The 107,500-nt window shown below is 36.8% G+C and overlaps 2 protein-coding genes across 8 annotated transcripts in view; both read right to left on the bottom strand.

Annotated features, from left to right (window-relative positions):
- LOC106883981 (dynein axonemal heavy chain 7) overlaps nt 1-30,887 on the bottom strand; it is a 138,101-nt gene extending 107,214 nt beyond the window's left edge. For all 4 annotated transcript variants that reach the window (XM_089358436.1, XM_089358438.1, XM_089358437.1 and 1 more), the window contains exons 1-12: nt 30,610-30,887; nt 19,416-19,599; nt 13,122-13,254; nt 12,300-12,402; nt 11,237-11,341; nt 9,876-9,954; nt 8,597-8,795; nt 7,289-7,408; nt 4,589-4,769; nt 3,000-3,179; nt 1,403-1,561; nt 625-738 (exon numbers count right to left, since the gene is read on the bottom strand). In XM_089358436.1, the coding sequence (XP_089214562.1) occupies nt 625-738; nt 1,403-1,561; nt 3,000-3,179; nt 4,589-4,769; nt 7,289-7,408; nt 8,597-8,795; nt 9,876-9,954; nt 11,237-11,341; nt 12,300-12,402; nt 13,122-13,254; nt 19,416-19,599; nt 30,610-30,624 (1,572 nt within the window). In that variant the 5' untranslated portion in view covers nt 30,625-30,887. The remainder of the gene's footprint in view (nt 1-624; nt 739-1,402; nt 1,562-2,999; nt 3,180-4,588; nt 4,770-7,288; nt 7,409-8,596; nt 8,796-9,875; nt 9,955-11,236; nt 11,342-12,299; nt 12,403-13,121; nt 13,255-19,415; nt 19,600-30,609) is intronic.
- A 15,609-nt stretch (nt 30,888-46,496) lies between these two features.
- On the bottom strand, nt 46,497-97,829 carry LOC106883982 (uncharacterized). Of its 4 annotated transcripts, XM_089358435.1 has the most exons (36): nt 96,774-96,857; nt 91,836-91,964; nt 86,757-86,924; nt 86,398-86,539; nt 84,757-84,851; nt 84,365-84,554; nt 83,177-83,269; nt 82,860-82,992; nt 81,981-82,132; nt 81,088-81,160; nt 80,057-80,206; nt 78,223-78,327; nt 77,943-78,100; nt 77,084-77,167; nt 76,209-76,294; nt 75,390-75,570; nt 73,957-74,061; nt 72,750-72,902; nt 71,802-71,904; nt 70,280-70,428; nt 69,426-69,614; nt 68,180-68,382; nt 66,817-66,922; nt 65,921-66,091; nt 65,004-65,083; nt 63,985-64,038; nt 62,151-62,220; nt 58,229-60,616; nt 56,954-57,082; nt 55,335-55,513; nt 52,288-52,646; nt 51,137-51,220; nt 50,423-51,030; nt 50,266-50,389; nt 48,641-49,057; nt 46,829-47,461 (listed from the first exon to the last, which is right to left on the bottom strand). In XM_089358435.1, the coding sequence occupies exons 2-36, from the start codon at nt 91,946-91,948 to the stop codon at nt 47,028-47,030; spliced, it is 8,028 nt and encodes a 2,675-aa protein (XP_089214561.1). In that variant the 5' UTR covers nt 91,949-91,964; nt 96,774-96,857; the 3' UTR covers nt 46,829-47,027. The 4 variants fall into 4 exon arrangements, with proteins under 4 accessions (XP_089214558.1, XP_089214557.1, XP_089214559.1 ...); XM_089358432.1 differs by lacking the exon at nt 96,774-96,857 and adding an exon at nt 97,734-97,829 and having other exon boundaries at nt 46,497-47,461; nt 50,266-51,030; XM_089358431.1 differs by having other exon boundaries at nt 46,497-47,461; nt 50,266-51,030.
- Nucleotides 97,830-107,500: the final 9,671 nt, after the last annotated feature.

Genomic DNA, 107,500 nt, shown 5'->3' with positions numbered 1-107,500 from the left:
ATTAAAATGAAAAGAAAGATAATAAATAAAAATGCGATCCAGAGTGAGGGCTATTTGTCCGTATTGAAAGCTAGCTTCATGATGGTATTTTACAAGAAACTAGATACTGTGTCTTGTTGAAACTTGAGTTATCGATAAGATCATTTGTAATGATTGGAAAGGAATGACGTGAGTGGGAAATAAAAAAAATTTTTTAAAAGCTTAGCCATCATTCACAAGGAATTATGATCTGGTTGCTTGTACCAACCTTTCACAAGTTGTTTTAGGTGTCTGTGTAGTCTCAAGCAGACATAGATGTCTTTTCATCCTTCCCAATTCTTGTCTCAGAAGAACAGCCAGAATGTGATGGCTGGGAGAAGAGAGAGATGTACCAGGAGTCCAGTGGTTACTCATTTTCAAAAGAGTAGACTGAAGCACCATGAAATGAAGTGCCTTGCTCAAGAACTCAAGGACACAACATGCTGCCTGATCCAAGAATCAAACCCATGAACTTACCACAATGATGACAACAATAACAGCAGCAGCAGCGGCGATGACGACTATGATGGTTTGGGTTATGGTTGTAGCAGTCTGCTTTGGTAGCAAAATTCAATCCCCCAAAGAATCATTGAAACCTGTACTTACTTTTATAACATAATAAGATATATCAGCAATGTATTTTTTATATTTGGTCACTTCCTGACAGTATTCATCAAAGGAATGCTCTTCTTCCAGAAATACATTTATATCTCTTTCAGCCTATTAAATACCAACAAAACAACAAGGAAATCAAAATCACATATAACCTGCAGACGAGACCCATTTATTATTCATTGAAATATCTTTTTATCTTAAAACTGAATTAAGAAGCAAAAACAAACCCTTGCAAAGTTCCTCAGCAGCCAAATTTTACTCAACAAAACCTTATTGTTGTCCTTAAAATAAAAACTAAACACTTCAAAAATTACAAGTCTACTTACCACACAGCCTGTTTAATAAAAAAAAGTTATGCATTACTTTTGGTACCACCTTCATAGTTACTTAATTTTTATGTACAGATTGATTTCTAGTATATTTATTTTTGTGTGAGTGCTATAAAATTGAGTCTGTGTTACAGACTCTCTTTATTTACTTGCAGTTTCTGAATGTAGTCAGTAGCTCTAACAGCCCTTTGAGGGTTTATTTTCTTTGGGAATGACCCTAAATGAAGAGTCATCCCCAAACTAGCTAACTACATTAAAACTAGGTTTACATGTTTCATATTTCATTTTAAATAATTGTATGTGTACAAGACTACTACTACTATAACCAAGATGGTGGCCACACATCTATGTTATAGTTATTCTATGTTAAGACTTGTAATTTTTAAAGTGTTTAGTTTTTATTTTTAAAAATGTAAATATTAATATAAGAATAACCTCACCTGATTTGTAATGAGAAATTTATATTTATCATAGGTCTTGCAGTGCTTCTCAGGATACTGACTTTGGTTTTTAATATAAGCTTTCACCATTTTGCGGTGCTTTTCCCTGATTTCTTCCAAAATGACTGGTTCCAAGCACACTTTCACTTTGTTGCGATACTGAAGAGATCAAGTAATGAAAATAAACATTATGAACCAACAAACAGGCAAGTTAATGGTTGCACATTCGGCTAGAAAAAGCTGCCAAATGATACCTTACCTTATTAAAAAAAGGAAGGACATATTGGACAGTATATGCAGAGTGCAAGCAATGAAATAAATATAATGCTTTGAGGAAGAGGAGAAGTTTAACATACAAGGCAGAAATCTTTGTGTATCACTATTTGCTAAAGCAAAGCATCATTCTTAGTTTCCTTAGATTCTGTTGCTTCAGAATAGACTGAAATAAACTATGTTAGAAAAGACGGGATGGTCACGACTGGAAACCTTTTGATCATGAGTCTGCTGATGTCATAAGACAGCCCTAGGGTTAAACAGTTCTAGACTCAAAAGCTGACATAAGACATCAATGGAGGTTTATAAGCCTTAAAAATCCACTCTGACACTGTGTATGTGTATAGCATTGTGGGTAAAGGTGCATTGTGGGTAAATGCAGTGCAGTCACCTAGACGTCTTGAGTTCAATCCCAGGCAAGGTACTAAGGTGAATTACAAAACACGGCTGAAACATAATGTACAACAGCTGAAACATAGGGAAAGCAACAACTAAGATAAGGACACCACTCTGACTAATACATAATATCAATAGCATTAAGTGGAACAGGAATAGGAAGGGGGGCCTCTGGTCTGTACAATACTATTAAACATAGTAATATATCATCTGTTAATGTCCATCTTCATGCTGGTGTAGGTTGGATGGTTTGGTAGAATCCAACAGCTTTGAGGAGTGTCTTGTGTGCCAATATCTGCTTTGGCATGGTTTCTTATTTCTTTATTGCCCACAAGGGGCTAAACATAGAGGAGACAAACAAGGACAGACAAAGGGATTAAGTCGATTACATCAACCCCAGTGCGTAACTTGTACTTAATTTATTGACCCCAAAAAGGATGAAAGGTAAAGTCAACCTCGGTGGAATTTGAACTCAGAACGTCACGGCAGACGAAATACCACTAAGCATTTCGCCCAGTGTACTAATGCTTCTACCAGCTCGCTGCCTGGTTTCTATGGTTTCTATGGTTGGATGCTCTTCTTTATGTCAACTATTTCACAGAATGTGCTGAGTATTTTTTTCTTCATGGCACCAACACCAGTGAAATTACCATGCAACTCACAAGACTAACATCTCTTTCTACTAAGTGAAGCTACAGTAGAACACGAAGCAGCTATAAGGCATATAAAATGTGTTCAGCATAAACATATTTTATATAGTGCTTATACTTGAATTAGAACACTAACTGCAATTTTCATAAGTCTAAAGTTTTAAACTAAGCCTCTTCTTTTTAGCAATTTTTCTTCAATCCACATTAGAATTACTCTAAATGAGCCATTTCTGATTCCATACAATTAATAAATAATTCAGAAAAAAATAGATATATACCATGTCTTCAAACAAACCAAATTCTATTTTGGGCATCATTGAGGAATATTTTATGATGGTATCATAGACATTGAGAATAACAGTTTCAAAATGTTCTATAGCTGGTTCGAAGGTGATGGAATCATTTTCCAAAATCAGGTGTAGGATTAATCCAGAATGTTCAAATGGCATTATGGAGTCCTAAATTCAATGAGAAAAATAAAACAATTGATAAAGAATTTACAACAAAACTCTCACCAAATAATTTAACATATTGTTCTGTGAGACAATGAGGGAAACACTAGTTCCTAAGTAGTTGTTCAAATTATAAGAAATAGCAACCAAATTTGCCTAAAATCATACTATGGTTTTAAGAAAATGGAGAACATTTAGGATTGTGTAGTTCTAAATATATACTATATCTGAAAAAATATAGAAGACATTAAACTGAATGACACATGGTGGGTGGGTTGTAATTAAAAAGGAAAGACACATTGGACAGTGTAATCACAGGTAAATAAAAAAGGTAGTATAGTCAAGGGTGAAATTCTTTTTAATCACCTGTCTTCTCAATCAAAACTCATCTAGGATAAAATGGCAACAACAACAGACAGGATGACAGTTCTTCTTGATCAGAGCAAACTAAAAACAACAGCAACAACAATAACAATATATTGCTCTGCACTGATGAGTAGGATTTCCTTTCCACAAGAAATACCTACCTTTTAAAATTTATATTTACTTTATTTTTTAACCTTTTTGTTATATTTTTGTTGAAATACACCACTTTTGTTTCAGTTTATTTAAAAAATAATGAAGAATTTACTAAATAATTTTGTCCTTATTAAGTTGATGTTTGGAACATAATTGATATGAAATCATTTTGAATCATTAGATTTAGATCATTAGATTTACATTTGTAATCAAGAAGTTTGGGACACGGAACCGAGGGCAGCCTCCAGTGAGTTGGTTATCAGTTAAAGAAAAAGTGCCACAATATTTTCATAACCACCCCCAACCTCCCACTCAATGTCTGGAGCAGGGATAACTGGGTAAAATGGGAGAGGTTCTGGCAAGGGATAAATGAAAAAGAGAAAACAAGATTACACACATATTTCATTATACAAACATACATGCATGCATCATATATACATACAAGGTGTGATGGTTAACTGCTGCCATTTTATATTTTTGATTTTGCACATGCACATTGTTTGTTTTTGATTTTGTCATCTACACAGTATAGTAGGGTCAGATGGACACTGTCTGCGAGAAAAACAGCACCATGATGTAATTCACTCTGCCAGAAATTGGGAAATGTCATGCTGTACTACTTGGCATTTGCACCGGAAGCTCCAATACGAACATTTCAGAGTGTTTGGGTGTCAATCTGAGAACAGTGCAATCTGAGGAAATGTACTGAGAGTGATGAAAATCAAACATCCACTCAACATCATAGTGAATATTGAACTCATGACTTTATGATTGTGAGCTAAATACCCAAGTGCCTTCACATAGAATGACATTTATTATGATGATCACAGCAATGACAATAATGATGAAGGTGATGGGGAAAAGAGGGGACAATGGTTTATAAAGTTTACACATACAGCAGGTGGTACAATAAGATTGGTGAAATCTTCCATGGACTTCAAAGTTAAATCTTGTAAGTGGGACGTCATCAATGTATTGACACAAGTCAACAGATTGGATCCGGGTTTGTTCTGTGATGGATCTATCTGTCTCCGTCTGCTGCATTGACATAGAATGTTCAGCACTTCTTTGTACCAACTACAACAATAACAAGAAGAAGAATTTTAAATAATAGTAATGATAATAATAATAAAAGTATACAACTCATCAGAAAATGTTGTCAAAAGTGCATGAACAGCACACAGAAAAATGCACAGGAAGTGAACAGTGAATGAACCGTTTAAAAAAAAATGTGGGGTGAATATCAGGTGTCCTGTTGGCGAATTTCAGGAAGCATGGAAGTTTTGAAGGATGTAGTGTCCTGATAGGATGTAGTGTCCTGCAATGTGAGCAGTTTACGCCATGCTTCAGCAATTTTGAGTGTGAAAAAATGTTTCCAAAGGTCATGGGGGCTGTGTAGTTTGTTGATTTTGTAAACATGTCCACAAATATCTGACACTCGTGAACATTCTTGCAAAAAATATAATTCAAGTTCAGATAAATAAGAACAAGGAAAAACAAAACTCAGTCATAACCGTGTGGTGTTAAGGAGTATGCGTCACAATGACATGGTTTCAGGTTCAATCCTACTGAGCAATAAATGGGAAAATATCTTTCACTATTGCCCAGGTTGATCAATGCCTTTTGACTGAGTGGTGTTTGATAGCCAGAAACTGTGAAGAAATTTGTACAAATGTGTGTGTGTGTGTGTGTGTGTGTGTGTGTGCATTTGTGGATGTATATATATGAGTGTGTGTGTGTGTGCGTGTATATGTGTGTAAATGTGTCTGTGTGTGTTTGTATATCCTTGTTTTGACATCACATGATAGCTGTAAACAAGTGTCACCATCTTAACAAGCTGTGTCATGTTTCCAATCTTCCATGGAAACATGTTCAATCATAGTGAAATATTACCTTGCTTCAAAACAAATATTGGCTCGTCCCATAAATAATGCAGTTTCTTCAATTGCATGAACTAAAAGTCGGAGGGCGACGAGATAAACTACCTGCATCAACTTGCTATAGAAGCAGGTAGTAATCTTACTTTGTCCTTATTCTTAGTGCAAGTTTTGAAGAGTGCAGTTCGATTTTAACAGTTATTTTTACAAAGGAGCATATTCGGCATATTTTGCTTTATGAGTTTAATAATGGCAACAATGCAACAAAAAATGCAAAGGATATTAATGCAGTACATGAGGATCAGACAATAAACATAAGCCAGTGTCAACAATGGTTCCAGAAATTCCGAGCTGGAAACTACAACCTAGGAGATAAGCCTCATCCTAGAAGATCTGTAGAGCTCAATGAGAACATCCTGCAAACCCTAGTGGAACAAAATCCAATCGTAACTGTTGAGGAACTAGCAAAGAAGCTTAGATTTGGTCATTCAACCATTCATCAACACCTGTGTGCCATTGGAAAAGTCAGCAAATTGGGTCAATGGGTTGCTCACAAACTTTCCGAGTCTAATCGCGCACAAAGAGTGAATGTGTGCTCTTCTTTGCTGTCACATCTCACGAATGAACCTTTTTTGGACTAAAGAGTGACAGGTGAAGAGAAATGGGTTCTCTATAAAAATGTCAAGTGCCGAAGACAGTAGGTAAGGAAAGAAGAAACACCGGCACCCCAGGCTAAAGAAGGTCTTCACCCACATAAGGTGTTGTTATGTTTGGTGGGACATGAAAGGTTTAGTACACTTTGAACTTTTAAACCCAAACCAAATGATAACAAAGGAGATCTACTGTGAGCAGCTTGAGCAGCTTAAGTCAGCGCTAGAAGAAAAAACAACCATCTTTGGTTTCAAGATGAAAGGTGTTGTTTCATTAGGTTAATGCTCAGCCACATACAGTGAGGATGACATTCCAAAGACTGGAGCAGCTTGAATGGGAAACAATGCCCAACCCACCATATTTGCCGGACATTGCCCCATCTGAATATCATTTATTCAGCAGTCTTCGAAATCATTGGGACAGAAAAAATGAATTCTGTAAGCAAGGTCAGTGCAGTACTGGAGGAATATTTTTTTGTCACGGACAAGTGAATTTTGGAAGTCTATCAGACAGATGGAGGAGCATTGTTGAAAATGAAGGAGAGTATATTTTAGATTAAAAAAGAACTTCATTTACCCTAATTTTGAAAATGAACGAAGTATGAAAAAACTACATTGTTTATAGGATTACTCAATATTTTTGACCAGAAGAGCAATTGGCCATAGACGGTCTGCCTTGTGTGGAAATGTGGATGTTAAGAACAACAATAATCATATTATTATTACTATCATTATTATTATTATTAAGACAGCAAGCTGGCAGAATCCTTAGCACACTGGACGAAATGCTTTGTGGTATTTCACCTGTCTCTATATTCTGAGTTCAAATTCCACCAAGGTTGACTTTGCCTTTCATCCTTTTGGGGTTGATAAATTAAGTACCAGTGAAACACTGGGGTTGATGTAATTGACTAGTCCCCTTCCCCCAAATTTCAGACCTTGTGCCTATAGTAGAAAGGATTGTTGTTGTTATTATTGTCGTCGTCAGCAGCAGCATTTGTGGCGGTGTCTTCATCATCATTGTTATTATTATTAACTGAGCCTATCAAACACCAGCAGAATGCCTTACCGTTGATCAAGAGCTTCCTTAGCTTGTTCAATATGTTTCATACACAAGTTTTTAAAAACTCCAATTTCCATTGATTCTTTACGATTATGAAATTCTTTAATATTCACAAACCGAAGATCTCTGAAAAAAAGGAAGAAAAAAAAAGGAAAGAAAAGAACAAAAACATCAAATTATAAATATAAATAAATTTATACAACAGAATCTAAATTCTGAAATAAAGTAACTCTTTGTCCTTCATCTTTTTAGAGGTTGGTAAAATGAATTCCAGGGTCAAGTACAGTCTGACGATGGTGGTCAGTTTAATTAAATCAGCTTTGAATGGCTTGCTCAGGATTCCTCTCCACATTAGTTTATTGTTTCCTTCTTGTCACTCTTTTCCCGCCCACCTTATGTCTGCATTTGCCTCTTATAATGCTGGATAAACCTCTTAAGCAAAACATAGTCAATACACAGACACCACTTGCACATGCTAACCTGATATGCAAGAGACAACAGCTAAATAAAACTCAAATCACACTGTTGGTTTAAAACGCATGACATTGTCCTGGATGCAGTAGCTCTGAATAACAGAGAAGATGGTCAAGGATTCAACACCTATGACTGTATGTTCTTCTCAATCAAGACTGAACTTGGATTGAATAACAAGACACACCTCTCCAATGACACAGCCTCAACAGGGTCCAATCCATCTCCCTCAGATTACATTACTCTCTTGGAAAGAAAGGACACATTAGATAATGCTACTTCTGATAAGGAAAAAAAAGGATGCAATCGTCACCGCTGACCTGGGGACAAACAACATTTTACATAAATGTTTTTTACTTATTTTTTATTACTTTTTTTTTAATTTTGCAACAGATTATAGACCAATACTAATCTACCGATTCTGGTGACTATCCTTATTAATCCATAGTACAGAAATGTCTACCATAGAGATTATAAGAAGGGTAATAGAAAATTTGAACCAGTGAGGAGAAAACAGACCCCATTAAAAAAGCCTCTATCTGGTCACTCATCTTTAAAAAGTGGGTAACTATTAGATAATGTAATCTTAGAGAGCTCTAAAAAGAAGGATCATCATTAAAAATAAACCTCTATATGGTCATTCATCTTGCTATAAATAGCAGTCAAATCTCTCCCAAACCACCTCCACCATCATATAAAAGTGAGCAGCTATTAGATAATGTAATATTAGATAGCTCTAAAAAGAAGGATTATGGCTGAAATGGCTTTAATGGTCTGCTTAATCAAGCCTGACCTAGGGTGGAAGAAAAACAAGAACAACAGTAGCCACTGCATCAAACCTACGCAAACTGTGTGTGCCAAAGTGCAAGTATTTGTTTCATAGCTGGATTGACGATATGTAAAATCCTGTAGATTACTGATCGGTAGTAGTAAAAATTCCTTTGCCATGGCTTTGGCACCATTGCCATTTCTTGTCGATGTTTGGGTAGTATCTTCTCCTCTTTCTTTTCACTCTCACGAGGATCCTTCAGCACAAAGTCCACTAGAAACTCAAATCAAATAAATATTATAAAAATACAATATCAACAAGAAGGGAGTATGACTAAAATAAAATATTTAAAAAATTCAAATAAATGGAAATCAAAATGAAAATAGTATTTATTAAAAAAATGAGAACTGATAAATAAAAATACTATAAAAATTGATAACAATAAGATAATAATTGTTCTATTTTCAATGTGGTTTTCAAGTCTATCCTCACATATGGTCATGAATTTTGGGTAATGACTGAAAGGGAACAACTGCGAATACAAGCAACCAAAATGGGGTTCCTCTGAAAAATCTCTGGAGCAACATTATTCGATAGAGTGCATAGCTTGGAGATCAGATTGAGCCACTATTTCTCTGCATTGAGAGATAACAGCTCCAGCACTAAAGACATGTCATTAGAATGTTGCACAAAATGATCACAACACAGGTTCTTCATGGCCAAGTCAACCAGCAGGAGTCCAAAGGGTAGACCAAGAATGAGATGGTTGGATCCATAGTTTCCATTGGTCACACATGGGAATCCAGCCAGAAAGTATAATAATGGTTGCTTCTGACAAGACCCTATGGAGGAAGCGCCTGAGGACTCTGCTGCCACAACCCTCCCAGGAATGGAGAACAGCAAAAATGGATGGGTGGATTTTTATTATCAATAATTGGTAGAATCATTATAGTATTAAACAAAATGCTTGCAGTATTTCACTGTGACCGTCTATATTCTGAGTTCAAATCCTGCTGAGGTTAGCTTTGCCTGTTATCTTTTTGGGGTAGGTAAAATAAAATACCAATCTAATAGAGTCAATTTAAGTCTTATCATCCAGTTGAAAATCTTCTAAATCAGAAACCCAGTCCTGTAATGATCGAAGAAAGGATTAAAGTTTCTCTAAAATAACTTTGTCATTATTAAACTGGTATTTGGAATATAAATTAACATGCAATTTTAATGAGAGGTTTTAATTTAGACCACTTAAAAATGGCTTGAGTGGGTTGATATTAAAAAGATCAATAATGCCCCTTGGCTGTCAATTAAATGAACTACTGTTGTAAAATATAGATTTTTAGTATCAATATCTACCTATTGCTTTCTTAACACTCATCAGATAGTCCTCTCTCATCTCCTCAGAAAGGTTTTCAACAATTGTTTTGTTACATTCCTAAAGATAGAGATCAATTAAAAAAATTCATTATTCAATAGAAAATATACATCGTAAAATCTGTTTCAAAATCATGATTTTTCACATTTGACATTTTTTTATTCATTTCAGTCACACAGTCAACAAACTATACACTCAACAAACCATACACTCAACATACTATACACTCATCTTTACATTCACATACACATAATAAACCTTACACTTAACTAACCATACACTCAATAGACCATACACTTAATAAGCCATACATCTAATAGATCATGCACTCACAGACCATATGCTTAAACTTTATGCCCAACAGACCATACACATAGTAAACCCTATACTCAATGAACCATACACTTGTAAACCTTATGCTGAACAGGCCATCATCATCATCATCATTTAACGTCTGCCTTCCATGCTAGCATGGGTGGGATGGTTTCACAAGAACCAGCCAGACAGAAGCTTGCACCTGACTTCTGTGATTGTTTTAGCAAGATTTTTACAGCTGGATGCCCTTCCTAACACTAACCACTCAGCAGAGTGAATTTAGTGCTTTTTACATGGCACAAGCACAGGATGAGGTCAATTTTGGCAAGGTTTTTATAGCTGGATGCCCTTCCAAGTGCCAACTACTTCACAATGTTGACTGGGTACTTGCAAGACAAAAAAAATCTTTCAAGTGACCTTAAACTTCATATGTCATACTCTCAATTTATTCTTTTATTCATGCCAGTCATTGCACTGCAACAGCCTTGTGGGTCTGAGCTACCTTAGGGGATCATATCAATCTCAATAGGTACTTCAGTCTGATAATCATTTTATTGCATGTTTTTTTGGGTGGCCAAGTTACCTTTCCTTCATTCAAATAGACACAGGTTGACACCAATGTACACGCGTGCGCATGAATATACATACACACCACACAAATATGCCCACAAATACACATCACACACACGACAGGCTTCTTTCAGATTCCATCTACTAAATTCAATCACAAGGCTTTGGTCAGCCTATGGCTATTACATTTGCTCAAGGCATTGTGCAATGGGATTGAAACTGAAACCATATGGTTGGGAAGCAAGCTTCTTAACCACACAGCCATGCTTGTATCTATAAGGTACAGAGCAGATACATTCAATAACCAGAGACCATTGTAATAAACTATGATAGAAGAGCCAGCTTGATGGTGGATCTGTATTTAGAAAATATTTCAATAAAAAAAATTTATCTATCATATTAGTACCTCAATCAGGAATCAAATCTTTGACAGTTCGAAAATAATAAAGTATCTTACCCTAGCTTTTTTAGGCACAAGTCTAAAAACATTCTCCAGCCAGGAATCTTCCATAGCAGCAACATGAGTGGTGTCGATTCCATTGTGAATATAGTAGTAATATCTCTGTGAATGATATTTAAAAATAAGGCAAGTGGGAGATGTTGTCATGTTGGATGGGAGGAGGAAGTATGTTAACAAGTTGAACCATGAGCAAAAGGGAAATTATCTTCAATCACATTTTATTGACGATACTTAACATTTTATTTTACTATATTTATAATTGATAAGTACATGATATATATATATATATATATGAATCAAAAAGTAATTTTAAAGGAAAGGGAGAAACAAATTTGTTAGCCACAACAGGAACACTTTTCTTAGTGAAAAAAGTTCAGGATTAAAAATTGCCAAATATAGTAAATGCTGTTTGTCAACAATTTTGGCCTTAGAATTCAAAACAGTTTGAATCTCAAGGAAAGCTAATCACTATAGTTGGTAACCTCAACATATTCCTTCATAATGTACCAGTATTTTAAAAGTAACTGTTTCCAATATGTATACCTATTTTCCAATAGATTCATTGTCTCCAACTTGATAATTTCCTTTGTGAACTGATTCTAATTTATATGAATTGTATTTGAGGTTTGCTGCTCAACTGCTGGTCATTGCTTAATAAATAACTAACCAAATAGCCTCTTATTCAAAACAGATAGAATTCCAAGAGAATATGTTTACAACTAGTGTTGACATCAGCAGTCGTTATTGTCTAGGCATACATGTCTTTAACAAGAATATTTGGAAATTAACCCTTTTGTTACCATCCTGCCTGAAACCACTTTTAGTTCTATGATGCAAATTTCCTATTTTAAAGTAATCTAAATTAATTTCTTCCACCAAAATTGCATGTTAATATATGTTGCATCCAAACACCAACTTAATAATGAGTGTTATTTTACTAAATTCTTCATAATTCTTGAAACTGAAACAAAGGTGGTGCATTTCAACAAGAAATATGGTAACAAAAGGGTTAAAATAATGCAAAGATTTCTTCAAAGTAGAATGAATAAAAAGAACTAACCAAAGTATCTTTTTCGGCTGCAGTTGAAACACTAGCCCCATGAATAGGGGGTAACTCCCCTTCTTGAACAGCTGCTCCTGATGCTTGGGATTTATCATCTTGCCTGCAAGTATATGAAATTTCTTAATTGTTTTTTTGCACCTGTGTGCAAGTGTATGGTTTATTCAGTAAATAGCTTGGCAGGTGTTTGGTCTGAGTTTATGACACTGCTTTGAGTTGTGTTGCATGTCAAATATGTTGACATATTTGTCAATATATATAAGTCGACATACTATCAAAAGATGTCAACATATGTGTGATTTGTATATAACAAAGAGATTTGCTAAGACACAAAAGATAATTGACAAAAGATACTTCTGTTCTGTTGTTTATTGTATCAACAGAAAAATATATATAAAGTTAAATGGAGGAGACATGTTGAAAAATGTTGTTTAAGTCAAATAAGACACCCAATTATTATAGTTCAAAGGATTCCTGCTTTAGATAATAGTTTCTTAACCAGGCATGAAAACTCACGGAAGAAGGGTTAAGTAGCAGACCTAATGACTGAATATGACAATATGATTTACAACACAACAATATATACTGCAGCACAACACAGTAGAACACAACAGCCTAGTAAAACATAACACAACACAACCTAACAACACAATATAAGGCAGTACCATAAAACTCAACAGGCCACAACACTCAAAATCACCCATACTCTCAAAAGACCTTACATACAACAGACCATACACTCAACAAGTCATACTTTCCACAAGCCATACTCACTTCATTCTCAATATAATCAAGAACTTAGTTCTGTCTAATATTACTTACATGATAATATCCACCAGAGATTTTCGGAAATTCTCTCTCTCTTTCTTCCATTTGTGTAGAAGGCCAAGTTGTCCTCTGGGAGATGGCATCTCACTTTTCTTAGTAGGTGGGTACTTCCGTTTTTTAGCTTCATCTGTTGGACCCATCACATAATAGATAATTAAACTGAGTGACAGTCTCATAAATGCTAAAGAACAATAAGTCAGCAGGAACATTAAAACATCAGGCAAAGTATCTTTTGGTATTTACTCTAGTCCCTCTTCATTCAGATTTCAAATCAAGCCATTGTTCAGCTTCCGTTTTATCCAGAGGATAAGTGAAGTCAAAGAAACCAACCCCAACACATGTTTGGTACTTTATCAACGCCAGAGAGCAAAAGTGAAGTTCAATAAAGGGAAATTTGAATTTTACTGTGTAATGAAGTGAAAACTAAAGCTAAATATTGTAAGTTATTTGGTCCACTCTTCTCTTGTTTCAACCTCTCAATATAATGACAATAACAACTACAATAACTATAATAATTGTTACAAAGTCTAACAGAAAGAAACATTATTTGTATAATTCAGTGGTCATCATTTACACTGCTTGTACAAAAATTACCTTGAACAAACAATAATAATAATTTCTACCATATAATAGGAGATAACCATGTGTCTCCTCTACATCAAAACAGACACATGTCCCTGTCCCTGTTATCATACTTACCTCTCAACACTCAGCATTAAGCCACTTCATTCTCTGCTATACCCCTACTCACTCAAGAGTGTTCTTTAATCTTGCAAATTATTTTGTGACATCACTATGCTGGTACCACATAAAAAGCACCCAGTACACTCTGTGAAATGCTTGGTGTTAGTAAGGACATCTACTCAAAGAAACCAGTCTGTCAAAAAACAACAGCCCAGACATGGCTACATGGTGAACCAGAAACAAACAACTTCCCTCCCAACTAAAAATGACCACGTGGTACCTTCAGGTGTTTTTAATGGAGTCCACTCTGCTGCAAGTATTCCAGGCAGGTCTACTGGTTTGAGGATACCTTTCTCCCTCCCTTTACCCCTCTCCCTCCTCCCCTCCCCATCCTCCTCCTCACGGCTCCTTCTCTTGTGACTAAGCGGTAAGAAATAAAATAAAATAGATAAAGCAACCTAAATAAGTGAACAGCCAAAAAGATCTAATAATCACTTGAATAGACAAAGCAATGACAGAGCCTGTATGCAGTCACTAGCCCTGCTAGAAATAACAGCTAACCCCACCCTCTAAAGTCATATCCAACAAAATTTAGAAAGACACACTGGACTACATATTCCCAGAAATATATTTTGAAAATAAATAAATATAAAAAAGACATGATAGTCATGGTTGGAGCACCTCTCTCTAGCAATGTATTAATTTAAGTATTTATCTATATATATAAAAATGAGAATGTGTGTCTGTCTGTCTGTCTGTCTGTGTGAATCCCTAAAACTCGAGAACTACGCAACCAATTTCATTCAAATTTTACACATGCCTTACTTAGGGTTCCAGTTGTGTTTTAGTCAAAAAAAATTATTAACTTCTTGCAGAGTTCGAGCACACGGCAACATAATATCTCCTCCACTATTTAAGTATTACGTGTCAAAAGTGAAACAAAAACACTCATGTCAAATACTTTCACTTTAAAAATGAAACTATTCCACTAACTGAAACAATCACATTTCGATACTGTAGTGACAGATACTTTCACAGAGAGAGAAAGAGAGAAAGAGAGAGACAGAAAGAGAGAGAGAGAGAGAGAGAGAGAGAGAGAGAGAGAGAGATGTATATGTATACATATACATGTATATGTACACCATTTCGATACTGTAATGACAGATACTTTCAGAGAGAAAGAGAGAAAGAGAGAGAGAAAGAGAGAGAGAGAGAAAGAGAGAGAGAAAGAGAGAGAGAGAAAGAGAGAGAGAAAGAGAGAGAGAGAAAGAGAGAGAGAGAGAGATGTATATGTTTACATATAGATGTACACGTATATGTATATACGTCTGTTAAAGATTGTCATACCGGCCATGACAAAGGGAAATAGCCCTGAAACTCGAGTCGCCTTTATATATATATATTTATATTTATATATTTATATATTTGATCCTTTATATTGAACACTCAATATTTCATCTACATTCAATACTTTATTTCATGGTGCCATCCATTTTTATTTTATTTTATTTTATTTTATATTATATGTTATATTATATATTATATATTATATTATATATTGTATATTCCATATTCTATACCGCACATTAGTTCTGCAGGAATATAAATAAAACATAAAAAACAGACAGTGTTGGAACTCTTTTAAGCAAAATAATATATTCCTCTATACACAATCATACAAAAAAATCCACCCTTTTTTTGTATTTATTTTTACTCGCATATATATATATATATATATATAGATGTACATGTAATATGTACACATATATACATATATACATGCATACAGATATCTATACATATATACACCCATCACACACACACATACACATGCACACAAACACACACATTAGTCATTTGTTTTCTTATCCAAAACTACGTCAAAAGTACTGAATGGATCTTTATGAAATTTGGAAATTATATTCTTTGCATAACGGCCATAACTTCCATGAAAATTCATATATTTTTGATGTTGATGAAATTTTAACCCGAACATAACAGATGAGCATTATTTAGAAAATGATGTCACACGTTATCGAGGCTACCATTCTTTCTGGATGTGCAAAAGGGGATGACGTCTTTATTCCAAGAATTCCTCTTACTCCATCAGGAGCAGACATTCCTTTTACATTCAGAAGACTACAATTCCCCCTTCGTGTGACTTTTGCCATGTCCATAAACAAATCTCAGGGTCAAACACTGTCTGTAGCTGGTCTTCTCTTGGAAGAGCCCTGCTTCTCACATGGACAACTGTATGTTGGCTGCTCAAGAGTGGGCAGCAACAAAAAACCTATTTGTATATGCTCCACAAGGGAAAACAAGGAACATAGTTTACAATGAGGTGTTATAATCACAACAGCAAGAAAGTATGTACATGATCACCTTCTTTTACGAAACTTCATTGACTTTCATATATTTATATTGATATACATATATATACGTGTGTTTGGGTGCGTGTGTGTATATACATCTCTATATATAAAGATGATGCGTAGTCTAGACGGCGTTTTTAGATATCATTATTCTCTTTAACCCGGGCAACGCCGGGTATTTCTGCTAGTACACTATAATTAATGCCAACAGAAAATTTCCTTGAAAATTCTTTGATTTGTTTTTTTTGTTTTGTTTTTGTTTGTTTGTTTTTGTTTATTTTTTTACTTGACTGTTTTGCAATGGCATTATCTGTGATAGATTTGAGTTCACTTATCAGAAAATGGAAAACATGCTACAACACGTTCCATTCTTTATTTGTATAATTAATTGCAAGGTATTTACCACCTAAGTTGTCCAGTTACCGGAATATTAGCCCAAAAGTTTATGCCAAGTAATACAATTTTCTTTTAAAATAAACGAAAGAGAGAGAGACAGACAAACAGACAGAGGAAGAGAGAGAGAGAGAGAGAGAGAGACAGACAGACAGACAGAATGAGAGAGAGAAAATGAGAGAGAGAGAATGAGAGAGAGAGAATGAGAGAGAGAGAATGAGAGAGAGAGAATGAGAGAGAGGACAGGGGGAAAGAGAAGAAGAAGAGAGAGACAAGGGAAAGAGGGTGGTAAAGAAAGATAGACAGAGAGAACATGTGTGTGTGTGTGTGTGTATGTGTGTGTGTGTATGTGTGTGTGTGTGTATGTGTGTGTGTGTGTATGTGTGTGTGTGTGAGAGAGAGAGAGAGAGAGAGAGAGAGAGAGGGAGGAGAGCGAGCAAGCCCCTCTTGCCTCAAATCATACCCACCTAAACATTATGAAAAAAAAAAAGAAAATCTATTGCTAAGACAATTTACAAAAAGACATGAATATCCCCAGTCAGAAGAATCTAATGTCTGTTTGACCAGGTTTGACCTCAAACTAAATGACAGTATCTTCTGTCAAAATATATGAACTTAACGTACATGTTGAAATGGGAAACAAAAGAGAGGAAAAAAGTAAAAGACATTTATTTATATTATGTCAGCTCGAGTAACAAAATTTATATATTAATCCATAAAAATGTATTGCTCATTTCCTGGAGAAAATACACATTTGAAAATCCTCAACGGAAATGCAGAAATTAGTCAGGAAAAAAACAACCGGAAACCACTGCTGTGTATCCTGATTTAAACCTTACGTGACAATAAAATTCTTTCAGAGGTACCCCACTGCTTCAACAATTATTGCATGTAATAACTATATCTAGACACCTAAGCTTCACTTTCTTAGCTTCATAAAAATAATATCATTTTTTTCTTTTGTGCATTGCATTTCACTAACTTGTTGAAAATTATGCTTCCTTTCAATCTCTTCCCCACTCTCTCTCTCTCATATATATATATATATATATATATATATATATAATAATAATAATAAATGGAGCAAAACGCATGATTATATGCGTTTTGGTCCATTTATTATTATTATTCATATCTACTCAAAATACATCACTTTAACATGCTATGATATCCCAGTTTTTGTGTGATTTTTGCTACCCTGGTAACTATTAACTTATTTACATTATTGAAGTTTTTTTCAACCGAGATAATATTAATATATACATAAATTAATTTATATATATATATATATATATATATATATATATATATATATATATATATATATACGCATATACATATATATATATATACATATACATATATACATACATATACATATATATATATACATATATATACATATATATATATACATATATATATATACATATATATATATATATATATATATATATATATATATATATATATATATATATATATACACACACATATATATATATATACATACACACACAGACGCACATACATACACATATATATTATTGTAATTTTAATATATCATTACAATACACCTGATAAGCTGACCTGCTGACTTTTTATTATTCCTGACTAAAGAGACAACTGTAACAGCAGTTTGGACACACCTTGCTAATCATTGCTTGTCACAGTTGACTAGTTTGCAGAATGCACTCAGGACATAAACACAATCTGGAAGCTCGTTATGCAATAAAGTTTTGTGTTTAGCTGGACAAAAGCACTACAGAAACATAAGACATGCTCCAGACTGCTTCTGGATTAACATGTATGGAGCTGAGCATCTGTTTTTCATTGGCACAAAAGGTTCAAGGATGGTAGAGAGAGAGGAAGTTAGAGACAATGAGAAGTGTGGGAAGGAGAGGCATGTCACAGCTTTCTGAGAAAATTTGCAATCTTCTGGATGAAGACCATTGTGTTTGTAAAGACAATAAACATACAATTCGTAGTTGGTATGGCAACTGTACACAGAATTATTCCTGAAAATCTGAACATGTGTAAAATTTATGCAAAGTCTGTTCCTAGGGTGCTCAGTGATGAAAAGAAGGAAAGCTGCCATGATGACAGCAGGGAGATGGTTGAGCTCAATAACTTCAATGTAAGAGTACTTGAGTCTCTAGTGGCCCCTGATGAAAACTGGATCTATTGTTATGAGCCAGAGACCAAGAGACAATGTGCCCAATGGAAGCATCCTGGCTTCCCCTCACCCAAGAAGGCCAGGCAAAGCAAGTCCACCAGGAAGTTCATGATGATCCTGCAAGGGTTCGCTGGGGTCCCACAAGGGTCCCTTGGGTTCTCTCTGGTCAGATGGTCAACAAAGATGGGAGTTCAGGAAGAGATTTTTTTCACAAAATGCCAGAGCTCTTCCATTCAGGACAACACACCAATCTACAATTCCATCCTGCTAACCAACTATTTGGCAAAAATAGGCATCAAAACTGTCCCTCACCCTCCCTACAGTCCAGACCTTTCTTCCTGTGACTTTTGGTTGTTCCCTAAGCTTTTGGGGGAACCTCAGGGGCAGTCATTTAGATAATGAAGGAAGCTGCAACATGAATCCTGGACATCTTTCCTTTGGAGGCTTTTCATGGGGCCCTTCACAGAGTGGCTGGAATGCTACAGGGGCACTGAAGTCAGAGGATCCTACTTTGAAAAAGATTAGAGTTTTGTACTTCTTTGAAATTTATAAATTCTCTCCTAAAAAAAGGTTCAAACCTTTTTGAATGTGCCTTGTATTGTACACATTTTACCGAGGTGTGTAATGGCAAAATAATTATAACCAAGCATAAAATGAACATACTTGCTTGCAGATCAATTAACAACTTTTCACTTGTTGCTTCATGTTCTGCTAGACTTTCTTCAGTAATGGAGTATTTTGGTTTATAGGTGGAAAATGAAGGAGTAGCTCTTGATAGTGGCAAAGTGGGAAGAAAGCCTCTTTTCGTAGCCTTCTTTTTCTGATCATTACCTGGAAACTCTATAAACTGTAATGAATAAAAAAATTAATAAAACATTGTTATGTGTTATTGAAATAAAGTGGAAAAGTGAGACAATACATTATTATCATTGTTTAATGTCCGCTTTCCATGCTAGCATGGATTGGACGATTTGACTGAGGACTGGCAAGCCAGAAGGCTGCACGAAGCTCCAATCTGATCTGGCAGGGTTTCTACAGCTGGATGCCCTTCCTAATGCCAATCACTCCGAGAGTGTAGTGGGCGCTTTTACTGGGAAATGTACAAGTAGCTTTGTTAGGAGACTTCCATCAGACCCTGCCAGTAATCCCCAAATGAACCAAATCTGCACTCATTTTAGATAAATGTTACTCCTTTAACATTTAAACCAGCCAAAATATTCTACCTGTTTTATGTTCAAACTGGCCAGATCTGGCCTCTCACTTCTACACTATAACGACAATCTAAAAATAAACAATTACATCATCAAAATATTGAAGCTACAAGATAATTGATGATAAATTCAAAACAATGCAAATAAATAAACATTACATTTGACAGAGGAATTTGATTTCTAAAGAGTCAGAATCTTCAAACTTGTCTACAAGCATAAATCAGTCTTTTTTTGAAGATCAGCTCTTTAATCATTTTACCAAAATTTTGTTACAAATTGAAAAGGGAAGATTTCCTTCTGACAGTTTTGGCACCATGGATCTGCAGTAATTAAAACAGTAGATGAACTGATATCAAAGGTGGTCCTCAATGTACAGCATCATAAACTAACACAAAATGGTTATGCAAAGAAAACTTTTATGGACTACTGAATCAGCTGGTAATTGTTCCAGGAACATCTATTAAACAGTCATAGCAATAAAACTATAAACACTGTGGTGAATCAGAAAGGAGAAATTCAATATCCAGCAGGATTTTCCCTTCCAACAAAACTTCAGATCATGTGTATGTAGCAGAAATAATAACTATTCAATGTGGTTGAACAACAAATCCCAACCAGCCAGGATTCACAGGACAGGTTGTACTATTCATCCTTTCAATTACTGAATACAAAATGTGGCTGGCAAGACCTACATTTGGGTAGTTTCAACTGAGTGACCATCTAACCTTTGTACATTAATCAATCCATTTACACCTGAGTGAACTGGAGCAACGTAGAATGAAATGTTTTACTCAAGAACAGAATGTGCCACCTAGTCCAGGAATCAAACCCCTGATCTAGTGACCCTGAGTGCAATGTCCTAACCACTAGGCCACACATCACCACAAAATAATAATAATAATAATAATAATAATAATAATAATAATAATAATAATAATAATAATAATAATAATAATAATACTACTACTACTACTACTACTACTACTACTACTACTACTACTACTACTACTACTACTACTACTACTACTACTACTACTACTACTACTACTATTATAAGGCAGCGAGCTGGCAGAATTGTTAGCATGCCAGGCGAATTGCTTAGTGGTATTTCGTCTGTTGCTATGTTCTGAGTTCAAATTCCACCGAAGTTGACTTTGCCTTTCATCCTCTTGGGGCTAATTAAATAAGTACCAATTACACACTGGGGTTGAGGTAATCAACTTAATCCCTTCCCCCAAATTTGAGGCCTTGAGCTTCCAGTAGAAAGGATTATTGTTATTATTATTATTGTTTAAGGTGGTGATCTGGCAGAATCATTAGCACAATAGATGAAATGCTTAGTGGTATTTCGCTCATCGCTATGTTCTGAGTTCAAATTCTGCCAAGGTCAACTTTGCCTTTCATCCTTTCGGAGTCGATGTAATCGACTAAACCCCTCCTCACAAATTTCAGGCCTTGTGCCTATAGTAGAAAGGATTATCATTATTATTATTTTTATTATTATTATCATTATTATTATTATTATTATTATTATTTAAGTCGGTGAGCTGACAGAATCATTAGCACAATGGATGAAATACTTAATGGTGTTTCGCTTGTCACTCCATTCTGAGTTCAAATTCCACTGAGGTCAACTTTGCCTTTCATCCTTTCAGAGCCAATAAAATAAGTACCAGTTGAACACTGGGGTCGATGTAATCGCATCATCTTCATCTCCCCCAAGCAGCCCTTGTGACAAAAATTTGAAATAATAATGATAATTATTATAGGCATAGGAGTGGCTGTGTGGTAAGTAGCTTGCTTACCAGCCACATGGTTCCGGGTTCAGCCCTACTGTGTGGCACCTTGGCAAGTGTCTTCTACTATAGCCTCGGGCCGACCAAAGCCTTGTGAGTGGATTTGGTATATGGAAACTGAAAGAAGCTCGTCGTGTGTGTGTGTATTTGTGTGTCTGTGTTTGTCCTCCCAACATCACTTGACAACCGATGCTGGAGTGTTTACGTCCCCGTAACTTAGCGGTTCGGCAAAAGAGGCTGATAGAATAAGTACTAGGCTTACAAAGAATAAGTCCTGGGGTCGATTTGCTCGACTAAAGGTGGTGCTCCAGCATGGCCGCAGTCAAATGACTGAATCAAATAAAAAAATAAAAGAAAAGAATTATTTTTAAGGTGCTGAGCTGGCAGAATCCTTCACACACTGCACCAAATGCTTAGCAATATTTCCATCTCTTCACACTGTGAAGTGAAGGTGTGTGGCTCAGTGGTTAGAGTAATTGGCTCATGATCATAAGGTCCTGAGTTTCATCCCTGATGGCACATTGCGACCTTGAGCAAGACACTTTATTTCATGTTGCTCCATTCCACTCAGCTGGCAAAAATGTGTAGTTACTTGTCGTATTTTGTGTCATGCTGAATTTCCTTGAGGACCATGTTAAGGGGTATGAATGTCTGTGGAATGCTTAGCCACATTAATTTCACGAGTGGGCTGTTCCGTTGATCAAATCAACTGGAACCCTCATCGTCGTAACCACTTGAAGTGCCAGTAGCACATTTTGTGTTCAAATTCTAGCGAGTTGACTCTGCTGTTCATCCATTCAGGCCAGGAAAATAAGTACCTGTTGAACATTGGGGGGGGGGGGTCGATGTAATCGATTTAACCCCTTGCATGTGTGAGTGTGCTCGCGTGTGTGCGTGCATGTGTGTGTGCATGTGTGTGTGTGTGTGTGTGTGTGTGTGTGTGTGTATACAATGGGCTTTTTTACAGTTTCTGTCTACCAAATCTATTCATAAAGCTTTGGTTTGCCCAAGGCTATAATAGAAGACACTTGCCCAAAGTGTTGTTAATTAGGTTGATTGGATCAAATTAATTCTCCAATAAAAATTAAAATAAAATTTTTTAAAATCTAAGACTTTGAAAGACTCTTCAGAATGTGACATTCTAAGTTGTAAATTGTTCAACTTATGCTTGAATCCAAGTCTAAATAAACCGTAATAAACACCACATAATAGAGATAAGCCTCTAGCGAACAGAGTCTTTTGAAATAAATCAATAACAGCAAGCTTCTATTGGTTTTAAACATACACAGCTGTCACATACCTGCCATCATTCTTTAGTAATTAATGTCTCGGGAAACAAAGCTTCTTCTTTATGCATATGCTTGAAATTTAAAATATCCCAACAGAATAACTTTATCATTATCATCATGAAATGTCTATCTTCTATGCTGGTTGGATGGTTTGACAGGATTCAAGAAGCTAGAGGACTGCTTTGGAATGGTCTCCATACTTGGATGCTCTTCCTAATGCCAACTCTACAGAGTGTACCCGGTGCTATTTTTGTGGTACCAGCACTAAGTAATTTACAAGACAAAGAAAAAGTTCCCTCAACTGAGTGAAGGTATAGTATAAATGTGTGTGCTGGACTATATAATCTCTCCATGTCTTTCATGCAAGATGGTAGGAGTTTTGGCTGCTATTTCTAACAGGTTGAGCAACCACACAGAGGTTGCCTCATTGTCTTACATTGTTCTTCATTTAGGGCAAGTAGGATGTGATTTGAGAGAGATTTGGCTGTTATTTCTAGCAAAGTGAACAACCACATGTAAGCTGCTTTGTTGGCATACATTGTTCCTTATTTAGGGCAATAATTAAGGTGGCGAGCTCGCAGAATCGTCAGCACACTGAGTGAAAAGCTTAGCAGGATTTCTTTTGCCTTTATGTTTTGAGTTCAAATTACACTGAGGTCAACTCTGCCTTTTGGGGGTTGGTAAAATAAGTACGAGTTGAACACTGGAGATGATGTAATCGACTAACCTCCTTCCCCTCAAATTTCAGGCCTTGTGACTGTAGTAGAAATGATTATTTAGGATAGTAAGGAGTGAGCTGAGGAAGATTTAGCTGCTATTTCTAGCAGATTGAGCAACCATATAGAGGCTGTCTCATTAGCTTACATCATTCTTTCTTTATATAGAGTAGTAGGTTATGATTTGAGAGAAATTTGACTGCTATTTCTAGCAGGTCAGGTCGAGTGACGCGTTAAAATGTGTGTGGACATGATATGTGTGACTGGACGTCATTCAGAGCATCTGGTCAACAAGCTAATCTGTCATTTTTTTCCCCAACCCCTTTAAGCAGATCAATACCAATTACACAAATGTCCACTTAGCTTAACATAGATTATTGATTCTGTTTAGCCCTTCATTATACAAAACCATTGCTTTCTCTTTATTTCCCTTGCAACACATTCTCATTCTTTTCCTCTTTCTTTAAACCATTATCATTACTTTTATGATTATTATTATTATTATTATTATTATTATTATTGTTACTATTTCTTTCTATATATTTACTGACAGGAACCAATATTTCTTTTTTCCCCATTTTCCTTTATATGTTAAAATGTTGTCTTACACAAACAGCCCCGCTTCCATTTTGTGTAAACATTATCAACACAATATAGCTAATTTATACTTCTGATGACTACAAAGTCATAAACTTAATTAAATCCTATGAGCAGAGAGTTGTGTGTGTATGTGTGTGTGTGTATATGTGCTGTGTCTGAGTGTGTAAGTATATGTGAATAAGAACGAGAAAGAGAGAGAGGGAGGCATTTTTTTTACTTATACATTGGCACAAAGCCACAAATTAGTCAAGAAAGGATATAGTTGATTAACTTGAACTTCGATATATGTATGTGTATGTATATACGTGTGTGTGTGTGTGTGTGTGTGTGTGTGTATATATATATATATATATATATATATATATAGTAATTCTTTTGCCAACCTTCCCACCGACATGCAGACAGTGGAATGAAGTGTGAAATCAACCCCAGCAGGGCATTATCTCAACATACAAAGGTAAATAGCTAAACACTACTAAAGGCATTATATAATATGTGCTGGCCCTTTGCCATTTTTGCCAACTCCGTTACTCAGCAGGTCAATAAGGTCATCCAATATGCTAGAAACAACAGCCAAATCCTTCTGAAATTTCATTCAGTCATACTCTTTACTTGTTTCAGTCCTTTGACTGCAGCCATGCTGGAGCACCGCCTTTAGTCGAGCAAATCGACCCCAGGACTTATTCTTTGTAAGCCTAGTACTTATTCTATCGGTCTCTTTTGCTGAACCACTAAGTTACGGGGACGTAAACACACCAGCATCGGTTGTCAAGCGATGGTGGGGGAACAAACACAGATACACAAACATATACACACACACACACAAATATATATATATATATATATATATATATATATATATATATATATATATATACATATATATATATATATATATATGTGTATATATATACGGCAGGCTTCTTTCAGTTTCCGTCTACCAAATCCACTCACATGGCTTTGGTCGGCCCGAGGCTACAGTAGAAGACACTTGCCCAAGGTGCCACGCAGTAGGAATGAACCCGGAACCATGTCATCTTAATAAAAAAAAAATTAAAGTGTGTGTAGGATAGAAAGAGAGAGCGAGAGATTCTAACAAATGCTACAAATAGACACACACTCACACACATACAAATGCTATCAGCACACACGTACACACACCTACAGACATCTGCTTAAACTGTGGAATATCTACGGAGTCAGTATTGCTTTAAATCAACAGAGTACTATTTATTTATTGAAAAACACTGGATCTTCAGTTTTTGGCCTCCACAGGTGACAAGACATAGCAGATGTTAGCAGTCTCTGTATCATACTTAATGTGGGTATATTCTTTTCTACTCTAGACACAAGGCCTGAAATTTCTGGAGAGTTGGCCAGTCGATTAGATCGACCCCAGTATGCAACTAGTACTTAATCTATCAACCCCGAAAGGACAAAAGGCAAAGTCGACCTCGGCGGAATTTGAACTCAGAACATAAAGACAGACAAAATACCATTAAGCATTTCCCCCACCATGCTAACTTATGTCGCTGCCTTTTAATGTGGTTATATTGTTACAACACTTTATTATTTCAGTATTCACCTTGAGAGATCCTCTCATATAAATGCATAGTGCTAAAAGCACAGACGTATCATAAATAGTTGAAAATTGTCTAGCATTGATGGCAGAACTGCTAGAACACATGGTTTCAGTGTACATGTGCTTCATCAGTAGCAGGCATCCACTCACCACATCTCAGCCAAATTCCACTGCTAAAGAAATGTAGAAAAACAGTGACTGTTCAGTCACTAATGTTGCAAATAACCAGCAGGCTCTTTAAAAAATAAATACTAGCAATGGAAGCAGTATTAATACTAATAGCAGTCTTTATGTATCCTACTTAACATAAATGTATTGTTAGAACAATGTATTACTGCAGTATTCACCTTGAGAGATCCTCTCATATAAATGCATAGCTCTAGCGGTTGGTAGTGATGGTGACAGTGGTGGTGGTGTTGTTGTTGTTATTGGTGGTGGTGGTGGTGGTGTTCGTGGTGGTGGTGGCGGTGGTGGTGGTAGCGGCGGTGGTATTTAGTCTATGTCAGGTTCTGATTGAAAAGACATGAAACACGAATTAATTCAAGCACTGAATGGCTTCTTTATCTAATTTGTCCTTCCACTTTGTAAGATGGTAGTGGGGGTGATATGAGAGGATTCAGCTGCTTTTCTAGCAGATTGAAAGACCATGTAAAGGCTCCCTCACTGGCTTGCACAACATTTGTAATATTAAGAAGAATTTAGTTCATCATGTTCTGAGTGCAAGCTCTAGAGAGCTAGACATCTGCTTAACATTGTCCAAGAAGCATGGAACGATATTGCTATATCATTACAGCTGACATGAATGTTGGTTTGGTTGATTGATTTCTCCAGTCGTGCTTTACATAGTATATAGAGAGATAATACAAGAGGTGGAGAACGAATGTCTATACTAGGTTTGGTGGCAGGCAAAGAGTAATGTTACTCACACAGAGATCATGAAAGTAGTAGTAGGAGGAGGAGGAGGAGGAGGAGGAGGTGGAGGAGGAGGAGGAGGAGGAGGTGGAGGAGGAGGAGAGGGTGGAGAGGAGCACGAGGAGCACGAGGAGCAGGAGGGGCAGGAGGAGCAGGAGGAGCAGGAGCAGGAGGAGGAGGAGGAGGAGTTAAAATTTTGCAGAGCTAGGTTTTTGATGGATCAAAATACAATTATGCTGATAAAATTTAGAAAGACAATGAGAAATTTGTCTCATTTTATTATATTTTGAAGTAGTAAATATTTCCCTTTGAAAATTCATCATTTTGCATAAGCACCAAGAAATTTGATGAAAGTTAAGTAATGATCATTGCACGTATGCTTTATTTCCTGGTATTACATACGGTGGCAAAAGTATGCTCCCATCTTCTGTTGATGCTCTGAAAGCAGGATTCAAACCCAGAATGTGGAGAACCAAAAGAAATACTGCAGGGTATTGTTTCTGCCACTCTAACAATTCTACCAGCTTCTCACTTTTGACTTTTCTTTGGAAGTGCTGACACTTCCAGAGTTACCCATCATCATCATCATCATTTAACGTCCGCTTTCCATGCTTGCATGGGTTGGACGATTTGACTGAGGACTGGCGAACCAGATAGCTACACCAGGCTCCAATCTGATTTGGCAGAGTTTCTACAGCTGGATGCCCTTCCTAATGCCAACCACTCCGAGAGTGTAGTGGGTGCTTTTACGTGCCACCGGCACAAAGGCCAGTCAGGTGGTACTGGCAACGGCCACGCTCAAAATGGTGTATTTTACGTGCCACCTGCACAGAAGCCAGTCCAGCAGCACTGGCAACGATCTCGCGCGAATGTCTCTACATGTGCCACCAGCACTCAGTATAATATTAACGAGGCTATTAATAAATTAATAATAACAGAAGCAGTATTGATATCGAAAGCTAATATTTAAACACAGAATAATGCATTCTTTACCATAAGAGGACCTGAAGACCTCTCATGTGGATTTGTGGTGCATAAAAGCAGTGATAATCATCTGCTGTAGCCACCAGAACTGCCAGATCATATGATTCTACCCTTCCTTGGATTTCTCAATGGCAGATGTATCGCTAGACATAGCAGCTGATTCCCCCATTAGTGATATATAGAATCTCACTGTCTATTCAGGCACTGGTGTAGTAAATAGCCAGTGGGTTTATTAAAAAATAATTAATAGTAATAGAGGCAGTTTAAATACCAAAGGGTAATAGTTATCTCCCACTTAAAGTGGATGTTGTGTTAGACCATAAAATACTGTTATTTACCATAAGAGGTCCTCTCATATGGACTTATGATACATAAATGCACTTGTGTTTATGAAACTATTGTTTATATAAAAAACAATAATATACTGTGTATAATTCAATCACCTAAAAGATATTTTATCCTTAAAAATTAAAATATGGTTCACTGAAGAGGTCTAATTAGACTAAAACCTGTCTATAGTTGTCTCCCATATTCACCAAATATCAAACTGATTCCTTGCCTCTGCACACCTCACTGCTTATATCAGTTTTAGTATTTAATAAATTCAAGGTGGTGAGCTGGCATAATCATTAGCACACTGAACAAAATGTTTAGAGACATTTTGTCTGTCTTTACATTCTGAGTTCAAATTCTGCTGAGGTCAACTTTGTCTTTCATCCCTTTGGGGTCAATAAAATAAGTAGCAGTTGAGGACTACAGTTGAATCAACTTACTCCCACCCACAAAATTACTGGCCTTGTGCCAAAATTTGAAACCAATATTTAACAAGAGCACTCATAGATTGCAAACCTCCACCAAGGCAACACCAACGTCCTCTCAACGATTAGCTGGAGATGATTTTTAAAATGAGAATATCTGAAATAAACTTGACTGCTTGCACAATTGAGAATACTGAAAATGAACCCGACCACTCTCAAGAATTAAGTAAAAAATACAGAAAAATAATCCAGAATCCTTGTCCAGAACCGGATCGATCCCAGAATCTAATCAGTTTATGTCAGTCATGAGGCCAAGCATTCCTGAAAGTTTCATCCGAATCCATCCAGCAGTTCTTGAGATACCTTGCCCACAAACACACAAGGCGGAGGTAATTAGTTTAAAATTCAATGAGAAAGAGAAAGAGTGGCAGAGTTTATGAGGAAGATGAAGGAAAATAGGAGTGGGTCAGGGAGGAAGGGAGGAGGAAGTGTCAGCCATCTTCAGGCAGAGATGTTAAATAGGCTCCTTACTCTTATTTTTTAAAACTTTCTTCCAATTCCTGTTTGCAACAATAATTATAATTTTGCCCCCCCCCCCCCCCCCCCCCCCAAAAAAAAATTTTTTTCGATTTTTAATTTTTCCTCTAGCCTCCCAATTATTTTGTTTTTGAATTTTTTTTTTTTTTTTTGTAGTAGGGGGGTCTGCATTTAAAAATATGGAGATTATGATCCCAAAAACTTTTGTTTTTCCTTTTTATCAAAATTTCAGTACAGATTGCTTACTACAATTTTCCACTTTCAATTGGCAATTTTAAACCAAAAGAATACCCATTTTCTAATATCCAAGAATGTACAAGGTATTTGTGTATTACCACTATATTGACCAGACTATCAGCATTGCTTTAGCCTTCAAATGATGCCACCCTGCTGACTAGGCTAGCAGACCAACATTCCCCTTGACCAGAAGACTATTCCATCACAGGATTACCCATTTACTGCTGAGCAATGTGTTTTGCTCAATAACACAACCCTCCCCAAAAATTTCAGGCCTTGTACCTAGAGTAGAAAAGAATATCCAAAGAAGTAACATGTTTAGAATATGGTGACTGATGCCTTGCTGCATATCTCTGAACATCTTCCAAAATGTCATTGGACAGCATCTGGGCAAGATGTGGATTAGACTGGAGATGCAAACTGCATGGATGTACCATAATCATGTATAATTTTAGATGGCCTGTGGCAAAGGACTTCCTGAGAGACACCTCGGGGCTTTTTCTATGATTTTAGAAATGTGGTTCATTCAGTACAGATCACTGATATAGCTACACCATAGAGTACTTGTGACAGGATGGGAACTTTAGATCTTTGGTGGGTACACATGTCATCATCACCCAATATATTTTGCCACCTGTGACCCCCAATAACTCTTACATGGTTACTTGACCTGCTAGAAATAGCACACAACTATCTTTAAAAAGGAAGAACATGCTAGATAATATAGGCCTGGGTACACTATGGACTACATAATAAAAATTTAAAGATTGTATGATCAAAACTGGCCTTTGACTATCAGTATGTTCGATTATGGTTGATCTGAGGTTAAAAAATAATATATCTTGGAATCAAGTTGTGTGTGTGTGTGTGTGTGTGTGTGTGTGTGCGCGTACGTGTATGTATGTGTGTGTAAGAAAATGGGAAATAAAATTTCAAAAGCTAAAAATATACACCCATTACTTTGTATGCATCTGATGGAATTTTGACAGTTCCTCAATTTTTTTTAGATTTTGGGGGGTTTTTTGTTGTTGTTTTTTTTTGTTTTTTGATTTTTCCAGATGGTTAGAATTTTACTTTCAACATACTAAATAGAAACAATAAATAAACAGAAGTGATAACAAGGCATCAAGTGAGTGCAAATAACTAAAGTCAAAAAATCTAAACCACGAATGAATGAATGAATGAATGAATGAATGAATAAATAATAGAAAGAGAAAGTCACATTTTTTGTTTACCTGTGTATTTGACATGGCGTAACGAACTTTTTCCGATTCATTAAAACAGCGCGTAAAACAAGATCTTCGTATTCACCTGTCCGTATCTTTTAAACCGAGTGATTCTTGCTTCTTCTTATGTACATATATAGGTGTACATATGCGATGTGCGTGTGTGGTTTGTATTTGGACTGTATAAATTATTTAAACAACCATTATTAAACGAAAAGAGAAATAAAATAAATCACCTGCCGACTATTGCCAACTAAAACTGGCAGTTAAGAACAGCAACACATAGTAACAATATAACAAAACAACAGACTTCGTGTGTGTGAAAATAAATAAATATATATATATGTATACATATAACACAGACACACACATACACACACACACACGACATTCATAAAACGCTTATAGTTGCTAGGACACGACGAAACGTTATATGTGTGTGTGTGTGTGTGTGTGTGTGTATGTATGTATGTATATATATGTGTGTGTGTGTACAGTTTTACATACTTTATTTTTTTAGTTCCTTGGTTGTCATTTTGGTCATTGGACCGCTTCCACTTCTTCCTCCTCCTCCTACGTCACCACTAAGCTGCTGATACGCTAACATGCAGAGAGTGGACCGTCTGTTAAGACATATAATTACGCAAATATTCATATATATTCATATATATATATATATATATATATATATATATATATATATATATGTATATATATACACACATACATACACGCACGCACTCACACACACACATACATACTGACATGTGTATATGTGTTTGTGCGTGTGTGTGTGACAGAACTGGGCGTCTGAACTAGTGTTTATCAACCGAGATCCGTATGATCCTTCGCGGGTGGGGGGCATGTAACTTTTGTTGTTAAAATTTGTTATAAACTTGTTATACTTCTACAATACACAAAATATTTTAACAATTTTTTTTTTTTGCGGTTCTTAATATTATTCAATTTTAAAAGTATAATAGGATTTTCTTTTAATTAAATGCCTGTGAGGGTCCACCTGGATAGGTGCAGGAATGGCTGTGTGTTAAGTAGCTTGCTTACCAACCACATGGTTCCGGCTTCAGTCCCACTGCATGGCACATTGGACAAGTGTCTTCTACTATAGCCTCGGGCCGACCAAAGCCTTGTGAGTGGATTTGGTAGACGGAAACTGAAAGAAGCCCGTCGTATATATATGTGTTTGTGTCTGTGTTTGTCCCCACAACATTGCTTAACAACCGATGCTGGTGTGTTTATGTCCCCGTAACTTAGCGGTTCGGCAAAAGAGGCCGATAGAATAACTACTAGGCTTACAAAGAATAAGTCGTGGGGTCGATTTGCTCAACTAAAGGCGGTGCTCCAGCATGGCCACAGTCAAATGACTGAAACAAATAAAAGAATAAAAGTATCAAATGGATCCATGGGGGGGGGGGGGGGGGGAAATGGTTGAGAATCATTGATCTAGAACCCAAAAGTACTGGCCTCCCCACTCCGATGTCATTCTTAAGGACCATAAGCCGGACTTAACTTCTACCCCTCTATTAGGCTCATCTTCCCCATGAAATCATTCTCCACACACCGACAGGGTGTCCCATCATGAAGCGACACATTTTAAACCCAAGTAGCAAAGACTGGAACAAGCACATTTATGGGAAATAAAACAGATACAGCATTGTGCGTGTGTGTGTGCATGTACGCTTCACATACAATCGTAACATATTCATAGGTATTTTATACACATGCATATAAATCTTCATATACATTCACAGTTATACACACAGTTACATCACACATTTAGTGGTTAAGCATTTACATAGAGAAATTACACATACATACATACACATTCATACACACACACACACACATAATGTTCGTGTGAATACAGACATGAACACAGTGTCACAGCACATTAATCCTGTCTCAACATTGATTTCAAGCTTTGGCACCAGGCCATCAATTGATAGAGACTTTAAGAAGTCAATTGAATCAACAGTTATTACATTTTTTTAATATTAATATAAACATATATATATTTTATATATTCTATAATCTAAAGTTTGAACATGACAATTTATCTTTAAAGGCATAGCTACTAAAAGTCGATGTGCACTACGCAGCCCTCGCACCAACTCTGCTTCCTAATAACATTCTGAAAACTGGATATTTTTTGCAATGAAATTTTTAGATTGTGTAGATTACAATTTGTAGTGGTTCATGAAGGCATGGCGTGGATTCGATCCTCGAACAGTTCAACAGCACTTTTCTCACAGTAAAACAATCGTTTTTCAGTGAATGACAGCAGTTACATTTGCCAGATGCCATTGCTAAGCAGAATAATGTCTTTGTCACTTTACCCTTCTAGCCTCTTCTAGGCCACCAAAAGCTAGAATACAGATATCACAGACCTCCAATAAAATCTATTGTTCTCAACAATATGTCTATCCTTCTGGCTGGTTTTGGATAGTTATAAAAACAAGAACTCCGTAAGCCAAAGTCAGTTAGTGAGAACCGAGTCTGGCTGACCAGCTGAATAAAACGCCTTCTCTAAAAGAAAAGGCACAAAGGGACAACTATGGTGACTCACCAATGAAGCAGTTGTTTCACTCCACCACTCACACTTTCACTAACTCACTTTCTTTCCTCTGAAACATTACTATATCTCTCAATATATACTACTATGAAATTGAGTACACACATATCGGCCAAAATTAACTCTTTTTACCTCGATGCTTTTCCATTTACTAGTTATACATACCAACCTGTCGTGGTTTGGGATATATACAAAGTAATGGTAAATAAATATCTCTTTACAACTTCAATCACTGTTTTTCTTCCATCTTGCACACTGGCAACCAACACCATAGCAACAACTATTGTAATTGGTGACCCTCAACAGCAACAAAGAACTAACCGTTACAGATTACATCGCAATTTGATGTGGCACAAAATATCGAAGAAAGACATCATTGAAAGCCAAGAATACATGCACAATACACAGGACACGACACACACACAAAAAAACATAAAAGTGAATATGAAGAGTCATAAAGAGAAAAGAATGCATAAGCAGGTCAGGAGTAGTGTTGGTGAATTTAGGGTAACATGATGGATACACAGCTAACAACCGACACGGTAGTTGATTCCACGCTTCAACAATTCTGAACACGAAAAACACGGAAAAGGATCCGCTCCAACTTGGTCATCCACAAACCGGGGCAAGGCACGACGGTTAGGCGGTAGGTTATCACAGATGCTATGAACACCTGTGCAACCTCCGCCTTTCCCAACAAGGATAACCTCCTCCCAGACCACTTCTGGGCTATGGCTGTCACCTTGCTCGTCACCCCACTCCAGTTCTTCTCCACCTGGAGGTCCGGTCCAAACCAGACCCCGAGCATTTAAACCGGGTCCTCCGTCCAGCGCCCGACGACATTGATGGGTGGCATCGACTTGCCCCACCAGGTGCCGAGTTGTAAGCCGACTGACTTTTCTTGGTTAATTTTAGCTCCTGCTACCGTCTTGTATCCTTTGATGGCGTCTTCTACACGAGGTAGCTGCCCTTCATCAGACACGGTGATGGTGACGTCATCCGCATATGCCGTCACATTTCTTCCGTAACACAGATCACGCGGGTCCGCCCCGTGTCCTTCAGCCTCCGCAGAAGCGGCTCAAGTGCCAATACATACAGTAACGGGGACAGTGGGAAGCCCTGGCAAACCGAATGCAAAAGAACCCATTCACTCGGATTCTAGATTCGATATTGCCATACATGGCTTGGATCCAACCCTGGAAGGTCAAGCCAAATCCGGCCGCCTGGAGGACCGCCGCCAGATACTCGTGGTCAATCCTATCGAAAGCCTTAGACTGATCTAAATTCACCAGTGCCCCACCGTTACCATGCATTTTACCCACCCGCTCTATGGACCAGGATCTCGAAGGTCTGGCCCCGCCAATTTTGAGGTCCTTCTTTTGTAATCTGCATGATTTTAACTTTATTCTCCCTTTTAAAAAGCAGGGTGGCCACGATCCAGCCAACCTCTACCTCTGGGGGATATTTTTAATCTTTATCCGGGACGTCCTACGTCCCAGATATAAAAATAATAGAAGAATTTTGCCACTTTGCAAGGTTCGAGTCGAATACTCCTTCGCCCGCTCTGTTGACTCGAACCTTGCTTCTATCGTGGCGAATTTCCTGCCTCTCGTTAAATATTTAATTTCACGCATAGTAGCCCCAAGACACTTCTCTATAGAGCTTTCCTCTAAGTGTTCAAATCTCTTCGATTCCATGTCGTAAGTTTTATATACAATTGTTTTTTTCTTTTATCTTATTTTGCAATTCACTTGGTGAAGTAATTTTCGACTCACCGTCCTTTTCAGAGATCAGGCCAAAAAAAATGTTTGAATCTCTTCAATTTTTAACTTAATTTGTTCAAGACCGCCAACGGCTGCCGCAAAATTCATTGGGGAACTTTCTTCTATAGAAGACATTTTACACACAATAATAATTTTAAAAACAATTCCGTATAACGGAGCAAAAAGTAATTTCCAAAACGGAAACACAGTTCAATAGTTCACACTAAACAAAGAATTCCTTCCCCCAAAGGAGGAGGGTCACAGTTCACAAAATGTGATCCCAATAAATATAACAATGCTTCCCTTACGGGAAACCAACAAACACAATAACAGAAACAATAATACAATAATATCAACAGACCTTACGGTGAATCGAGGAAGGAAAAACTCAGATTGTGACTTTAGTAGAAAGTGGGTTATACATCTTTAGATTGTATACCTGACTTCCTACTATAAAATTAAAGAAGATAACGGAACGCTGAACTCCAGACTATCAACTTAAACAACACCTTATTTAGGTGGTAAACATACAAATCTTTATTTCTTGTTGTTACAGCTTCCGTGTGTATGAGCATAGTTGTTGGGACGTTGTTCTGTAGTTGTGAGCGAGCTGTCGAGTGTAAGTCCGAAAGATGTAGAGAGACAGCTTAAACACACGTTCATGCTCAATCGCTGGCCAGCGAGAAAGAGAATGAATTGAGCGGGAAACGCTTGCTTGTTTAATTCCACGCATGCGCACGGCGTTACTACAGAGCTCCCTCGCCAGTGCGGAAACGCACGATAAATGAAATCTGTTAGAACGCCTGAGGCAAGATGGCCACTGAAAAACCACCCACAAGATGTGGTACAAACACACACAAAGAAAATTCAAAGAAATGAAATGTACACTTGTGAAATACATGCATGCAACGTATAAATGAAATGACAATGACAAAACAACCGTGATGACAACTGTCCAGGAAACTGGAATCACGCGATGTAAAAGTCTGAGTGTTTGTTTTCCCTGAAAGGAAAGAAAATGTATGAGTGCACAAGTGTGTGTGTGTGAGAAAAAACACAGAACAAGTGAAAGTGTCTGTAGTATAGACTGCGAAAAATCCCAAAACACCGAGATAGAGTACATTGATGAAGACGTCGGCGCAGGAACTGCTATAGCTGTGTTCTGTATGTGTGGTGGTAATGATTCAGTTGAAACTTGGCGACGTCGGAGGGAAAGCTTGTAATTGTTGTCGTCACGGTGGTAATCTTGGTTGGCGCACGACGCTGTTGGCGAAAAGACTGTTTGGTGATGAGTGTTTGAAGAGGTACGCTTTTACAGAACGATCGACAGACAAGTCTCTGTACGACCATTAGCGAAAACCTCGAAGAAAAATTTTCTTAACCCAAGATGAAAAAACGACCGTGCGAAATGAATAACAAGAGTTATTGTGTGGCATAAAAGATGTATGTGTAATGTGAGAGTGTGAATGCGACATATAAGAACATAAAAAGCAGGCTGTAATTCTTGTCTGTTTTTCGTGAGTGGAAAAAAATCCACTCTAACAGAGGCGAGAATAAAAACCGTTCTTGTTGAGTCGTGTTGACTATGGCTGGAGATGTTGGTAATGTGTAGTTCAGTCTCCATGGCCGTATTTGTTCTTTAGTCGGGGTTCACCAGTTATAGGTTGGTAGTCCAGAATCCATGCTGCGTTTTTCTTCGTCGGGGGTCACCATTTTAGTAGAAAGTGGGTTATACATCTTTAGATTGTATACCTGACTTTCTACTATAAAATATAACGGAACGCTGAACTCCAGACTAAACAACTTAAACAACATTTATTCAGGTGGTAAACATATAAACACATCTTTAGTTCTTGTTGTTACAGCTTCTGTGTGTATGAGCATAGTTGTTGGGACGTTGTTCTGTAGTTGTGAGCGAGCTGTCTTGTGTAAGTCCGAAAGATTTAGAGACAGCTTTAGCACACGTCCATGCTCATGGTCGGCCGACCGTAAAAGAGAAAGATTAAAGCGGGAAAGTTTGGTTGTTTAATTCTACGCATGCGCACGGCGTAACTACATGACCTAAGACGGTTGAAAAAACCTTGAAATGCTTAGTTGAGTCCGGTTTTGGGGTTGATCTAGTTTTATGCGGGATACGGAGCTTGTATCCAAGCACATTGCGTAATAGATACCACCAAAAGCGGCAAATTAAAAATGCTTGCTTAAGCTTCGTTTTTTCAATAAATAACACAATTTTTTTCACTTTAATTCAGCGGGGAGAGTTTGTTTTGAGGAAGGTGTGTCACATTATTTTTGTTTCTATTGAAGCTCATGTAACCAAGTTCGACCGAGTTGAAAGACAATTATGTATGATTTTCTACCGACAGCATTCTTTGTGATGTATTAATCTGGTTCACTCTATAATTTTATTTAGCGGAAGAATAAAGTGTCCCTGTTAATTGAAAGCTCGTTTCATGTATTATTTCCACCGTTCTGCATGCAGCTCATGAAAAGCAAGAATTTGTATTCAAAGGGTTAGAGACATTCTTCCGGCTAAAATTGGTGACCCCCAACCAGAACTGTCTGATAAAACTTTTCTTCTGATATGTCTGATGCAGTATCTTAACCAGCTGTCATTTTACTTGATTCTACAATCCCGAGGACAGCGAAAATCTTGTACATTTTTAAACAACGGGCTTTGTGGAAATCTTGGATATAGAGGCTCAGTCGTTTGGAAGTTGGTTACACATTGCATATCAAATTTTTTCCATTGAAAAATCCAAATATAGAACGTTGATAGCAGAGTTTATACTTTCAATCATGGATTGCGAGAAGTTCCGATGTTCAAGTTTTATCGTCTCCCCTCGACTACTTTACCATAACAGCGTCAATCCATTTTGCTTTCAAAGGACAGCGCCATTTCACTTTGCTTTCACAGAACATTTCACGTTGAGTACTCACCAGTTTGCTCTTTCTTTGAAATTTATTTTTATGTTATCCAATGCAGTATGGTATCTTCGGTTCTTTACGTTTCTTCAGGCGTGTCCAATGTTCTACCATTGCAACCAGCTTTATCTTCTACTTCCCCACCATTCACAGGAGACCCGGCCATTTGGTTTTCTCAACCAGAAGCTAATTTTGCGGCTAACAACATTACCTCCAGACAGTACCATCTCGATATGTTTCCAGACGCATCGCCACTCACCGTGGTCCTGCTAAACCTTGGAAATTCATTTTGCCGTTTGGCCGTTTAAAATTATTGAACCCTCTACTCTGCATCAAACTACCAACCAGCGCATGAACAGTTTCTTCAACACAGCATATATCCATTACCACTGTTTCCACCACCGCAAGATGACGCAAGACCATTGTTGACGTTCAATTTTGCACATCGTTTACCGAGCGAACTTTTTTCCTCACCACTTACAAATGACCAGTATGTATCTTTCTATATCTCTCCTGCACCCAGAAAAGACATTTCTCCATGCTTTTTCGCCTTGTGTCCGGCCAGCAACTTCATCTACAAGATCTCGTCATGGTCGCGTTGAATATAGACAAGTTTTTATGGCTTAATCGCGTACAGCATTTTCTCTCATTTTGTTCAACATACACTACTTGGTCAAGTATTACAAGCTACATATCTTAGTTTATGTACACCTGTACTCACTTTCTTTAGACTTCCGCCTACTACCACTACACTCTACAAATTCTTCTATTTGGTGTGATGTTTCTACCGGTTTTTCCAGACCTTATTTTCATAAGAGTCAGACGAACGGGTTTTTTTCTTTTTTCGGTTCTTCATAATTTATCTCATCCTGGTATTACGGCAACAACGAAATTAATTTCAAATCGTTTTGTTAGGCGCAGTATGCAAAAAGATTTTCGAAATTGGGCCCGCACTTGCACATCGTGCCAGACAGCTAAAGGCACCTTCGGGTACTTTTGCTACTCCGGACACATTCACATTGATATTGTGGATCCTTTGCTACCAGCTCAAGATCGTTTTTCTAGATGGTTTGAAACTATACCTATCAAGGATAGCCGGACAGGACATTTTACCTCTTACTATTGCAAAGGCCCTTATAGCCGGGTGGATTTTGCGTTTTGGAGCTACCCTCATCATAACTACTGATGGAGGTCGACAATTTGAATCGAATCTGCTGCACTTTCAAACTTGCTGGGTTCGCAGCGAATACGTACCACTGCATACCACCCTAGGTCTAACGGGATGATGGTTTTTGCTGTCAATTGAAAGCATCTCTACACGCTTGTTCCGAATCACCAATTGTTTTATTGGGTTTTCGATCAGTTGTGAAGGAAGACTTAGGTTTTTTTCACAAGCGGAATTACTTTATGGCGCCCCTCTTATTCTACCTAGACAAATGGTCACAAATACAACTGTACTTAACCGAAATTTCGATCCAGCAGATTACGTTTATCGTTTGCAAAAATGCATGAGAGAATGGTTAACCTCCAATGTTTAACCCGAGCAAAAAAAAAATAGTGTAATAGGTGTAAAACAACATGTAAACGGATAAGAAAAAAAGAACATGCGCGCTGGCGAACGGGAGTGGGGAAGACGACTCGGAAAATTCACATCGGGAGTGTTCCAAGTCCTCTCACCACTTCCCCGTCCGTCGGTGAATTTTTTTTTTTTTCTTGATATTCGTTTACTACACGTGGCAAGACTTTCGCTCCCACCCCCACAAAAAAACCCACCCTTTTTTTTTTTACAGGATCTGAAAACTCAACGTTAACACCCGGTCACAAAAATGAAAATAGAAAGTGTAATAGGTGTAAAACAACATGTAGTAAACGAATACGAAAAAAGAAATGTACGCTGGCGAACGGAGTGGTGGAGAGGACTCGGAAATTTCACTTACGCAAGGTGCCATGCAGAGGGACTGAACCTAGATATGTGTGATTGGGAAGAGTATCTATTTTCTTGAAGGGAAAAAATCGGATCGTGTGAAAATGTCCTGGTCCTAATTCCCTTCCCGTTCGCCAGCAAGTCTGCTCAGCTATTCTTTATACTAAAGTAGATAAGGCAGCGAGCTGACAAAAACGTTAGCACGCCGAGCAAAATGCTTTGCGGCATTTCGTCTGTCTTTACGTTCTGAGTTCAGATTCCACCGAGGTTGACTTTGCCTTTCGGGGTCAATAGATTAAGTACCAGCTGCGTACTGAGTCGATCTAATCGACTGGCCCCCTCCTCCAAAATTTCGGGCCTAGAGTAGTAAAAAAAAAAGTTATCGTTAACATTCCTTTTAAATTGTTTCGAGAAAAAAAATTTGGATCCTTCTGATTTAGCGGACACCATTTTTTATCTAGTGTATTTTCTACCGAAACACTTTAAAACTTCGTATACTTGTATATTTTGTCTTATAGAACAGAGAAAAATTTTTATATTCGAAGTTATTTCATGTTAAAAGTTGTCGTATTTCGGTAATTTCAACCAATCACTGACGTCTATTGAAGTGAAAACAATTACTGCTGTGGTTTGTCAACAACACGTTGTGGCGGTGTAATGGGATATTTTCCCTTGAATAAAATTACTGCCGATGCTTGTCAACAACAACTATCGGCGGTACTGATCGTTCGTGCGTTTGTACTGGTTTTAGGGTCAGGGTTATGAGTATTTTTGCTACCTTAAATTACCTTACCATATTAAATGAGCAAAAGACATTACATAATTTAGATCTTCATAGAAAGACAGGATAATCATGGCTGGAAGGCTTTTGATTATAAATCTGCTCAATTGATGTTTATTTAAACTAAATAGCACCAGCATGAAAGATGAAATTTCTCCATTGTGTGAAGTAGACTATTGCAGCAGACGTATGCCTAAACCAGCTCAACCACTGCTGTCGTAAAAGTCGAATGATTGTAATCTTTTTATTTTTCATTGACACAAAGCTACATATTTGTCAGGTAAGGACATAGTCGATTAAATCGACATAAGTAGATGTCATGTATATATTTTATAGATCCACTTAAGAACGTAAAAAAAAAATCAATAGATCATGGTGGAATTTGTGTTTGTAACATAGTGATGAAGCTAAACACTAAAGCGTCATTGATTAATGGGGTTTTTCTCCTTGCGGCATTTCTAGTTGATTTTTAATGCGGTCTGCATGAAATATGTTACTTATTGTTTTGCAGTGTGGATGATGTCTCTGAACAATTCTATTTTCCTACGCCAGCCAATGTATAATATTGTACTTTTATTTTATTTTATTATTTTTTTTTTTCCTTTTCTATCACGACTTTGTTGTGCATTAATACGTTGAAGGTTATACTTCACTGACAAGATCATAAAGACCAAAACATGCCTAGAATTGTCTCCCTTACATGCAGAAAAAAATGAATAATTCAATGACTGATATTTTCCACATTCTTCAACCACATAATTCTAGTTAACTTCTTTTTGCAGCTTTTAACTTAATGCAGAGAAATATAAAAATACAATGTAGTCTCATAGATCACTATTTACTATTTTTGTCATTTTGACATCTTTTTAAATTGGGATTCACTGTTCATAGTGAATTCTCATATTTATTTATTAAATATATATTGTATTACATTTGAAATAGGTGTGTAAATGACGGGTTTCTTTCAACCAAATCTCACAAAGCTTTGGTCAGCCTGGGGGCTAGAGCAGAAGACACTTGTCCAAGTTGCCACACACTGAGACTAATGCTTAACCAGTGTCACATTAATCTTTAATGCTTTGGATGTAGCAGCCACATAACCATGTAATGATAATTGCTATGACTAGATATCTGATTATTTGCATTGACCTTGATGTTTTATCAATATCCCATAAATCAGTGGCTCTCAACCGACGTCCATATAAGAATTTGTTAAAACATTTTCGGTATTGTAAAAGTATAACCAATTTATTGCACATAAATTTTAATTCTTTTTATACATCATCATTGTTTAACGTCTGCCTTCCATGCTAGCATGGGTGAGACGGTTTCACAAGGACTGGCCAGGCCAAAGCCTGCACCAGACTTCTGTGACTATTTTGGCAGGATTTTTACAGCTGGATGCCCTTCCTAACACTGACCACTCAGAAGAGTGGACTTTGTGCTTTTTATATGGCACAAGCTCGGTCAGTTTTGGCAAGGATTTTACAGCTGGATGCCAATCACTTTACAGTGGGGGCTGGGGGCTTTTAAGTGGCACCTGCACTGACAGGGTCACCAAGACAAAAAAAAAAAAAAAAAACTTTCAAGAGGGGAGTGAGCATTGGAGGAGGTGATCTTGTCAGCTGATGAAAGGTTATAGTGAGACAGAAACAGGTGTCTTGCTGTAGAAGTAGTACAAGATTACCTGGCCGGAGAGAGAGAAATCTGGAACGAAGACAGAAACAAGTGCGCTACCGCAAAGGGAGTACATGGTTACCCAACCTGAGGGAAGTGTAGGAAGAGAGAGAGTGACACTTGCCACCATCTATATCTCTCTTCCTTTACTCAGCCATCCCATTTATATTCTGATTTCCATTCCTTGTGAATATGCCTTGCATTTTGTCACCATCTCTATCCTGCTGTCTCCCAGTCAAACCTTTTCTTTTAGCCTAGTGTTCATAACTGTTTTTCTATGTAAATCTCCCTAAAATTACACTTTTAATGTATTATATAAAACAAGACACATTGGATGAGGTTGTACATATTGCTCAAATTCTCATCATATATGTCTGTTCAACAAAAATAATCTATCACTTCCAGAAAAATGGGCTCAGGCCAGGAAAACATGCACTTCTTTGGTTGTTTAAATGTTAAAGTTGATAAGACATCAATGAGACATTCACCATCTTAGCTGTATGGAATTTTGAGGTAGAGAGAAAAAAAAAGGTAGGTCGTATGGTTAAAGGCAGAGTCCCACAGCGCAGCAATTTGGGCCAGTGGCTTCTATGATAGTTCTGTCCTTGTTGCTGCATTTGATGCACAGAAACTGTGTGGAACCCCATCGTGTGTGTGTGTGTGCATATGTATATGTTTACAGACACAGAAATATGTCTTTGCACTTGTCTCCACTTCCCCGTTTGATAACCAGTGTTGGTTTGTTTACTTTCTAACAACTTACCAGTATCTGACAGAATAAGTGCCAGACTTAAAAGATAAGTACTGCGGTCAATTGTCTCTTGTTTCAACCATGTTGGTGCACTACTTGAAGAGTTTAGTCAAACAAGTGTAAAAGATAACACAAAACAGATGTCAAATTTGTGGTCAGAATTTAATTTTTTTCTTAATATCAGCAGCCTTAAATCAATAATACATATAAAAAAAATTTAAAAAGAAAAGGTGATATTTTGTCATTTCTTTAAATATAAGGAAATATTAAAAATACATTTAAATTTCCTTTTGACTTCATCACACCACCTTATAAAACAGAGTATACATGATTTATAGATATATATAATATATATACAGCAAAAGAAGATGGAGGAGGAGATAATCAATGCCGTCTCGCTTCATTCTTCTGTTAATAAAAGCATGCAGTTTACAATTACTGCCAGATTAGGAACACTGGCTCAAACATGTCTGTTGGTCTAAAAGAAACAATTTATAATATTGCCAGAAACAAGTTTAACTGCGAAGCTGAGACTTACAAAAAACAAAAAACAAAAAAACAAAGATAGTAGTAATTAATAAATGGGCACATACATGGCAAATAATAAACTTGATTGTTTGAACTAAGATTAAAAAAATAAAATTTAAGTTTTGATCACATTGGTTTCTAACATTAATTACAAAGCTACAGGTTTGTGTGAAAACATTTCCTATTATGTTAATATTTTTATCAACACACACACACCTGCCACTATGCCATGGCATTTCAATGCAAAATCATGAAACAGTATTTCACTAAGTTGTGTGATAAAACTAAACTCTTTTGATGGACCAACTTGATTGAAATAGCTTCTGGTTCTTTTCTTAAAAAATACCTATTTTAAAGGTGTTCAATCACAATCATCATCATCATATTGTCTACTTTTCCATGCTTGGATTTTGTCAAGGCAGATACCTTTTATGTCTCCAAACAAGGTAATATTGGAAACAAATGGTTCTGCTAGTACAACAGTGACACTCCTGAGTAACCATTGAGTGCTGTTGGGACAAGGAGACAAAAACACATTTCAAAACCCACCCAGAATTACACATATCTATAAACTGGCTTCTTTCAATTTCTAACTACCAAAGCCACTCAAAAAGCTTTGGTCGACCCAGGGTTATAGAAGACAGCTTCTCAAGATGCCAGTGAGAATGAACCTGTGATTGGGAAGCAAGCTTCCTAACCACTCCCAACCATCCCTGCACCTATAACACCACCCATCCTCACATCACGTAAGGACCTTAAGTTCTATTTCAAACCCACATTCTTAAGAGATACTAATATATACAAAAAGTTGGTTACTTTGATATTAAATCTCTTCAAACTAACCATTTTCACAATTAATTGAAACAAACAGGCAGTCATTAGAAATATAACCAGAAAAGAACTGAAAAATTTATCTCATCCATTAACATTTCAGCTCTATGTACATAACTCTTCACCATTATTGTTTCAAATGTTCTTATTACCAACTGTCATCTGTTTCCAAGCAAGGGTATTACTTCTCCATGGCCAGACACACTTTTACAGAATATAGAGAATGGCTGACATTGCTTGTATGACAGTGACACTTGTTTACCAGACAAATATTTATATAATGATTTTTCAGTTTCTGTCTACCGAATCCACCCTCACGACATTGTTGGACCAGGACTTATAGAAGAAGACACTTGCCAAATGTGTCACACGCTGAGACAGAGAGAAATCATTGTTTGGGAAGCAAACTTCTCAATCACGGCTATGTCTGTCACCTTTTTCGGCATAAAATATGGGGAATTTAGTGTGGTATTATTTCTGCCGACTCAGTTTCCTTAAACATTATTCACCAAAGTTTTTGTCACTGCAAGAGCAAGGCCCCTGAATCAATGGTAATACACACCCAGTACTTATTACAGAAACTAAAAACCATAACACTTCTCCTTCTGCAGTGGGGTTCTCCACAATACTCAAACCCGATTTGTCTCTTACTTTGTTGGATAACTACAAGCTAAATGTATACATTAGGGAGAGAGTAGTATGTACACAATTCAAATGAAATGATTCTACCCATGTATACTATTTGAGTTTTCTAGCTTTAGTACTGTACTTTCTGAAACACTCAATCAAACAGACAAAAAGGTATAAATCGTGGCACTTAACATTTTAATGGTTAGATATAAGAGGTGATGGTGCAGTGCACACTTTAAAGAATTATTTACTAATTCTTTAGGTCTGTGATATCTAATTTAATTAATTTTCTTAATTGAGTAAATTTATAGTAACAAGTATGTCAGCGAAAGCTCACAAGGACAATAGAAAAATTATTGTCAGTCTCGTTATACAGCTTTAGCATCACTCCTTCATTGTTAGCCTTTTCAGCACACCCTTATACACTACTACTCACAAAATGAATGAAAATGGAATCAACCCATCAGTTTAATGTTTACTTTTCCATGCTTGCAGGAATCGGAATTCATCAGGGCAGTTTTTTTTCTACAGCTGGATGCTCTTCCTGTCGCCAACTTGCAGCTGTTTCAAGATATTTCCCCATGGTCAGTTTTTTAATTTTTTTACACAAGATTGGAAACAAATAACACCACTTACACCAGTGATGCTCGTTTACAATTATCATGCAATGTCAAGACAAGGAGACTCTAAAACACACACACATTATGGGCTTCTTTCTCCAACTACAAAATACACAAGATTTTGGTTGGCCTGAGGTTTTAGTAGAATTGAAACCAAAAGCACATCGTTGTAAAACAAACTTCTTAATCACACAGCCAGGTCATTATTTTTATGTTGATAGCATCAGTCACCAGTATATTAAGAGATTTCAAGTTGACAAGATTACTCCAGAATGGTCTTGGAGGAGGTTACTCAAAGACTATTATTTGTACTATTAACCCAACAGCTAGTAAGTAGAAACATAAATTTCTTGACTCAATCTACAATATATTGTTGAGTTTTTATCACTTCTCTGTATACATTAATCTGTATTTATTTACATTCAGTATTCTATTGCTAGCGTCACATAAAATGCACTTGGGCCAGTAAACACACCTGTACCAGTGGCAAGTAAAAAGCATCTAGCTGTAGAAACCATATCAAAATAGACAATTGGAGTCTGAACAGCCATGCCAGCATGGGAAATGAAAGTCAAACAATGATTATATATATATATATATATATATATATATATATATCATCTATAGCAAGACATCTGTTTCTGCCTCTGTCACACTAACCTTTCATTATCTGATACAAGATCCTCTTCTCTCAAAATTCCTTGTCTTGCAAGTTATTGGGTGACCCTGCCAGTGCAGGTGCCACATAAAAAGCATCCAGTTCACTCTGCAGAGTGGTTAGGGTTAGGAAGGGCATCCAGCCATAACAAAAAAAAACCCTGCTAAAACAGACACAGTAGCCTGGGGTAGTCTTCTACCTGGTCAGCTCCTGTCAAACCATCCAACCGATGCTAGCATGGAAGCTGAATGTTAAACAATGATGATTTCTGACTGGGTACAATACCAGGAGTACATTTAAAAAGAGGAGTACAATTCTATCACTCCCATATTACCCTGATCAGAAGGTCAAAAAGCAAAGCATGAAAAATTCTGGTTTAGCAATGATTCCTTGTTTTAAGCCATCTGCCTTGCTTCATTGGCTAAAGAATATAAAATAGCACCTTTCTGATTTCAAACATTAAAATTTCATATAAAATACTGACTGTAATAGGGTTTTTTTTTTGGTTTTTAAAAATAGAGCCAAGAAAGAATGGAAAATTGTTTCATTCTGCCTTTCCACAATGACATTAGAAGTTTAATGTAGATTGTATTATTATCATTATTGATAAAAAAAAACTAATAGTCATGGATGTAAACTCAGCTTTAAAAATGTTTAGCTTGAATAGAAAGAGAAAGAAAGTGTAGGAGACGAGGAGGTAGGAGGAAGGTAAGTAAAACAGATTTCAGTGTTTCAAGTTGTTATCAACTTCAGTCTTTCTGTTGATTACATGTATCTGGAATGGCAGCTTCCATAGTAGACTTTAAAAGATGCTGCAAAAGTGAATGGGCTTGGAGGATTTCAGAATAATTTAGTTGCCTGATTTCTCTGGAAGTGAATCTTTCTAACAAAAGCTTTAGTGTTGGTAAGAGTTCTACATCTTTCTGTACAGAAATGTCTCTGAGCAGTTTAGACTGCTGTAATCTGTTATTTTTGTCTGACTGTAATGGCAGAAGGTGGCTGACATCGAAACCCTCTGTCCCTTGGCAATGTTCATCAGCAGTGAAATCATCTCGGAGAAATTTTAAAGAGTTGGATGTTTTCTCTAGTTGTTGAACTGATAAAGAAAGTTTATGGACTTCTTGAAGCAGAGCACCGGAATGTTCCAAGATAGAGTTAACATCATCCTCAACAGTACTGACATCTGTGAAAATAAATCATAAATGCATGTTACAATTAGGTGGTTGGATAGAAAAACAACTATAGATTGGAGTCCCACTTCAACAATATTCATAATCAAAATAATCTTTTTTTTTTTATTTAATGTGATATTTCCTCACTGAATAATTTAGTTTTAATTCCCTTATTAAACATACTGGTTTGAAAATGTGGTACAAGGATGAAAGCAAAGTGGACTGCAACAGAATTTGTACTTAGAACATAAAGATGGTTGAAATATCGCTAAATGTTTCGCCCAGCACAGTAAGGATTCTACCAGGTCACCACATTGCACACCAGTTTAATATTAAAGTTCTTATATTATGCTCCATCTCACTGAATAATTAACTCTAGTTATTAAACTATGTAATACTGTACTGTTGAAAATAATACCTTTATACAGTAGGTGGTGACACAGCCATGTGCCCTAAATTCAAACATTTGATTGAATGATAGAGGGGAAAAAACAATTTAATAATGGAAAATAAAAGTAGGAAGATGGTGTTTACTAGTGAGAAACGTAGTGTTTATCAACAACATCCTAACCACCCTCAAAGCAAATTGTCTTCTAAAGCAAAAGAGACTGACTACATGGGGGAAAAATATATATACAGTAGTACCTCAGTTTTCGAACTCTGGTCGCGAATAAATCGTGCTTTATATATGTGCGGGTGACACGTAAAAGCACCCACTACACTCTCTGAGTGGTTGGCGTTAGGAAGGGCATCCAGCTGTAGAAACTCTGCCAAATTAGATTAGAGCCTGGTGTAGCCATCCGGTTGCACCAGTCCTCAGTCAAATCGTCCAACCCATGCTAGCATGGAAAGCGGACGTTAAACGATGATGATGATGATGATGATATATATATATATATATAAAATATAAAGCATGATTTATTCACGATCAGAGGCATTCGTAAACTGAGGTACTACTGTATTAAATGGATATGAGAAAGACAGGAGATAAAGTATGATTTATTCGTGATTAGAGTTGTTCGAAAACTGAGGTTCTACTCTCTGTGTGTGTATATGTATATATATATATATATATATATATATATATATATATATAAATAAATAAAGTGACAGAATAGCTATGGCTGAAATGCTTTTGATCACAAGTCTACTCGGGGCTGATCTGGGTCTAAATTATCACAACAAATTACCTTTCTCATCTTCATCTTCAAACATATCTTCATCTTGCTCATCTTCACTGTGATTGGTTTCCAAGTAAACTGGTTTTATTGGAGAGCATGAAGCTTCCACAGATGCACCAAGTGAAGCATTTTCTGCATTTTCATCTGTACAAACTTTGGGAGATTTTACAGGTGTACTAGAAGCTTCAGGGTTGACTATAACAGGGACTGAAGTACTTGTAAGAGCTGGAGAAACATCTTGCTGACCACAAGGCTTTCCCTGGGTAACTTCACAGCTTGGAGGTAGTGTTACTTGGGATTCGGAATCTGGAGTTGGTGCTCTTTGGTGGACGGTGGTGGTGGCAGAAACTTCTTTCTCATTCTGCAATACACTAGCTTCTTCGATGTCTAACTTTATTGAAGAATGTGGTGAGTCAAGTTCTGGCACTATTAAAAAATTTAAAAATAATTATATACATATATATATATATATATATATATATATATATATATATATATATATATATATATATACACACACACACATAAAATAAACCCTCAATTTGTGTATTATTTAGGTTCTCTGCTGGCAAGAATGTTAAGCTCTCAATGAAATCAGCCTGTATTTCTAGTTGTCATTATTCCACTTAATGTTTTCAAAAAGGTATGAACATCACAATTTTCAATTCTCAAATCCCTAAAAATTAATATAGTTAATTGCTTCTTGAGATATTAATAGTTATCGCCAAGCTAATATGGTTGCCCAGAAAAATTGGACGAATGCTGCCGTTGATCAGCTCCAAGAGGCCATCGCCGCTAGCTAGCTATGACACATGAACCTGTGTCCATTATAACCTTCGAACAGGGGAGGTCAGCCGCTTCCCCTTGCTGGTCTGGCATCTATACACTAGTTTCAGGGTATTTGCCCTTTATCAATGTAGAGCAGCCAAACCGAGCAGGCGTCGCTACTGACCGTCTGTTCAAAGGATTATTTACCTAAATTCAGTGGAATACATCCACTGGTTTTCAAAAATAGAAATATTAATATTTCTAAGTCTCTCTAAGCGGCTGACCTCCCCTGTTCAACGGTTATAATGGACACAGGTTCGTGTGTCACATAGCTAGCTAGAAGCAATGGCTTCTTGGAGCTAATCAACGGCAGCGTTCGTCCTACTTTTCTGGACAGCCATGTTAGCTTGGCAATAACTATTAATATCCAGTACCGCTGCCGTAGTCTCCTTTAGAGAGACTTAGAAATATTAATATTTCTATTACTTATTGAGGGATATCTGTTTACAAACCTTCTCCATCAAGCTATCCTCTCATCTTATCCTTCATTAACTACACAAATCAAATAATGGTAATGCTGAGGATCTGGTGACTGAACTTTTCAGTTTTTTGTTTCCAATCCTAACTTTTTTTATTTACAGCAAATTTTCAGTTTTTGTTGAAAGTGTCATCACATGAAGCAGAGAAAAAGCCGTTTCATTTTTCTTTAATAACCCCTATTCACAACCCAACTAACACGTGATATCAGTCCATCAAAGACAACCCTAGGTTCTATAATACAAATTTCCTGTTTTATGTGATGTAAATTTAAAACTAAATCTAAAGACTAACAGAAAGAAAAAAAAAAAAAAAAAAACCCAACTTACTTTCTTGCAAGAAAGATTCTTTTTCTTCACTAATTTGTGCTGCTACAAAGGATGAGCCTACAGCTTTCTCTCCAGCATCAGAGGATGGAGCAGAGGTCTTTACTTCTGTGGTTTTCTCTTGTGCTCCAGCAGATGGCTCCGTGGTTTTCTCTTGTGCCCCAGCAGATTGAGCTGTGGTTTTATCTTGTGTCCCAGCAGATGGAGCTGTGGTTTTATCTTGTGCCCCAGCAGATGGGTCTGTGGTTTTCTCTTGTGCTCCAGCAGATGGCTCCGTGGTTTTCTCTTGTGCCCCAGCAGATTGAGCTGTGGTTTTATCTTGTGTCCCAGCAGATGGCTCTGTGGTTTTATCTTGTGCCCCAGCAGATGGCTCTGTGGTTTTCTCTTGTGCCCCAGCAGATGGAGCTGTGGTTTTATCTTGTGCCCCAGCAGATGGGTCTGTGGTTTTATCTTGTGCCCCAGCAGATGGGTCTGTGGTTTTATCTTGTGCCCCAGCAGATGGCTCTGTGGTTTTCTCTTGTGCCCCAGCAGATGGCTCTGTGGTTTTCTCTTGTGCACCAGTAGATGGAGCTGTGGTTTTATCTTGTGCCCCAGCAGATGGCTCTGTGGTTTTCTCTTGTGCCCCAGCAGATGGCTCTGTGGTTTTCTCTTGTGTCCCAGCAGATGGCTCTGTGGTTTTCTCTTGTGCCCCAGCAGATAGCTCTGTGGTTTTCTCTTGTGCCTCAGCAGATGGAGCTGTGGCTTTCTTTTCTGCCTCAGTGGATGTGGCTGATTTAAAATAAAGAAAACAGAATTCAGGTGTTAGTGCAAACCAATATATCAAAGAAACATTCATAGAACAGAGACACACAGACAAACACAAAACATTACTTACTTTCATGCAAAGAAGATTCCCTATCTACAATGGTTTGTGCAGCTGGAGTAGCTATGGTCTTCTCTTCTGCATCAGAGGAGAGAGCTAAAGAAAAAGAAAATACAATACATGAGTGACACTTCAATGTGTTTACTATATTATGAGACATTAGAAACTAAACATCACTAAAAGATATCCTAAGCTTCACTAAATCAACACTATTATGTTAACCAATTGAATATACATCCAACAACACACCAAGACTTCATTGTCACAGTGCAATGAAGAAGTCTATTTACATTGTCTGCTGATGATAGTTACAGTAGAAATATATTGTTGGTATTATACCATCATTATTGCTGTTTTAATGTCCACTTTCCCATGTTTGTATGGGTTAGCTTGAATTTTTTGAGGCAGATTTTCTAAGGCCAGATGTCTTTTCCGTGATGAACTTTGACTCGTTTCTCAGTTGGATAATGTGTCACATCACAAGACATGTAAAAATAGAAGATTAGAAATAAAGGAGACTGTTTGATGATGATGTTTGTATGGAAACATATCTCATCAGCATCATAATTTAACATCTATTTTTTCATACCTGTATGGTCAGATAATGTGTAGAGGTTGATGGTCTACAGCTTGATGCTCTTCCTGTCACCAACCCCTTTTCCCAACTAAAGTATTATTCTCCCTTGGCCAGACCATTTCACAGACGGCTGGAAACGACCACTGGTATAATGATACTGCTTTCAGTTTCTGTCCTCAATTAACACATACAAGGCCCAGAACTATGGAAGACAACTGTCTAAGGTGCCATGCAATGGGACTGAACTTGAAAACGTGCTAGGAAACGAAATTCTTAACTGCAAGGCCATGCCTGAGTATGTAGAAAATACATTTACTTATAATGAATTGTCAAGGCAAAACTTGAAGACTGTTTGTGTATTGTAGACTGTCACTTTCGAAATGTACAAGGTAATAACACATACTTTACATTGTCTCCTGCAGTTTAGATGTACCATTCTGCAGTAATTACAGCTAGATGCTGAGAGTTGAAGGAGAGATTACAGCAGAGCAAAGCAACATAATCATTTTAGGTACAAACGGCAGAGGTTGCATTACAACTGATAACAGCTTGTAAACAAAGTTTTTGAATATTTATGTAACCTTACCTTGGACAACTGGATTCTCAAGTTCCAATGATTTCATTTCATTGCTTGGGACATTCTTGCCATCAACTGAATTGCAATTTCCTGTTGGTGGATCATTCTTCAAGTCTGAGACAACATTAGTGGAGGCAGCTGCCATTGCAGCAGCCATTATTTCACCAGCAGATGTATTCAAGAGACTACAAGAAGTCTTGTCCTTTTTGGCATCGAGCTGTTTCTTAAAGTTAGCCAGTATTTTCTTCACATGAGGTACTTTAGGAGATCTCACAGGTAAATTATGGATATCATATTCAGAAAGTGAAGCTAAATCACCAACAGTATGGAGTTTTCTTGCTTTGAGAAGTTGACTGAGACCACGAAACCTAATGAGAAAAAAATAAAATAAAACATTTAAATATATATATATATATATATATATATATATATATATATATGTATGAATGTATGTATCACCAACATTATTTTAACATCCATTTTCTCAAGCTTGCATGGGTTAGATGAATTCATTAAGGCAGGTTTACTACGACATACTTGTCACTAACCCTCACCTATTCCCAAGCAAGGTCATATTGCCCCATGGTCAGAAAAGTTTTCACGGAAGATTGGAAATGAGGAACTCCACTTGTATGAGGGTATTTATAATTATCCCATGATGTCAAAGCAAGGTGACACAAGTGTGTGTGTGTGTGTGTGTGTGTGTGTGCGCGCGTACACACACTCATGTAAGCACAAGTTTCTTTTCATTTCCATCCCCGAAATCCATTCCCAAGGCTTTAGTTGGCCCAAGATTGCAGTAGAGGACATCCAAGGTCCCACTATACAGGAACTTAAATATCCTCTATGATAAACTCTACTAACAACCACCCCCACCAAAAAAATTCATGCCCTGTGCCCATAGAAAGAATTCATTATCATGGAAACAAATTAACAAAAACCTGAAACCATATGGTTGAGAAGCAAACATTTTAAGCACACAACCAGTCTGCAGCTACAAAGTTGGAATTCATCAAAAGTTAGTAATACAAAGTGCAGCAGAAAATCCTACACAGTCAATAGGCAGGTGGTAAGAGTGTCTTCATATAGATAATGTTTCGCCTTGAGTTGGAGGGAAAACTGGCAGGTGGTTGTAGACAGCAATATGAGTGGTTGTTGCAAATAGGTCTGGTGATCTGTCAATGGCATTGAGCAAGCCCTGTGCATTTTAACACAGAAGACTGAAACAAAATATTACAGCCAGACATGTTTGTATACGTTACTTGATGATACACACTAGTCTTTTAATCAACTGTTCTTAGGTGCACAAAGTAATACTAACCGGGCTAGCTTTCATATAAATCACAAAATGCTTTGTTTTCTGATTTCTATATTGAAATAAGAATAGGCTGGACAAAATTCAGAGGTCTCCTACTTGTGATAGTAGCAAAGGGCCTCTTGATCAGGGTGAAAAGCAGACTATAATGCTTGTGAGTGAACAGCCATGCTATATGGCAGTGAAAGATATGCTGTGACTGCTGAGGACATGCATAGGCTTGTAAGAAATGGAACCAGTATGTTTTGCTGGATGTGTATGTATGACAGTGTGAGTGTCTCGAGAGAAAAGTTGGGCATAAGAGAGATGAGATGTGGTGTGCAAAAGAGACTGCACTGGTATGGTTGAGGACAGCTGTGTGAAGAAGTGTCACACTAACGGTGGAGGGAACCTGTGGATGAGGTAGACCCAGGAAGTCATGGGACGAAGTGGTGAAGCACAATCTTTGAATGTTGGGCCTTGTGGCAGTAATGACAAGTGACTGAGACCTTTGGAAATATGCTGTGCTAGAGAAGACCTGTCAAACCAAATGAAATTGTAGGTGTTGCCAATGCCAGTGTCACATAACTGGTATGTAAAAAGCACCCTTCAAATGCTGGGTGATATGGTGTGCTTGTAAAGACCTGTTGAGCCGAGTGAAATCCTAGTCGTGGCCAATGCCAGTGCCATCTGACTCGCACCTATGTTGGTTGCATATAAAAAGCACCATTTGAGCATTGGGCCTCATAGAGGCAGTGACAAGTGACCGAGACCTTTGGTAATATACTGATTGCGTGGACCTGTTAAGCCAAGTGAGACTAGTTGTGGCTGATGCTGGTGTCAGGTCAATGGCATGTAAAAAATACCCATTACACTCTCGGAATGGTTGGCATTAGGAAGGGCATCCAGTTGTAGAAACCTTGCCAAATGAGATCGGAACCTGGTGCAGCTTACCAGTTTTCAATCAAAACTGTCCAACCCATGCCAGCACGGAAAACAGACATTAAATGATGATGGAACATACTTTTTTGGCTTAGCTCAGAATGCTCAAGAGTATTTAAAACCAAGGAGACAAAATGATATTGAAACATTCATGATCTACCACCAACATTCTCAGAGAGCTCTGTGTTTAAAAAAAGAAGTCCCTTGAGAAAGTTTCAAGACAAAATGCTAAAACTAGTGTCATTCCATGTTTGTACATACATACATATGTGTGTGTATGAGCGAGTTATGTCTATCATCAGCATCATTTTAATGTCCTCTTTTCTGTACTTGTATTGGTTACATCTTTTCTACAGCCAGATGATCTTCTTGTTACCTATTCTAACTTGTTTCCAAGCAAAATATTTCTCCGTAACCAAACAGGTTTTCACAGACAACTGGAACTGAATGACACTTCTTGTACAACAGTACAAGGAAACACACACAACAGGCTTCTCTGCATACGAAATCCAATTTCAAGGTGTTGGTTAGCCTGAAGATAGATTACAATACAAACATACCAATTGATAAATCTAAACACACAAAGGGTCATGATGTTTGCAAGCTTGTCTAGATTAGGGAGATTAAGGACACAAGGGTCCAGTTATCCTGCTTGTATGTGTTAACCCAGCAGCATGGTAGTGTCTTCTGTCAAAAAGGAAAACTGAAAGCAGTTAATACCACAATACTAAGAAGATAGAATAGAGTCTATATATATATTATGTTATACACATCGTTGATGTATTCAATAAACTGGAAAACTTTTCAGGAAGCAACTTACCACATGGAGGAAGTAAGCTGTGGAAGAATCAGGCTGATGGGTTCCTGACATGAAACAAGCTCTGCAAATACTGGTCCAGTGCTACTGAGTTGAGATTCTTGGGTGCTGCTGTAGCTACTCTGAGAACTACCAGGGCTGTTACTGCTGCCAGAGATACTGTTAGATATAGAATCTCTTTTCTATATAAAAAGAAAAACATTTGAGTTACATAAGAAATTACAGAAATGATGACAAACTGAATAAAACGAAGTACTGCATGTGGAGATGTAATGTGAGTGGATGGCTTCAAGGAGGGGGAGGTAGCTGAAGAAAGGCAGCACCTATGACCATTTTACAAGACCTCCAAGGCTAATGAAGGGAACTGGAGAAATAGACTGAGATTGCAAGGTTGTGAATCAGGCCTGGTGTGAATGCATGAAGCTGAGGTAGACCTCCAAAAGCCAAGTAGGGGTGTAAAAACAAGCACAATCCAACCAATGCTTCCAACCCCCATATTATTCATCTAACGAATTTTGCAAAGTTTTAGATTGAGTCACAGTGGGATTGAACCTGGAGCCACATGAAGATAAAATAAACTTCTTAATCATAAAGCCATGTTTGCATGCACTGAAAGCCAGGTGCAAAGAGCAATCAAGTGGCTATTTGGTGTTTGATACACTTGGGTATTAATGGCTTGCATGGAAACAGATGTGCATTGGTGACAAGCATGGAAAAGTGAATGTTAAAACTGTGATGATGATGAAGCAGCACAAAGGAGGAACGATGACATATGACCAAATGCTGTCAATATTTAGTTCTGCTCTTTTATGTTCCAAATTAAAATCGGGTTTTGAGATAACATTACTTTCCACCCCTCCAGGGTTTCTTAAGTCGAGGTTTTGAGTTACTTCAGAATGGGGTGCAAGTAACAGATGACTAAAACTTGCAACAAAGTTTTAATTAAAAATTTGAAATATTATATATATATATATATATATATATGTATATATATGTATATATATGTATATATATATACATACATACATACACGTCATCATCATTTTAATGTCCATATTCCATCATGGCACACAGGTTGGATGGTTTGACAAGATCCAATTAGCCTGAAGGCTGCATTAGTTTCTAATATCTGTTCTGGAAGGGTTTTTACAGCTGGGTGCCCTTCTTAATACTAACCACTCTACAGAGTAAAATGGGTCCTTTTCTTTTTTTTTCTTTCTTGGTAGCACCAGCACCATTGAGGTCACCAAGTAACTTACAAGACAAGACCCATGAAAGAGCGAGGAGCTTTTTTTTTTTAAAAATTTAAGTAGGAGTATGAGACAAAAATGGCTGACTAACACTGCTTCAGGTTGAAGAAAAATACTGGCCAAAAACTGAAGTTACTTCAATCAAAATATACCTTCACACACAAATTGGCTGTTTCTACTGTTGAGAGAAAAATCATTACTTGCTGCAGGAAGAGCAGAAATGCTACTACTGGACTTTAATACTTTACAAAAACAGACCAAATAACTTGCAGTATTTGGCAATATCCATTACATATAGGATTCAAATCCTGCTCAGGTTGTAGGACAATGACTGAAATGAGTAAATAAATGAGAAGAAAAGAAAAGACAAACCTTGTAATTGGAAAGAAGACTACGGCGTGATGATCTGGAACTGCAAGGTGTGAGCCGCCTCTTTTGTGACATGGGGGATGGTAAAGTTTTCTCTTCAAATATTGGATCAGCAAACGACACTCTCCGTTGCTGCAACATAAAGACATTTGCATATTAATAATTATAATTAACCTACTTTAATAACTAAAGACTTGATATTAATTTTACAACCATTTTCCTACACTAGCATGGGTTAGATGGATAGGTTGTTGAGGCACTGTTTAATAGCCCAATGGCTTCGTTTTTTAAGTAAGGATCTCTTATCCTCTTCAGCTTCGAAAGCATTGAGTATTGACTGAGGAGATGCCAAGAACAAGCCTGCTTAAATTTTCTGATTGTCATGTGTGTGTTTGCTTACATCTGAACTCGTTTATGACAGTTCTTTTCAGTTTCCATCACAAGGATTTGGCCAGCCCAGGCTTCTAGCAAAAGGCTCTTGCCCATGGCCCCATGCAATGGGGCCAAACCTAAAATGTGGTTGTGTTGCTAATTTAACCATATAAGCCATGCCTGTGCCTTTATCACTGGAAAATTCAGTTTTGTATCAACAATAGTTGAAAATAATTCTTCAGGTAAAAAAAAAAATAAAAATAAAAAAAACTAATGTGTGGCAACCAGGTGTTGCCACTAAGACTTATTTCCAACAAGGAACCAAGAGTTGAAACTACAGACAAATGAAATTGTTATTTTTGAGTTTTTAGTTTTGTACCTATAATCAATTGTATTTTTCTTCACTGGTGTTTATTAACCCTTTTGTTATATTTCTGTTGAAATAGTCTTTTGTTTCAGCCAACTTTGAAAGTAACAAAGTATCTAATAAAATAACTTGGCCATTATTAAATTGATGTCTAGAACATCAATTAACACGGAATTCTGATGAAATGCTTTAAATTTAGATCAAGTTAAAAACAAGAAGTTTGCATCATAGAACTAAGGGTGGGTTTAAGTGAGTTGGTATCAAAAGGATTACAGAAATTCTAATGATAATATTACAATGAGCAAAAGCAGAATTCAAGCAATTTATTCATCATCATCATTGTTTAATATCTGACTTCCATGCTAGCATGTGTGGGATGGTTTCACAAGAACCAGCCAGGTAGAAGCCTGCACCAGACTTCAGTGATTGTTTTGGCAGGATTGTTTTTACAGCTGTATGTCCTTCCTAACACCAACCACTCAGCAGAGTGGACTTTGTGGTTTTTACGTAGCAAAAAATCAATCTGTAAGTAAACTTACCTTATTTGGTGGTGATGGTGTTTCACCATTATTCTGTAGTCTCTTCTTTAGAATACCAGTTGTTGGTGAATAAACAGATGAAGGGGAACAGGTAGCAGAAGGACAACTTTCAGGGGTATCACAGAGTGAGGAGGATAAGAACTGCTTTTCAGAGGAAAAAATGTCTGTTGTAGCAGTGGTGTAGTCATCACCCTCAACAGTTGTGTTCCCATGAATTGGAGAAGTTTTCATCACAGACTTTGGAGTTGCACTTTTTTTGGCAGCAGACATAGAACAGTTTGAAACCTTAATACCATAAACAAAACTATCAGAGAACTTGGACGGAAATCCTCGATTACCAGAACGCAACCGAAGTGATTTCTTTGGTGTATCAACTTTGGATAAAACAGGTTTATTCTCTGATTCTTGGTCCACAAAGTTCTCATTTACTTCAGAATCCACAATAGCTGCTGGCTGCAGCACTGAGCTCTCAGTTTCACAAACAGTCATTGATGGACTGGCATCACTTTGCGTCTCATTTTCTGAATCCAGCTTCAGATCCCCACAACTATCATCATCTCCCTCAAACTTTTCAGACATTACTGCTAGGCTTGAACCTTCAGCCATCGTGATTTCTGAAGCATTAGACTTCACTGTTACTGACTGTGCATCCTCCACAACATTGTCTATTTTTATTTCCTCTTCCTCAGTCAAATCTGGCTCAACTTCCTGGTTTTCTTGTTTGATCTTTCTCTTTTCTTCTTGAACTAAATCCAACTCCTCTCTCTCTTCTTTCAGCCCAGCTAAATTTAATTCAACTTCATCACTTAAATCTGAGTCAAAGCTGTCTCTTTTATGCTCAGATTCAGGCTCAACAACATCTGATTTAACTGATTCAACCTCCTCTTCAACCACATCTGATACAACATTCTTTTCCTGCTCAACAACATTTGTCATTTCCTGCTCACAAGAGAACCTTTCAGTTTCTCCAAAAGGACAACTATTAATGGAATCACCATTGACCACAGCAGTAATAGTTTCACAATAGGTTTTATCTTGAGTTTTAGAAATTTTCATGCTGTCTTTTGCATTTTTCTCAACAGATGTTAATTTCTTTACATTATTATTTCGTCTGTGTGTCGGGTTCTTGTTTTTTTCAGACACATTCAGAGCTTTTCGAGCTTTGATTTCTTTTCCAATTTTCTTTCTGGAAGTGGATTTATTTGCAGGATTTTCTGAGTTTTGAGTCGCTTTTTTCCGTGCACGAAGAGTCTTTACGCATGAGCGTGTCCTAACAGGTGATATTCGACGATCAGTATTTTGGACAATTTTAGTAACCTTCAAAGGTTTCCTTTTACGAGATCCTATAATAGGTTTAGACACTGGTAAAACATCTGATTTGTGAAGCTGTTTGAAAGGACTAATAGTACCACCATGGTGATCAGTTATTTTGTCCTTGTCACAAGCAACATGCTGATTATCATTCTGAATATTAACAGAATTATTTTCTTCCAAATTTGGTTTTTTAATTTCTGATATTCTCTCATCTGAATCTAATTTTCGTTTCTGTGATATAGCAGCCATATTTTGATTAGGTATCACACTTTCAGAGTCAGGAATACTCTCATTTTCGCTTGGTAGAAATAATTTACTTTGGCAAATATCCTTTCCAGAAGTCTTTTTATTTGAAATATCTTTGGAATTATTTTGCTTAGGAATTACTTCCAATTGCTCCTCCTTCATGGCAAGTTCAACCTCACTTGCCTCTTTCAATTCAAAACCACCAGAAGAGCTAATGGCACTGTTAGAATCAGCGTTCTCTGCAAGATCAAAGGACAATCGCCTGATATTGACGCTAGTGTTAACTTCTCTTGTCAAAGTTTTGACAGGTGTTTCCAAGACAGATTCACCTGTAGACTGACGGTCAGAGCACATCTTGATTGGGGACTGAGTTTCTTCAACAAATAAGTTACTTTGCACTGGTCTGTCTGAAGGATGGCTTTGTTCAGCAGACAAACTGTCATTTGTAAGAGAGTCTTGAGCAACAATTGAAGTTACATGAGGCTCCATGAGAAGAGGAACAGAAGGAACCTTTAAAGACTGACTAGTGCAAAGCCAATTCTGTAATGATGTTGGCTGATCTTCTGAAGTATTCTTTGACGTTTTTCCAGGTTTGATACTGACTGGTTCTTTGTTTTTGGTGAGCTTGGTTTTAGCAGGGCTTGACGCTGGTTGTATTTTAGTGTACGGTTCTAATTTCACTCCAATGTTTTGGGGCTTTTCAGTATATTCAGTGACTTTTTCACAGCCAATTGCAGGTGACAGTTCAGGGAGTTTCGTGTCTTTGGCAAATGTAACCCTCTTAGTGGACTTGCCATAATTTTCTTGATTTGATTTATTTGTAGCTATCTGAAAATAGAATTTAATGTGACTTTAAAAACAAGAAATTACATACATGAAAAATAGAAATACAAAAATAAAACCAGAAATTATCACATGGATGAGTGAACAGCTTTTAACGTGCAACATTTAATTTAGTAAAAAAAATCACAGGAGCTTAAAGAGCAATCTGCATCATTTTAACATCCACTTTCCATACATTGAGGTAGATTTTCTATGACCAGATTTCCCTTCCTGTTGCCAATCCTGACAGGAGATTGGAAATAAAAGACACTACTTGTCTAACATGGACATTCATTTACAACTATCACACGACATTGAGACAAGGAGACATATATATATATATATATATGCACACACAGGATGGGCATCTTTCAGGTTTCATCTACCAAATCCACTCACAAAACTTTGGTTGACCAGGAACTACATTAGAACTGGCCCCAAGCTGCCAAGCAGTAGGCCTGAACTCAAAAACTCGAAACTATGTAGTTAGGATGTAAACTTCTGAACCATAGTTACGACTGTGCCAGCCACACTTGTGTAAATTGTATCTGACTGAGTTTCCCAGATTATAATTATGTGACTTTACTGTGTTGCATGCAGAATGACACAAATATAAAAGGTTAATCTAATCAAGATAATAACCTCTCAATAAGCATATTCTTGCTGACAAGAATATACTATATTCATCTCCTAACAAACGAATGCATCTAATAGTAAATTGTACAGGGCTTTAGGTTCGGGCGATTTTTTTTTTTTGGGGGGGGGGGGGGGGGGGTTAAAATAATCAAGGCACAAGTATAGCTATGCAGTTAGGATGTTTGCTTTCCAACCAAGTGGTTTCAGGCTCAGTCCTAAGGTATGACACCTTGGGCAAGTGTCTTCTACTACTATAACCCCAAGACAACCTGCACCTTGAGAGTGGATCTAGTTAACTGGAACTGAAAGGAGCCTGTTGTATAGATACAAGTGTGTGTGTGTGTGCCATTGTCTTGACATCACATGACAGCCATGAATGAATGTCACCTTCAAACAAGCAGCATCATTCATTTCTAATCTTCTGTGAAAACCTGTCTAGCCATTTGGGTTCATTACTTTACATGGAAACAGGTAAGTGCTGGCACCAAGAAGGGCAGTTGGCTGTAGAAAATTCTGCCACAATTTAGCTTCATCAGACACATGCAAGCACAAAAAAAAAAAAAGTGATAAATGAGGATGACAAATAGTGACAGTAGTTATTTAGCCAACTCTGATTACATAGACCTATGATTAAAACTTTCCAGTTGTGACCATCCTGTCTTGTATATATCCATGACTACATTATCTAACATATGCTTCCTTTAAAAATCATTGTATGTGTGATTTGAGGATGACATGGTTGGTATTTCTAGCAAATTGAGTGATGATGTTGAGACTCCTTCCATGGAAATGTTTGTTGTTGATGGAAGTGAAGCATAAAGATCAGTCTAGTTGTCATTTGTATTAACCACAAAATTCTTCCAGACACAGAATGTTGTAGAATTTGCAATAAAAAGGAACTCACCAAATTATACTGTGATGAAGTCTCATCCGAACTGAAACTCAAGACTGGTGAAGTGACCATGTGATTCGAACTGAAGTAAAAGAGAAAACAGAAGTTGTACAATTAGTACATTTAATCAGGAAACTAAGACAGAAAAGGGAAAAAGGATAAAACAACAAAACCCAGCCCTTTCTCGTTGAAACTTTCACATGTTACTTTAATTTACAACATTGTTTCATTTTTAAATTTTAATTTTTCTCATGTTTGAAGCTATTTGTGAGAGATTTTCTATAACCTTCCAATGCCCATTCCAAGTAAGGTAATATTTCCCCATTGCTAGATATACGCTTCAAAAAAGACTAAAACTGAAAACCATTTGTACAACGGAGATGCTCATTTACAACTGTGTGATGTCAACAAAAGGAGAAACGGATACACCCCCTCTCGAAAACATACACATTGTGTGCATGTGTGATGGACTCTTCCATCAAAGACAAACATATGAGCGTTCAGATTTCACCAAATGACCTGCACAAATATCTGAACTGTACATTAGCTCACACCCTACATCAAATTGATGTTGCATGAATAGGTGCAGTTACCATGCATAGGTGTCAAAATGATCACAGAATAAACAGAGATGAATTGTTTTGCTCAAAAACATAAAGCACCACCTGGCCTAGGAACTGAAATTACAATCTAAAGATCATGAGTGTAACACCCTAACTACTAGGCCAAGCGCCCTCATGTGTGTATATTCCCTCTCTGTTTATTTTCTTATTCCTTTCTGTTGAAGAACATAGGCTTGAAACATAAAAGACTTTTTCATTTACCCGAGTGTCAAACTAATACACTTGCTTGTTCATATACATACACAAAGTTGTTGGTATTAATAAGGGCATCCAGCCATAGAAACCATACCAAATCAGACTCTTAAGCAGTGTTTCTCAACAGGAGTCCATATGATTTTATTGTTAAAATCTGATGGGAAATAAATTAGTTATACTTCTACAATACACCAAATATACAATTTATACAATTCCTATTAATATTTAATTATAAAAAATATAAGATTTTTTTATAAACATCAAATAGCTACAAGGGTCCATTGGAGTAAAATAGGAATCAAAGGGGTCCATTGGTGAAAAAAGGTTGAGGAGCACTGCTCCAGAGTACAACACAGTTCTTTGCCCCACAGGATCCTATCACAACCATTCAACTCATTCAATATGGAGTTAAATGATGATGATGTAGGCTTAAGTGTGAAGAAGGGCATCAAAGCTGTAGAAACAATGCCAAAGCAGACTTGGAACCTAGCAGAGCCGCATCTGTTCTTGTCAAACTGTCCAAGTCATGTCAGCACAGAAAAAAAAAAGAGTGCTAAATGATAATATGAGGGACTTCGTTCAGTTTTTGCCTACCAAATCTACTCTCAAGGCTATAGTGGTAGACATTTGCTGATTGGGGTCACACAGTAGGACTGAGCCTGAAACCATGAGGTTAGAGAATGCATTGAAGAAATTTTAGTTGCATGAAATGACCCCATTACTTACTCTATCAGTGTTTTTTGCCAAACTGCTAAGTTACAGGGATGTAAACACACCAACACCAGTTGTGAAGCAGTGGTAGGGGACAAACACAGACACACACATACATGTATATATATGACAATCTTCTTTCACTTTCTGTGTACCAGATCCACTCACAAAGCTTTGCTCGGCCCAAGGTGCCATGCAGTGGGACTGAACCCAGAACAATGTGGTTGGGAAGCAAACTTCTTACTAGAAATACAACAGGTCATCTTACAAAAATAAACACTTTGTTGCAGATTAAAGCTTTCAAGAAAAATACTCACTACATGGAATCTTGAGACTGGTCAAGGCTATTATACATTGCAGGAAGACAATACCTGTTACAAAAAATAAATAAGCAAATAGATAAATATAAGAAGAAAAAAAAGGTGGTAAGCTGGATCTAATTACTTTAGCAGTGGTATAAGACTTTCAGCAAGTATGTCAACTACCTTTAAAATCTATTAGATACATCTATTTTTTCTTTTGTGATATCTTAAGTCCTGTACCAAATGCATGTAACTACAACCGTTGCTGAGTCTTGAATTGTATATTAATTGTAATTCAAATAGTGTTGCTGTTTGGGAGTGCAAAACAAGAAGTACTATATGTGAGAAACAAAATTCAGTCCACTTTAATAAAAAGAAACTCCTGTCAAAAGACTTGTTTTAAAACAAATATGATTATCAATTACTTTTAAAATCTAACAATCTGATGTATCCATTTATTTCCCATGACATCAATATTAATTTTATTTAGGTAGGTATAAAGCCTACCTTTAAAGTTGCCTCAAATACCAGTAAAGAACTTTAAAAAGAAAAAAAAGAAAGAAAGAAACCCACTTGTCCAAAAATTCACCAGAATATTTGATGCTTTTCTCAAGGAAATATTTCAATTAAATGTTGTGTTGTGTTGTGTTCCTTATGCCCTTGACTTATTGACTTGCAGATTCATGAGCAGCTTAATTTTATCAGTTGTAGCACTCACTGGTCTAGCAAACAATATAATTAGTTGGTTTTTACAGGCTTGACTATGTTGGATAAGTCTGCAGTACAAAATATTGCCATTTATTTTGGTTCCTGTGTCATGATGTCTGCAAAGCAGAGCATCCACAGAGCTAATCACACCGTTTTTTCCCACTACAAGAACCATCTATTGTTAGCACACAACAATTTAACTTGGCAGGTTTCATACACACACACATCAATATTCTCACATACTGCCCAATTTCTTTCTTGGCTCACTTGTAGAACAAAAAGAATCTCACAAAAAATATAAATAAAATTAAATTGAAAATATTTACTTTCTCTCTTTCAATACTTCTTTCTGGTGTTGAGTAAGGATTCGTCTTTTATTCTGAGGAGGATCAATAACCACAAAATCCTTCAAAGTAGAAATCAAAGAGAATGTTAAATGCAGGTCACAGAAATAATTTTAATACATCAATGAATAAATCAACTTCTTAATTTTAAAATTCTAAAACTACAACAAGCTGAGTTCCTACCAGAATGAGGTCTAATTGAGATTGTGAATTAAATCCTACCAAAATCACAAACAAGCTTAATATCTTAATATGCTCTTATTCTCAGCATGCAAACCAAAAAGCTTACTGAAGAAAATTATTAATGCCAGAAAATTAAGAAGTATGTATGTACATATTATGGTTTGGTGCCCATGCACACATTAAGTAAAGGAATGTCATGGTCATACAAGCTGTGTCCACTTCCAATCCATGAAAATACGTCTGGTCATGGGGAAATATTACCTTGCTTGGTGACAGATGAGGACTGGCAACAGAAAGGGCTTCTGGCTGCTAGTAGAAATTTGATTCAATAAACTCTGTCAAACTCATGTAAGCATGGAAAAATTGATATTAGAACAACGTTAATGGTGATCAAAAAATAATAAAAGGAAATATCAAAAGAGAGTTTATATATATATGTGTGTGTGTGTGTGTGTGTGTGTGTGTGTGTGTGTTTATGCATCTGTGTTTGTCCCCTAGCATTGCTTGACAACCGATGCTGGTGTGTTTATGTCCCCGTCACTTAGCGGTTCGGCAAAAGAGACCGATAGAATAAGTACTAGGCTTACAAAGAATAAGTCCTGGGGTCGATTTACTCGACTAAAGGCGGTGCTCCAGCATGGCCGCAGTCAAATGACTGAAACAAGTAAAAGAGTAAAGAGTATATAAAAGTTATTCAAAAATATATATATAATTACCTGATCTTTCATATCACCAATTGATAACCTTTTCATCACACTGACAGCAGGTTTGTGTTTACAAAGAATACTTGGTTTTTTTGGAGAAGGAATATTCTTTAACAGACTCCCATGCATTTTATTTGGAGAGACTGGAGCAGGAACAACTTCGTCAGATACCTGGGAACTTGCCTAAAATTAAAATCAAATATGTAAGATGAGGTTAAGGTAGCTAGACTTTGCATAATTGGTTATATGTTCAAATCATGAAGACAGTTCGTGGCGTGCCAACATCAACCCTGGACATTACTGCCTTGAGTGCCAGATCACCCGCTTTGCATAGCATATGAGTGACTGAGTTTACAATATTCCCTCCGAAATAGGATGCCATTCCATTGCAGGATTACTCATTTACAGCTGACTGAACTTAAGCAACATGAAAAGAAGTTTCCCAACCCAGGGATCGAAACCATTATCTTATGGTTGCAAGTGCAACACCTTGACCACTGAGTCACACATCTTCACTAGTTTTGTCTGCCACCAAGAAATACTTTGCCTGCCCAAGAATACCTGGCTTACAAAACGTTCCAATTCACTGATAACTTTCTTAGAAGATTATTCAATCTTCTTCTTCTTCTTCTTTTTGCATGTGCAAGTATGTACCAGAGCCAATGTTTGCATTACTACAGCCACAAATGGTGACATTTCCCTGTCAACATCATCCATTACCTCTGCACTTTAAAATTCCTCTAAAATAAACAATCCCAAATACCCAACTTGATAAAGAGGTATTTCTTGGCATCAGGAAGTCTTCAGCCATAAAATTCTTGCCTCAAACACATCATCATCTAAGCCATGCCAGAATGGAAAAACTGGTGTTAAAGAAATGCATGAAGAAATAAGAATAAAGATCTTACCTGACTATACTGACTGGTAGGTGTTTCTTCAATCACATGAATTTCTGTGCTTATCCAGCCTGGCAATCTGATTACCATTTTCTCTTTCACTTTGACTAAAGTACGACTGCAGAACAAAAACGACAATAATAATGGTTTCAAATTCTGTCACAAAGTCAGGAACTTCAGAGGAAGGGGTAAGTTGATTATACCAACCCCAAAAGGATGAATGGCAAAGGTGACCTCGGCATAATTTGAACTCAGAAAGTAAAGATAGATGAAATGCCACTAAGCATTTTGCTCAGCAAGCTAACAATTCTGCCAGCTCGCAGCCTTAAGAACAAGAATGGTTTCTGATCTAGGCAAAGGCCAGCAATTTTGAGGGGAGAGAGTTAGTGAAAAGCATCAACCCCACTCATGGGAAATTGAACTCAGAATGTAAAGAGCCAGTAAATTTCAGAAAAGGGTTAAATCAATACCACTGAGCCAAGTACTTGACTGGTATATATTTTACCAACCACAAAATATGAAATGCAAAATCAATCTCACTGGAATATGAACACAGAATGTAAAGAGAAGAGCACAAAAAAAATACTGCTAAGCATTTTCTCCAACACGCTAATGATTCTGTCAGCTGACCGAATAATAATTTCAAATTTTGGCACAAGGCCAGCAATTTTAGGATAGAGAGGGTTAGTCAATTACATCAACCCCAAAAGGATGAAAGGTAAAGTGGACCTAGGTGGAATTTGAACTCAGAATGTAAAGACAGATGAAATGCCACTAAGCATTGTTGTCCTGTGTGCTAACAATTCTACCAGCTTGAAGACAAGAGCAGGACCAAAAATTTGAAGGAAAGGAACAATCAGTTCATAGCAACCACAGTACTTGACCAATATTTTAAAGTCCAGAAGGATGCAAGGCAATAAATAATGGTGTGGTGGTGTATGTAATAATAATATTTTCAATTTAAGCCAAAGACATTTTGGGAAAGAGGAGACATCAAATCAGCCCGAGGGGGATGAAAGTAAAGTTGACCAAACCAGGATTTGAACTTAGAAATAAATATTCATAAAGCCATTTAACCTGACACTCAGCTGATTCTGCTATCCACCAGTGTTTACATGAAATAAGATGAGTCGTGGAAGCAGCCCCTTTATGGTAACACAATTTGCTAAAAATAATAGTCAAACCTCACCCCAATGTCTTTTACTAACAAGATATATGGGGTGTAGAAAGAGGGTTGGGGAGGATCATCATGGCAGATCTACCGTTGATTGTAAGTCAGCTGGATCAGGACTGACCTAGGGCTAAACAAAAACACAAGAAACGAGATAGCTTATATCCAATTCTTAGACACTAATTAAATTCCAAAAACACTTACCGTAGAGAATCTGTATAAGCTAGTGAAGGAGTTTGGCTGAAAGTGGCCTTCCATAACTGAGCTGTTTGGTTTTTGATGAATCTCCGTGGGTGAAGAAAGTTTGCTTCCAGCAGCGGCGCCAAAACATTCAGAAAGTCTGTATCATACATACCTTTATAGGTATTCTGTATACTGTTGATAATATCTTGCCATAATTTGTCATGCTAAAATATTGGATTGGAAAAAAAAATTATTTGAATAGTTTTTCTTCTAAAAGGAAATTAATTATCTAACAGCATAAAGAAATTCCCATCACCAAAATTACTCTATTTACTTGTGTCGTTATTAGCATTAACTGATACCCGAATAATTAATCTGTAGCGAGTGACTGAGTCTCATCCTGATGGGTGCAAGTACCTGGGGTGGCTGCTCAGGCCAACAATAGTATAGAAGAGCCAGGGATGGGTTGGTGAGGCACGAGGAAGTGCAAGTCACTATTCGTGTCTTTAACAATGACATGCCACCATTTTGAGTGATCCTTGGTGATTATGTATGTGAGAAATTTAATTAAGAGCATCCAAGCCAATTTTGGGAAGCAGGACTCAAGTATAAAAGATTAAGAGGATAAAGAACTAGTTTTCTTTATGCATTTCAGTGTTCTATAAAAAAGAACTTGCTAACAAATACAAGCAATATTATATGCTTAGTCAACTATAGAGGCAGGTTTGAGATTCTTGGTATGTCTTGCACAATTTTTGCAAACAAAAGATGCTCATAACTATGTTCAAACTGTTCATTGTTTAATAGACTAAGAGATTATTAGCTTGCATGGTAACAGATCCAGGTTTGGTGATAGGAAGGGCATTTAACAAGATGAATTCTGAGCCAAGCAAGCTTGGAAAAGTGGATGTTAAAAACGAGGGGAGGGGGTGCTCAAGTTAATTTAACCCATTAACTTATTTCTGCTGGACTGTACTGCCTTTGTTTCAATTAATTTTGAAAAAAAGAATTTAATAAAATGTCATTATTAGGCTGGTTTTTGGAACAAATTGAAGCGAAATTCCAACGGAGGGTTTTTAATTCGAATCACTCTAAAGAGATTTGTATCATAGAATGAGGGGTTAGTGTCAGGCAGTTTGTATCAAAGCAGTTAAGATTGCATTGATGAGACTTGGCAGAATTCTATAAAATTGTTAAAACGGTTAAGAGGTTAACTGGCTCAGCCTCAAAATAAGGCACAAGAAAAAAAGAAAAGAAAAAGGGTTACCTTTGGGAGTGAGCTTGAAGGAAATACTTTATAACTGGCTTTAGCAAGAACAAACAAGCTGCTAACAGCCTTGGAAGTTTTTTCGAAGAGTAAAGGAACTGAATTTGGAGAGGTTATTTCTGTGAACAGAGTAATCATGGTTCCAGTAAGGTGTCTGGCAGCTGATTGGAGTGAAGCAAAATTTACAGTCTGAAAATTAAAGTAACATTTAAAAATAAAATTTAAATGATTAAAATCAGCAACAGAAAGAATTTAACATTAGATATCATTATAAGCACTCATTTAACCCTATTGTAATCATATTTCTGTTGAAATATATTGCCTCTGATTCAATCAATTTTGAAAATAATGAACTTGTGATTTAAAAAAAGTTTGTATCAAATGGATTAAGGCAGTAAAAAGAAACAGGATCAGTGACAGGCCTTGAGTTACATATCTGTCACTATGTTAGTCAGTCGCTTTACTGATTACACTATAAAATGCCAGCTATTCCAGCTTCTCAAATTAGCTTTAACTCTTCTGATGCCAACACGCTTGAAATTCCTCTTGGTTCGATGATACAAGCTTACTGTTTTAAAACCATTTATATTAAAACTTTCCATCAAAATTACATGTTAAATCTATATTCCATCATTTAGCATCTATTCTCCTTGCTGGCATGAGTAGGAGGGTCTGACAGGACGAGGCAAGCCCAATATCTACTTTGGTGTGGTTTCTACGGCTGAATGCACTTCGTAACAGTAACCACTTTACAGAATGCACTGGGTGATTTTCTTGTACCACCAGCACAGGTATGGTTGTTAAGTAATTTGCAAAACAGGAAAATTGCAGAAAAAGGAAAAAAACGTTCATACCTGTCTGTCAATACTATTCTCACATTCTTCCCTATTGACCTGCTCAAAGACAGAATTGGTGACAAGCACAACCAAATCAATAACAGAATTCAGATTTTTCAAAGGATTCTGCTTTCGTTTGCCACCCCATTTTCCAGGACTGCCAAGAGCTGCAAAATAAATTTTAAAATTTCAACAATTCTTAAATTCTTTTATGGGTTCAATCATAAAAATGTGAACATACTGGAGCAAGGAATAGCCAATTCCATTGACATTCCCTTCCCAATGTTTGCTATATCAACTGTTAATTACATTTTTAATTGAGGAAGCATGAAAGTGGTGTGGATCAGGATAGAATTTGAACTCAAACTGTAAATGAAACACCATAAAATATTTTGTCTGAACAATACTGAATCTCTTTTAGCCAGGTATTTACTGGAACAGAGAGGAGGGAGGAACATTCTTTTAATACTTCTTATTCATCAGAATACTGACAGAAAAAAGATAAGATTTTCAGTAGAATAAAATCTAACAACTGTGAAGTTGAAGTATTGGACAAATGATGCCATGAGAATAAATTTTTCTTACTCCTAGTCTTTGTTGTATTCCCTGACTGAAACCAGGTTTTACTTATAAATTCATTTGGGAAGCTAGTATTAGAAAGACCCTCTCATGGGGTGAGGGACTTAGCAGTTTGCAATCAAATTAGCAAAATATATCTTTAATTTCTTTGCAAACCTCAGGAGATCTACAGGGACTTCATTTTCATATAGTATTTTCTATATATTTTCATATATTACTTTACCAGAGAGAGAGAGAGAGTCAGACAAACAAAGAGAGAAAGAAATTTCCACTGCTCCCCCCTTAGTTAACATGTCAAGTGGTTATTTATTAACCTTCTGGTACAGTATTTCCCAATGGATAGATTCGTAAATTGAAAGGCATGATAAATAAAATGTTTAATCCAGTGTCAACCAAAGTGCCTGCAGAGTGTGTGTTTGTCAAGGATCAAATATCTTATTCATCATATAGTGAGGGCACATGGCCTAGTGGTTGGGGTGTTGCAATCACGATTGTGAGATTGTGGTTTCAATCCTTAGACTTTGTGGTGTGTTGTATTCTTAAGCAAAACACTTCATTTTGCATTACTCTGCGATCACTTCAACACTTGATACATGCCACACAGTGTACCTGTTCAGGTAACATTTAATTTGATGGAGAGAGTGAGCCAATGTACAGCACACACGTTTGTTCACTATAAACAAATCATTTGGGCAGGTCGTTCAGCAAAAACTGAACATTCACACATTATCTTCAACAAGGGAGTCCATTACATATATGTATATATATATTGGAACTCACAAACTGCTAGTTGATAGCTTAATGTCACACCCACCAAGCTATTCCTTCTAAATTAACAGCAAGCTAATGTCAGAACAATAATTATCAATAATAATTTAGAAAAAAATTAAACTTTTTTTTAAAATCAATAAAAAATTAAAAACAACATGAGCAAATAGAAAAAGAAAAACAAACAACTTACCAAAAGAAGTGTTTCGGCTGTGAGGGGAAAAATCCACATAACTTAGCAAGATTTCACAAATCAAAGTTAGTTGCTCGAGAAACAAGGCGTCAGTTTTTAGTTTCTGAAGAAATCCAAAGCAAGATAAATTAGAATAGAACTGTTTCCTCATACATAAATATTTTGGAACATAGAATTTTTTGATTAATTCTGCATGGTTTTATATTTAGTCTTATATAGAGATAATTTTGAAGGAAAAAAAACATGCGGTACACTCTGTAAAGTGGTTGGTGTTAGCAAGGACATCCAGCTGTAGAAACCAAATCAAAGCAGACAGTGGAGTCTTGCAGTCTTCTCACATACCAGTTCCTGTTGAATGATTCAACTTATGCAAGTACAGAAGACAAAAACTAAATGGTGGTGATGATGAGGTCATTGTTTAACCTCAGGCCAGCTGGGATCAAGCAGGGCCTATGAATAAAAGCATTCCAGTTGTTACCATCTTGTCTTTATGTATTTCAAGAACTATATTATCCAAGGCACCCTGGTTTAAGAGAATTCAGCCACTATGCCTCCTAAAGGCAGTTATCACCTCACTGTGTAGCAGATTGGGCGAGTGTCTTCTACTATAGCTGAAGGTCAACCAAAGCATTGAATGGATGTGGTACATGGAAACTCAAAGAAGCCCATTATATATGTGTGTGTGTGTGTGTGTGCATGTTTGTGTCTCCTTATCTTGACATCACAGATATAGATGAGTGCTACTGTCATTCATTTGTCTTCCATGAAAACACGTCCTGCCATAAGGAAATATTACCGTTTGGAGACAGGTGAGGGTTGGTGATAGGAAGAGCTTCCAGTAGTAGAAAATCTACCTCGGTGAATCCCACTGATGGGAGAAACAAGTTTGAAAATGGATTCCATTTGATAATTTTCCTAAGTAACCAAACATTAGTGAAAAGGAATTACCTGACTAGCAGCAGGTGAGAGAAGGTCAGTCACAATGAGGTGGCTCAAATGTTCACAGGTGATATTAGGAGCAGCATTGACAACAAGAGCAGCAAGATTAGCGAATGTCCGATAGATGTTTGACCAGGTCCTCATCAGTGTCTTATTGACAGTCTGTGTAAAGAAAGGTAAAAAAAATCAGTGAAAGAATGAAATGTAATCAGAAAAGGACAGAAGATGAAATTAAAATGGATCGAGTCTTCTACCTATGAACTACAGATACAAGAGAGTTAATGCTTTTATCTGGTTTCAGGTTATGAAGTAGACCAGAGATTGTTCTTCATCTTAGATAAGATGGATACAAACATTTTTTTACTCGTTTCTTAGCAAGTACCAAATAATTTAGGAAGAGCCCAAAATGTTAAAATAAAAAGTTTGTGGTTGTGTGGTAAGAAGTTTGCTTCCCAATCACATGGTTCCAGGTTCAGTCCCACAACATGGCACCTTGGGCAAATATCTTCAACAAAAGCCTTAGGCCAAGCAAGGCCTTGTGAGTGGATTTGGTACACAGAAACTGAAAGATACATGCATGTATGAGTGTGTGTCTGAAGAGGTCCTCCACCAATGCTTGACAACCAGTGTTGTGTTTACATCCGTGCAACTTAGTGGTTCAGGAAAATAAACCGATAGAATAGGTATCAGGCTTAACGAAAAAGAAAATGAGTACTGGAGTCAATTCATTTGACTAAAAGTTCTACAAGACAATGCCTTAGCATGGCCACAGTCTAATGACTGAAACAAGTAAAAGAGATGTAAAATAAAAGAGTTTTGCTCATAATCTCAATGAAGTATTAATGGACTTGAACTTGTGAGCAAGACACAAGCAGACATTTTCAACACTCCATGGCAAATCACTTATAGAAAAAATAAAATGTATGAAGGAAAATAAATGAGGTCTTAAAATGATGAAACTGCTTTAAACTAATAAGAGTCTAATACTTTAGCAGGCAAATCAACAAAATTTCACTGCAAACATTGTGCGTACTGTATGTAAAATCTGCTGAGCTGTAAACTATTTACAAGTTATTGCAACTTTGTTCACATTAAAATTTTAGAGCTGAATCACGAGATTTTAGAAACTCAAGCAGCTGTACTGTAATGAAATTATCTTTATTATTTCACAAATGATGAAAGCAGAGCGAGACATAAAAAGACAAAAAGAACTTACAGCTAATAACTGGTTGCCAAACAACCATTTGACAGGAAAAAATAATGAACGATAAAGACAGGTGAAGTTGTGTTCTAAAGCATCTCCTTGATTAATCTCATTGTTCTGTGGAATAATAATAAAAAAAACATTGTTTTAATACCAATCTGTCCAAAACTGTCCGTTTAATCCTTTAGCATTCAGATGATTGTCAAATGTACTGCTTATGTATTCACATTACTTTAAAATTAACCATGCATTATTCCCTAACTTTGAGATTTCGATGATGTGATGATTTTTAAAATGACACTGTAGGATAGGTGTGAAAGGTCAGATACGACCTGTTTGAAGATACAACAGGTAGAATATTTTGGCAGGATATGGGCAGTTTAAATGCTAAAGGGTTAAAAATGATTGCAATCAAAACCTTCCCTCAGAATTTAACTTGTGTTTTAAATACCAGATTAATAATGAGTCTTATTTTACTAAATTCTTTGTTATTTTCAAAATTAAATGAAATAATGGCAATGTATCTTAACAGAAACATAACAAAAAGGTGAACCCTTTTGATACTAACCCTCCTGAAACTGCTAATTTTATGATGCAATCTTCCCATTTTAAAGTGATCTAAATTAAAATCTTCCATCAAAATTTCATGATAATCTGTGTTTACAAAACTTTTCATTGATTTCAAGACAAAGGCAGTGTATTTCATCAGAAATATGGTAACAAAGTGGTTAAACAGATCTATATTCAAAAGCATTCCAACGAAGACCATCCAGTCATATTTTATTTGATTACAGCAAATCATCCAATGATAGTAGTGTGAGTCAACCCTTATGATACCAACCCATCTGAAGTAACCCCTGGTTCTATGATACAAACTTCCAGTTTTAAGGTGACCTAAATTAAAACTTTCCATCAGAATTCCATGTTCCAAACATTCAAGTTAATAACCCCATAAAATGAAAGAATGGCTGACTGGTTAAGAAGTTTGCACGGCACCTTGGACATCATCTATTACTGTCCCAGACAGACCAGTGCCTTGTGAGGAAATTCAGTGAATGAAAATTGTATGAAGCCAGTCATATATTGTGTCTACACATGAATGAATGAATGTTGATATTTCACATCAGCATTTTGGTGAAACAGTGAAATTGTGTCTAGTGATAGCATTTTTGCGAGTGGCAACAGGAAAAGCAACCAGTCATAAAATCTTGCTCCAAAATCAATTCCCATTAAAATCATTAACATGGAAAAGTGAACAAACAGATTTACTAACTTACAGACCCAAAAAATGTAGGGGGACAGAGGAAGATTGGACAGTGTAGTCTCTGATATACAAAGACAGGATAGTCAGGGCTGGAATGTTTTTTGACTACGGGTCTACTCAATCAGAACTGGCCTGGGGGTAAACAAGAAATGTGTAATGTGTTGGGTAAACAAGTAATTACCTTTGAAATGAAGTCTAAGAGAGGATTAACTAAGCAAGACCACAAACGCCATAGCTGCTCTTTCTGTTCAACATATATAGCATGAAGATCTAGAATTTGAATCACTGCCTGACAGTATTCAAGCACCCCAGATGGATTGGCCATTCCCAGCTCAATCATACTCACAAATAATGTCAGGTAACTGAAAGAGAAAGAGAGAATGAAGTTTTAGCAACATTGTGTAATTTAATCAATGAGGGCAGGCATGGCTAACGAATTTATACAAAGTTCAGGTGGCTTCAGGTTTAATTGCACTGCACAGCAATGTAGTTTTCTATTATAAACCTCATATTGACCCCACAACATTGAGTAAAACTGGGGAGATGGAAACTGTTGTAAAGAAGCTGTATATAATTCAATGAATCAAAACCTTGATACATAGTCTGCTAGAAGATTATGTTAATCCTTTAGCATTCAGATTACTCCATCAAATGTAATGTTCACTTATTCACAGTTTCAAGTTAATCATGCATTATTTCATAGCTTTGAAATTTCATTCAGGTGATTGTTAATTTTAGAATGGCATTGCAGGCTAGGTGGGAGAGGCTGGACCTGGCCAGTTTGAACATGAAACAGGAATAATTAGGCCAGATATCATCATTGTTTAATTTTCTTTAAAAGTTGGTATAGTTGTAAAAGGCAGTAATAGTATTGTCAATACTTTTACTATTCCTAGTCTTAATTCCTGAGGATTTCAACTTCACATCTTGTGATATTTGTAGAAAAATGATTGGAAGTGGGATGGGGCAAATACAATTTCAATTAAAAAGGTATAAGAACTTTTTTGTGTACTTCTCTTGAGAAACTCCTTCCTGTAACATTGATGGCGTCAGTAAGAGTTCAGTTAAAAACAGAGCCGGAGTACCCTGGACACAACAAAAGAGAAACAGCTAAATGAGAAATCATATAAAATAATTCGATACACATACAAACATAGGATTACTGTTACTACTACTGTGGGTTTCTTTCAAAATATCATTTAACATCTGTTTTCAAAACTGGCATGGGTTAGAGGGCTTGACTGGAAACTGGTAAGAGATAATATTCATCATCACATACAAAAATTACATTTTGTAGTATGTGTACATGTTCAAAGCCAGCCAATCACTCTGGAAGCGTTCAACTATGGGAAGCAAAATTGCTCTGACCGTGTCAATAACTATGTTGAACCAGCAAATCCTGGTGGACATTATATGATAAGATTTAATGAATAAAGATTAGCTCAGCCTTATGTAAATTCTATCCAGACAATGACTGTCTAAAAACATTTTAACTGCACAATAATGTTTACCAAGACTGCAAAATGTTAATAACTAATAAAAATACATATTTTGCAAGTGATCAACCAATATTCTAATAACCTGTTTGAATCCCAGTGAATACTGATTATTTTCACTTGCAATAAGAGATAAAGAAATTAGTTTTAACTGGCAAACCTAGCTGTGATTGATAGACATTATTGTCAACACAAACGATAACTCAGTTTTCATCAATATGACAAATGCAAATGAATGGAAATCGATTTAAAATGGTAAGAAAATATATCTCTAATTTAGGTATTAAATAAATGATAATAGTCAGCAACGAAATTTTGAAGACCAAATCTTAGTGATTATTAAAAAGAAAATAACTTGGATTATAAAAGAAAAACTTACATGAATTTTTTCTCCACTGCTAATGTTATAGGCTGTTGAACAAAGTATCTTCTTGGGGAGTTTGGTAACAGCAAGGAATAATTTCTGCAACATAGAAGATAAAGAAAATCATGAAACAAATTTTTTTTTAAATAAAAAGACCAAATATTGACAAGCCAAGTTACTGACAACATGAAATTCATACAATAATCAACATAAAATACAAAAATGAGACAATGTCTACAAGATTGAAGACTGAACAACTAACCACAAGGTTTCAAGTTCAAATCATGCAGCCAACAACCAAGTTACATTATGCCATTTGCCTGATTTTTCCACTCTCACTTCATGACTGATTATTAACCATAATGTGCTCCCAGCTGTAAAACTACTTATGTAAACAGAATGTAAATGTTGAATTTTGCAAAAACTTTACATACAAGTCAGCTAAAGTAAAATGGAAACAACTATTTGAAAACAAACAAAAGAACTCTTGCATTTGCATAAAGCTTCAAAATTGCCTGGCCAATAAAATCTTGGGACAGCAAATCCTCTATGATGGTCAACAATCAATGACAATATGAGCTCCTACTGGTCACACAATCGCAAAGTAAGTGTGTATGCATGTAACCAGGGACCACAAGTGAACTTGTATTCCAACTGAAATTGAGAACAGTTGTTGGATGGAGCCAGCTCAACTCATCCCGGATGAATACAAGTACATTCTGGAAGATGACTGGTAGAACAAGTACCAGGCTTAAAAAAAAAAGTACTGAAGTTGATCTATTTGGCTAACAATACTTCAAGGCAGGTGCCCCAGCATGGCTGCAGTCAAATGACTGGAACAAGTAAAAGAAAATTAAAAGAATCATTGACTTACATATTTGACAGAATAAGGTGCTGGTCGACTGAGAATTAAAGTTGAAAAGTCACAGAGAAAAGAAGATAGAGCATCCCTTGTGTCGGTTTTGAGGCCAGCTTCCAGACCAAGTTTAAGGTGTTCCACAAACAACGACCAAATATAAACGACGAGATCATCTGATCAAATAATATCAAATGGATTATCATTAGAATTTAGAAAGCTTAAACAAAATGTATCTTCAAACAAGAGCAAGAGGACATTAAGTGAAATATGAACTTATATATATATATATACATACCTGGTGCATCTGCAGAACATACCAATTCCACTAGACTATAGGCAATAACACTGCATTGTTTAAGAAATAATGCCGGTCCCATTACAATGTTAGGATTCAAAGGTTCTGCAGGGAAAAGAGAAAATATATATTAATGCAAATAGAGGTATGAATTAAATATTTAGGTATCAATATGAGAGATCAGCATCATTTTCATGTCCTCTTTTCCATATTTGCACGAGTCAGACGCAAAATGCCCTTCTTGCAGTCAACCATCACTTGTTTCCAAGCAAGGTAATGTGTTCCCCCATTACCAGACATGTTTACACAGATGATTGGAAACAGACACCCTTTGTATAGAAACTACTAAAATATCAAGACAAGGAGACGCACACACATCAAAGGGCTTCTTTCAGTTTTTATTTACCCTGTTGACTCACAAAGCTTTCATTCGCCAAGAGTTATGGTAAAAAACACTTACTCAAGATGCTATGCAGCAGGACTGAACCCTCAACCACGTGGTTGGGAAGCAAACTTCTTAACCACAAAGCCACATTGGCATCTGTGTCTAATATCAAATAGATGGCTGTCAGAAATTGGGCAAAAAGTTAAATGTAAAACAAATGTTTAAATTTATAACAATTGTTCCAGATTTTGGCACACGATCAACAACTTTAGAAGAAGTGGGGACCAGTTAATGACATCAACCCCAAGATGATGAACAGCAAAGCCAACCTCAATGAAATTTGAACTCAGAGTGTGAAGAATCAAAAATAATGCCACAAAGCATTTTGTCTGACATGGGTTCTGCCTGCTTGCCACCTTCACCCTAAAAATAATGTTTCTAAATATTTGCTATAAGTTACTTATACTAACATAGGTAACTATGACCACCCCCCACCATTTTTTTCATGATTGCATTAGCGGAGAGTAGATGTGTTTGGAGCAATTGTGTTCACTTACGTTAACTGAATGCCTTTCCTACTGCTATCCATTCAATTTTCAAGCATTTTGGGGGCAAATCTGCCATGTTAGACACATTGCAGGAAATTTGATACATGTGGAAGCTTAGTGACAATACATTAGAAACAAAAGTTGATGTGTGCAGGAGGACACAGATTAGCAATGGACATGTGATGTGAGTGAATGACATTGTGCTGATGCTGACATGGAAGGGAAAAACAAAAACATGAGTAGAAGTGAAGTTGAATATTGAGGCTTCAGAGAAGTGAGGCTGTAAAGTACAGCAGATTCAGACAGACGGCCCCATTACTGATTTTATAAGAATTTCAAGAATTAACTGAATGATTGTACAATACTCTAACCATTTACATATCTTGGTACCTGAGACTCAGCCCAACAGACCTGGTGTTGGATATGTGACTATATAAAATCTAATGTCTGGCAACACTGCTGAAAACAAATTTTAAATAGGTGCAGATGTTGCTGTGTGGGTGACAATCTTGCTTCCAAACCGTGTGGTCTTGGGGACAGTTTCTCTACTACAGCCCCAGGGTCGTGAGTGTATTTGATGGAGGAAGTCCACTTTGTGTGTGTGTGTGTGTGTGTGCATGCCAGTTCTGACATTATATGATGGTTGGAAAATGAGCAGCACAATCATACGAGCTATGTTGTTCATTTCTAATCTTTCATGAAAAGAGAGGCCATGGGAGATCTTACCCTGCTTGGAAACAGAGTTGGTGACAGGAAGGGCATCTGACCACAGAAACTCTGCCTTAATGTATGCCATCTGACTCATGGAACCAAGAAGTTAAACAATTATTAAATTTTATAAACTGGTTTATGTAACAGAATTTGTAACAAATGATTAAAATGGAAGTTCTTTAATACATACCAAGATCAAATTTTATAGGGGAGTAATCAATACGTGCTGAAGGAAGCTGCAGAAGATGTGCTATAGCCTCCAACCCTTTCAGTTGGAGTGAGGGAAAAGATGGCCACAAAGTTCCCTGACTGGGAAGGGAGATGTTGTTTCCAACCGAACCTTTAACAAATAAATCGAAAAAAATAAAGATTATTATAATCATATTTTTAATTACCAAAGTAGTTCTAAATAGTTTTATTTGAAATTAACAATTTGCTAATCCAAGTCTTATCAGAATACTTCAGATTCAAAGAGTTGACACACAAGTTTTGGGGGCTTTTTTAAAACTTTGAACAGAATTCAAAACTAAATATTCCAAAGCTGTTAAGCATGGCTGATGCTCCATTATTTTAGGGAATTCACAACCCCAAAGGTTATCAGAATAATTAACTCTTTGCCAATCATAGTACAGACATAAACTAAACTGATCTAATTCATGAGATAAGGAACTAAGAAAAATTTGATTTTCCAGGTAACTTGGCAGAATTCTTGCTACTACAAAAGCTCAACATGTGGATACCACTTTTAATAAGGTTAGATCAAAGAAACTATATGCTTTAGTATTCATAATTACTGTCAAAAGTAATGCTTGTTTATTTCCATCATTTTGAATTTATCACATATTATCTTTTAGTTTTGAGATTTTAATGTGATTGTTTATTTTCAAAATGATATTGTATGGTAAGTGTAAGAGGCCAGATACAGCTAGTTTGAACATAAAACAGGTAGAATATTTTGAACCAGATTTGGCTAGTTAAAGGGTTACACTAATGAAAAAAATATGTCTAATACAGAGTCTCTAACTTGGACCCATTTGACTTTTCCCAAGGAAAACTATTATAAACTAGTAACTATCCCTGAAATCTTATGCTGAACTCAAAAACCATAGAATTGCCTACAGCAAATTTGAATACAATGACCCAAAACAAGGTAACCACATTATATACTTAACCATTTTATTTAAACATATAACAAAAATATAGAAGTTAAATGACACTCACTCAGTGTAGGTGTGTTACGAGCTCCTTGGGTCCACTTTCCACCAACACAAAAGCGTAGTAAAGGAGTACAAACCTTGTAGGAAGAAAATTTCAAAACTAAATATATCTCAAGAAATAATGAAATGATGTTTTCAGATTTGTAAAATAAAATAATAAAAAAGGTCATAACTACTGCATGGGATACAGACCTACAAAAAGAATATTTACAAGGTAAATATAATACCAACAATACAAGACAGAAAACTGAGAATAAAATGGTGCTCCAGTATCGTCACAGCTAAATGGCTTAAACCAATAATTTCCCACAGGTGGGATATTTACATTAATATAACAATTTAAAATGTAATTACTATCTAAAAGGTAGCAATACATCATCCTGCAAGGTGTGTGAACACACAATTATTAACCCTTTTGATACCAACCCACCTGAGATAGATAGCTTCCAGCTCTATAGGTATTCTCTAGTTTGAAGTGAGCTAAAAACTGCCATCAAAATTTCATAATTTATGTTCCAAAAGGCCAGCTTAAAAATGACAGAGGTATTTTGATATTTTTTTCATTATTTTTAAAATTGAAACAAAGGCAGTGTATTGCAATGAAATATGCTAATAAAAGGGTTAAATGTACAAGCTAACAAGGGGAGGCTTTACACAGCTAGGAACCAGCAACTTGCAAGACTAATAACACCATGTATCAGACAATTTTGATAGCTAATTGTCAGACCTCCAACATTACAAATGGACTTGTCAATATATATATATTCAGTACAAACATTCAAGATATGACGATATTATATAAGATCAGTCATCTGTCATTCAGCAACATTCACAATCAATATTCTTGTACTAAGTAGAGAGAAAAAAAAAACATTAAAAACTTGCTCCCTCACTTACCATATCAAAATTACCCAACAGTTTGGTGTCCAACTTTCTGACAAAATACCACCAAACTTCCAGTTTCTTTAAAGCCACATTCTCAGTTTTGGCATTGTTAATTTTGAAGACTTGCATCAAAAGTTTGATGCGCTTCTGGTCCCCAATAATGGCTGCAAAATTTTACAATGGAAAAAATATTAAAAGAAAGTCAACCTTTTGAATATAAAATTAAAACCTAAAATTTTTTAAGTACAATTAGTAGCAGGCGAATATATACTTTTCTGATACTGCCGGCTCTAGTTTCTATAGTTAATCTGTAGAGAATTTTAAAATGCAATAGCAGTGCTAACATAGATGGGGCACAGTATTGGCTTAGAAGCCTATAATAAACTTGGCAGTATATTGTGGTTGCATAATGAAATGCAGTATCTCTATCAGCAATAAAGATTTGTCTGTGTTAGCACATGGAATGCACGCTTGTAAGAATAAGTTATCAAGGAACTTCAGTAATCTAAACAGCCTTGCATGGAATTCTTGTTATAGATTTAATTTACCTTTATGCAAAAGTGTCCTTTTAAGGTAAACTGTGCTTTGTTGTGAAAATACTAGCAGAGAATGGTCAATAGCAACACTGCCCATTTCTGTCTTGTGATGATCAAACAAAAATGTGTTTATGTGTGTACGAGCAAGTGTACACATAAAACCGTGTGTAGGAGAATGTATTCACAAACACAAAACTATGAGAACAAGAGTCCATATGCAAAAAATGGACTGTATTACATGTGGGATTAGTATTACAACTGGTAATTAAGAAAGAAAAAAGGTAAAATGCATATTTTATTAAATTGCTTTATGAGATGGATATTTTAAACAAGAAAAAAAATTAATAAAGTTTACCAGGGTTTGAAGCAAAATTTTCAATAAGGTATTTCCAGGCACTAAAAGCTTCATATTTGATATTTGGGTTCGGGCTCTTAAAGCCAAGTTCTACAATTGGGAGGAGTTGGTTGATGAAGACACAATGTAATTCCTGCAAGAGAGAGAGAGAGAGAGAGAGAGAAAAAATTATATCACCAATTATGGCTTGGAAATCCAGTGGTAGAATCTATCTATGTTTGAGAGGGATTTCTTTTTTTTTTTTTTATCCACCTCATAAAAAAGGGAAGAAAAGATGAAAACAGACACAATGAATGCTAAAGAGAAAGAATATTTACCTTTCCTAATAACTGAACCAGCAGACTCCATACTCTCAAGACATATACTTCATTTCTGCTCTGAAATAGCTTTTTCAATTCAGAAGCCATTTTCTAGAAGGAAATTTTTTAAATAAAATTATTTTAAGTAAGGAATAAAATAATATATATATATGCAGATAATAGATAAATGAAAAAGTAATAATAAAGTAGAAGGAAAACAAAATTGCAAAATTAAAAATTTGAATTGTTGGCACTCCATCGCTTATGACGTCGAGGGTTCCAGTTGATCCAATCAATGGAACAGCCTGCTCGTGAAATTAACGTGCAAGTGGCTGAGCACTCCACAGACACGTGTTCCCTTAACGTAGTTATCGGGGATATTCAGCGTGACACCGTGTGACAAGGCTGACCCTTTGAATTACAGGCACAAAGAAACAGGAAGTAAGAGTGAGAGAAAGTTGTGGTGAAAGAGTACAGCAGGGTTCGCCACCATCCCTTGCTGGAGCCTCGTGGAGCTTTAGGTGTTTTCGCTCAATAAACACTCACAACACCCAGTCTGGGAATCGAAACTGCAATCCTATAACCACAAGTCCGCTGCCCTAACCACTGGGCCATTGCGCCTCCACAGAAATTTGAATAAGAATAAGACTCAAGGACACATAATTTAAAGCTATCCCCTTGTCATTGGAATTGTGGGATCAATAAAAAGTAATGTTCCTGCTCAATGAGAGTTGACACAAAGCTACATAACAAAAGGGTCAAACCTTTTGATACCAACCTGAAACCACATTTCAAATACAAGATTAATAACGACAAAGTTGTTTTACTAAATTCAATTTTTTCAAAATTAACTAATTGAGATCATGGCCATCCATACATACAGGAATGTTGTCTACATCCCTCTCTCAGTTGAAGGGTCCTAGTTTGGCAAGCTTGTGAGTGCTGGTGCCAAGTAAAAGTGCCCATGCCAGTAGCACATTAAAAGCACACAGTACACACTGTAAAGTGGTTGGTGTTAGGAAGGGCATCCAGCTGTAGAAACCATGTCAAAAGACAAAATGGAGCCAGCTCCTGTCAAACCGTCCAACTTGTGCCAGCATGGAAAATGGATGTTAAATGTTGATGAATTGAAACAAAAGTAGTGTATTTCAATAGAAATATGGCAAGAATATGTAATCATAACAAGCAATAAATAATAATACTTACTGTTTTAACATCAGCAACCATTGAAGCAACTAAACCATTAGGATTGACAAGAAAGGCTGGCAGAGCTATGCTGAGGGCTTGTAAAGCTTTCTCACGAATTCTAATAGCTCCATGTCCTAATAAGGAATACACATGATGGCTCCAATTAATAGCTTTCTCATTCATCTTTTTTGGAACTTGCTGTAGCAACCTGCAGGAAGAAAAAGAAACAGTTTTACTTCAATAGAGCAGTGGAAAAATGGGGGAGGGATGCATTGAGAAGAACTTTCAGTAAAAACATCAGCATTGTTTTTCATGTCCACTTTTCTAGGCCTACATAAAATTATAAATTCCAATGCAATACTAAAGAGGACAACAGTTAGAAAATTTTTTTTAAATCGTAACATACAAACCTTACAACTAAATTGACAGCTTCATGTTCAACCAATACAGACTGAGAGAGTGGCTTTGAGAATGAATGTTCTAAGGCATCCAAGATAGGATTTATCTGGGAGAAATAAAAAGGAGAAAAAGTAATGAATAGGAATAAAATTGAACAGAATATCAGTGACAATGTTACATGTACACCTAAACTGAAAAATCATGTCATTTAATGGCCAACTTCCATACTAACAGGAGTTGGATGATTCCACTGAATACAACTTGTGAAAGGATTGTCATGCTCCAATGGTCTGCTTTTACATGGTCTCTATAGCTGGATGCCCTTCTTAACACCAACCATTTCATAATGTATGGGGAGCTTTTTTTTGTAGAACCAGCAGTAGTGAAGTCACCATGTGATTGACTCACAAGACTAAGTTACCCTTCAATTGAGAGAGAGGGTAGAGTAGCGAATGAGGAGGTTTCATGCTGAAAGATTAAAGTATGAAAGAAAGGGCCAGAACAAGTTTCTTGTTGTAGAGGAGATACATGGCTGTCTTGCATTATGTGTTTTCAAGGAAGTAGTGGAAAGAGAAATATGACAATATTTCAGTGTAACTACAGCTTCTCTCCCTATCTACATTAATTGCCAAATTGTTTTTCAGCCCACTAACTCTTCTATTCACAAGTACCCACTCAAGCATAGGTAGTAACAATCATGTTCCCCTTGGTTTCAAACTAAGTACTTTAAACCTGTTCAATCATATACCATAGTATGCATTTCAGAATTTGACTAAATCACCCAAGTCTTTTGTTGGGAATCCTTAATTGCTATTTATTCTCCAACATTCTCCTGAAACAACGGTTCTGAAAGAAATCAAACTTGAATGTGTTACTGCAAGTATGTATGTAGAGTTCCACAAATACATTCGAATCAAGATCATTGCCAGTGCCACTGGACTGGCTCCTGTGCAGGTGGCACGTAAAATACACCATTTCAAGCGTGGCCGTTGCCAGTACCGCCTGACTGGCCTTTGTGCCGGTGGCACGTAAAAGCACCCACTACACTCTCGGAGTGGTTGGCATTAGGAAGGGCATCCAGCTGTAGAAACTCTGCCAAATCAGATTGGAGCCTGGTGTAACCACCTGGTTCACCAGTCCCCAGTCAAATCGTCCAACCCATGCTAGCATGTAAAGCGGACGTTAAACGATGATGATGATAATGATGAACACTATTGCTTTAACATCCACTTTTTCCATGCTAGCATGGATCAGATGGAATTCAGTGAGGTACATTTTTCTATGGTCAGATGCCCTTTCTGTCACCAATCCTCACCGGTTTCCAGATAAAGTCCCTATGGCTGGATATGTTTTCACGGAGAATAGAAACAAATGACACTGCTATATGACTGTGGCATTTGTTTACAACTATCATGCAATTTGACAAGGAGACAAACACACACACACTCAACAGTTATTTCAATTTCCATCTACCAAAGCCATTCACAAGGTTTTGGTCAGTTCAGAATTACATAAGACACTTGCCCAAGGTGCCATGCAGTAGGAATGAACCCAAAACTACATCACTGGGAGGCAAACTTCTTAACCATACAGCAATGCATGCACCAATATCTATTAAACAAAAAACAAAAACAAAAAAAAAATCAGCTCACTTGATTGCAGATAACATCTGGTTGTAGGACTTGATTAGCTAAACACCAAAGGGCACGGGTACAAACCCCTTTATCTTCTGTTTCCAGTGCACACTGGCAGAGATTTCGTATTACTTCATTGCTGTCTTTTAATCCCATGGAACTGTAAAAAAATAACAAAAGACAAAAACTACTAAAAATTTCCCTTCACAAGTTGCTACAAGTTTTAGCTCCCAAAGTTAGATTCCGAAGGTGAAAGCAGTCAATGAATGAAGGGGAGGGGGCATAGTTCATCAATAAAATGAAGGCGGGAGAGTATGAGTGAAAGCAGAAGAGAGGAAAAGAGAGAGAAAAATTAGAGAACAATAAAAAAAACTTACTTGATAATGGTTTGATTCTGTAGGCAGAGCCCTAACACTTGCAATGCATTCTCAGTAAGTTCTGATGAAGATCCCAAAATATCAGATTGTATCAATGAGATCACCTGTCTGCTACTCTTGGCAACATCTTGTACAAAAGCCATGTCGTTAGTCTCCATTTTCAGTTTACTAGAAAAGATGAAGAAAAAAAGTATTAGCAACAACACTGACAACAATAAAATTCAGATTTCATAATTAATTTCCTGTCCAAAACCAAGCAGTGCTAACTTTCCCTTTAATTTTTTCTTAATGAAGGACTTGCCAACTACTAGGGTCTCTTTAAATTCACATTATCAATAAATGTCTGTCATCCATGCTGGAATGAGTTGGATGGTTAGACAGAATATGGCATGTCAGAGGAATGTCCCAGGCTCCAATGTCTGCTTTAACAGCTGGATGTCTTTTCTAACAACTACTTCACAGGGTGTACTGCCCCCGCCTTTTTCCATGGCTCCAGCACTAAGGAAGATTGCCTCATAACATGCAAATGGCAACTACACCTGATAGAACAGGCAAGAGTAATAAGAGATTTATAAGAGGATTGAAAGAGGGGGAGGTAGAGTTGAAAATGTGGTAGGGTGGGTTGTGTAAGAGGGGATCTGAGGCAGAAGGGACAAGAAGGGAGTAAAAGATTGAGTGGAATCTTGAGACACACTGAAGACATATATATAAGAAGTGTTAAGGAGACATCTACAAAATCTGACCTCATGCCAATATCAGAAAGCAAGAATAATTTATTAAGTTCTGATCCATAATCTCATATTCAAACAGAATTTTTTCTTTGTAAAATACTATATTTTTGATACCACTTCAATCAAGACTGGCCTGGTTCTACAATACAAATTTTGTCTTAAGTAATCTAAATTATAATCCAACAAAAATTGTGTTGTTTCAATCACCAGTCAATAATTTGTCTTCCAAATGCAGTTAATAATGAAAGTTATTTTACTAAATTCATTATTTTTGAAATTAATTGAACTAAAAGTCGAGTGTTTCAACAGAATATTGGCAGTTCACCTATATATTTACAGGCCATTCCCCTATCTTGAGGCCTCGAAAAGAGTGGAAATGCCACTATCATTGGGATGGTAGTAGGGAATAAAATCCTAAGCATGAAAAAATAATTTGGATTTCTTCCTACTTCACTGAACAAATTACACTTTTATGATCATTGTTCAGGAAACTCGTCAGTTTGACTAACACTGTAATCATCTATGGGACATGTGACCATCAACAAGAGATTAGCAATTGAAAGACATTTCAACAAAAATACGGTAACAAAAGAACAAAAGGGTCAAGTAGCTTGATGCATTTCATAGGAGAGAGGACAGTCAGTCTTAAAGTTCTTCCACTATTGGCTGGTACTTAAAAATAAGGTGAGGAGGTCAATAAAACTGGCTCAATACTTCAACGATACTTAATACTGGAAAGATAAGGTCAAGATGACCAATGCAAGGTATTATTTAAAAAAAACATTAATATTTAAGACCAAAATTTATTCTGAGCAGCTTTTAAATTTTGAATATAGCTGCATAAATTTCCAAAGGAAATAGCAAAACTTTCATAGTGTAATTTAAAAGGGTTTATTAACAATCTGTGAAATGAAATTGTTACAACTAAGAATGTATAATGAATGTAAGTTCCTCAGATTTGTTTAACCTTCTAGAAATGGTTACCAGATCTTCAAATCACAAAACTGTCTTAAACTTTTCGCATTCAGATTACCCTGTCGAATGTAAAGCTTATGTACATTGTTTTGAGTTAATCATGCATTATCTTGTAACATTGAGATTTCAGTGATATAATTGTTTATTTCTTGAATGACATTGTAGGGTATGTGTGATAGGCCAGATCTGGACAATTTGTGCCTTAAACTATTTAAGTCAGTCATGGCTGGTTTAAATGCTAGTGTTAATGGTAGAGTAACCACATTTTGTACAGGATTTGTTTATTGCTTTTTTTAAAGAGGGGCTGCAGTTTTACTATTAACCCAATAGCTAGATAGAGCACAATATAAAAGTAAAACAATGAGAGAGGAGGAAAGCAATGATAATGTGTTGTATTAATGTTTTTCTTCAAGAGCACCAGTTATGTATGGGAAATATATACTGATGAAATTCACAGCCATTGATTTAGAACAATATGGGAAAAAAAAAGTTTAATACTTTCACAGTTATACTTCTAGCATGTAATCTGCCTTAACTATTTCAATTTTCAAACTAATCTAGACTTTGGAAGAGTAATAAAATATCTAAAGCCTGATATATTAGTTGTTTAGCTTCAGTTAATAAGAACTGCAATCAAAGAGATCATTGAGGCAGATTTTCTATGGCATAATGAATGCTCTCCCTGTCAGCAATCCTCAGTTTCCAACAGATATTTCCTCAGGGCCACACATTTCCTTGAAAGATTGAAAATGAATGAGACCATTTCTGTGGTGGTAACATGCATCTGCAACTATTAAGTGAAGACAGAGAGACAGACATGGTTGGCTTTAGGAAGAGCATCTAACCATAGAAACGCCATCAAAATATAACATAGATGATACTGTAAGATATCAGCTGGTAAACAACCATGTCAAAGTGAATGTAATACCATGATGCAGTCCTGTAACCCATCAGATCCAATCCAAGCCAGCATGAAAGACGGATGTTAAATGATGATGAGCTTCACTCATTTTCCATCTATCAAATCTGTACTTTAATCAGCTCAGGACACTTGCCTACGATAACACAATACAAACACACACACCACATTATCAGAGGTTTCTTTCTTTTCTTTGTAAGCCCTTCAGTAAATGAGGAGCACCAGCCATGACTTTTGCCAACTCACCTAGAGTAGGAAGACCAATATGGTTGACAGCTAGGATGAACATCTGAGGTTAAATGCAACCGATTCCTAAATGGGATTATGATAGAAAGTATTAATTCCAACATGATCTCTTTAAAATGAAATTTGTTTCAAGGAGCCAGAGCCTCAGGAAGGATATAAAGGGTCTGCTGCTTAGAATGCTTGCAAGTGTTAACCCAGCAGCATGTTACCTTTTCTGTCACACCACAATACTAAGACGAACTACACAGTATGTATGCTAAAGATGATTAAAGATACTCAAATCAACTAAGTTTCTTAAGTCTTGTACCTCAGAAAGAGAGATGAAGGTGTAGAGAGACATCAGGTAAGTGCTCATTATTATGTGGAATACCTGAACCTCTTCAGACAACTTTTCCTGGCAGCAATCAAGACAACGCTTCTTTATAGATGTTAAATTTCGATTCTCACTACATCCATGGCTAAGTTTGTTGATATTTCAAATGACCTTCAGCTTCAAACAGATGCAGATGGCAACCAATCATCTTGCTGTCTTCTGATCTTCTCCAGTTGACAAGATAGCAAGATGACTGGCTACAGCTTCTTTGTGACACCCAAAGTTGCCTGTTAGCCAAATCATCTGGGAACCAACCTTTGGGAAAGGTGAACCATGAGCATCCTTCTAAAACCATGGTCAAGTTTCTGATTAATGACTGCTGGTATGACTGTTGATGACCTCAGGTCATTGATGATGAAATAGGACATGCAGCATACCATCACCATGTCCAACTCCACCACAAGTTGTAATCAATGGATGATGATAACCATGTTAGGCCCACAACTTACACAGACTTTGTTTTCTTCAGTAAAATAAAAACCCACAAACATCATTTCCCATGCTGGTATGGGTTGGTTGGCTCAGCAGGATCCAACAGAGCTGTGTCAAGCTTCAATGTCAGTCTTGGCATGTTTCTATAGCCAGATGCCTTCCTGAACACCAACCACTTTACAGTGTCTTCTGGTGTTTTTTATGTTAATCATGAGTAGCTCTGCCAAGTAACTTGCAGCAAGAAAAAAAGGCAGGAAAAGCTCTTCTTCCACTAAACAACGTGAATGTTTGAGATGGAGAAGTAGTTTTAATCCAGGTGTTGGGGGCTGAAGTATGATGGCGGGACAAAGAATATACATGACTACCCTACATTATATGTTTGTTAAAATGAACACGAATACACATACAACCGAACATCACCACCATCAATTAACATCTGTTTTCCCTGCCAGTATGGGTTGAATGGTTTGGCAGGAGCTGGCAAGCCGTAGAATTGCACCAGGCTCCAATTGTCCATTTTGGCCAGATGCCCTTCCTAATGCCAACTACTTTACAGAGTGTACAGAGTGCTTTTTACATGGAACTGGCACCCTAGAAAATCAAAAAGTTCCTTCCCAAGTCACAGGCTCATAAGGCCGATTCTGTTGCATATATACTCCACCTCGATAGAACACCAGTTAGCTAAAGAGTTCATCAGCATCATCGTTTAACATCCGCCTTCCATGCTAGCATGGGTTGGACAATTTGACTGACAACTGGCGAACCAGAAGGCTACACCAGGCTCCAATCTGATCTGGCAGAATTTCTGCAGCTGCATATCCTTCCTAACGCCAACTACTCTGAGAGTGTAGTGGGTGCTTTTATGTGCCACCGGCATGAGGGCCAGTCAGGTGGTACTGGCAACGGCCACGCTCAAAATGGTGTTTTTTACGTGCCACCTGCACAGGAGCCAGTCTAGCGGCACTGGCAATGACCTCGCTTGAATGTTTTTTCGCGTGCCACTGGCATGGAAGCCAGACAGCTGGTGCTCTGGCAACAATCACGCTTGGACAGTGCTCTTAGCGCCCTACTGGCACAGGTACCAGTCATCGAATTTGGTCCAATCACGATTTCGATTTCACTTGTCCCAACAGGTCTTCACAAGCCGAGTTTAGTGTCCTACTCATATTTACCAGCCGAGTGGAGTAATATGAAATGAAGTTTTTGTTCAAGAATACAACGCACTGCCTGGTCCAGGAATTGAAATGACAATCTTATGATCATGAGTGCAACAGTCTAACTGCTAAGTCATATGTCTTCAGACTAGAAAATAGCTGAGAGAAAATGTCAAATACCAGAATTGGTACCTGGATGTAAGTTTTAGTGAAAAAATATAATGCAAAGAAAGAAAAATGTCTACTTACTCTGAGAATGTAGTGTATGTTTCTAGTCTAGCTTTTGTCGTGCAATCAGGTGATCGCAATACAGAGAGTATATCAGTTAATTTCATTTCCTCGTTTGCTTTTGTGACAAGCATGGTTGATGATTATGACCTTAAAAATAAAAAGATAAACATTTATATAAATAGTAAAAACAATAAACAAATCTCTCATATCACAACAGAAAACAAAAAAATTACCAGAGCAGATCTGCCACAACAGATTGGCAAATGAAGCCATAAAGCTGAAGTGGCACACACACTTGATATGTGGTGGACACCAGAGAACAGAGTAGATAGACTTGTGCAGTTTGGTGGTTAGCAGTAAGTCATAACCAAAAATGTACAAAGATATGATGAGATTATGGTGGGTCAATAGTTATGGTATTGTACTACTGAATATTCATCAAGGAGTTTCACTAAGAAAATCATTATCAGTATCACTTTTAACATCCATTTTTTACCTTCTTGTATGGATCAGGTGCCCTTCCTGTCACTAAACATCACTTGTTTCCAAGCAAGGGTAATAATATTCCTCCATGACCAAACATGTTTTTGCAGAATTATGGAAATGAGTGACACCACTTGCATCACAGTGGCACTCATTTACAACTATCACCCACAAGGCTTTGGTTGGCCAGGTGCTATATTAGAAGAAACTTGCTCAAGGTGCCACACAATAAGACTGAACCTAAAACCATGTGACTGAAAGCAAAATTCTTAATCTCACATCCTTGGCCGTGCCTGTTTTAACAAGAGCATCTGCTTTAGAAATTTAATTCAAAACCACATGATCCTGGGTTCAAACTCACTGCGTGACACTGACCAAATGTCCTCTCACACAGCATCAGATCAGCGGCTGTGTGGTAAGTAGCTTGCTTACCAACCACATGGTTCCAGGTTCAGTCCCACTGCATGGTACCTTGGGCAAATGTGAGTAAAACTGTAGTTGAAGACTGCTGAAGTCTATTGGATGATCAGTGCTTGGCTTGCTCTTTAGATGGTAGAGATTATCTGTTACAGTTTCATCATCATCATTTAATGTCTGCTTCCCAGGTTAGCATGGATAGGACGGTTTGGCAGGGAACGGTGAGCTGCAGAGCTGTGTCAAGCTTCAATGTTATCTTTGGCATGGTCTCTATGGATGGATGCACTTCCTAATGCCAACCACATCAGTGTACTGGATGCTTTTTTTCTCTATGGCATCAACACTAATGTGGTTGCTATGTAACTTGCAAGACAAAAACGAACACATAAAAAGGAAAAGGAAAAAGCTTCTACTAAGAGGAAGTATCCGGGAGGGGAAGTTGGAAGTGGACGGTTGTATGCCAGGTGTTGAAAGGCTGAAAGTATGAGAGAGGGACAAATACAGGTGTCTTACTACAGAGGAGATACATAACTGAAGGAGATAAAAGGAAGGTAGTGATGAGGTGCTAGAGAAAACTCTCAAGGTACAAGGTGTGCATGAGAGAACATGGACAGGGGATCATGGGAGGGGATGAGAGGAGTGGATGCTTTCATAAAAGTGTGAGGGGAGAGTAAACAGGTTGAGGTAAAAATATATTGAGTGATGAATAAAGGAGGGGGTGCAGATTGGAAATACCAATATGGAGACGGGGAAGGAGGGAGATATAGGAGTGGCTCAGATAAGAGAATAGAACAGAAATTAGTGGGATGATGTGCAGTTTATATGGTGGCAAACTGGAAGAGTCATTAGAGCATCAGACAGACTGTTCTGACTCTCTGCAATGAGTTCAAGTTACACTAAGGTCAACATTGCCCTTTTATCTTTACTGGGGGTTGATAAAAATAGAAGTACCATCCAGAATAACAGATTGGTGTAAATGTAAGAACCTCAAGCTGGATGTTTTGCAGTATCTGTTCACATTCTCTGCACTTTGGGTTCAATTTTGCCTTCCAACTCTCTTTCCTTGCTTGCTCATGACAGACCATCAAAAGTGATGACAAGTGTCAATCCAAGACATTCATCCTCCTCTGCCTCCAGCACATTGTTTCTCATGGCAACAGACATGGCTGAAAAAGCCAATACAAGATGGGCAAATCTTGTGGCACTGGAAGTGACCCTGAACAAAAGCTGTAGGGGATTGAAGACGTCTCTGTCTCTCTTCATGCAGTCTCCTATTTGGTTTCAAAGTGTTCTACTCCAGCAACACACACATCTCCAAGCCTTCCAATTAACAGCCAGGAACTCCAATAAAAAGGTACCAATCCAGGGTAGTCATCAGCAGAACTGTAAGAATGTTGGACTGAATACATTTGTGGCATTTGTTTCATCTCTTTACACAGAGCTCAAATCATACCATGGTAGACTTAACCAATCATCCAGCTTATACCCACCACCTGACATGTTCTTTAATAGAATTTATATTGTTGCAAACATTTGGGTCTGGTCTTCAGTTTGAGATTATCTCCTTCCCAACAGTTTAACTCTTTAGCATTTAGACCAGCCAAAATACTTTACCCATTTTATGCTCAAACTAGTCAAATCCAGCTTCTCACACCAACCCTACAATAAATATCATTCTAAAAATTAACAATTTACATTCATCTTCTATGCTGGCATGGGTTGGACAGCTTGACAGGAGCTGGAAAGCTGCACCGATTCCATTGTCTGCATTGGCACGGTTTTTACGGCTGGATGCACTTTCTAACGCCAACCACTTTACAGAGTGTACTGGGTGCTTTTTATATGGCACCAACACCAGTGGGGTTCCCAAGTCACCTGAAAGGCGAAGACTTCTCAGCTGGGGGTGTTTAAAAAAATAAGTATTGTATATGGTTAAAATTTTCCAAGAAAAATCAACCTTTCTCAACACCCATTGCTTGATTCTGAGTTTCCATTATTTCCAAAGCCATTTAGAGTCCATTCTATTAGAATTTGGACCAGGACTCCAATCTGAGGACCAACTCAAGACCCATAGTTTCTTTCTCCCTTTCTCTCACCAGTCTCCAAAACAAATGGTTTTGGTCATTGCCTTTCCTCGTCAGACTAAGCCATTAATAAAAACGTAAAAAAAAAAAAAGCATTTATATATTTCGTTTTTACTGTAATTCAATCATTCTGCACTTCTTGGGAGGGGGGGGGCTTTAAATTGTAATTTCTGCTCACTTCAAATTTAGTTTTCCTGAATAAAATCAGGACTGAAACCAGCATTATTATTGCAAACATCCTATCCACTGATCCAAGTAACTAAATTAATCTGCTATAATAGAGAAAAATGAACAGAGGACAGAGCTTTTACGTAGCTGTCAAAACATAGCTGGGGTTTTGATGGAAAGTTGCATGGAATAGACCATTGTTCTGCCCTATGAAGAAAAAGAAAACTCGAGAACAAGCTTCATAAGAGAAATTAACTTGTACTAAAATAGGGTTTAACTTTCCTGATGAAGACAGACTATTAAGCAGTAATGCAGTGCCTTCTCTAGTTAGGGTGGTTCAAGTGGAATTAATTTTTAATTAGACTAAGTGAAAACATTCCCTCCTCTAAGTTTGTTCCCGTCCAATGTCAGAAAGAAATCAGGAAAAGCATATATCAAAAAACTGTAGTAATTATGGAGCTTCTCCAATTCCTCCGGGAAATTCAGTGAATGACACCCACTGCTTGTCTATATTAGGCAGGACAATGAAAGGCCGGAGAGTTTTATATGCAAAAATAAGATGGCACCTAGAACTGCCTAAATCTTAGCATAGACACTGATTACAACCCAGGAAAAAATCCGCGGCGGAGGAACGATAATCCTTTTGAGAATTAATATTCATGTTGAAAATAATTGAGACAGAGGAAATGGCGATCAAATTGGGAGGGATTTTAAAAATGAGAGAAATATGGATATATAAACACACACACACAAATACGTTTTTATAAGAAATTGCGGGAAATCGCCAGGATGTTCCAAATTTAAAAAATGGGTACATAAATATCCTTCCTTCACTTTATTACTCTAACCAAATATTGAAAATACTAAATTTAAAAAAGATATTTAAACTCAATTCATTAAACTACATATAAGTTATAATTTGTGACAAAGATATTTATTTTATTCTCCCGCCTCGTTTTTTTTTATGTAGTAGATAAATAATTGAAGATATTAAATAAAATATAAAGTCGATAAATAGTTTTAGGGAATATTTTAAGCGTATTAGGTCTAATGGATTTTAATGTTCTAAACATCAGCCGAGTCTAATTTTTTTGCAATTAATACTTCATTATAAACACACTAATTAGTAAATAAACAGTTGAAGACATTATATTGAAGTCCACCAAATTAAATATTACTGAAATATTCTTTAGAAATTGTTTTGTTTATTTAGAGTTTCATATTCTAAAAGCACAAATGCTCCAAAAAGTTTTGCAACTGATACTTTTTAAATGCATTACTGAAATTTTCTCCTAAAGTAAAAATGACTAAATATGCCTTACGTCTAAATGTTTAATAAAAATAATAGGAAATAACGGTAAGAAAATGTAAAAGACAATCTTAAAGAGATCAATTACGATACTGTTTACAAAAACAAAAAAGAATTTAGTTGTACGACTTTCTGGTAAATAACAAAAGTCAGCCCAATTTGTTAAAAGTAATTTTCCGTAACAAAATATCTCCAATTGTTTAAAACTACATTTCTACTAAAATCGAAGAAACAACATTACATATATATAAATATGATAATAATTATATTTCCAGCTTCCATCTGAGATTATAGAAGTGAAGAGGTAAAAGACTTTCGTCACTTCAGAAAATAATTTCTATTCATTTAACAAAACATAACACCATAGGTCGGCCATAACAAGGATATCAAAAACACAGTAAAGTGATCAATCTAAGTAAAATGCAAAGAAATTGAATGACCAATAATGAAGATTGCTAATTAAGAATTATTTATAAGAGATAACATAAAACTTACATGTAAATTAAATATACAAACGTTATACACGAACAAACCGACATTATCTCCATGCTTACTTTTCGCGGTAAAACAATATTCAGCGCCAATAAACTGAATATTTGATTGGTCAGAATCTGTCAGGTGACTTTCTATCTACGCATGTGCTAGTAAACATACTAATAAATGACGGACAGACATATACACAAATATATGTAAACAGTCTAATATAAATGGCATAACTGCAATTTAGCGCCTCGTACTCCTTAGACTTCCTTTTTTTTTCATAACTTTTTTTAAATGCATATTTTTTGTTATGAAACGTTGCAGAGATACGGGTTTGAGAATATAGGTAACAAATTATGCTGATAGAATGTAGAAAAAAACATTTTTAGAAGCGATTTAGATCATTCGTACTCCTCCTTTGTTATCACAATTTACGCGACTGTAGCACTTTTTACATTTTTTTTTTTAGAGATTTCTATATTTGAAACATCAGCATTACATAATCTACGCCCTCGAAAACGTATTTCTTCAAAATATCATTTAAAAATATGCATTTTAAAGAGAGTTATGAGGAAACAAACTTGGAAGAGGAAGAATGATCCAAAATTCCTCCTAGATAAAAAAAAAAAAAAATTAATGTTATCAACATAATCGAAGTGTATAACTTCAAAAATATATCTGTAAAATTCCATTAAAGGAAAAAAGACATTTTTTAGCAAGTTATAAAAAAAAAAACAAAGTCTGTAACAGCAAGCACAACACTGGATGTCTAGACACGACATATATACCAAAAGTTAACAGCTGAGCTGTTCACGTCTGTTGAATGGAGAAAGGGTTTGCCTGCGGCAAAACTCAGATTAGACTGTCAATTTTTGATACAATAAACACGACGATTTAGTTTATCCAGCATATTGAGTTCAATATCAGATTATGTTTACAATCAGTTAAAAGTTTCCAATAAATTTCATCACTTACGTTACTATCTATCTCTGTCTACATATACGAATCACTATTCTATAGGAATAGAGAGCAGTCGCTATGCTCCCTTCCATATCATTTATTTGTTCCAGAAGAAGTTATATCGACATCACAGTTAGCAATGAGACCAACTGCAGTTAACGTCCCCGTTTGATTGATTACAATTCAATGGCTGCAAGTAAAACATGTTCAGAAACGGTTAGTGCGGAGCCTGAGAATGGAATAGACATAATACGAATATCGAGAGACGAATGGATTCAGGAATGCCTGGGTGGCGGTGACAGGAAAAAAAACCCAGCTGGTTTTAAGGAATAGATGCCAAAATAGTATGGATAAAATATTTTGTGACTCTAAACAGCCTGTACCCAAAGTGTAGGGAGACATTTTTGGTGATCATGAGTTCGAGCACCTGAAGCTACCTTGAGGGTTCTAGTTACGTGTTATTCGTGTTCAGGGGAAAGGGCGGTAGTGTTTTCTTGATATGTGAAGTATATTGAGTCCTATGGAACGACACAAAACCATAAAAAATAGCTCTATCCTGATGAAGGAAATAATTGACATGACGCCATTGGAAGAAGGACGAAAGGTCTCGCTCTGTTCAAGGGATAAGCGGGAGCTTTGCGGGGAGCCATCTAAGATGTATATGTATGAGGAAGGTGGAATAAGGATAGTATCATCTGGGCTGTTGGCGATGACGACAATTAGACTGGTAAGTTGAAGAGAATGAGCAAAGGGGGTTATAACCTAACATTGGGGCATGCCATTCTTGAGTGTGAATCAGAAAGAATTCTATCAACAAGAAGCCACGATCCAAAACATTAGTGTCAGGGGAACCCAAGATACTCACGTGTCAGACACGGTCGAGTACTTTGTTGATGTTTTATGCAACAATAGTGTTTACCTAATAGTGATTGAATTTTTTTATCCTTAGAGCAGAAACATCAGTGTCACGATAACGGTAGTAGTGGAGCTCCACCGTTCGACGACGGGGATTCAATTGCTTCTCAGTTAACATGTAAGTGGCTGAGTATTCCACAGTTTCGTGTACCCTTAGCATAATTTGCTGATACAGCCAGGGTGACAGTATGTGGCAAGGCTGTATCTTTTGAATTACAAGTACAATCCACCCGCCGGACTGCTATACAGTTTCCAAGAATACAATTTCATTCACAGGATATGGGATGATCCAACGCATCATTTGCCCAAGATACCACGTAGTAAGATCAAATTTGGAACCTCATGTTTGTGAATCTAACTTCATATATCAACACAAGGCCATGTGGTTGGGAAGCAAGCTCCTTACCACACAACTGCGCCTATGCTATATAAATTTTAAAGAATGTGCTGCTATTTCGAGCAGATCGACGGTCTGCGCTGGTTAGTCTGTTTATCTTTGAATAAAAACCGTTGATAGATACCGCTACGATCCTGTAGATCGTGGAATCTTGGATACGTGCCATGAGACATATCTTGTCACACACTGTCAAGGCTGATTCTACCTGAAAAGAGTCCGCTATGTGTATACAAATCTATGGAATACACCATTACTGGATAAATGAGCAGGTAACTGAGTAGTTCAAATAATGGAATAACTGAATTGTTTAGGAGGGGAAAACAATAATGATATAAATATTTATTTTATTCATCAACGAAAGGTTTCACAGAGTTACCCCACTTGAAATGGCGCAAATATACGTTCAGCAATACAAGGGAGGTCACTGTGTTGTATACTTCTTACTTCTGGCAGTGGTGGATCTCCGTCGCTTGACACGAAATTCATTTATTCGATCAATTGATTCTACCTGTGTTTAAATTGAACATTTCACAGATACACGTATCTTTAACGTAATTCTCAAACAGAATCAGCATGTGACAAGCTGTACCTTCTGAATTACATGCATAATCCACCAATGGGCTTTTATATAGTTTATGGTTACAGATTACATTTACCCCACGCCTTAGAACCAAACCCGCGACCTCATTGATGCAAAGCGAATTTGACCAATCAGCCATGCTGCACTTACACACTTAGATAATGACACGATTTACCTTCAATCCCAGTTACAAGTGTACGCTGTGAATTTAAATATACTGTAAATAAATTATACATGTATAAGGTGGTCCTTAAGTTTTTGTCTCTAAGCGAAGGATTGTTTTCATAAATCGTTTGTCTTACGATTTCTTTCTCTTCCTCATAACAGATAACACGTATGTATATGATATATGAATAATACAAAATCACATTGAAAAACAAATCCATAATATAAGTTTTTACAAAAGAAAGACAAAGAAAAGGAAAAAGGGGAAAGAAAAAGAGAAAGAAGAAAAGGAAGCACAATGAAATTTGAAAAAAGTGAAAATTATGATTATTGTAATTAAGCAACATTACTTGATATTACCTACATTCTATATTCCAACTATAAATCTACATCATGTTTGCAAACTTCATACATATAGCGCCTCTTTTCTGTTTGACTGCACCTGGAGGAAATTTTAAAATCTGGTGTATTGATGTCATTTTCCACACTGAATCTCAGGGGCTGATTCACAATGAAACGCAAAGGCACCCTCGGCAAAATTTGAACACAACGTATAGAGTTGAGTAAGCATTTTTGTTGGGTGTGTTAAGGGTTTTGCCAGCTCGCCGCCTTTATAATTTTAATTAATGGCAACGATTTCGGTTTATATTGGAAATATAAGTAAAGAACGGCATTGTCAACGAAAATAAACAATAGAAAAGCAATGATTAAAAAATTACCAGAATATTATTTTAAATTTAGGTACATCAGTTTAAAAGATTCTTTTTCTTTTAATCTTTCTAGTTACGTAATGTAACAAAAGTATTTGCGTGGAAATTCGTATTTAATTTATCTCAGCTGGCCATAATAAATACAGATTGTAACCATGATGAAGATATTACATGCCGAGGGAAAAATAATACAAAAGGAACTACCAAACTCCTTTAATTTCTGTTCCCTTTTTCTTGATAAACGAAAAATAAAGCGATGTTTATTGAAGAACAAAATTGGTATGCAGCGATTCTAGACATCCTAAATTTCATCAAATGCCCTTGGGTTATAGACAGTATGTGTTCATGTGGCTGTAACTGAATGACTCGTATTTAAAATATAACTTTTATGATGAAAATCAAACAAAATTTCTTCGCTAAATTCTTGATACGGCTTCTGTTGCAAGGGAGATAACTTTCACTAAGCGAAAACCTCAAACGCTTTTATGAACAATAATGTCGTTAGTGAGGTTTTTTTCAACGGTCAATTTATTACTTACTGTATTTGAGTTGGCGGGCATTTGTTTGGTTTATAGTCATAAACTGAAAGTGGAAAAGTAGCAAAAGCAATCAGCATTGTTATTTTTAAAGAATTGAAATTTTTAATTACGTTTTCCAGAATCGTAATCTCCATATTTTTTAACGTGGAATCTACTGCTCCCCCCCCAAAAAAAACAATTTTCGGAGAACATTTAACACAAAAACTGGGCAGCGGGTGAGGTGGGTGGGTGTCAGATGATTAAAAGTTTTTAAAGGTAAAAAATTTAATTTTTTGAACAAAATATTCTTTCCCGACTGTAATTTCCATGGTATGAAACTCAGGAATACTAGAAATTGAACGAAACAGTTACCCTAATTTCATGCCATTTCTGTTCTTCATGAAGTAGTGATAGCGATCCTGAAAGTTTGCCTGTCAGGATTTGAAAATAGGTGTAATAGTAAAAGTATACCAAGGTTTGAAAAGCTGCCACAAGATTACACAAAGTTCTTGACTAATCTAAAAAGTATCGTTGGCCTGGCATATTAACAGAAAGCTTATAAAGTATTTTGCACAAATCCATAATCCTTCAGTAATAACTGTGATGTGTGCGCGCGCGCGCGCGCGCGTGTGATCATCATCATCATTGTTTAATGTCCACTCTCCATGCTGGCATGGGTTGGATGGGTTGACATGGAGCTGGCTAGCAGAGAGCTGTCCATCCAGACTCCAACTGTCTGCTGTGGTATAGTTTCTACAGCTGGATGCACTTCCTAATGCCATATATATATATATATATATATAAGCACCAGAAAATTTGATGAGAGTTAAATTATTGAATGTTTGCCATATTCTGACACCACTGTGTTAATGTATAAGTTACCCATCATATGATGAGTAAAACTCAAATGTATGCATATATATAGTTTGTCAGAAGGGAAACAATAGCTTCATAGTGTGCATGTGTGTGTGTGTGTGTATTCAAAAGAAATTTTAATTCAAACTTCATTGCAAGTTGTTACTACACTTGTTACTGAAGTCTCATACTGCACCATAATATTATCTTGTCCCACCTTGAAAAACACTCATCTAGATTTAGTTCCTACATTTTGGAAACAACATGCTGTACTGCTTCGCATTCATACTGGGAGCTCCAATAGAAACATTTCAAAGTGTTTGGGTGTCAATCTGAGGACAGTGCAATCTGAGGACATGTACTGAGAGTGATAAAAGTCAAACATCCACTCAACTTCATGGTGTTTGGTGTGATCGCTCATGATGATGATGAGTAGTGCTGCCCTGGGTCGAGAGGGTGGCTGCTGGAAGACCCTCAGTCTGGCAACAAGACTCTATACCATGTCACACAAGCAGGAGAACCCAATCATGGCTGTTAGACAATTTCTGCGACCACATCACCTCTAACAACTGGCCCCCTAACTCTCCAGACTGCAACCCCCTTGATTATTATGTGTGGGATGCAGCTGAGTGAGTGACAAACAAAATTCTTTGTAACACCAAAGATGAACTGAAGGCAAGGATTATGACAGCAAACAAGGAGACCTTCCAGAAGAGTTGCAGGAGATTCCGAACTTTTCTGCAGGTCGTGGTTGAAGCCAACAACGATTTTATTGAATAAATTTACTCTTTAGTGTTCAAAGATATTTTTATGTAATTTTGGTAAAAATATCTGTTAAAACGAGATCTGAGTGTTATTTTCATTTTTGCATAATTTAGACAACAGTTTCGTCACCACACCCTGTATGTACGTGTGTCTGTGTGTGTGTGTATTCATACATACACACACACACACACACACACATATATATATATATATATATATATATATATACATACATACATATATATAAGTGTGTGCGTGTGTGTGTACATATATATATAAATGCATGTGTGTGTTTGTGTGTGTATATATATATATATATATATATATATATATATATATATATATATATATATATATACTATGAGGAGATGTAGAAAAGTTCCTGGTTTTAAGGTTATTGTGAAAGGCCTAGTTGGAGGCCCAACCTTCCAAGTTCTTTTACAAGGCTTAGAAAAGCTGAAGGACTGCTGCAATAAGTGTGTGAATCTGAGAGGGGAATATGTTAAATAAAACCATAATTAACTGATACCAGAAATATTCAGGAATTTTCAGGATACATTACTTTTATCTGGAAACACTTTCAGGTAATCATAGGTTTCTCCTTACAGGTTGTGAGTTCAAACCTGTTGCTAATCTTAAGCAAAGCACTTAATTCTACATTATTTCAGTTTACTTGATTATAAGTACTATGTTTTTTTTCTTCATGGGGAGGGTTCTGGCAGGTGGAGAGAAATACTTGGGTAGTGAAATGACAGAACTGGTGGAGCATTAAAACCTTCCTCTGATGTTGCTGCACCTTTTATGTGTCCAAAGCTTACATTGGGTGCATCTTCTGGAATTTCTACCAACACCTTTTCTACAGATTGAGCAGGGCCATCAACCTGAAGGGATTTGCGATTTGTCTGTCTTCCTACTTACTGAGATTTTGGTTTTTGCTAGATTAACTCTAAGGCCCTTTGATTCTAGGTCTTGCTTCTATACCTGAAACGTCTTCTCTAGTTCAGGTAGTGATTCAGCTATAAGAGCAAGGTCATCAGCTTCCAGGGCAGCCTGTCTTGAATTCCTCTGTTATTGCTTGGAGGACTATGATGGACAAGAGGGGGCTGAGCACCGATCCTTGGTGAACCTTTACTTGTACCCTGAATTCTTCACTGTACTTGTTGCTCACCCTCACTTTACTGGTAGTGTCCCTGTACAAGGTTTGAAAGGCTCTTACTAACCACTCATCTATCCCTAGTTTCCACACTGACCACCAGTTAAGGGATCGAGGGACCCTGCCAAAAGCTTTCTCCAAGTCAGCAGAAACCAAGTACAGAGGTTTAAACCTGAGAGAAAATGGGAAATTATGATTGTCAAGCTTTACACAAAAATGTTAATGATATACATAACCCAACAGAGGGAGCTCTACATCATCATTTGACTTGCTAGAAATAGCAGTTGTATCTTACTGTCTTAAAACAGGAGACATTAGATAATGTATTTAATGTATTTCAAAATACATTATCATTGTCAATAGGATGACCTTTACCTGATCACTGTTGATAGATCTACTCAGTCAGAGCCATCTTAGGGCTAAACAGCAATGATATACATCTGTCCTCACATCTATCTTTATAATCTACTGGAATAGTGTTTATCTTCAGTTTCTAACCTTTTTTTCTGTGGAATGACTTGAACTCAGTATTTTATGTTAGTGAGTTGTTCACAGTGTAGCCTTTGATTACAGCAATGATTTATACCACATTGAAGTGGTAAATCTTGTAATATACTTGTATTAAGAGCAAATTATGTTGGACACTGATAAGGATATGCAACAGTGAAAGAACAGGATGCAGACCACAAGTTTGATAACTGGTTATTTAGAATCAAAATGACTTTGACATCTCTGCCCTCATTAACATTATAAGTGAATGTGGAATGGCAGTAAACTGAAATGCAACTAAAACTCCTTGGCCCTGCTGAACAGGATCTTGCATTTTACTCCCTGTGATGGATACTTAACACCATGATGCTTTATCTACTTAGAGAGTCATCATGTACATATAAATGATAATAGTGAAGGCAGAGAGTTTCTTACAATGTGAATAGGAAAATGTTTACTGACCTTTGTACATTTCAGGGACAAAAGGTTTGTTGTTAGGAGTAAACAGAGTAAAGAGCAGTAAAAGGTGCAGTTGAGGTCGTGTGGTAAGAAGTTTGCTTCCCAACCGCATGGTTCTGGGTTCAATCCCACTGCATGACACCTAAGGCAAATGTCTTTTACTATAGCCTCAGGCCATCTAAAGCCTTGTGAGTGGATTTGGCAGACAGAAACTGAAAGAAGCCTGCCTTGTATGTGTGTGTGTGTGCGTGCGCGCGTGCATGTGTGTTTGTTCCCTACCACCACTTGACAACCAGCATTGGTGTGTTTATGTCCCCTTAACTTAGTGGTTTCATAAAAGAGACCCGTAGAATAAGTACTAAGCTTGAAAAAAAAAAAAAAAGAAGTACTGGGATCAGATGATTCAACTAAAATTCTTCTAGGTGGTGCCCCAGCATGGTCGCAACCTAATGACTGAAACAAGTAAAAGATAAAAGATGAGAACCAAGAAATGTTCGTCTGTATAGTATGAGCCGTGTTGATTGTTGTGTGGACAATGACTCCATAGTGTCTGTGCCAGTGATGGTGGCACTAAAGGGTGATTATTGTTTAATTCTGATGATGTGACTTTCTGCCTGTTTTATATAAAGGTTATTATTAAACTGTTTCCTTTTCAGATTATTACATGCTATCTGTCTTCATTATTCCTTTGTTATCACAATGCTTTATGCAAGCTACAACACTCTTCTTATATAAATAGTTATTTCTTTAGATTAAACACAAACTAACTTTTGTAGCAGAAGGTGTAAACAGCAACTGAATTGATCACAATGTATGACTGGTACTTGCAATAAAATTGGTTTGAGCACAGAACAGGAAAGAAATAAGGTCAAACTCTAAATGCTGTTTTCTAGGTAACTAATCTGGAGTTTCACCATTTTTGTCAGTTATGTGATAATGTTAATTGTTAACTTGATAATGATAATTGTAATTGAAATAGCAGCTGCTCCTTACTAACCTGAAAGCAGACATTGGATATTGTATTCAAAATACATTATTACAATAAATAAATAAGTCAAAAAAGTGTCAAGCTAGCAGAACTGTTAGCATGTTGAACAAAATGCTTGGTGGCATTTTGCTTGTCTTTATAGTCAAAGTTCAAATTGCTTGCTAATTTTTACAGTGTAGCCATTGATTACAGCAGTGAGTTACCACACTGATGTGGTAACTCTGGTATCCTTGTATCAGCAAGTGCAAAATATGTTGGACATTGTAGGAATAGAATGCAAAGCTCCAGTATGATAACTGGTATAATAACTGGTATACTCGTATCAACAAGAGCTTAATATGTTGGACGCAGATAAAGACACAGCACAGCGTTAGTAACAAGACTATTGGTAGTCTCCCAAGTTTGAGAAAGACAATTCTGTAATTTCTTACCAAACAACCTGCAGATGATTTGTTTATAGGGATCAAATGTTTTTACTGTACATTAGTTCTTATCCGTAGAAGCGCAATGGCCTAGTGGTTAGGGCAGCGGACTCGCGGTCGTAGGATCGCGGTTTCGATTCCCAGTCCAGGCATTGTGAGTGTTTATTGAACGAAAACACCTAAAGCTCCACGTGGCTTCGGCAGGGGGTGGTGGCGAACCCTGTTGTACTCTTTCACCACAACTTTCTCTCATTCTTTCTTTCTGATTCTGTTGTACCTGTATTTCAAAGGGCCAGCCTTGTCACACTCTGTGTCACTCTGAATCTCCCCCAGGAACTACGTTAAGGGTACACATGTCTGTGGAGTGCGCAGCCACTTGCACGTTAATTTCACGAGCAGGCTGTTCCATTGATCGGATCAACTGGAACCCTCATCGTCGTAACCAACGGAGTGCCAACGAGTTCTTATCCTTCCATAACACCAACATTGCCTGTAGAAGTACACAATGTGACGACACATCGGATATTGAAATGATGACAGAGTAACGTGAAATGAAGTGTTTTGCTCAAGGTCAAAACACACTGACTGGTCTGGGAATCAAAATCAAGATACAAACCACACAACTGATAACTAGTTGTTTAGTGCCATAATGGCTTTGACATCTCTGCTCTTATTAACACTATAAGTGTTAATAAGTGCGTGTGGAATGGCAGCAAAACTGAAATGAAACCAAATCTTCATGGTTTAGATAAATAGGATCTATGATACTTAGCAAGTCATCACATGCATATAATAAGTTATAGTGAAGTTAGAGTGCTTCTTACAATGTGATGACAAAACAGTGAATTAACTCCTATGTCTTTCAAGAACAAAAGCCCATCATCAGAAGTAAACAACCACGAAATGTTTGTACATTGCCAGCCATGTTAAATTGATGTATGGACAGCAATTCCACAGTATCCATGAGAGTGGTGGCAGCAATTGGTAATTACTGTGAATTCTGATGTGCCTTTATGCCTGGAATATACAAAAGGTTATTAACCCTTTCGTGTTTAATCAGGCCAAAATTGTTTTCCAGTTTTATGCTCAAACCAGCCAGCTCTGACCTCTCACACCTACCCTACAAAGTCATTCTAAAAATAAGCAGTGACATCATCAAAATCTCAGAGTTACAAGATGCTGTACAATTAACTTAAAACAATGTAATTAAACAGGCTTTACATTTGCCAGAGTAATCTGAATGCTAAAGGGTTAAACTGTTTCTATTTCACATTGTAAGAAAATTCTGTCTTCGCTATTATTTTTTTGTTGCAATACTTCAAGCAAGCTACAAAACTCTTCTTATGTAAATAGTTATTTCTTTAAA

Source organism: Octopus bimaculoides, chromosome 10 (genome assembly GCF_046866305.1).
Source record: "Octopus bimaculoides isolate indiv1 chromosome 10, ASM4686630v1, whole genome shotgun sequence".
Lineage (NCBI taxonomy): Eukaryota > Metazoa > Mollusca > Cephalopoda > Octopoda > Octopodidae > Octopus > Octopus bimaculoides.
The sequence above is the reverse complement of the archived record's forward strand: the minus strand, read 5'-3'. Positions and strand labels throughout refer to the sequence as shown.

Bases quoted from the DNA above. Each gene is read 5' to 3' on its own strand.
- LOC106883982 (XM_089358432.1), bottom strand. From the start codon at position 91,948: ATGCTTGTCACAAAAGCAAACGAGGAAATGAAATTAACTGATATACTC. The intron at 66,923-68,179 runs GTAAGTGTTTTT...TTTGTTCTGCAG, and splicing joins GCTTATACAGATTCTCTACG to TCGTACTTTAGTCAAAGTGA. The intron at 49,058-50,265 runs GTAAGTTGGGTT...ATTTTTTAATAG, and splicing joins AGAATCTTTCTTGCAAGAAA to TGCCAGAACTTGACTCACCA.